A 144,179-nucleotide genomic window follows, 5' to 3' on the forward strand; every position below is an offset into this window, starting at 1 on the left:
ATCCATAGTTGGTGCTCAAGAAAGGAAAGCGCGCGGACTTCATAGATAACTGTGGTAGTATTTAATCTCGCGAGTCTTGCTACATTATCTTGGGAACTATTGGGGTTGCAATGAATATATATTTTATAGCTCTCGTTCTGATCTACAAAATGAGACTATAGGATTTTATGTAGCTGTTCAAGAAGAGTTATCATCAGTGGCGGCCGGCGGCAACTATGATGGGTTGTGCCAACGTGATCAAGTTAATAGAAAAAAAACCCTCCGCAATGCCCCCCGCCACCTCCTTGAGGTTGCGCCGCTAGCCAAGATGTTTGTCCTCGTTTGGTAACGTGGAAAACAACATGTGTTTAAGTAATAACGTACTAATCCGATTCATCTTCACTCACTAACCTATCTTTATACACTACAGGACACTTCCCTAAAAATGCAACAATTACAAGAGGAAAGGAAAAACAAATCCTATCACCTTCTCCTCCCCCATGCACACATATTCTAACTGGATATCGAAAATATCTTTGTTATGAAAAGAAATTGTTGAAATGCAAAAGGAAACTCAAAAGAAGTCTGGATGTCCCTCTTGGTGCATCTATCTATTATCAAAAATGTTCATTTTACTTTGGAAAAATATTAGGTTCGTTTCTCCAAAAGTACGCAGAAATTACTTCCCCAACGGGTCTTACAAACCAGTCGTATTTAGCGACTTTTTTCTGAAGGTGGCAACTGTGTCGTGTCAACACTGCGAAAGTTCCCTCGCCAGGCCAGGCTAAGACTGGCACGGTTTCTTATGGGCTAACCCCGCCCCCTGCCACTTTGTTCTCGGCTCATGGTGGAAATGTTCCTCGCTGAGACTTCTTCAACCCTCTACACGTGTGTCAACTTGGTTAGGTCCATGATTAGGCCAGCTCTTCGGCGGCACGAAATGTTGCCTCGCGAGCGTACGAACGAAACAGCTGGCGATGCAGTGAGGAGGTTGGGGCGGTCGTCACGTCAGCTTGACCGATTGCAAGATTCGAATCTCCTTGTCTGTAAACTATCAATGTATTCATTTAACTTTACTTGGCGACGTATGAATTTCTTCCGAGGGTAGTGCCATGGCACGGTGGCTCTGCCCCTTAAGCCGCCGCTGATTATCATCATTTATTTTTCTGTCCAATTTTCTTAAACAAAACATGAAAGAAAAGGAAGGAAAACGGTGCTGAAGCATCAAAGAGAATGTAAAAATGGGATAAATGTGCTAATCTCATGAAAAGGTGCAATAGAGTGTGTTTATTTTACTTGATTTCATTCTCAAACGATCGGCATGAAAACAGCTATATTTTTGGAAAGATGATGCACCTTAAAATCCGTTCCCTGGTTGATTGATTTGCTTCATTTTACTTCACGTTTTATGCTACTTTTGGCTAATTTGCGAAGATAGTGATGAGTGATGATATGATTAAATTGGTGATTGGACACTTACAAACAGCCATGCCCAGGCCGGGATTCGAACCCGGGACCCATGACATCGTAGCGCGATGTGCTAACCACTCCGCCACGTTCCCAGGTGATCACAACAGTAGAAATACAAGATAAGAAACCACAAAGAGACAGATCTCAATTTATAAATTAAGCTTACGTAGTGTAGTAAAAATAAACCAAACATTGAAATGAGGACCGAAAGTTTGCTGTGAAAAGATCTTTTGAGAAGGAATTTTTCGTCGGAAGTATTCTGGAAGGTTAACAATCCCTTCTTTTATGATTGTGGCTGTTTTGCCTGAGGAAGTGAATTCTCAAGCTTTTTTTCTTTTTTTAAAAAAATATTGTTAAAACCGTGCATCTCACGATCGACTTGTCCGAGGAGTAACGGATTGCGCGCCGGGAAGCGAGAGCGCATCTGCCGGCATTTAGACCCTCAGCTGCAGTGTTCGAATTGAAGGGGGGGAGGCAGGTAAGCAGTGGCGACTCGTGACTTTTTCGGAGTGTAGGAAGAAATTATGGTAAACCAAGGAAGGTTTGAAAAATGCGTTCAATTACGTTCACACGTATCGCTTGTATTATCCTTTGCATTTAGAATGTTAGCTGCAGGCCTAGGCTCAAGGTAGGGCAAGGGGCCCTTGCTATTCACTTTGATGTGTGAAATATTTAAATGTGGACCTATAAAACCGACGAAAATAACATTAACGACATTTCAGATTTTTCAAGAATTTCGATTTTCTTCTCCCTCCCTGTCGTCGAGTGGATTCACGATAACAAAAAGTGCTGCTAAGACTTCGAAATTATGCTAAATGTTTCTAAATTCAGAAATTATGCTAAATGTTTCTAAATTCTGCTACGATTTATTATTAATTACTTTTTTCCGGATAATTGTAATTCTGCATCTACTTTTCTAGAGTTTTGTACTTGCGTTACTTATTCTTAACAGTTATGTAATAGTATACATTTTCCCCAAAAATTGTTTAAAATTGTGCAACAAACAACATGAGTTCAACATAGAACTTAAAAAGGTTTGAGAAAATTGTTTACCTCCAAATTTCCACCGATCTCCTACCACAAAATCTCCTGACGAACTAAATCGGGCAGGATGAAGAAAATATAGAAGATGGGTCGTATCATGGTTGTAAAAAAGCTTGCCGCTGGCTCGGCATAACTCCCTTTCATTTGAAACATGTCCGCTGGTGAAGTAGAAATAAGATTTGGACAAATTATGATTTCTATTTCCTGAAAACATATTCTATTGAATTCGATTTTTCCTCTCCCAGGGACTGGCGTTTGCAGATTTTACCATTATGTCAAAAGCAGGGTGCTAAGTGCCAACAAATATCAAACTGTGCTTGGTTTAGTACCATTTTGCTGGAATTGGCAACGCTGATTGAGGAACAACTTGCTGGTTCCTCAGTACTCGCCGATCTTCGCAACCTCGCCGCCTCCCTTCACTGCCCCTTCCACCCCTGTTTGTAGGATGACCGCCGTGGTTCCTCAGCAAGCGGCAGAAAGCCTGTGACCATCGTCTTTGTGGTGCTGCTGGTGCATACGAAAGCAGTCAACTTTTGACAGTAGCTAATCTAGTCAATTGTACGTATAATGCGTTCATAATTTTATAATGCATTAGGCTAAACTCCTAAAAAACGTTCCTCACTTCCTACATGGAGGACAGTGACGTCGGAACCGGGGGGGGGGGTGACTAGCCCCCCACTCATCATCTAGGGGGACAATACAGTATTTTTGCCCCCCCCCCCGGTCACATGCTAAAAATGAGACTAGATTTTTCCAACTTGTGTTTAGTTTTTAAAAAAATGGGAAAATATTTTTGCAGTAGTTAAATGAACGTGGACTCAAGTTTCGATACCAGCAAGAAGTATGTGACAGAAAGATCCATGTGCAGATAAGAATCGCAGCCACGTCTTTGCAAATCAAGTGTAAGACAATCGGCAACTGCAAGAAGGGTTCAGAACCTAGAAGCGCCAGGTGGAATTATCCCCTTAGAAATTCGCCGCTTCGATTTTATGGACAGATGCAGTCGGTGTGAAACAATAAACCCTGAGTACCCCGATGGGAAGGGGGCAGAGAGCAGCCTAATTTTAAATCTCTTCTTTTCCATCTGCAACATTCCATGGATGCAAGGGCTCTGAACCAGGGGAGCAGGTGGAGCTTGAGCTTACCTCTCTCTGAGGTGTAAAACTAAGCCATCAGCTCTAAACATGACGTTTAAAACAAACAGTAAACTTTTAATAAATCTAAATGGCCAAGAAATGAAAGTGCCGGCCCCTGTGGCAGAGTGGTTAGCCCATCGCGCTACGACGCCAGGGCAGGCCCGTAGCCAGGCAGGGGGGAGGGGGGCTCAGCCCCCTGGCACTGTCATCAGCCACCATTGACATTGGGTAAAACTATTTTGTGTAATTTGTTTCCAGTGAAGAGTGAGAATGTAGACAGCTCACAATTTTAAAGATAAATCCACAGAACATGAACAGCAGCTTTTCCATTCGCTCATCTTGTTTATGAGCAGAAGTCTAAGTAGCTGCAAATATTTTGAAGATTATCTAGTATATCTGGTATTCAACCTTTTTCCTCCACGTACCCCTAAAGAAACTTTTCCACTCAAGCGTGTACCCCACCTTCCCCGAGTTATCCTTAATTTAGATTATACATAACTACATCTAAAATAAATTATGCAAATGATTACCTATTAAATAATACAGTTTTACTATAAATAGGAGAATTATAAAATAAATAAAGGAAAATTACGGGTACAGCAAAAATATATTATGAACTTTAATATTTCTTACCTGTTAATGAGATGGCTGAGCTTGTTTTCTGCACACCAGCTCCTCGATTTGTGGTTGAATCTTCGTTAGTGCAAGTATCAGTGGTGATTCTGGATTCAGGCGATTTGTGTGTTTCGTTTTGATGGCTGTCAGTGCAGAAAAACCCTGCTCACACAAATAAGTGGAGGGGAAGGGAAGAAGGCGTGTGATGGCAGTGTCACTAAATTCAATATATCTTTGCGTGCGTAACACCAGAACTCGCAAATAGACACGTTTTCGAATTTTATTTTAAGTGATCTACCAGTGGACATTTCCAGCAGACTTTCTTTTAATTTTACAGGAAGATCAGAGGAATTGATGGCCTTGGTGGAAAACGGATTTTAATCTAATCTCTCTCAATTTCTGGAAAGTATTTCAAAAACTGTAACCTGAAATTTGATTATTTCCAGAAGCTCACCAGCAATACTAACATCATTTTGCCCACAATATTCCAACACAGTTGGAAAAACTGCAATATTTCCTTCATTAACGCAATCAATCCAAAGTAATACTATCTTATAAAATCCCTTCACTTTCTCACGGGCTTTAAAAATATTTTTATCGAAGCCTTGGAGTTGAAGATTGAGATCGTTAATATATCAATCCATCAAGTAAGCTAGTTGGCAAAGCCACTGTTCATTCTCAAAATACGTCACCAGATCGGATTTTAATTTTGAAACGAAACATTTTATCTCATTTTTCAGTTCAAAAAGGCGAGTCAATACGCGTCCTCGCGATAACCACCGCACTTTCAGGAAAATGTTGACAAAGAAATGTCTATTTTTCTTTGCTTCCCTTTATTACATTTTTAAGTTATCTCTGTCAGAAACAGGTTTCCTTATTTATAATTATTTTAAATTGTGCGTCCCCCTAAAAAGTCTTAGCGTACCCCCAGGAGTATGAGTACCCCAGGTTGAACACCACTGATCTAGACTTTGTAAGTTCTTTCATAGGGGAGCTTCATTATCTGTACCTTCACTGCCCCTGTTGCAACCTCCCGTTTAGACAGAAATCTGTGACTTTGATGTAGTCATGCAAATTCCCTTCGCATCTGCATCAAAAGTCAACAGCTCTCAAGATTTGAGAACGAAGGGGAGTGTCATTGCTTCGGCTGGGCGTGAAATGTACTGTAGGCAATGTGGTTGAATATTGTGCGTTCTTTTGTGTGTGATATACATGTCTGTATCATCTGTAGTATTGAGTGTGCAGTGGTCCCCAAAGTGTGCACCGCGACACCCTGGTGTGACGTGGCTGGGTTTTAGGGTTGCCGCGAAATGTTACATTATTTTCACTGAAATGATTATATTGTTCCAAATATTTGCTCATTTAGTACTTTTTACATGTAAAATGTTTCTGAATTTGAAAACTGTGTATACATTTTTTTAACTAAGGCAAGCAACCTAATCACACTAATTGGGCATTGCAAGTGCTAGATAGGCTTACATTCTGACCAGGGCGCCGCGGAAAAATCTTGAAATACTAGGGGCGCCGTGAAACGAAAAAGTTTGGGAACCTCTATTGTAAGGGATGATATCAGTTTCAATCAATTAACACTCCAAGAGATGGTTTAAAAGATGTTGAAAAATGTAGTATCTGTATGATATTTATAAATTTAATTTTATATAAGTTAATGACACCCCCCACCACACACACACACACACACACACACACACACACACACACACACACATATACACACATCTTCATTTAATACTTTTAACCTTTTGAAAAATAGGCTTGGTTTACAAAGCCCCCCTGATAATCCGTGAGCCCCCCCCCCCCAGAGATCAATTCTAGCTACGGGCCTGCGCCAGGGGTCCCGGGTTCAAATCCTGACCTGGGCATAAATGTTTGTGAGTTTCCATTCATCAATTTCATCATATCATCACTCATCCCCATCTTCGCAAATTAGCCAAAAGTAGCACAAAAAGCGAAGTAAAATAAAGAAAATCATAATAATAAAAATAATAAAAAAATGAAAGTTCCTGCCTTGGTTGCAAAGAGAATGGTTGTTCCGCCTCTACCCACAAGTGCTTTCAGTATTGCCTGATGTTAAGAAACCACAGAGGAGGGGTAAGATTGTCTTTTTGTTCCTCCTCCCCCAGTCACGCCCTAAAAGATGAGACTACATATATTTCAACTTATCTAGGTTGTGAAAGAATATTTGGGAAAATATTTTTGCACTAGATTTGTAAACGTGCACGCAAGTTTCCTTTAACAACAAGAAGCACGTGACTTCGCAGTCAGGCCTCTGCAAATGAAGTGTATATATAGTATGCGATATAGTTTATATACATTTAAATCATTTGCAGAAAGTAGACCAACTGCAAGATCATGCATCAGTGCACTGCAATTAGTCGCCTGATATAGAATCAAGAGATTGGTTAGTTTTACTTCTCTCCTTATGTTTTGTTTACTAATTTATATTTTCTGTGTGAAAGGACATAAAAGACGAAACTAGAGACAGACAAGTATCGTTCCGATACACCATCAGTTCTCTGCCCTTTCGGGGTTTAACGCTGCAAACTTTGGAGTTTGCAGCGTTCCTCTCATGTGAAGGGAGGAACTTTTATTTCTTGGCCATTTAGATTTATTAAATGTTTACTGTTTTATTTTAAACATCATGTTTAGGGCTGATGGTTTAGTTTTAGACCTCGGAGATAGGTACTGTTCATTCTTAGGTTCACGGGTGATTTATTTTTACGTTGGGAGGTTAGTTTTAGGTGGCAAGGTCGAGGCATGATACATATTTTAGACTTCTCGGGGTTGGGGGGGGTAGTGGGGGGAATCGCCTTCAGTCTTAAGTTCTCTCAAATCTGAAACATCTAAGAGGGGCCATTGATCTGAAAAGACATGTAAAGCTCAGACTGATTTAATTCAAATGCAATACCAAGTACCTAGCTGCTATGAATAATTGCAGATCAAAATATCTAATTTTAAAGCTGTTGGCGTAGCGTGGCGACTTGCCCCATATTTGACACCTCGGCCCTCTCCAACCATCCATTATATTTGAAAGCCTTCGTTGCAAAACTTTAGCCTAGAAATACTCTAAAATTAATGATAGTTTCATTTCTTAATCTTAATCTCTGAATACCAAATAAAATATACCAATTTGCCCCAATGTCATCTACTGCCTTCACGATCAGCCAAAAATGGTAGAAAAGTGAAGTAAAATAAACTAAATCTATCATTAACTTATTTCCTTCTTACCTCTTTCATTCATGTAATTCTTCTTATTATGCAAATTTTTTGTTAAAATTATACTAAAATTTATAAAATGATGAAATGGTAAATGAGAACATGGCTACGGGCAACTTTCTTTTGAACACATCGATCAGAAAGCTTCAAAAACATGGATTTCTCAATACGTTTGCATGTGTACTTCGCGCCCTTTTAGAAGTAGTGCATTTTCAGTTATGTTTCTAATCAGTAATCATTAAAGGAATGCCTCAATACCATCATGCCTCACTGCATGCGAATATCGAGTACCAGGCAGGGGTGGAAATTTGCAGTAATTATCTCAAGACCTAAAATTTCAGTTTTCATGTATTAAGCGCCGTTTAATGGAATTATAAGTAATAAAATATTGCATAATAGAGGTCTCTGGGCCTTCTCTTATGATGCTTCGCCACTGTGGATATTCATATATTCAGTAAGTAAGTATATATTTATTATTTATGTAATATATATATGTATAATAAAATAAAATAAGCTATTTAATAATATTTAATAATATTATATATATATATATATATATATATATATGGGGATGAGATTGTAAAGACTGGTTGATAGATTTGAGAACCTGCCCCCCACTCCAAAATAAGTTCTGACGTCTTTGATGGAGGAATCGCCCCTGGAAACGGTGCTCAAGCATCAAAGATAAGGTAAAAAGGGGATAAATGTGCTAATCTCATGAAAAGGTGCAACAAAGTGTGTTCAATTTATTTGATTTCATGTCTCAAACGATCGACATGAAAACAGCTATATTTTTGAAAAGATGATGCACCTTAAAATCCGTTCCCTGGTTGATTGATTTGCTTCGTTTTATTTCACGTTTTGTGCCACTTTTGGCTAATTTGCGTGATGAGTGATGATATGATTAAGTTGGTGATTGGACACTTACAAACAGCCATGCCCAGGGCAGGATTCGAACCCGGGACACGTGGCATGGTAGCGCAATGTGTGAACCACTCTGCTACATTCCCAGGTGATCACAACAGTAGAAATACAAGATAAGAAACCACAAAGAGACAGATCTCAATTTATAATTTTAGCTTACGTAGTGTAGTAAAAAGAAACCGAACTTTCAAATGAGGACCGAAAGTTTGCTGTGAAAAGATCTTTTGAGAAGGAATTTTTCGTCGGAAGTATTCTGGAAGGTCAACAATCCTTCTCTTATGATTGTGGGCGTTTTGCCTGAGGAAGTGAATTCTCAAGCTTATTTCTTTTTTAAAAAAATATTGTTAATTCCGTGCATCTCACGATCGAGTTGTCCGAGGAGCAGCGGATTGCGCACCGGGAAGCGCTAGTGCATCTGCCGGTGTTTAGACCCTCAGCTGCAGTGTTCGAATTGAAGGGGGGGGGGGGGCAGGTAAGCGGTCTCACGATGTGAAAACGTGGAAAAGTGCATACAGCAAGAGGCACCAACTTAAGTTAATTTGGGGGGGGGGGGTTAAGGTTGGCATAAACAATTTTATAAGTGTAAATAAATATAAAATCATTCCCTGTATGTGAATTTTTGGGAGCAGAGTGTCTTTCCTCCCTCCCCCCACTCCAAAGCATACAGCCCATGAGAACTCAGCGATCAAGAGCAGTGGTTTCACTTTGAAAATATAGGTTTCTCTTCCCTTGAAATGCTAGCATCTGAGCCACCGAGTTGGTTACTTTTTCAAGCAAGGACCCAGAATTCATGTAGCAAGCATAGCATGGCGGTAAGCATCATGGTGCCAGCAGGGGCAAACCATGATCGCAACCGAAGGTTGTAGGGTAGCAGAAGGGTTAAGATTCGAAAGGTTTGTCTCATCGTGCTAATCACTAAGCCAGGATGAGAAAAGGCAAACGTGCCAACAATCATACCAGGTGGGAGATGCAAACGTAGTGGGTTCGAAGCCGAAGCCGTTGATTTCTGTTACGTTTTGGCAGGAAACTGGAAAGTCAAAACGAGTTCAACAATCGCAGAAAAGTTCCCATTGTTGCCTGTTGATGAAAAAGGAAAGATAAAGACACATATTGTGATCAAAATGTGAGAAAAGCATTGCTGAAAGGGTGAGATTTTTAATGAAAATTTAAAAATGATATAAATCCTAACGAAAGCGAGTTCAACAATGGCAAGAAAGGTCTCGTTGTTGGGGAAAAAGGAATGATAAAGACACATAGTGTGATCAAAATGAGTTTTTAAGGAAAAGAGATTGAAAAAGGCTCGAAGATGTTCCACCTGGTCCCAAAGTCCACTGTCTGCCACTGAGAATGGAGTAAAAATTTTGAATAACTCGCTCGAAATATTATTGCCTGTACATTTTTTTACCTATTTTCATTCATTTTTCTCTTACATTGTTATTTTGAACAATAGAATTACATGTTGACTTCATTAATTTGTTAACATTCTATCTGAATTCTGGAAACCACACACACTGTGACATAGTTTGAAATTTATGCACAGTTAGGTTAATCAGCACTGGACCTACAGTAAAGAGAAATAGGGGATAGTTAGTCCCCAAAACGTAATTCTAAAGGAAAGGAAATTAGGAACAACATACTCGCATACGTAAGTACAGTTTTTAACATTAACATCTTTTTTTATATACCTCACTTTCAGAAGCAATTGTGTCTGCCTCGGTTTTTCTTCTAATCTGGTAATTCACTTTCTACTTTTCTGGTGCTTAACATTTTTCAAGTTTGCAGTTGTAGGGGTATACAAATATAATATGCTTGGTTGAAAATATATTTTAATGCTGAAAGAAAAACTTTTATGAAGTCTTTTAAGTCTTTCTTAATTTATCATTCTTACTGTGTCCCCCAAAGCTCGTGAGAATGAGGAAGAATGATGAATGATGAGCAGTGTGGGGAATGGATGAGCAGTAGGATCCGATCCTTCCAACTAGGCATTTTTCCTAGTTTTTGTTTTGAGTCCACTTTATGCATAGATAAGCAGATCAATACTGGATCCGAACCACTATGTGCTTCAGCTGGGTATAAAACCTGGGGTCCTTTGTTTATAAGGGGATACAATTTCCACTGTGTCTTCAGGCAAGCAATCCCAACATGGAAGCTTATGTAAAGCATAGCTCCACATCAGTTTCTCATCTATACCATTAGAAGCATCCCTCAGCTATCTCCAAGGTTCCGAGTAAATATCCCCCCTCCCTAACTAGCATTCCGTTTAAGTGTTAAGAAGATAAAATTGATAAATATCACATTTTTATCTTATTCCCATTTTGCACAACACGTTATAGTTCATTTCGATACATTCGATAAATTCCAATTAATTTTAAAAGTAGTCAGTCACAGAAATATTTTTGATGTGACAATGACATGTAACATGCACATGTTTAAGACCTCATTTTCATTAATATTCCCGTGAGCAGCAGGAATATTTAATAAGAAAAAAAATGATCATTATAAAGCATACTTTACCCTCCAATAGGCTATGTATTTTTCGTTCAAAATGCTGCCTTCATATAAGTCTATTAAAATGAATTATTTATTGTCAAGAAGAATATGTTGACATATAAACAAATAACCCTACCAATTTTTATTTGTGTACAGTTGTAATCATTAATTTGCACAACACCCTTATTGCAATATTCATGTGTCAAATTTCAACTGATATGCTATTTACATAGGTATGTTATTCTCAAGCACTGTAGTAAAAATAAGTAACTGAAGTAGCACTGCCACCATAAATATCGAATGACGGGAATCATGATAATAAATAAGAGAATCTATTTTCCAGTAATTTTCCGACTAGCGGATAGGAGTAGCGTAACAAGCTACTTTCAAAATGTAGCATTCTGATCACTGCATATGTGTAATACATGAAAGTTATACACATCATATGTACAAAAAGAATTACCTTCTTTATTTTTTTGTCTTTCAAAAATACAGTTTGTGTGCTTGTTTTCCATTATTAGTTAATGTGAAATTAAATGTGTGGAAAAAATGCCAATAATAATAATATTGTATATATATATATTATTATTATTATTACCATTATTATTATACCTATTATTAATGTTGTTGGCATGTTTACCCTCCTGATACTTGCCCCACCCCCCACCCTGCCCGACAAAAATTCCCAATTGCACCTCTGCACACGAATTTCTCACAGCCTGCCTTTAAAAAAGTTCCATCCACCACCAAAACAAATTCTCCGAGAACATCCCCAGACATAATTTTGGATCCAAATACTGGCCTTTTTAACTTTTGTTCTTTTTAGCTGCAGTCAGAAACCATTCTTGGTCAGCAATCTCTCTGCAACTTTCTCTTTCTTTACTCCTTTACAAATGCTTATTGAAACGATCATGTTCTTGCTCCAAAGGAGAATTTCCCTATCATATCCCACCCTTTTTCCCTTTCCTGCAATTTTTTTGACTCCAAAATTCCCTGTTCCTGGGAAAATTCCATGCTGGTAGCAATGAGTTAGGATGTGTCATTCATAACCAGAGGATAGGATGGTTCAAGGGAGAGGAGAATATCCCTCCCCCAAACTCATTTCAAATCGCACCCTGTCATAGGTGCATGCTTCAGCTATCAGGATTTCCCCAATCTGCACCACAACTTTTACCCAGTTGAACTATAATCTAATAATCCATTTCACCATTCTGCAGAGCTTGTACATTCAATGCATCAAAATTGAATCCTGCATTTCAAAACTTGATTTCATTCTTAACCATTAAAGCCAAGCCCAAATACCAAGGTTAAATGTAGTTTTAACCAAATCTTAATCATCATTGCACTTAGTACTTATATATAACTCATGCTTTTCAACAGATAAAAGATAATTTCGTTTTTCTGATAAAATCTTCATGAGATCAGATATACACCAGTGTTGATTCAATATTTTCTCATACACTACTAGCATATGGATCACCTAAGGTTATTCGATGTAAAATTGTTTACCTTTTTTCATCACAAGCTATGTCAAAAATAAAGGAATCCTTAAATAGGACACAAGGGGGAAAATATCAGTTTCTGAGAGTGCAATGTTGCTTCCAAGAATGCCTTTTATCACTTTCAGTTGCTGCTGAACACACTTACTGTGTTTATGAACACACTGTCAAAGAAAGTGTGCATTATGCAATCATGGTGTGGCCACTCTAGGACCATGATAAAATTCAAGTATAATTCCCGATTTTCCAAAAATTCAAGGGTCCAAGCAGATGTTTTCTCTAGTACAATCTTAGGTATTATTGTCTCTTACCACCCAACACACACACATATATGCACAATGTAAATGTAAATGATCTGTGTGATTCCAATGTGTCCACAAATTCTAATTCAATTCAATTAAAGGTATACATACTACATATTTAAAATATTCCACTTAAGGTGTGGAGTATACATTTGTCATTTCCAGGGTTCCCACGGGAACTTGAAATGTATTTTCCCTGAGTTTTCCAGAATCTTCAATGGACATTTCCACTCAATTTTTTACAACAATTTTAAAAACTACACCCTGGAAAAGGACCCCTGCAAGTTCTCACATTTCTCTGCATCCAGTTTAAGGAAGAAACGAGACTTTCAAAGTTGCAAGGCTAGCGTTGCACTGAAAACACGCCGCCGCCATGCTAATACGTCACGCCTTAGAGAGAGCTCGTTTGTCGTCTGCTTCGAGCATCCAGTTCCGGATGGGTAGCCCATGGTGAGCGAACATGTGCAGCAGTTTTACAAATTGTACAGATTTAAATAATGGAAGAAGGAACGATAGGAGAAAGGAAAGCTATGCTTTGTAATGATCATTCTTCTATGAAATATCCGTGCTGCTCACGTGCAAGATAAATTAAAGGGTTCAGCTGCGTGTGTGTTCTCAGGCCATGCGAAAAATATTGCTTATAAAATTGGTTGCTGACCAGACACTCAAAAATATTTTTTAAACTTATATTTATCGAAATTTACTGTAACCTATGTAGTGCAAAATAAGAATTTTCACATTCTTCACTTTATTTATAAAGCCTATTTAACTTTCTTTTCCATAAAGCAACTTCAGTTTGTGTTCCATTTCTGTTGCACAAATTATGATCAAATATTTATGTGCAGATAGGAGAAACTACACTGAGAAGAGTACATTAGTTGCACAGTACATATCTATACTTAGTTTATGTATAATTATTACAAGGAAATAATATGTATAACCATGGGCGTATTTAAAAGGAGGATTCAACGGGTCCAACCCCCCTATTTTTTTGGTTAAGTAAAATTACCAGAGTTACCTGTTCTTTCCGCTTGTTCATAAAAATTTCTTCGGACTTATTTCATTCTCTTAAATTTGAGACGAATAGGATGGGATACAGATGGGAAGGAAATTTCGTAATTCCACACACCAGATGGGACTGCAGACCAATGTCTGCAATTTCCTGATAGTTTCAGAATTTCTGCGATAAGAAACTGCATTGAGACTGTCAAATCAGTAATTTTTTCCCCCTCGAGTCATCTTAAAGATATTTGGTTTTTAAAAACGCAGTGACACAAGATGAACAGAAAAGTATCACTACTAGCGTGACCGTGACTTTGTGACTACATACACACAACTTTGTCGGGTCCAGCACCCCCTGCTCCCCAACAAGCTTCCGGCCAGCAGTGTCCTGGATTTCCACTTACGAAATAAAGCAACCCTAATCGTACCAAAAGTTGATCCATCCCCCCCCCCCCCCCCGTGGACTATATATACGTCCATGTGTATAACGATACCCCATACTGAAATGGTACGATATATTTTGAATTTTGTACTGCGAAAAAAACTGCCTCATCTTGTTACCCCGAACGCATTAATTGGTTGGTTCACAACTTCACCACTAAGGATCCTATCGAGACGAGACATGGCAGCCTTGGTCTCGTTCTCGTTGAGAGTTGTAAATGTCTGTCTCATGTTTATTTGTAAATGTCTCATTGACAAGTCTTGTCTCAATTTATAAACATCCGTCTCGGTTTGGAAGGGCAATTCTCGTTCTCCTCTCAAGTCTCGAAAAATGCAGAATTAACAACGCATGCAAAGACTTATCATTATAAATACAAAAAAAAAACCTTTCTTAATATATATTTTTTTGACTCCTCGTTTCGACGGTATAGCCCTCGAAAACTGAATATTATCCTGCTTATATATGCAAACCAAACTGCAGATTCAGAATTATCAGAAATGAACTGGCGTTGTAATTATTATACACAAAATTCATGATTTATCTGAGGAAGTCGCATGTTCCAGGTTTGACTCTCGACCTGGGCATGACTGTTTTCTTGTGAGTGACATTTCATTGAACTGAAAATTGTTACATGGGAGGATGTTTGCTCAAGAGTTTGAGGACAGCTAAGGGGATGCTTCTATTGTTAATGTTAGTGTTGCTCAAGAGATGAGATGTTTTCCGTCTCGTCTCATAAAAGGAGATGGGACAGAAGAAAAAGTTCGTCTTGTATCGTGACAGGTTGGGTGATACTTAGACTGTGCAGTTGGTGGTAGTGTGTGTGTGTTGGGGGGGGGGGTTACTCCTGCACCCCAACTTCGAATACTGCTTGTGGTCATTCATCTTCATTGTAGCCAAAAGTGGGAAGAACTGTGATGTTAGAGAAGATACATACTAAATGAACCATGCGTTCTCATCGTTGCGGTTAAACAAAGTGACGGAGCGACGTAAAAGTAGGCTAAATACAAAAATTTGCAGTATATATATTAACTGAAGAAAACTGTCATTTACTGCAAGAAATTTAAAAACTCACCGTACCTTCTTATACCATATCACCTCTTATATTGCAGAAATTGGCGTGTAAACCAGTGTTCTAAAAGTATTATCTTAAAATCTGCGAAGAAAATATTATGACGAAAATAACTGTAATTCCAGAAAAGGCATTCCTATAACATTAAGTTCTTGCCAGTCAGAACCAACCTACGTATTCGCAATGAACAAGGCTGTTCACATGTTCAGCCATTGACTGTTACAAGGTTTGCTTTGTCACCCTAATGGGAAAACCCTCTACCGAGTGGCTGAATTATAGTAAATACTGCTATACTGCTAGGGCATAATTCATCTCCAAGAAATGGAACACACACAACTGGAAGTTGCAAGATATTTGTTTCACACAGTAACAAGTGAGTTTGCTGTCGTTTCCACAGCTCATGCTAAGTTGACGGGACGAGCAGAAGACATGCCTGCACAGATTTCTATGTGATGACGTCAGAGGACCTCATGTCTGTGGAGAGGTCATTTTCAAATCTGTGATGTAGAAGGTGAATTTCAGCGGTGTTTGAAAGTGTGTTTCTCGAGAAGCAAAACAAATATCGCCGATATATTTTGCACATGTCATGTTTGTGTCATTATCTGTAAAATGAATGGATTTAAAACGTTTTTCATGTCATAGTGGAAATGTCCATTATTTTTCCAGAGTAGTCAATACACATGTACTTTTTTACAATAGCCTCCATTTCCCCTCATAGCCATAACATCATTACCTTATTATTATTACTACACTGCTCGCCATTAAAATTGCAACACCCAGAAGGAAATGAGATAGAAACACGAAACTTGGCAAATATGTAGTTCATAATAAGATAAGAAAATGATTACAGTTAGAGCTCGGTGGTGTGACATGTGACACGTAGAAAATGGTTGCATAACCCCAAGGAGCTAGTAGCGTGTACAGCCTCCACGGCCGGCAATAACTGCTGCAACACGGCGAGGCATGGACAGAATGAGTCTATCGACGTCTGCTTGCGGTATGGCGTCCCAAGCAGCTTCCACACGGTGCCAGAGGTCTTGAAGATTACGTGCTGGAAACCTGAGTTGGGCCAGCCGGCGACCCACCATGGACCAGACATGTTCAATTGGCGACATATCCAGCGAACGTGCTGACCAAGGAAGCAGAGGCACGTGCTTAGCTTCCATAAATGCGAGGACATTCCTTGCAACATGGGGGCGCATGTTATCCTGTTGAAAAGTGGCATTATGCAGTGCATGGATTAATGGGACAGCAACAGGGGTGAGAACCTGTGTGATGTACCGTTGGCTGTTCAATGTCCCTTGAATGCATACGAGACGCGAACGAACACCTATGGTGATGGCACCCCATACCATGATACAAAATGAAGGCCCTGTGTGATGATGCATGATGCAGGCATCATGAAGCCTAGTGCCACGATGCCGCCACATGCGTGTACGTCCATCATGATGTTGTATACAAAAGCGGGATTCATCAGAGAACACTACAGCATTCCACTCCACCATCCATGCACGACGGTCTTGGCACCATCTCAGACGCAAACGCCTATGCTCTAGCGTCAGAGGAATCCGCAACAGTGGGTGCCGGGAAAAAATTCCCCGGTTCGCCAAACAACGAAGCACGGTTCGTGGGGACACTGGACGTTGTAAAACATCCCGTACTTCATGCGCAATCCTCGTTGACGTGGCCATTCTGTCTGTAAGGGCCATGCGTATCAGACGTCTGTCCTCTCGTTCCGTCATCCGATGCAGACGTTGTGAACCTCTACGTTGCTCTACAGTGCCTTCCTGGACCCACTGGTTCTCCATACATGGATCACTGTGGATGCATTCCATCCTACACGGGCACCGATCTCACGGTAGGATAATCCGCATTCACAGTATGCAACAATTCGACCGCGATCGAACTGGGAAACCTGCTGGAATCGCTGCCATATTCGACGACGTGGCATTGCTGACCGATTTTTAACACACTACACTCACGACCATGCACTTTCACTGCTCTTCTGCACCTATCTGACCTGCTACAGGTACCACTTACAAGATGGCGTGGCAGGCGCACATGACGCATGACGGCCTTGAACACCTAATCATTTCCTTCTGCACCTATCCTCTACACACTGTGCACATTTCGTCCAATTCCGATTACTCCTTCTGGGTGTTGCATTTTTAATGGCGAGCAGTTTATTATTAGAGATGAGACGGACTAGCTGATTGACTAATCAATTGATTAAAAATTTTGAGGTGCTTTAGCACAATGGTCAAGTGTATGGGGAAAATCCCCTTATATACCCTTACCTTTTAATTAAAAAAGGGGTGTAAAGAGCCCTTAAGAAAAGTTAAAACTGCAAGTTGTAAAGGGACTTCCACAAGACAAACACAAAATTAGAAAAGGTACGTATAGTCTAAAAAAACTTGCTCAGGAACAGTGTTAAAGGTCCGCTCTTCTCAAAAAGATAAACCATTTAGTAAAAACACTGTCATCATCGCCCAACAAGGATAGATGATAAATCGCTGGGAAAGTTAAAACTCTACCTGAGTAAATTAAAATCAACACATTCGAGAAGAATGTGCCTACCACTTAAAAACGTTACAGGTACGGCACAGCGGAGGGTCCAATCCTCGCAGCAAATGACGATCTGTGAGACGGCTGTGTCCAATTCGAAGCAGAGTGACTTCTTCTTGGCAGGAGCGACGGCATGAGAAACACAAAGCACCAGTGATGGGTCTGATATCATGAACCTTGTTTCATGGTACCTCATCCCACTCTGCCTGCCACGTGTCAAGAAGGGAACAATCATAAACATTCTGCAGGTCCCTAGCTGGCAGAAGGTCAACAAGAACATAGCCATCTGCATGGATCCCCTGCACCTCCCCCCCAATATGTCCTTGCTTGATGCCTACATGACTGGGGACCCAGCAGAAGCTGACTAATTGTTACTCTATTGGTATGCACATAACTGTGTCAGTAATACTACTGATAATTTTAGCCATTTTTTATTACTTTTATGAATAAAAACATAGAATTTGTACGTAATGGTCTTGTAAAGTAAATGTTTAAATACGCAGTTCATTATTAAAGGTAAAACACATTGGATCACTTGGTTACATACATTAATTGAGAAGGTGAATGAATGTTCTGCAAAAATCACTTGCAATTTTGTATTGGTTCAGTAGATATTCTGTTATCAGAATCAGTCAAATTTATATCAGTAGTTTTACAGTACTGGGAAATATTTGTATCAGTTCACTTTCTGAAACCAAACTAAATGAAGAATAAAATGGCATCCCCATGCACATATAATTAAGGATTACGATCACAGATATTTGTGTGAGTTAAATACCTTTTCCAACTGTATTACAGTGCACAAAAAACATTTCAAACACACCACAAATATTCTCACACTTTTGAGAAACACAAGTTTACAAATGTAAATGGAAAATAAATCTGTAACAGAAAATAAACATACATCTAAAACCTATATCTTCAAAGCAGCTTGTGTCAAGAAAATCAACAGGTAGTTGCATATTTAGTCCTTCAGATCTACTTCACCGGGACTCTGCCCATTTAGATGATTTTCCCTGAGAATTTTACTTTTTCAAATTCCCCGAGATTTTCAGGTTTATATACGCAGATATATACAGGATATACTATGCACAAATGTTACGGGATATACTAATCTACGAAATACTGTTATAACAACAATTTCATACTCAACTTCGAGATATCATATCTTGCAATAATGTTCCGTTTGTCAGATAGATTGTTCTGCAAAAGACACTAACAAAGTAAACGGACTGAAAAAATTCTGTTTTATATTACACGCAGTTTCCTTTTCCCTTCCTCGATAAAAATAAAAGCCAAACTGTGAAATACTTGCCTCGGGGCATTTATAAATGTATGAATTCATTTGGATTAATAAAAGTACCAATTTTTAAAGTCTATGGAGAAAAATTCAAGTAAAATTCATGCAAAATTTCTAGTCAATAATTCACGCATAATTCCCGGAATCAAGGAATTCCCTGTGAGTAGCCATCCTGAATCAATGTGAAATATCCTTGCCTCAAGTGAACAATGAGATACGGGCCTCCCCAATGGCACAGTGGCAATGTCATTCATCACATTGTAATCAAGAGGCCCTGGGTTTGATACCTAGTATAGAGGGACATAGTGGTTCAGAACGCACTAAAACTGTAGATCCAGTTCTGGTTAGCCTTACTGTGCATAAAGTGGATTAAAAAAAACAACAATAAAACAACTGAAAGTAGTGCCTATCAAATTAAGAGGTGAACCATGATCATATTGTGGTTTCAACTGGAATGTCATGGTGACAGGCTGTACTTCCTTATGCGTGGAAAGTTGCGTTTTTCTCAGTTACACTTCGTGCTCCGATGCGACCCTGAAAACAACGTACTGCAATAGTCAGCTGAGATCGCCTTATCCAGAGTGATGTTCTTGTACCTTTTGAAAGAACTGGAAGCCGTTACAGGTTGAGGACTGAATCATGTGTTTAAAACATGCAATATTTTGGACAGTTATTTAACTCGACGGCGCTGCATCAAAGGCTACTTCTACAAATGCATGTTTTTGTGTTTTTTAAGGTACGTAGAATTTGCATGTTGGATAATAACGATAAAGCGCAATACTGAAACCTGACATATCTTTGAACTTTAACACGATAAAAGTACTCACGTGACTTTTGACATTTTTGTCTCATAATTAAAGGAAGAACGAAAACAAAAATCTTTTTGTTATTCAGTACAACACTCAAGGAGTAGTAGGAATCATAAACTTGTGATAATTGAAGTGTATATACAGGTTTCTAATTGCTAAATCAATCCCGACCGAAATTGCAAATGGCTGCCTGATTGCTAGCTACTGACCGCATGTTGAATCTCTTGACATTTGATTAAGTATGGCTAATGTGGAATAGTGCAACGAATCAAACACCACAATTATCATCTTTAATTACACATCGATTGATTGTTCACTGGTCTGAACGTAACAATGAAAGTTGAGAAATATCCTACGAAAGAAAGATTACGTAAATTTCAACCCGTTAACATTTTGATCCTTAATTAGTTTTCGCTTAACTAACTAACTAACTCCCTAGCCTTCTTAAACCCGAAGGTTCATGGCTGCAGCAACACAGGCCTTCCATCTTTCCCTATCTTGAGCAAGTTCTATGTACTCTTTTCCATCCCTACTGATTTCCCTTAGGTCCATCTCAACGTTGTCCCTCCATCTTCGTCTTGGCCTTCCTACAGGTCTCTTACCATCAGGTTTCCCAACAAGAATCCTGTAAACTCCTCTTTCCTCTCCCATTCGTGCCACATGGCCTGCCCACCTAAGTCTTCTTGATTTAATTATTCTAATAATATCTGGACATGAATACAAATTATGTAGTTCTAAATTATGTAACCTTCTCCACTCACCTGTCTCCTCATCCATTTTAGGTCCAAAGATTTTCCTAAGGATCTTATTTTCAAATACTCTCAATTTATGTTCCTCTTTCAATGTAAGGGACCAAGTTTCACATCCATATAATACTACAGGCAAAATTACTGTTTTGTATATTTTAACTTCTAGTTTCTTAGATATTAAACGAGAAGACAAAAGTTTATGGAGAGAGAAGTAACAGACATAAATAAAAATTGGGAGCACATACGTAATGCAATAGAATCAGCAGCTAAATCAGTTTTCGTTTGCCAGATAAAATCCCAAAAAAGGTAGCATCAATTAATTGATTCATAACGTTCTAGCGTAAGCATTCTGAATGAACAACCATAAAGAGTATTGATAAGTCACTCGAGTAAATATAAGTTGGCACGTGCATGATTGCCTTGCAAACACAAATTGTGTTCTTGTAGTATTAATTTGTTGGTTGAATATTTAGTACCAAATATTGTGATTATAAAATTTGACCTCGCTGTTCGAGTTCCGATTAATGTTACGGGAAATATGCATGTATTGCATGCACCAAGTGGTAAGATATAATGTACAAATGAAAGCACTGTTGTTAATGTAATTTGGCGCTTAACCTTTTGAAATTACGTTGTTATTAAGAATGTTGAATTTATGTAATGTTGGAGTGACAAAACTATAAGTAATAAAAGTCACGTTTGTTATTATTCTTAGTCTATTCTTGAGACTTATTATTATAATTAGATAAGACAAAAATTGGTAGTCTTGGCACCTGGACTCTACTGTATGGTAGAAGCTTGAGAAACTAACCGTATTACACAAAAAGGTATTGATTCTTGATGAAGTGAATGCACGTTGTCTAATTAAAATTGTTTTTGCAATTTAGGTAAGTGCATAAATGCATATAAGCATGCATGAGGAACTGTCATTTACGTGCGCACACATTGTGACATTTGTTTGAATTTTATCATACATTACAATTGTGGGAGGGACATATTTGGCAGGGGTGAACCATTAAATGAACATTCACTTGTTTTGTAAATTAAAATTAATGGATGCTTAATGCACGTGATCCATTCGGAACCCTTATATTGAAAGGGTTTTGCACTGTCGCTGCTCACATGGTGATTCATGCATCTGCTTGGCGCATGTGACGTAAGGACCTTGCAAATATTTAAGATTGTGCATGCTTGCCTGGATTGTATAAAATTTTGTTGTTATTGCCTGTTACCATCTTCCGCACTGCTTCCAAATCAATCCTGCTGGGTGTCAATAACCAAACCAAAGGCATGCGTCACAGGTTATACCGGGAGCAGCCCCTTACCATAATTAAAATCACTACCTACTCTGAGGAATAAAAGCTTCTTACCTATCTAAAACCTGAGGCTGTAAAGGGGCGCTCAGCACGTATATGGACAAAACAGCCCTACAGAGAATTATATTGGCCATAGGTCCAGGTGCCAGAGCCTCATTGGGCTTCAAGTAGATGACTGGGGTGCACTAAGTGGAAGTGTGGTTGACTTTTGGGTGCCTTATCAGGTCACCACCCCTTGCACTATTTGTGTGTGTAATTGTATATGAGCAAAATGCTGGAAAAGTATCAATAAATAAAAATATAACTGGCACTGTTACCAGTGGCATCTGCCGATACTGATACACTGGTATTGGTATCACTCAGCTCTACACTCTAGTTGTTGTATTTTCATTACTTAGCATTGTTTTCTATCAATTTAAACTATAATCTGTCCTGGGAGTCTCTCCACAAGTAGTGATTCGAGAGGGCTCAACCAATGAACACGTGTGAGGGAACAGGTCTGTGTGGGGGGGACAACGGCAGCTCCCAGCTGTTTATATCCTTCCTATCTTTCTGCATGACCTTGGTCCAGAGATTCCCAGGATAGAGTATAATTGTGACAATGTGGGACTCCTGGCACCAAAGTGGGAGAGTTAACTATTTGGCTGCACAGTAATCAATTTCCACACCACAGTTGCAGTTGCAAGTTGCCACAAAGGTGGCAAAATATCAACAACAGTGCATGTATTTCAGTGTGGAAACATGACAGAAAATACGATATGATTACACTGTCCAACAAAGGTTTTGTCTCAGCTGAAATTAGCTTTCTTTTATATAATTTTGCATGCTGAATTCGAATCCGTAATCAAAATTTGTCCATCACCCACAGTTTTTCAGATTCAGTATATATGTATATATTAAGACTTGCAAATACAGGGTAAGTCAAAATGATGGACCCAATTACAGAAATTTATTTTGTGAAATCTAATAAACATATGTTATTGTGAGACATGCGCTTCGAAAGGTTAACTTTCAAAGTTTAGTTTCCATGCAGTGTTTCCACTTTCTACCGCTAGGAGTCAGCAGCTAGCAGCGAGCAGGAAAATGACGTTGACTGGAGAACAGAGATCTTTCTGCGTGCTTGATTATCATGTGAATAAGTCTGTGATTAGTGTGTAATGGCATTTCAGTACCAAATATCGAACAGAACCACCTATGGGGAAGGCCATTCGTAAGTGGTATGAACATTTCAGAGATTCGGGCTGCATCTGTAAACGGAAATCAACTGGCCGTTCGTCCATCGACTGGGGAAGAGACAGTGGAACAAGTGCGCACATGTTTCGTGGGGAGTCCACAGAAGTCCACCTACTGGGCAACGAGAGAACTTCAACTTCCACGGAAAACTGTCTGACGTGTTCATTTACAAATGAAACCCTATCGCAACTAGTTAAAGCCTTAAAAGACACTGATTATGCTTTGCGCGCGTCCTTCTGTGCTGATTTCCTCGCATTAATGGAAACGGATGGGTTCTCTGAGAGGTTAATTTACAGTGATGAAGCAACTTTTCACCTTTCAGGGAAAGTGAATAGACACAACGTAAGGATTTGGGGAACTGTTAACCCCCATGAATTTGTGGAACCCGAACGTGAGTCTCCCAAAGTGAATGCCTTTCGTGCCATTTCCCATGAAAAGATTTATGGGCCCTTTTTCTTCCATGACAGGACTTGTTTTCCATTGATATGCTGCAACTATGACTCCTTCCACAGCTTGCAGAGGATAGTGCAAATTTCATTCTCCAATTGGATGGTGCCTCTGCGCATTACCATGGCAGCGTTCGGTACCATCTCAATGGGGCATTGGAACAACGTTGGATAGGCCGTGCATCTCCAGAGGATCGACCTCTCCTTCATTGGCCACCTCGTTCCCCCGACTTGACCCCGTGTGATTTCTTCATGTGGCGTTTTGTCAAGGATAATGTTTACGTACCACCACTTCCAACAACATTGGATGCCCGCATCACAGCAGCCATTGCTGATATTGACCGCAACATGCTACACAAGGTTTGGCAGGAGATAGACTATCGGCTTGATGTGTGCCGTGTTACGCGAGGTGCTCACAAAGAACACTTGTGATTTGTTTGAAAAAAACTTTGACAGTTTACCTTTCTTAGCACATGTCTCACAATAACATTTGTTTATTATATTTCACAGAATAAATGTCTGAAATCGGGTCCATCATTTTGACTTACCCTGTATAGGTACTACTGTACTGTAATGGGGATTTTTTTTAAAAATATAACTGGCAACACTGTACGCAAACCTTTCTTTGTGAAGTTCATCAGTTACAGACTGTACTTATGCATCATTGTTTGACCTACAGTGTAGCTGTGTAGGGAAGCTCATTTGAAGTGAAAACCTGTGTGTGTTTAAGTGCTGTTTTTCTTGCCCTCGTGACAATGCCAAGAGTATGTGTAAATTCTCCCAATACCTTTTGTTACATATGTGGTGAGTTGACATTCAAATCGCAAAGACGTACTTTGACACAGTTATTAAAAAAATGTTAAGAGTACCATTTTGATTGTAAAGTAGGTTATCAAGATCGTAGTTGGGCTCCCCATATTTGTTGTCTGTCGTGTTCCAGACGTCTTGCAGCATGGGCAAAAGGATCTTGCCAAATGCCGTTTGGAATCCAAATGGTATGGAGGGAACCAACAAATCACACCACAGATTTTTATTTTTGTATTTTTGACGAACATTCAAGGTATAACAGCAAAATCCAAACACACAGTAACATACCCAAATGTACAGTCAGCCATGAGACCAGTGGCTCACAGTGAAGAATTGCCTGTGTCCAAACATGATGGTCAGTGATGAGTCTGATGGTGATTTTGATAAACAGGATAGCATTGTTGCAGATCCAACATATGAAGCAAGCAGGCATTCAAATGTACCACATTTGTTGAGTCAGGCAGATCTTAATGACCTCATATGGAATTTGAAATTGTCAAAGCAACAATCTGAACTTGTGGACTCCCGGTTCAAAGGCTGGCATCTCTTACAGTCTGAAACAAAAGTTTTTGTTTTGTTTTTTTGTTTTTTTTTCGAAATTGTGAAGGTGCTTTTAAAGATTTCTTCTTTTTAGAAGATGGTATTGTGTTTTATAATGACATAAAATCCATGATGATGGAACTTTGCCATGAATTTAACACACACGAATGGAGTCTTCATAGATTTGTCACGTGTAACTTTAAAGCGGTCCTACTCCACAATGGTAACGAGTTGCCATCAGTTCCTGTGGCTCATACAGCATATTTCAAAGAAACATATGAATCAATGAAACTAATTCTAGAGAAAATTAGATATGAGGACGCTGTGTCACTTGTACTAGGAATGCAACTTGGTTACATGAAGTTTTCGTGCTTCCTTTGTGAATGGGACAGTCGGGACAGGAAGAACCACTATGTTAAGAAAGTATGGCCTAAACCAACTTCCCTGACTCCAGGGTAGAAGAACGTCATGCATCCTCCTTTAGTTAATCCTGAAAAAAATATTTCTACCCCTATACACGTAAAACTCGGCCTTATAAAGAACTTTGTCAAAAGCATGGACAGAACTGGCAGAGGTTTCCAATATCTGAGAAATAAATTTCACAGGATTAGTGATGCTAAAATCAAAGAGGGCATTTTTGTGGGTCCTCAGATCAGGGAACTGTTCGGTGATGAAAAGTTCAATGACAAAATTAATGAGATCGAAAAAAAAAAGCATAGCTGTCATTTACAAGAATATGCAGAGATTTTTTGGGGAATCATACGTCCAAAAATTTCCGCAAAGTTGTGTCCGACCTACTAACTGCATATCAGGCATTGGGGTGCAACATGAGTCTTAAAATGTACTTCTTGGACTCACACATAGACCTTGGAGCTGTCGGTGACGAGCATGGCGAGAGATTTCATCCGGCTATTGCGGAAATGGAGAAACGTTACCTGGGAAAATGGTAAACCTCCATATTAGCTGATTATACCTGGACTTTGAAGAGGGATGTTCCTGATGCCAAATACAAGCGAAAATCATACACCATAACATTTTAGAGGTAAGCTTCAAACATGTTTTTATTGCAACAGCAGCTTCTTGCATGCATAAATTATATAAATCGTAAAACAAATTTGTTTCCTCTGTCTCATCAAAACTGTAGGTGACAGGAAAAAAATACAAACAGATCTGAAATCAATGCTGAAAATACTATATGATTCACTTAATGGAGTTCTTGAGAGGAAAAAAAGTTTTTTTTTGTTTTTTTTTGCCACTGTTATTTTCCCACATCTGATCACAAGGATGACTATTTTAGGTACAATGATTTAACCCTTTACCTGCCAATGTTCCCAATTGGGAACATCAACTAATTTTCCATTTAAAACTATACTGAAAAAAAAAAATCAAAGTTTTCTTGTTTCATCTATTAATTTAGGGTGTATATTTACTATTAACAACATTTAATTAATATTTTCATTATTATCGTCTGGATAGTATACTATGAAATTACACAAAAATGGTTAAAATTGCATTCATAATATTATATATTTTTTATTTACACCCTAATAAATTACTTTTTTCTTCTCTGTACAATATCGGGCAGAACATAATGCTAGTATTACATGAAATGCATTAGAATGGGTTTTTCATTGATTTCTATTAATCTGGACCTAAGTTTATTATCATGTTCCCAAATGGGAACATTGGCGTTTTGCATGAACAATGGTTACAGACAACAAATAACTCGCACAAAAAACTGAAGAGAAATTTTCCTCTATCACAGTTTTGAGGCAAGATTGTTTTGTAATTTGGTCAACAATGGAAATAAAATCATGCTTATTGTTGGCTACAAGTACATTTGAAATAATTGTTTTTACATTGTTTGTATAACAAATATCCCGGCGTGTTTTGTGCCACGTTCTGTTAGCTGCTTCTGTTGATTCATGCCGTCTCGTTGTTATAAAATTCAGTCTTTCAACAACATTTGTACGAACAACATGGCATCGAATCGTTTCCTAACATTGGAAGCAGCTTTTCAGTATTTGAATGAAATTTTAGATGACGATACTGAAGACATTGGAGATGTAGTGGATATTTGTCAGTTTGCCTCCAGAAGAAACTGCAGATCTTACCGATGAGGAAAAAATTGATGACAACGTTTTTGAAGAAGTGGTTCCTTCAGATGTGTGTGGTGAATTGGTTGTCACAACTAACATGGAACAATCTACTCCGGAGTCTCTTCAGCCAACAACATCAAGAAAGGCTAAAGGGGCATCAAGTAAACAGGTAGGACATCCTTCGTGGAAGAAGTCTACGGTTATAGAAAACAATTCGCTCCATTGTGATGATTCATTTCAGTGCTTATCCGACAAACACCCAGAATTACTGTCACTGGAACCTATTGAGTTGTTTCATAAAATTTTACCAGAGACATACCTCGAGCATCTCTCTTCAATGACGTGCCTATATGCAGCTCAAAAGGGCAAAATTGTGTCGATTTTCGAAGAGAAGTAGCCACTTTCCTTATTCGCAAAAATCCACGAACATCTTCGAGGCCAGGACCACGATTTGAAATCCCAGGGTCTATGAGGAAAACTGATGGTCATTTTCTGATTGAAGCAGGACAAGGAAGGTGTGCATTTTGCCAAAAAAATGCTCGCCTACAATGTCGCGAGTGTGCAAGAAATATGCATTTACACTGCTTCCCAGCTTTCCATGGCTTATCACCAGTTTAGGACATTCTGTGTGTGTGTGTATTTTTTTTTTTTCATTTTCAAATGTGTAAACTACATATATTTAAAATTTGGTATTGCTACATTTTCAATAAAATAAACCCTTTTCTCCTTGAGTAAAATTTCACAAGGATGTTTCTCATTTTTATACAATTATGTTATCCTATTATGTATTTGTATTAGTATTTTGTATTTTGAAGGTTGTATTGTTGTCTGACTCTCTGTAAGCTTATATGTAATATTTCTGTACATTTACTATGCTAATATATAAATGGAAACCATGCTGGTCCAGTTGAATTATAATTAGAAAACTCTGTAATAATACTTCACATGAAACGCCAATGTTCCCAATTGGGAACACTCCAGTTTACATATAGAGAAAATAAAAAATAACAATTTTTTTGAATAATTCTCTTTAATGTACACCAAAGAGACACAAATTACTGATAAACTCATTAATTTCAAATCCAAAGACAATTCGGCGTGTAAAAGGTTAAACTCACAGACTTAATAAAAGTGATCAAAGCTGAAGATTATTTTTTTTAATGAACCAACGTAAGCAATAAAAAATACAATTTACAGATTTTGCACATAAACCAATCATATTCATACACACATGCATACTAATGTACAGGCACAAGAAAATTAATTTTTCAAATAGAAAAAACACCCCCCCCCAAAAAAAATGAAAGATATGATACTCCCTGAAGACTATATGCTAATGATATTCATATACACAAGAACTTATGAGATGAATAAGTGTGGAAAATGTAAGTATTGCTTTCTACAGTACAAACATACACTTTTGTGCAGGAATGTATTTGTACTTCAGACAAAAACTTAAAACTCTTCTTGATTATGTCTTTCATTATGCATCACCGATAAACCACTAACATATTGCCTACAAGTTATTTTCCTTTCGTAAGAAATTAATTCAATTTGACACTAACAGAGAATTGTGTTCACATTTTACCACCAAACACTATTTACATTCGCACTATTTGAACTGTACAAATTTAAAATGACCCTGTGCCCTTTTTGGAAGAGAATTAGGACTTAAAGTTGTCTTTTTCTCGCCGAATGTAACCCATAGTTGCCACAGGGTCTGTCTGGCCAGCATGCTCCTGCACAGTTGCTTCATGAACTCTCATAAATGGATTGAACTTCTTTTCCTCACCTGAAATAAGTTCCAGATTATATTATTCCGAAAGGCCATATACACAAGCTAACCTAAATGGCTCATTCCCTACATATCTACTCTTAAGGTTACATTAGGCATGTAGACAAGAGAGTAACTGATGCAAGTTCCAGAACAATCTACTCTAGTTGTCTAGTTTTCAGCTAGTCAGTTCCAGAAAACTGGAATGAATTCTTTTCTGGCAGTTGATGTACGTTGAGACCTTTAGTGTTTGTACATTTGTATGTTCCTATCTAAATATAATTAAGGAATTTTTATCTTCTACAATGCCCATAAACGTTTAAAATAGTTACATTCATGAACTGAAAATTTTAAAGCTCTAATTAATTTCAACAGTTTAATTTATTTTATCTCGAATGTGATTTCCAGTCACACTCATGTTCTTTACAGGTTTGCAAATTTTATTATGTAGACCCTGAGGCACCTCCAATTCATAACAGGCACTACACTCGTCATCCAGCCTACTCTATCATGAAGCAGTTCCCATTGGTCAAGTGAGGTGTAAGTCCAAGAGAGAGAGAGTAGAAAATGATGGAAGATACTTGATTGTACTTGGCCACATGACTGTCCTCCTTGGAGAGAGACTCAACTATTCCAACAACTGGAGTGAATACTTATTCCAGTACTCCCCTCCTCCTCCTCAAGTCATTTACAAATGGACAATATCCTGCTTCATCCAGGGGTGCCCACAGGGGGGGATTATGGCGCAGGTTGTGCCATCGACATTTTTGGGGGGATTTTTTCCCTTCAAATAATATAAAATTTAACATTTATATCTTTTCCCAACATACCATATCTACACGTGTATAGTGCGTGTGCGTGTTTAATGCGCACTCTGGTTTTGGATGGGTGAAAGTAACAAAAAATTATATCTCGTATAAAATGCACAGTACAATCCAGTTTCAAGAAATGGCTTTCTTAGTTGTAGATTGTAAATCTCTTGCTATGCTGATCAATAGTGAATGACGTCATACCTATTCAATTGCTCATTCCATCTTTTTCGAAATATATACTTTTTCTTTCCATGACTAATGTAACATTTATACGATGCACATTCAGGACCTTCCAAATAGCAGTTAGCAGCACAAGATTTCTTCCATTAAGGAATTTACACACTCCATGTATGTCATATTATTTGGCCAGTAATACATTTCAATTTTTTATTATCTTTTTCCTTATGTTTTCTTTCATCCAAAGTACCATAAAAATCAGAACGTTCCTTCATTTTTTTGATGAATTTTTTTCAACCGCATTTCGCATTAGTGTTGTTATCTTGTATGGAATACTGTTTCCATATTCAGAAACTGCAGGATTCAAGCTTTACAATGATATATTATATAACATGATAGGGTTCTGTAAACATGAAAAATCAATGTAAGTGTCCCAAAATCATGGAATGACCCCGTATGGTTTTATGTTGGCTGTCTGAATTATTCCATGCGTAATACGCACCACAGTTTTTGGGGGCAAAATTTTGAGAAAAAGTGTGCATTATCCATGAGTAAATACGGTATATGTAAAAAATTTTACACCTTAAATGCACCATATTTAATCCATTAGATGAAGAGAATAAAGTGTTTAAGAGTATTATCGAAGGTGGGGGGTGGAGAAATATCCAACTCTTACACATTAGGCCTTAATTGACACACGGGTTCTGGGGGGGGATTCTGAATTAAACTTTTGGGGGGGGGCAGTATCTAACTCTTATATCTCAGATTATGGCAGTTATTTTAGTTAGAGAGGGATTGAGCATTAAATTGATGGGGGTATCCAATTCTTGCATATTACTATTGTCTTACACTGTTGCGGAAATTTTGGTGTGGAGACTTGAGAATTAATTTTTTGGAGGAGGCAATATTCACTCTTCAATATTAACAGTAAGTCTAAAATTGGCATGCAAATTTTGGTGGTAGGATTGAGTATTAAATTTAAAGGGGGAGATAGAAAGCTCTTGATAGTGTTAAATCTTAGATTGTTAAGGGATTTCTGTAGTGGAGAGAGAGAGTTCGAAAATTACATTTTGAAGACTGTATTTAGCAATATGGTATCCACACGTTTTCGACGCCGAAAGTGCGAAAAGAGTAAATATTGCGGGATCCTAAGAAAGTATTCACACCCTATTAAATTAATATTCTTGAAAGCCTGCAAAGCAATGGATGTAAAAAAAAAATTGCTCGCAATTATGTGTGGTTACGATGCATGTTTGGTGCTTTCACGAGGTGAATGTGAAGTTTTTATACTATAGCTGCATTACAAGAAAAGTGATATTCTCGATATAATGAACGATTTTAGGGATGGCCTTGAGTGATGGGCACCCCTGTTTATGGAGGAAGGGCTGATCAAGAATAGTATTCAGTAAAGCTAAGAAAAAAGTTACTTTCGGTAACTTCGTAATTAAATACTTTGTGGGGATTACGATATGGTTTGAGGGTGCAAGTGATATGATTTGGGGGGGATGCATGACATGATTTGGGGGGGGGGATGTGCCACTGGCCTTGGTGGCAATGAGCACCCCTGGCTTCATATTATTTGCATGTTTACTCCACCAATGTAGTCGCCACTTGTGCCTGCAGTGCTTGAAAATTTGAACACATTCCAAGATGCGCAAACATAAGATTTACCAATCCCAATATTATAACAATAATGTAAAATGTTATGACAATTCAATATAAAATGAAAAACATTGCATGAATGATTCATCAATAGTGTATGTAAGCATGTAACTGTTATTTATTATTTCTCCTGTTGTTTATGGTTGTAACAAGCATAAAAACACAGTTTTTTGTGACATTTCTGGAGAACACACACTCCCTTCATCAGACTTTTCTCTTTCCTTTTTCTTTTAGTATGTAACTGTGATGCCTTGAAAGGAACAAAAATTATGAAGTTTAACTGATACAGTACTGATGTTAAAATTGTTATAATACCAATAAGTGATACTTAGGTACACCACTGTTCAGAATCAGTGGTACACTTTTCAACTTATCCAAGTCCTTAGTTTATTTGTGTCCAAGGACTACCGTGTGTGTGCAAATAACAGTACATGGTAATATAGAACATGTCAATACATTATAATACAATACTACATTAATACATCAAAATCAAAAAACAAGCATAACATGAGAGATATAAAACAGTACAGCTTACTACTAGGTGACACTAATTATACAGATTGCTTTGATATTTAAATTTACAAGAAGAATATATGATTATACTATGTTATATACATTTGTCTTATGTAACAGTCGCTTCCATGTATTCAGCTATAGAATAAAAAACATGCTTCAGAAGCATGTACCACTTTAGCCAAACAGAAATTTTTATACTCTTCTCATGGTGTAGTATTTCAGTGTTCCTGCCTTCATTTTATCGTGGGCAATGAGGATTTTACAATTTATTTCCACATATTTGCTTTTAACCCTAAAATGTCAGGTTGTGACATATTGTGACAGCAGGTATTTGCGCCAATGCTGGCTTGTGACATATTGTCACAAGGAGCTTTTTCTTGTAGTATTTGACTTTTTGGACATACACGTCTCGGATAATGTTTGGATATACATGTTTTGAGTTCTGCATGAGTCTTGAGGTATGTAATTAGCAATTAGTAAGGTTTAATTTCATTTAATAATTATTTTTTAATAATTTTAATAATTAATTTTTGTTAGGTTTGATTTCTCTTGCTTTACATTTGAAAATATTCTTTCTCAGAAATTATCTGCAATATGTGTGCAATTTTTTCCACAATAACGAAAAACATATCAGACAATATGTAGATACCGTTTTGTACCTCTTTGTCCTGGCGTTGCTAGTGTGGGGGTCAGATAAATTTCAAATTTCATAAAAAAAAAGCAAGTTTTTTCTTCTTTTACCCGATAGCAGAAAATTTGGTTTTTATAGCATAGTCTCACAGCCCTATGTGTACTGAACAAAATGAGGTATAATTTGTAACTCTAGTGTTCTTAGTTCCAGAGGTATAAAATTTTATTTAAAAACATGCGGAAGTTTAAAATTCGAGCTGAAAACGCCTCCATCATTGGCAAGTTTACTGGCAAAACATGCTCCGTCGTCTAAGGGTTAAAGTGGAACCCTGAGCATACATTACACATTCAGAATTTATGCAACCATGTTAAAAATGCATAAATGCTTACACAACAGAAACAATATTGTGTTTGCTAAATTGGTAAATAAATAATCAGCATGATAGAAAAGTACTTACCAATAGTGGAAGGTATTGTTGGTTGTTCTTTGCCACGTTTAGCCTGTGCCCATGCCATTTTGTCGTGAGTATCTTGATTGCTTGGCTCCACGTTAAGTGCAAATTTCAGGTTCTGAACTGTGTATTCGTGGCCACAGAATACTCCCTGGAAGTAAAAAATAAGATGCAAACAAACTGGCACTAATGCTTCATACTTGTTACTACAATTATTCATTCATATTATTAAGTTTGTATATTCTACAATTATCCACATTAAGGCATTCAACCTACAGCAGTAATAAAAAGCAAGTACCTGTATAGTTTCCATAACTAGTTATATTTTGTTCAATTAAAGCCCGAATCACACGGAACTGGATTTCCAGTAGGAATGCCCTAGTTGGCGCTAGTAGCTACCCATTTGCTAATTTTTGCCTCACACGATACATGTTACTGTACTTGTCGATAGACTTTTGTTCCCATAAGACATTGCACAAAGCAGGGAATCTGTAAAGATGGACAAGCAATTTCAAGAATGTTGTAGGACTGCTTTGTGCTTTTATTAAAAATATTAAAAAAGAAAAGTATGGACTAGAGATTGGCTCGAAAAAAATATGGTAATCAATGCGTACCGTACAAGCTTTTTAATTAACTCAGGTATGCATATTCATACATGAGATTCGCAGGATTTATTCACATATTAAAAATCAAACATTTAATTTAATACACTTGCGATAATAAGGATATGCATTTAAGGCTAATCATATTTGTCACGTACACATCTCATCGCTTTGCATAAATATCTAAATATTAATGAACTGAACACGAATGCACTGCACGTCATCTCTTTCCTTTTTTTTTTTTATCAAGAAACTAACAAAAACAGCCAACACTCGGAAACCACAGACAAGACAAAAAAACTCCCCTTTGCAAACTCACAGATTATCTTCACATGGCCAAACTTTGCTCTGACTGACTGTTTCACAGAATCCAATTGAGGAAAGCCAGTAGCAATTAGAACATGTCCTATTTCTCCAAACCAGTCAAGCAATCAGCCAGGCAGCTATCACATCCAGCCAGGTAGCCAGTTCGACCTTAAGACTGGATCACATGGAGCTGGATGTCCTAGTTGCAGAGTTAGACTGGCTACCAGGCTGGAAATGATGGCTGATACACTGGTTTTGTGGAATAGATCATGTTCTTTTTTTTTATTCTTGTAGTAAGAAATAAGGTACATACATTCTTGCTTATTAATACAGTCAACTCTCGATTCTACGACCCCGGGTATAATGACCCTCTCGAAGCAATGACCCTTTTCCTGGGAACCGTGAAACATTTAGAAAAAAGTTGAAAAATTTAAGGAAATCGGCCCAAAAATATGTTGTTTTTTCCCACTCATTCCCTTCACGAGCGCTCTACACCCCACAATTGGGTCTGAACTAAAAATAGACACCACCACACCATTCCTGAGTGATATTCAATGGCGCTTGACTTCTGCCCTCCCCTCCCTCAAGTGCAACAATGTTACCCTGCACCCGATAGCCGCTACCCAACATGCCAGGCTTGCTCTTGGATACGCGAGAAGAGAAGATCGAATGTACTGGGATGTTATTTTAAATCGACCTTGACTTGTTTCCTTGTCCTAAGAGATGCTGAAAACTCATGGGGAAGGGGGAGGGGGGAGGGAGCAGCCCGAAATGACTGCTGGACTTGCAGTCTTTGCCAATGTGTATGGCAGGTCAAGCTCTTTCATCGATAAATAAACCACCTTGAGAGATAAGTTCGCAGGAATGTTCCAAAATACAGACGCGTGGCACCTGGAAGTCTAGCCCATCTGTCCAGCTCTGACCTAGAATTCAGCAGGTTCCTGTGAGTGAGCAACTATTGGCCTTGTAGCCGACAACTTCCGGTAACCGCTTTCATTCAAAACGTTCCCTGTAACACTTCATAAAGAAGCGAAACTGTTAGAAGCAAAACCACATAGGCCAACTAAAGATCGTCATCTCGCTTAATCCGTTGTCATCCAGGTTTCCACAAAAGTTTACTTCGATCTTAACAGTTTCCCACTTCATACATTTTCCTAATTGTGTCGATCTCATAATATTTGCCAAAGTATTCCGTTGGCTGACAGACTTCTCCCTCTTTTCCTGTCAGCAAACGTGGGGGAGGGGCAAAGTCGATTGTTTTAGCCATGATTTTCTTGCTCGTGTGTGCACACGGGCTGATTACAGGCGAGGGTGGAAGTGGACCCACCCCTCTTCCTTTCCTTTGATGTCTAAAATGGGGCAACCAGTTCTGGATATATTCTTAAAACGAACAAAAAAAAACATAGAACAAGTAAAAAAAAAGTGACCCCCCTTTCCCCAGCTCATTCTCTGCCACTGGTGTGCAATGCAATGTTGATAATTGCAGAATTCAGGTCCTTTTTTTTTTTTTTGCATAGGAAATATTGCCCGTATTATTGTCTGTTGCATGGTAAAACGTAAAGCAAGGGTCATTTCTTTCTTCTTTACACTGCTGTTAAAAGTTTTGTCTTTGACAGTTGCGTTATCTTTAAAATGCCGGGATTTTTCTCTTCCGCCACCTGTTGCTCGAACTTCCAGCCGGTCTCCTTGTTTTTACGCTGCAGCTGGTGCCAGTGTTTTGTCTAACGTCTGCAAAGCTCTTGCTTGCCGATAACAGCAATTACTCATCCCGTGCGAAGGAAAAATTAATTCGCATCCGCTTTTCTTCAGAACCATTTATGTGAAAAAAAAAAGTGCTCAATGTAGGAATGGTCACTGAGACCGATTAAAAAGACTTTTGGAGGAGCGGATGTTTGACATCGAGAATACTCCTAAATCCAACATCAACATAACAGTCGATTAACGTGAGAGTAAATAATGATCTACCATTTTGATATGTGAAAATGCGCAGGTTTCATAAAGCTTGTTTTGAGTTCGTTTTATACTGATGGGCTAATCGGGACTAAATATACAGTTTAAAGTGAAATCCAATTCAAAACCCGAATGATTACACAGGCCTGCTGATTTAAACTTTCTGATCATTGCATAATGCCCAAATAGTGATGATTTTTTATATCTCAGGCATGCTGAATCCAGAACTAAAGTCAGTTTTTCTTCATCACATCAGGTTTCCTTGCAAAATCGAAATTAATATATAAGGCTCTCACGCACATACAGCATTAATACACTCTATTATCACATGCAAGGAATGCTTTTTTCTTGTTATTTTTACTCATCTGAAGACTCCTGTATTACACTGTTATATTGATAAGAATAATATAAAAATGAGTAATGTATTGTGTAAACAGGTTTGAAGAAAAACACTATATTAAAAGCATCTGTAAACACTGCTTTGCACTTACTGTTCTAGAATGGCAAGTCCACGGTTTCAATTTTATTATATCTTGACTTATTTTTTTTAAAAAAACTTCTTTGCATTGCTTTTTGCTTGTGAGCTGTAGTTGAATTGTCTCTTGAATAACCAGCAGTAATCGGCCAGCATGTTCTTGTTCCATTTCCCTTGATACCTGCATTTCCCTTAGATCCTGGCGAGTCTTTCTCCTTGCTCTTCGCTCAGCACTAATAGGTTCTTGGGGAAATAGTCCAGATGTGAATGTAACGTCCACCTTTAAGCTCATATTGCAGCGTAAATCTTGGAAAGAAACAACCATTCTGTCCATCATTTGTTTGTAGGAAGGAAGCTAAGAGGAAGAAGAAGGGATTATCTACGAAGTAAAATGTAAAGAATGTCAGAGTGTGTACATAGGAGAAACGAAAAAAAGGCTGAAAGACAGGTTGAAACAACATAGGGATGATGTACGACTTAAGAGAGAGAGAAATGCAATATTTAAACACACGAGAGAAACAGGACATGACATAGAGTGGGATGAGGCTAAGCAGATAGGAAGGGAGAAGAGAATGCTAGTGAGAAAATGGAAGGAAGCCAAGGAAATAGAGAAGAAAGGCGAAGAAGACACAATGAACTGGAATGGGGGACTGAAGTTAAACAAGGAATGGAAGAAGATGTTGGAAAGAGTGGAAAGGACAAGAGAAAAAGAGGAGAGGAGAAGGAAGAAAAATGAAGGGAAAAGAGCGTGAGATTAAAAAGTCCAACCACATTCTATATGGAAGTGTTTAGCCTTTTAGGTGAAAGTAAAGTTGGAAAGTGAAAGTCATCTGCTAGAAAGTTCCAAACAACTTTCTAAATAGTCTGGAGGGAGTAATGTTTGTGTATATATATTACCCTTCTTGTTGTATCTGGTTACTTTTGTACTTGATACAGAGTCTGAAGAAGACCTTGCTAGAAGGTTGAAACGTTACGTTAGTTTATGTTTTATAATAAAATAAATTACTGCCTTGGTCAGCATATTTAGTTTTTCATAATCATGGAAACAAGGCTTAAGGGTGTTGAAGATTGGCTGCTTCTTGAGATCGTTCAAAAACGTGAGCACTATGTCCGCGAGGAACAATGGCAGCATTTTGTGTTTTTTTAATTTTCCTCCCAGGCCAAAGTGACCGCGATAGTCTCGGATTTCTAAAAAAAAATGATCACTTCTTGAGGGGGGAGGTGTATAAGCTATGGGGAATATTTACTGACATTGTTGACGGGGAAGGATTTGTGGGAGTAGTGGTATTAGCTTTGGAGCTCTGGATGTTTCCTTTTTTCGTTTGGGAGTTTCTAGACCACCTACAAACTGGATAATCAGGATGTAGAGCCTTGGATCTGGTTATTGGAGGGGAAGCGGTGGGGGGAATAATAGCGAAGGCTAAGGATATAATCTGGTTGAGAGAGTGGTCTAGATCCTCGTGAAGACTAACTTGGGATTTGTCCATGCCAATTTTAGGGAGGGGGGATTTTATGCACTTTTTTACAAGAAATAAAGATAGCGAGCGGAAGAGAAAATTTATGAAGGGGGGGGGGGTTGTATTTGATGAAGTGTATTATCGAAAAAGAAGAATTTCTAAGGTTGCTGCTGTGTGGACTGGAATTAAATTATGGAATTTGGGTGGCGTGAAAAAAAATTATGCATCTCCACCATGTAGCGTGATGTCGGGTATGGTACGGGATCGAGTCACGCCGGGATGTAGCTCAGTTAAGTAAGTTAGGTTTAGTTTGGGTCTCACTGAACCACCTCTACCCTGAATGGTGCGGATGATGGATGTTGGGAGCATTAGTCGTTGAATGCCTGATGTTCTGGCCCTCGGCTTCTGGCGTCTGCGATGGTTGGATGGAAGGAGACAGGTACCCTGGAGATAGTGGGAGACGATTGAGAGATTACTGACCTAGATACTGACGGCGATTAGAGGCAGCTGGAGATTCAGCAGCTTAGTCGTCAGAGCACTAATTCTCCGGACTTGGGCTGGCTTTTGACTTCTGGTTCTCCGTAGTCCGGACTGCTACTCGTACTGCACGCTTGTTGCGATCTCTCAGAGTGGTCTCATCGATTGAGTTGCTAATGATGTGGAGATCGATTTATCATCTCCAGGGGTTATCATACATTGGAATTTCGTCATGACGTGGTGGACTTTGCACCTCCAACTGGTCACCTGGGGTATCCCTTGGTGCTGGTGGAAATTTATAGATGAGGTGCACTCAACGCTGGTGAGGGCCGTTGCCTTGCTGACTGTGCAGAGCTGAGTGGAAAATTCTTGTAGCTCAACACTGCATCCGGTAGAAGTTGGTGAATGAACATTCAACAGGCAAGCTTCAGAACGATGCTTTAATAAAATACATATTTCGACTTTCATGCTCCCAATTCCTTCATCAATATATACAGCAGAACCTCAATTTTATGTTTTCCAGGGGACCAAGTTGAAAAAACTTAAAATGCAGGAAAATGTAAAATCGAGGTAAATTTTATAACATATTGATGTGTTAGGATCATCATGGGAACGTAAAATCAGGGAGGGAAATCAGGTGGAGAATTCAAACTTCTGTCACTTGGTGGCACAGCTGGTTGTAGGTTGCATCATCCACCTAACTGTGGTGGTGTTGCTTCAATTTTCCACAGATTCCTTCTTATCTTCAAATTTGATCTCAAGTTCAAGGAATTTCCCCCTGCTTTTGGCATCATGTGCTCAGCAAAGAAGACTGCCTACATCATGAAGAGCAACCTAGACATGACTTGGTATACTTAGCATGTGCTACCATCATCATCCACCCATACACTTGATTGCAATGCTAAGTTGCTAACCAAAGCAGTTTCTTATGATATAAAACACTTTGCAAGTAACGTTTCAACTCTATCAGGGTCTTCCTCAGACTAAGAACTAAAATTTTGTCTGAGGAAGACCCTGATACAGAGTTGAAACGTTACTTGTAAAGTGTTTTTATATAATAAACTGCCTTGGTCATCAACTTAAGTGTTTTTAATATGGAAACAGGGCTTAATTATATTAACACTTGATTAGCAATTACACCAAAACTGCATTGCCGCTTAAAAAAAAATAAAGTACTTTTTTTTTTTTCTGAAAGGGAATTTTTATGGTATCTTTGCCCACCTTTGGCAAGAAAGAAGGGGAGGAAAGGGGGCACCTGAAATCGAAACATGTACTTTAAACAATGCCTTGCATTGCCTTTGCTTAGAGCAGCTTGGACAAAATAAACTGTCCTTATGGTGCTGTAGTCGATCAACGCTCGAGGGGAATTGTTACATCAGTCAGCTGTTTTCATTGCGTGCTTGTTCATGCGTTGCAAAAATTGTTACAGTGTCAAAAGCTCGTTCCTGTTTCAGTGGAAAGTGTTTGATTTCATGATGAAAGGGAAAACTGTACAGCGAAAGCATATACGTAATATTTAAAGCTGTTGAATATTTGGATGGAAGTTAGCTACAAAGCACGCAGCAACTTCAGTAAGAATACGGATACGGCGAAAGGGGAAATAATCTGAAATATAAAGCAGGGCAGTGTGGACTGAGTGAGTGCTGTTATTCTCTTGATTTCGCTAGATTTTGTTTGTTTGATCAGTCATTCATTAGAAATAAACAAGTGCTAGATAGATGACAACTCATATTCTGCATGTGGTCTTTGGACCTTAGGCTACCTTGTTTGCAGGAGCAGCTTGAGATAAAATTTTCACCCGGGCATGATGTTGCCCCCTCTTTTCCACCCTGGTGCTCCTACTTTCCCCCATGCTCCAATGTAAATAATGGTCACGTTATATATTTATGGTTTTGATGGCGAAAAATAATAGCCTTATTTTAAAAATACTTTGAATGTTACTGTTAAAGAGCATGTGTTTATTTAATACCTACATAATGACAAAAATAACAGTAATATCTTAGCTTAAATTCCTACATGATTTTGCAATATGCTTAAGTTATTCAGCAGTAACTGGACCTAAAAGGGATGAGGAGTCAGGTGAGTGGAGAAGGTTACATAATTTAGAACTACATAATTTGTATTCATGTCCAGATATTATTAGAATGATTAAATCAAGAAGACTTAGGTGGGCAGGCCATGTGGCACGAATGGGAGAGGAAAGAGGAGTTTAGAGGATTCTTGTTGGGAAACCTGATGGTAAGAGACCTGTAGGAAGGCCAAGATGAAGATGGAGGGACAACGTTGAGATGGACCTAAGGGAAATCGGTAGGGATGGAAAAGAGTATATAGAACTTGCTCAAGATAGGGAAAGATGGAAGGCCTGTGTTGCTGCAGCCATGAACCTTCGGGTTTAAGAAGGCTAGGGAGTTAGTTAGTTAGTTTATTCAAGTTAGTTTATTCAGCAGTAACTTCAATTAATTCTTAACAATAAATCCAACTCTTTTCAAAAACAAATAGCCATGCACCCGGTGGAGCCACATAGTGGTTCGAATCCCACTTTAAACTGTAATCATCTCTATTTGCTTTTCTGTGCATAAAATGGACCTAAAAAATAAAAAAAACAAATAAGTAGCCATGCTTGGGATTTGGCTCTAATCAAGGAGAATGAACCAGTTTGGTTATAACTTGGGTTGCCAATACATTTAGCATCATTATGTCTGCAAAAACGGGTGCGAATATTTGAGAGGGATGACACATATCACTTCTGGACGCAAGGCTGAAATGCACATGCAAAGAGCCCTTGCTTGAACAGACAAGGTGACTATGTGTAGACGATGTGTCACCCATGGAAAATAAATCATTACAGAAAAAAACAAGGTTCTCACTTTCATTTGGGCAACCCTCATACATAATTGTATCAAATGTTAAGAATATGCATTCATCAATTAAATTAAATATACATGTTCTGGTACTTACAGTTTCATCTGGAAGCTTTCCCAATATTTCAACGAGAGCCGAGTACATCTGTTTAGGAGTGCCTTCAAAAAATCTTCCGCAGCCCCCAACGAACAATGTATCTCCTACAAGGGAAAGAAATGTAATTTACCAAAATAAAATACACATCTTGAAGGTGTGGCATTGCAATAGCAGATGAGTATTTGATTAACAAAAACACATACTAACACTTTATAAGAATGCAAGAAATTCTATCGCAAAGTGTACAATAATTATCTCTTTTGTCAGACAAAACAAAGGAAAACTACAAGGTTTGGAAGATTCATCTTGATTATTGGGTCATTCCATACCATTTCGACCAACCCATGTTAGATCACCATTTTTAAAATTATTAATATTTTAGCAACTTATTTCTACATGTACATGATTACATAGTCCAAGACACAAAAATTAATCTAATACATAATGGTAATGCTTTGAGGATTTACACTCCAAGGGTTTTAAAGGTGACTCCCCTGTATCTACGTGGAGTACATAGTCTAACATTCAATAAACATTTTTAATAAGCCTAAATTTCAAATATATTTATAGTTGTCTTTTGTCTTGAAGTTTCTTCATTTCCCAGTTCTACACATGCTTCATTTAGTATTTTGAAGCAGTTATTTTTTGGAAAATTTAGTCTTAAATATTTTTCATATTTGGAAAAACACATTTACAAAATTTTAATATTATGTTCAACCTGGAGTGTTCTCACTGTGGTGCAAATTTCAGACTTTTCCTTCGTTCACAATTTGGGGATACAGAGTGTCCAAGTTTTGGCATTTTCAAAATTTTCAATTTTCCGGAGCTTATAGAAAAAAAGGGGGCCCAGGCACCTCATATGTTTAACAATTTTTGGACTTACCTGGCACTGCACAGTAAACATAATCCCTTCATGGATATTTTTTTGCTCCAAAGATGAGAAATTATGAAAAAAAAAAATTGATCGCATTTATTTTAGTATAGCATGGAAACTACTAATCTGGAAGCAAAAATTATAATAAACAAAAAGAAAGAGAATTTATTTGTGAAGAAAATAGTTTTTCGAATCATTACATTTGGAAATATAGAACAGAAGTTACAGTGATTTTCATAAAGGTCTGAAAATGCTAAAATCACAGTATGCCGCTGATTGAAAATGGCTGCCAGATCCAAACACAAGCCTGGAAAAAAATTTCAATGTCAGTTTTGAACACTTGAAAGATGTAGAAATAAGTGGCTAAATTATTAATAATTTTAAAAATGGTGAGGCGGCAAATAAATTCCAAATTGGTCGAAATGGTATGGAATGACCCTATTATGATGTAAAATAAGAGAAGGATAATAGGAACTTGCAAAAGTAGTTAACAGGTGAACACGTACTTACACATACTACAAACATTCCACATAAAATAACATCAAATAAACATGAGCTCTATTTCAATCAATCATGGCCTCAGAAACCACACGGGCTTCATTCAATTAAACACCACCAACTCATGCAGAAACCACACACACTGATAAAAAAAGCCGTGATTCCTTTATCTGTTGTTGAGCCAACCCTTAGCCCCACTACTACCACCCATATTACACTCACGTGTACTGACCCAAATTTGCTTACTTAGCAATTAGGAGAAAATAGTAGACTGTTCTTGCTTCCAATGTCAGAAATAAGTGAAAGTTAAGTGTGTTTAAGAAATTTCAATTTGCAGTTTTCTAGAAATAGAATTCTTAAAACGGAACACATACATGGTACTCTAAACGTGCAGGGAGGAGTAGCCATTTTTCTGAGGTCATATGAATAACCAATCCAATAGAAATTTGCAAATGATCCATGAAAACCCTGAATGATTCACTAATCTGATTAATTTGCATATGTCGTCACCCGAAAATAGCAAAAATGTTTGCTTTGAAAAACAAGCAGTATATTTAGACATTTACAATACAACATTATGGTATATGAATTATACCTTTATATTCATAAAAATAACAACAAAATGGTAGAGTTTTGCACTAATTTATAGACTATATATAGAAAAGTCCGATAGAGACAAACAAATATGACTGTATCAGGTGGTACCAATACAATAACGATTAATCTGGATCACATACAAAGAAATTTGCTGACACACCTGCACAGCCATGTTCCTTAAGAAGAATAATGCTCTAAATTTTGACCTTGTGCTTTTAGGTGACCTCACAAAACAAAATTGAGCAGAGTGGCATATGGGGTTCTTTGAAGACAGTTCCTTGGTGTACAGTAAAATATGAGGGAAACTGTGTGTTGAGGTAATGTCGTACTGTAAGTATGTTATGAGGAGGTGTGCCATCCTGTTGAAAACTCCTATCGGTCCAGGCTTAGAGGACACCATGTAGAAACACTTGTCAACCTTTAACAGGTGAGGCACATGATAACGAATACGATTATTTATAACATTCAGCACAATATTGTGGACATAGTAGGTTGCTTGACTTATTCAGGTTAAAATGCATAAAAATTTTAAAATGTATTTCCAAGAGTATTTTGCACTACGACCACAATGATGGTAGTAGATTACGCTGAGAAAAGATAAAATGTTCAATATAAAATTTGGGTATTACTATTCTCAATATAAAATTTGGGTATTACTATTCTAACAGCAAATATGTGTAAAGCACAGTGAGAAATGTTGCAATGTTCTCGCCGAGAAAGGAAATCCAGTGTTTGTTGGCATAACCTATATGATGATATTATTACAGTGGAACCTTGATTTAACGTTTTCAGGAGACACAGGTGAAAAAACTTAAATGAGGGAAAATGAACAATGAAAATTTTGTATCATTTCATTCTACAGGATGTCTTCCAAAATTCTTGACTATTTCTTGATCTCTTCTATTTGTTTTTCTTAACCTTTATTTATGTGACCCAAGTTGGAAATTAGAAGTATTAATTTCATGAAAACCCCTACCAAAAGGCCAGTTAAGATGAAAACTGAAGCTGTATTTAACAAGAGCACTAAGCTTGCTTTATCTATTAATGCATCCTAAACTGCATTTGGCAGACTAGGGAGGTTCTGACATCTATACTCACAGTCAGTATAACCTTATATGGGGTTCGTGTTGTTGTCCTTATACAAGGGTCGTTCAAGGTTGACCAAGACTTTTATTTCTAGACAGGAAATATACATACATAGAAGCACCAAACTATGTCAGTTTTTCAAAGTATTCCCTCTGAACATCCAGACACTGTTGCCATTGTTGTGGAAGTTCCTTGATGCCTTTGGCATAGAAAGAAGTAGGTTGGTGTCGTAACCACTGCAGGACAGCGTTCTTGAGTTCCTCAAGTGTCTGGAAGTGCATCCTGCCCAAATGCTCTTTAAGAGCCCCAAACAAGTGGAAATTACTGGGGGCTAAATCTGGACTCCCAAGGACTGTGTGGTTAAACCTCCCAGTGCAAGTTGGCCAGAGTTGTTTGAGTCAAATGGGCCGTGTGTCGCCTGGCATTGTCATGGAGAAGAATGACATGTTTCGACAACATTCCAGGTCTCTTCTTCCGAACGGCTCCACGTACAGCACCATGAAGCAGTGTTGAGTAATACTAGGCATTAATTGGGCAAAAATCCACATGGATAACACTTTTCATGTCCCAGAAGACAGTTCCCAAAATCTTACCGGCAGCGCTTTGCTTTTTTTGGTTGGAGGGGAACCCTTATGACACCATTAGTACACTCTTGCCCGTGACAGTGTTTGTTCACCATACTGTGCTTGCAGTGTACGCCAAATTTCAGCAGGTTTCACCTTCTTTCTTCACGAGAAATTTCATTATACACCGCTGTTCCACAGCATTGCAAAGGATCATGGTTACACGCAAGGAATCACGGTCTGTCCTGCTGAAGTAATGCAGCGCTACATTGATTCATTAATATTTCACGCATGAAAGTCTTGGTCAACCTTGAATGACCCTTGTATATTTGTGATTGTTCCTTCATTCATCTTACCATCATTCATTCTCATCTTTGTGATTAGCCAAAGGGGCAGAAAAGTGAAGTAAAATATAAATGAAATCAATCAATCCGTCATTGTGATGGCAAATATTCTTGACGAAAGTATAATTTCTTGACTTTCATGGCATTCTTTACTGGGTCAATGAAGATTGAACGTGTAATGCAGGAAAATGTAAAATCATGTAAAGTGAAATCTGGATTCCATGGTATTTCCAAAGAGAGAAGAGTAAATTCAACTAGCAATACAAATGCACACGTATTACAGTAATTTACTATTCATTCTGAAGTACCTGTGAACACTGCTGGTGGATCTCCGCTGTCAGACGATTCGACAAAGTAGCATATGTGGCCCGATGTGTGACATGGAGTAAACAAGCATCGAACTTGCAAGTTGCCTACTTGGAGTTCGTCCCCGTGGGAGACTTTCTGCACCAATGCTCCTATCCTGTCATCTCCTCCCACGACCTTCAAATTCGAAACCTTCTTCACCAACTTCTCGTTCCCTCCTGCATGGTCCCTGGAAAGTTTTACGGAAGTATTACAAAAAGACAAATACATTGGAAAGAACCTTTAACAAAAGTTTCTCATTCAAGTTTAGTCCTTCCAAAAAGGACCAAGTTAAATGGCTGAACAAGGGGCTACTTTCTGAGTTCTTTGTTATATATACAGCGTTAGCATAAATGACAGAGTACTGCAATGAGAACTTTTCACTCGATAATTCACACGGGCGACTGACTCTACATGGCATACAGAATTGATAGGTCTTCTGCTCGAGCAAAAAAATGCTCAAACGAGCAGAATGCACTCGAACCATATTACAATACACATACTTCAGTCATTTTTCTATGGTACTGGGCCCTCAAATATGGATCATGAAGTAAAAGATGCAGTGAAATTGAAGATTAAGTGAACATACGAGATGTGGCAATAACGTTTCCGGATTGATTTTCTTATTCATTTCAGGTGACGTCAATAACAAAGAGCTAAGTAGGATACTGATCTGTCGACTATCCTCTGCCTGCGCACAAACTTTTACGCACATGCGTGAAACAGTCTGGCTGTAGCATTTGTTAGAAGTGGACTGTGCAACTGAGCTCCGTCGGAATTATGTTAAGTTCGAAAGTGGAACAACGTGTTAATGGCACAAAACTTGGGAAATCCGCCACGGAAACTTACAATTAGTTGAAAGAAATTTGTGGGGATCAGTATTTATTTCGCACACAAGTTTTCGAGTAGTTTTCGAAGTTTAAAAAGGGTAGAGAAGGTGTCGGGATCGATCCATGATCAGGCCACCCTTGCTTTTCGAAAACTGAAGTCTGTATCGAGAAGGTCGCTAAAATTGGTCATTGATTGGGTGCCTGAAGGTCAGACTGTCAATCAGTTGTATCATAAGAATGTTTTGGGGATCCTTTGTGAACGGGTGGAGACCAGACATGTGGAAGAATGGCTCAAGCATTATTCACCAGGACAACGTGCCAATTCACAACGCACTATCTGTGAAGAAGTTTTTGGTAAAACACAACATTCCAGTGTTGGAATATCCACCTTACTCGCAGAACCTAACATCGTGCGACTTTTTCACCAAAAGTCAAATCTGCTCTAAAAGGAACCCGGTTTGAGACTGTGGATACGGTCAGAAAATGACCTGCAACACTGCTTCTAACAGTGGGAGATCCTCGTGAAGCGGGGTAGGGATCGGGGAGGGGACTACATTGAAGGGTACAATATTTCGATTGTCTGATTTTATTCAATAAAAGAGTTACAGCATGAGTCCGGAAACTTTATTGCCACACCTCGCATTCATCATCTCCATGTTAAAATGTAGTTTTGTGTATCTTACTGAGATATGTGAAAATGAAATGGATGATTATGGGCTGAAACTACCTAGTCTACATTTTATGTTTCTACGATTATTGTCACATTAAAATTATGTTGATTGAATGTTATAACTGCATCTTATTATTTCACAGAATATGGTTATCCTTTTCGGTAAGTGAACAATAACGTACACTTACTTGTTGCACTATATATATATACAGGGTGCTCAGAAATTCCCCTTACAAACTCCTAGGGCTAAAAGAGGGGACTGAGTAGACAATATTTGGAATAGGAACCCATGTCTGGAAACGTGCAGTTTCCGTGCTACAACCATGGCAATGTGTCGGATGTGCCTGTGTTGGTATGCAACCGGTTAGGCAATACATGACGTCAGAAGAAAACCTGATGGCACGTGACGTCTACCCTGCAGCGGTATCCTGCCTGGAGCCCCATTCACGTGCCTGTGCGTCTCCGATGAACATGGTTTCAGAATATACGGACATGATCCTTGTGTATGGCGCAGCGGAAGGGAATGGAAGAGCAGCTGTATCAAGAGGGCTATCCACAACGTGCGACTCCATTGCATACCCTTTTTGCCAGCATTACGCAACGGCTCCGAGAACAAGGTACCTTCACCGCCGACAGGAAGGACTGTGGTGCTCCAAAGAGATGCCGCACACCCCAATTGGAAGAGGCTGTACTGCACCACGTTGAACAGGACCCGTCAACAAGTACGCGAACAATTGCGCATGCAATGTGTGTTTCTCGCAGCGTTGTGTGGGAGGTTCCGCATGAGCAACAAGTACATCCTTACCACCACCAAAGCGTACAGGTTTTCAGACCAGCCGAATTTGTACCACGCGTTAACTTCTGCACATGGTTTCTGCACCGCTGCATCGACGAGCACGTTTCCACGTCGAGTTCTGTTCACAGATGAATGTAAATTCACTAGGGAGTGTTTTCTCAATGATGCATGTCCGAGGATTCCAGCACAGATTTGCTATCAATGTGTGGGCAGGTATTCTGGACGGTCATGTGATAAGGCCGTACCTTCTTCCAGCCAGGCTAACGGGTGCCGCGTACTTGATTTTCCTACATGAAGTATTGGCCCTGTTCTTGGATGCTGTGCCATTGAATGTCCGTCAGGAACTGTGGTTTCAGCACGATGCCGCACTGCCTCACTTTACACGTGACGTATGGAGACATCTTAACCGAACATTCTGGCAAAGATGGATAGGCCGAGGTGGTCCAACCACGTGGCCCCCACGATCGCTGGATTTAACGCCATTGGACAATTTCTTGTGGGGTCGTATGAAGAGTATGGTGTACGAGACTCCTGTAGAGACAGAGTACGAATTGCTGGCACGAGTTATGATCTCTGCACAAGAGATTGACGGGACACCAGGTGTGATGGAGCGAGTGTACCGGAACATGATTCATCGATACAATGTGTGCAACGACGTTGGTATTCGTCACATCGAGCCACTGTTGTAGTTGAGCAGTGCCGTATGCAACACATCCAGTGCAGAAGACAGAAAGCAATTGTTGCGTTTCACTGTCGACACAAAAATTTGTTTGTATTATGGACTGAGTCACACGTCATTCACTTCTGTACCTTATGTACACCTCATTTGACATGGTTGTAATAAATGATTACACTTTAGGTCATCAGGTGATATTCTGACGTCATGTACTGCCTACCCGGTTGCATACCAACACAGGCACATCCGACACATTGCCATGGTTGTAGCACGGACACGGTAGGTTTCCGGACATGGGTTCCTATTCCAAATATTGTCTACTCAGCCCCTCTACTAGCCCTAGAAGTTTGTAAGGGGAATTTCCGAGGACCCTGTATGTGTATATATATATCTGATATTTTTAATTGCTTAGGCAGGTCTTGTCAGCATGTGTATCCAAGGGTTTCATTTTACATTTCGGCCTGTATATTTATTGATTGCTTTGGTGTTTTAAGTCCACTTTATGCACAGAAAGATTAATTGGGACTGGACCTACAGTTTAAAGTGGGATCCGAACCACTATGTGCTTCCAACAGGTATTGAACCCGGGACCCCTTTGGCCTGTAGATATTGCATTCCCTCATTACGTATATTGTATTTTAGTCTTACATAATACTACAGTGAAACCCCGATTTTACATTCCCGCATTATATGTTTTCATACTTAACACGTTCATCCAGTCAGGCTCCAGCAAAAGCTACCCATCAAAAATAAACTCGGACAAATTCAAAGGCCGTGCTTAATAATAGGATGTTCACCTCTATCTTTTGTTCGTTCTAACTCCCATATCCCGCTTTATACGTTTTCCGAGCCGTGATGATGTCTTCAAATTCGGCAGAAACCTGTTATGTTAACCATGCGACTTCTCCTTCCTTTTTCTTGCTTTCGCAGCTGTTTCATTCACCACGTGACCTTGAACTTCCAGATGTTAGACTTTCATGCGAGAGGAGGGAGTGAAGAGGCATGGCTCAGTGGAAAGAAGGGGGGGGGGGCACAACTTGCATTTGTCGCACCTTACTTGACGGACTTCTTGCATTCCTGGTAAAGATACAATGGGCTGATTCTTCTGCCTCAGGATCAGACAACAAGCCCACTGTTGCCAAACCGATTCTCACTAAATGGTGTCTTCCTTAGAATTTGGACAAAACTGAAGTTCACCCTCCCCCCTCCCCCTCCGAGTGGAAAATTGACAACAGGACTTGATTACCACTCCCTTCTTTGCCCACACAGTTCTACGGAATCCTTCCTAGTTGACGGGAACGAAAAAGAAAAGCGAGAAGGGGGCTTGTTTGTGCAAGCTTTTCCCACATAAAACAATGAAAAGTAAAAAGTTCCCCCCTTGGTTTGATAAAGCATCTGTTACTTAACAAAAAGAGAGCACGGCAACTGTGGAAACGTTTCCCCAATCCCCACACACACAACACTTTCAAAGCACTTCGAAAGCATAGTAAAGACCTTATGAAACAGAAATACACCGAATATGTCAACACAGTCACAAACGAACTCCTTACTAATTCAAAGAGATTCTGGACATTAATAAATTCATGAAGACAAGCCAAGCGCATCCCTTTAGAAGTAACACACAATGACATTTCAGCTGTTGGTAATGATAGAGCTGAACTATTCAATCTAACATTTCAAAATAATTTTATTTCAAATGATGTTTTAGATCACCCGCCTATCAAATCTATCTGCTCTCACTCTCTTTCTACCGTCTTTACAGAACCAGGTGAAGTCTTGCACTTCCTTACCTCCTTTTCTTCTCACCGAGCATCTGGACCAGACAATATTCCTACTATTTTCCTTCAAAAAACAGCTCACTCACTAGCTACTCCTCTTGCAATGTTATACAATAGGTGCTTCTCTGAAGGCTGCTTTCCCACTCAATGGAAGAAAGCAAATATCATTCCTATTTTTAAATCTGGAAATGCTAACGATACTACATGTTATAGGCCCATTTCTCTCCTTTCCACACTTGCTATTGTCTGTGAAAAAATTCTGAAAAAAAGACTTCTGAAATTCACATCCCCTTACATTAACCCAGCACAACACCTTTCTTCCAAATTCTTCATGCCTTACCAATCTGTCTTGTATGCAATCCTGTGCCATAAACGCAATTACTAATCGTAATCAGTTAGATGTTGTTTACTTTGATCTGTCCAAAGCTTTTGATTCAGTGGATCACCACTATTTACTGCATAAATTATCTAACAGATTTAACATCACTGGAAACACGTTAAAATTAGTGAAAGACTATCTAAGAAATAGACAACAACGCATTTTACTTTCTGGAACTCATTCTAACTGGCTTCCTGTTATATCTGGTGTGCCGCAAGGAAGCGTTCTTGGCCCTCTGTTATTTGTATATCTGGATGATCTCACAGACCTCTTTAATTCCCCCATCTCAAGCACAATTCTAATGTTTGCCGATGATTGCAAGATTATGAGAGAAATAAAACAGCCATCAGACATGCAAATTTTCCAAAATGACATTAACATATTCTCTGAATGGTGTAAGCGATGGAAATTGTCCACAAACCCATCTAAATGCTCATACATAACAATTTCATTGAAGCAAAACATTCTTGAAGGTAATTATACACTCACCGACCTCCCTCTAACAAAAGAAGCACAACACCGAGATCTAGGTATCCTCATAGATTCAAAACTAAATTTCGATAATCACATATCAACCATCACAAAAAAGGCAATGCGTATGCTAGGCCTACTTTACAGATTCACCGAAATCAATAACCCGAAAGCACTTGCCATTTACTTCAAGATATTTGTGTCCCCCATTCTAGAATATTGTTCACCAATCTGGAACATGGCTGCCCATTCTCATACCTCCAAGATCGACAGTGTTCTCAGCTTTTTCCTCTCCATCGTTCGATATAGAGTGCCTGCCCTAAGACACCTGCCTAAGAGAGATCTTCTTGTAAATCTGCATATTAATACTCCAGAAACTCGTAGATACATTGCAGATAAGAAATTGCTATATAAGATTATAAATGGAAACTTAAGATGCAGCATCCCACTCCACGAACTCTCACTCAGAGTGCCTAGACATAAAACACGGAGCAAGGAAACTTTCCACACTACAACTCCCAGGCTCTCACTCATACAACGATCACTATTCCATAGGCTACCGAATCAGTTCAATATAATCTCAAACCAAATAGATATATTCACTTCATATTCATTTTTTATCAGCAACACAGAAAAAATTGTACATAAGTAATGCTTTTGTGAAACTGATCTTTTTACCTTGGTACTTTTTTTGGCTTGTTTTATTTTTGTTTATTTTGTGTTATCCGTTCTTTTGTTTTTAATGTTAGTCTATTGTTTTATTGTTGTTTCTTTCTGGTTTAAAATGGCTTCTGCTGTACTGGAAATTTCAATAAATAAATAAATAAATTGTCTGTAGTGTTAGAATGAAAAAATAATAATAAGGGTTTTCCAACCTCTGCTATCCAATACTGAATAAGAACTGCACTTTTCCTTTAATGGGAAGTCGTTTAGATCGTGAGGACAATTTGGAAGCTACTTGAAAATAAGAAGTAGCGGGCTCATGTCAGGAAAGCCAGAAAAAAAATTGCGATGGGATCCGATGTGCTGACCATGCGTCACCCAATGAAAAGCTGCTCTGGAAGGCTCTGGTCCTTCGAGGGCTGTTGCCGCATAGAGTTTAATTTAGTTTTAGGATATCACTTTATACACTTATAACCAATGTCATTCAACAATCAAAAGTTTCTTTGGAGTTATCGCAGTTGCGAAAACTTCAGGTCACTGAGTATGAAGTAATGTAATTGGCAAGAGCACGGTAGCATTGCATAATTGTATAATTACATTCTAAAACACACACTAGTATGTATAAATATACATATCTCACCAATGGTGATGTGTTGTAAGGACTGTTGTAAGGTTCAAACCTTCTTCTTTCACAGCTTCCACAACTTTATCAGGTTCCACAGGATCAACAATGGCTGCCTCTTTTGTAGTCTCATCAATCACCTGCAACATCAAGAGCAATGTTGTCAAATTTCTTCCTTACATGTAGAACGTACAATCTTAACCATTTCTAGACAGAATTTAGAATATCAAGTATTCTCCAGGAGACTTTTTTTTTTCCTGTTTTTCAAAAATTCATAGAAAATATGTTTTTGAGTGTGTTATTATTTAACACTTTTTCTAAAATCTGTAACACTTCCTCTTTTTACACAAAAACCTTCTATTAGGATCAAAATCATCACTAACTGTGACATACAAAGAAGAATCATCGTAAGAAATTTCCACAATGTGGACATACGTTATTAAATGCTATTATCAAGAGTATAAATAAAAGCCCAGCTTTATTAGACAGAATTACAATTAAAAATTAGCAACGAAGAAAATGTGAGATCTAGTGATTAAAATTTGAAAAAGGTTGTTGCAATGCATGTGGACAAAAGACATGATGCGATTATAGCCTGTTATTTGTTTACAATGGAATTTGATAGTGAACGATAGTCCATCACTCGTCTTAATGGACAGTAATTGTATGACAGGTTATGACAGTCACTCATCCATTGATTGATTGATTGGTTTGGTGTTTTAAGTCCACTTTATGCACAGTAAGGTTATTCGGGACTGGACCTACAGTTTAAAGTGGGATCCGAACCACTATGTGCCTCCACATCTGGGACACATTGAAAGGTGGCAATTCAATCACTGTTTCATCGGGGAGGCCCTTGTCACTCGTCCAGAGAAGGTTAATTTATCATTTCAGAGGTGAGGTTTCAGTAGGCTGTTATTCACTTGAAGTCCTCGGGTGCAGATTTTTAGTATGGCTGGGGTACCCATTTTTTTTTTTTTTTCTACTGCATCATGTGCATGCACTCGCTGAACTGGGACCCAGGGAGTAATTTGACATCATCTCGGGTTACTGTGTTCTGCGGAGTGCAGGAACACAGAATGGAGTTCAATAAGTTCAACTCCTCTTCAGATTATGTCATTTTGCACCACCAAAGTTGTGGGTTTTCTTCTTTACCAGTTTTCACACATTTCCAGCCATAAGATGTGTGCCTTTTCATGATCCCTGTTTAGTTCTCTTGGTTTTACGAGACCTCAAAAATATTAAGATCGATTAACACTGTACTTTACATTGATATGATGCTCTGTCAGCAGAAAGGGAGGGAAATGACCATTCATTTAATCAGCTACAGAGGCACCAGGAGAGCATCGGGCCTTATTTTCATGAGTACCAACACGTGTTCAGCAATCAAAATCACCATTCGACTTTTACATACGTTATTGGGTTGTGAGGGAAATAGAGCATTCATTTGTTGACTACCAGTCAGTGGTTCCCTAAGTGTGCAATATTTTCGCTGAAATGTGCTAGTGTCTTAGAGGCTTGAGCATTGTACTTTATCTCACTTTACTTTATCGGGAAATCACTATTCTAATTCACAGCAAATTATGAAATAAGAGTAATGTAAATAGTTCAAAATCACAACAGCGTTGTCTAGTGAATATACTTGTTATTTGCACTAAGTGAATACATTAGTTTATGCTCGATTTGAAGTGATTCGAACTATTCACAAACTTCCTTGTTATCTCTTTTCTCTTGTTTCTTACAACTGGTTGCTACGCAACAAAACAGTATGCTATAACATTTCTTTCTTTTTCTTTTACACAAGAAGTGATTATACATTTTACAATTTGAAAACAGTCACAAATGACACTTAATCCAATGTATGTGCTTATTTATGCATAAAATGTTCCTGAATTTGAAATAAGTGCTTATTTTTTAACTTAAGGCAAGCAACGTGACCACACTAACTGAGTGTTGCAACTGTTACATAGGCCTACATCCTGACTTGGTTGCAGCGGAAAAAATCTTGAAACACTAAGGATGCCGTGAAACAAAATAGTTCAGGAACCCCTGTCATACACAATGGCAATAGCAATAGCCTAATAATATTACTACCTTATATTATAAACTCACTAATTTTACATGGGCATTCACTTCATAACTCTCTAAATAAATCTGTCTAGAACCACTGAAAACTTCAATGCTAATAATTACCTTTTGTTTCCAGTCCATTTTATGCACAGATAGGCTAATCAGGACTGGACCTACAGTTTAAAATGGGACCTGAACCACTATGTGCCTCCACCAGTTACCAAACCTTGGAACCCTTCATTACAGGGTGACAGATCTACCACTTGGGAAGGCCCCCCAAGATAGAACATATCGGAACAGAATTCACTACGAAGATGTTACTGAGAAAACATATTTGTTCTACCCTGTGTGTGACATTGCAAAAAATTCTATACAGCATCAACAGTCATCTCCCTTTCTAGTATGATAGATTGAAGTATGCAAATATGTGCTTGCTATGATGAACTTCTTCAGGAGCTGACTGTAAGACTGGTACAATTACCAGTAATTTTAATGATAAACCAACATACATATATCAACAGATAGTGATAGGGTGCTAATTACTCTCTTCTATCCATAAAATAATATACATAAGAAAACTGCCATCTTATAATTGAAGGGCTCGAGTGTAAAACATGGTAAGTGACATTTTGGTCATTTTGGAGTTACAATGTGCATCGTGTAGCCCATGGTAAATGGAGTCAAATCGTACTCGAAGTGTTTCGTTTCGTCAACAGATGACAGAGCTAGACATGTTGTTTCACGTAAAGTATGGTAAGTAGCAAAGATGGCAGTGAAACGGCTGTTACTGAATTGCAACGTGTCTCAGAAAGTTCGTGAGTATTGGGGCAATAGCAAAGATGAGAATGAGTTAGAAAGTGTATATGATTCCCATAATGACCCGGAATTTGTACCACCGACTAAGAATGAGGAGAATGAAGAGGTTGCCAATCAAAAATGCGACTAAAACTGTGCATGGCTACGAACATTCTATTTCATGTAAAACGTGGTTATCTACTGTAGATACCATTGTTTGCATGCAGCAGTGCTCATAATGGCAGTTTCGAACTAAATTTTACTCTCGTACCTGGATGTGAACTGCGATCTAGTAGAGAAGCACATACTTTTCTTCTACTAGATATAAATAACTGTAGTCACATAGAAATTTGTTTGATGTTTACTTGGGTATGTGCATTTAAGGCTGCTTTAAGATACCATGCCATACAAGCAACGTCAAAAATGTATTACACTCAAGGAATATGTAATTTCATCTGAATCATATCAATTATTTGGAACAGTTTAGTTTTTTAAAAAATATTTCTTTCATAAATCTGCAATGAGCATTTCAAAGTTATAATTTTTTATGGTGGACCTAATAATATCTTTGTAATTTGATTAACTTTTGTATTTATGATATTACAAATATGTATTCTTCTTGATTCGAAATTATATCTATTTTAATCCATAAGAGCTAAATATCAGTTAAAACTATTAAAAACTTAAGCCCTGTGTGCATTTGACATCATTCTTTACAAACATGTCAAGTTAAATAAAAATACAACAGAAAGTTACAAGGTCATAATTGTGTCTTCATTGATTTGCTTTATTTTACTTCACGTCTAGTGCTACTTTTGGCTTATTTGCGAAGATGGAGATGAGTGATGATATGATGAAATTTATGAATAAGCACTCAAAAAAAACATCCATGGCCACGCCTGGATTTGAACCCGGGACCCCTGGCATCATAGCACGATTTCCTAACCACTCTGCCACGGGGGCCTGTAATTTTTATCTTGAAGATAGATTTAAACTAGGGATGGCCTTTTCGAAAAAATTGTTTTACCATTTTCGACAATGAAATTTTTCGAGTTTTAGTTTATCGGTTTTTCGAAGAAAAAAAATATACATATATATTGGTTTTAAAAAAATGTGGTTTTTCGTTTTTCGAAAAAAAAGAATTGTTTTTCGATTAAAAAATCATTTTCCGAAAAAAAAATGTTTCTCGTTTTTCAGAAGAAAAAAATTGTTTTTCGAAATAAATAGTTTCTCGTTTTTCGAAAAACTATTTTTTTTCTTCGAAAAACGAATAACGATATTTTTTTCGAAAAACAACATGTAGCCCAGGTTGTTGTTTATTGAATAAAATTATTATTATTAAAGGCTTAGTGTTACAAATTGTTACGGTTGCTATAAAAAGTATAATGTCAAAATATTTTTATTAACTTACATTACAAGTTAGCTTGAATAAAGCGGTATCTGATCACTCATTTTGATAATATCATTGCATGTAAAGCATGGTAACTACAACAATTCCTTGAACAACCCTGAAAGAAATCGCATGTAGCTCCACCGAAAAAAATAATTTGGATGAAATATCATGTTTGTATGATAGTAAACATACAAGTGAATCATATTTGCTGTAAATAATTTAGAAATTTGTTTTAGTTTGTAAATCAGATTTTTTTGAAACATCAACTTTCAATATCTCGAACCCTGCATTTTGTCACTTACCATGTTTTACACCAGAGCCCTTCAATTGACTCCAATAAAACAGGATTGGCAAAAGATATAAAGAAATCAACATATATTATTATGATTTTGATATTTTAGGTAAATAATAAAAATGAAACTGATATTTTTAAAATAATGAAATTGTCACTATTATCTTCTTTCTGACACACAGGCACATGTTGGTCTGTTTACACCCAAGAACAAAATTTCAACATGCAGATTACACAAAAACATTATGTTAATACCCTTGTCTCAAGTCATGATTGATATGTTTGATATTTTTAACAATAGATGTCAGGAGAATTCAGTTTTGTTTTATGTTTAATCTCGAACAAAAAGAGAGAGTGACGCTCAGTCAGTTCGCGAGACAATATGGCCGAGTGTGCGTGGTAGTTTCATTCCGTGCATCGCGTTGCATTGCAGCAAGTTTGTATATACATGTAATCTTTTGTTATAGTCAATATATCCTCGTTATTATCAGTGAGTGTCATTTGCAATCATCCGAGTCGAATCACCTTATGGAATTCAATATGGTCCTCCACTCCAGAGGTATGGGTTTGTGACAGCGACACGCAGTAAGTACTATCATTTTTCTTTGGCGTGCATCGTACAAATTAGACAGACCCATCTCGGCCCAACAGCCAAGCACATTTTGGTTCATCAGTGGCCACACACAAAACATTCATTTTGGTCCAGTGACCCGGACTCAATCATTTTGGTCCTTACCGGCACGGATGTTTCAGCTACGTGACATTCTGCTCAAGTTCAAGGTCAAGTGCTAGTGCAGTGCGGAAACAACAGTTTCTTACAGCAGCCATATTGCCAACAATGCAGCTCCATTGTCGTTCACAGCAAAGGATTGTAAACAGCTGTACGATACTTTTCATGCATCATTTTCTTCACGACAACGGCGCAGGAGGTCGGTAAGTATATTTTACTTTGTCTGGCTCATTTCCTTGCATTTATTTCCTTTAACCTTTCGTGTTCTTCATAAAAATGAGTGAGAGCGAAGTGCAGCAGCGTCTCGTTAGACAACGAGGGACATTAAAAGGAAAAATCACTCGAATGGAAACTTTCGTCAATCAATTCAGTGAAAGTGAAGGAAACATTCAAGAAGTGCGTACTCGTTTCAATGCATTGTCTCGCATTTGGGTGGACATTGAGCAAGTGCAAGATCAGTTAGAAGCTGAAACTGGTTCATCGCAGGATGACGTCAGAGACGAATTGGAAACGGCGTACTACAAGTTGAGTGCCCGGATGCAAGCTTTATTATCGCAGCATGATAAGGTTCAAGCGGAGCATGATGCTGTCAACACATCGCATGTCACAGCAACCCGGCTCAAACTTCCCACAATAGAATTGCCAACGTTTGAGGGTGATTATCGGCACTGGTTGTCCTATGAAGACACTTTCACGTCTTTAATACATAATAACAAAGACATCGCTTCCATTCAGAAGTTTCAGTATCTACGTTCGTCGCTCAAGGGCGAAGCGTACAAGCTCATTCAGAACTTACCCATCACGGAGGCAAACTACGCAGTTGCTTGGAAGTTATTAGTGAGTAGATATTCAAACAAGAAGCTAATCGCATCATCGTACATTCATGAAATATTGCACATCAAGGCAGTCAGCAAGGAAAGTGCTCAGGAATTGCGTTCCTTTGTGGGATGTGCGACAAGCAACTTGAATGCAGTAAATGCGCTTTACACAGATGTACCTTTGACGGACATGTTACTCACTCAGCATTTTGTGTCTAAGCTAGATTCAGGAACTAGGAAAGCGTGGGAACTGCAAAATAGTGAAACAGATATTGTCAGGATAGATGATTTCTTTTCGTTTTTGGAAAGACGATGTCAAGCGCTGGAAAGCATTCAGCCCGCACCAAGTGATGTAAATAAACAATCAATCAAACCTCAACATTACAATGTAAGATCAAACAAGGGTTTTTCGAAATCTTTCATTAGTACCACTAGTGCGAACTCTTGTTTCTTTTGTAAAGAGCCGCATGCTCTCTTTAGGTGTGCATCATTTATTGCCGCGACTAACAAACAGAAGTATGATTGTGTTAGAAGGAATAAACTCTGCACGAACTGCTTATCTCCAAATCACATACTGCGTCTTTGCAAGGCAGGTTCGTGTAAAAAATGTTCACGGAAGCATAACACATTGTTGCATAATGATAGTATATCAAGAACGTCATTTTCCAGCACAGAATGTACGGAAGAAGGCAAGAATGAAAATTCTCAAGCAACGCAAAACGAGAATCAAGATCAAACTCCACAAGCTTCTTATTGTGCACTCAAAGGTCAACATACATCACGCGTGTTACTTTCCACGGCAGTGGTAAAGGTCAAGAATCATGCAGGTCAATGGATATACTGTAGAGCCTTGCTAGACAGTGGATCCCAGAGCCACTTTGCGTCTGAAGAGTTGGTTCAGCGTCTCAAACTGAAGAAACATCCTCAGCATTTACCGATTCAAGGCATAAACAATGCTGAGTCGCAAGCAAATTTCAAGGTGGATATTCAGTTGCAATCTAGAATAAGCACATGGCGTTCCAACATTGAATGCTCAATATTGCCGCGGCTCACAAGCAACTTACCTTCACATCGAGTCGACCGAGCATCAATCAAAATACCAAGACATGTAACATTGGCAGATCCGACATTTGATGTGCCAGCGAAGATAGATCTTTTAATAGGCACCCAGATCTTCTTCGAAATTCTCAAGCCTGATCGCATAACACGTTCAGCTGATTTGCCGATTCTACAAAACACTGAATTCGGATGGATAGTCGCAGGACGCATTCCACAACAATGCAGTGGCAACAATTCATCGATATCATGCTTCCTTCGAACGGAAGAAAGTCTCCACCTACAGCTTCAGCGATTTTGGGACCTTGAGGAGATATATACCAGGCATAGAACAAAGGAAGAAATCAGCTGTGAGCATCACTATTGTGAAAACACGGTGAGGGACGAAACAGGCAAATTCATCGTTAGACTTCCACTCAAGGAAAGTCGAGAAGCATTGGGCGATTCACTTCAACATGCCACCAAGAGATTTCTCCAATTAGAGAAAAGACTTGAGCATCAACCGGAACTAAGGATTCCTTACACAAAATTCATGAATGAATATGAACAGCTAGGTCACATGGTACCTGTAGGACAATTACCTATGTCTCATGACCACAGGGTAGCCTACTATTTGCCACACCACGCAGTAATCAAACCACAGAGTTCCACCACCAAGGTCCGTGTTGTTTTCGACGGATCGGCCAAAACCACAAGTGGGAAAAGCCTCAATGACATATTGATGGTCGGGCCCACCATACAACAAGATTTATTCTCCATCATGACAAGATTTCGCACACATCCTATAGCATTCACAGGAGATGTAGAGAAAATGTATAGAATGATAAAGGTGCAAAAAGATGACAATCCATTACAGCGAATATTGTGGAGAAGCTCCAACAAGCATCCAATTGAAGTTTTTGAGCTACGAACGCTTACATATGGCACAGCTTCGGCATCATTCCTAGCTACTAGATGCTTACAGCAACTGGCAGACAGCGAAATCAGCAGGCATCCTCGCATCAGTAGTATCATCAAGGAAGACATGTTAGTTGATGACGTAGTGAGCGGAGCACAAGACGTAGCTGAAGCATTGCAGATTCAGGCAGAATTAATTAACATTATGCAGCGTGGAGGATTTACTTTGCGTAAATGGTGTTCGAACAGCACGACAGTGCTAGAAGCAGTTCCACCAGCCATGCGTGAAATGAAGCTTCCAGTCGAATTTCACGATTCAGAAGTGAAGACTTTAGGCTTATCTTGGGATCCTATTGCAGATAAATTACTGATCAACAGCAAAGCTCCTGAAGTAGCGAATAACGTCGAAACATCAAGCACTAAACGACAGGTAGCATCAGTCGTTGCGTCAATATTTGACCCTTTAGGTCTCATCACTCCAATTGTTATTACATACAAATCATTTCTTCAACAATTGTGGACATGCAATGTTCAGTGGGATGAAGAACTTCCACAAGACTTGAATCAGAAATGGCAACAGTTGCGCAGACAACTCCCTGCAATTAAACACATCGAAGTCAATCGTTTTGTTCTAATTAATGGAACAGTTAGAAATATCCAGATACATGGATTTGCAGATGCATCTCAATATGCTTACGGTGCATGTTTGTATGTGCATTCAACTAACCATAAAGGCGAAACAGCAGTAAATCTACTTTGTGCTAAATCACGAGTAGCGCCAGTCAAGAAGGTGACATTACCTCGTCTTGAATTATGTGCATCATTACTCCTAGCAAGATTAGTCCACAAGGTATTACCAGTTTTACGTCTGAAGGTAGACGAGATACATCTCTGGTCGGACTCACAAATTGTATTGGCATGGTTAGCAGCACCATCCAACAGATGGAAAACCTTTGTAGCCAACCGGGTAGCAGAGATTCAAGACATTACGCAAATTAGCGATTGGAAACATGTTCCTTCAGCAGATAACCCGGCAGACATAATCTCAAGAGGTATTGAACCCACTTCAATACAACATAGCCATTTATGGTGGCATGGGCCACATTGGTTAACAGATACAGAAGAGCATTGGCTACTTACGCAGCAGCCAAGGAAAGTAGAAATTCCGGAGGGAATAAGCATAACGGCAGTATCAATTTGCCAGAATTCACTTGAGCAAACAATCGAACGATTCTCCAAATTATCGAAATTAACTCGAGTGATAGCTTTCTGTCAGCGATTCATACATAACTGCAGAAAGTCCAACAACAAAGTAAAAGGAAGTCTTTCAACAAAGGAAATGCAATCAGCATTGCATACATGCATCAAGACTGTTCAGCTATCAAGCTACAAGTCTGAAATTCAAGATCTTCAACGGCACCAACAAGTTTCAGCCAACAGCACATTGAAGAGCCTGCACCCATTTTTGGACAGCAATAACCTTCTTCGCGTTGGAGGAAGACTCAAGAATAGCAATTTGACGTATGAAACAAAACATCAAATTATTCTACCTTCGAAAGGTCACCTGACACAGCTCATAATAGAAGCGGAACATTTGAGACAACTTCATGCAGGATCACAGTTATTGTTGTCATCCCTCAGGCAACAATACTGGATTGTACGAGCAAGGCGTACAATCAAGCAAGTAATTCACAATTGCCTCGCTTGTTACAAGTTGAAGGCAACCACGGCCAAGCAACTCATGGGTCAACTTCCTTCACCTAGAGTCACACCGTCAAGGCCATTTCTCAACTCTGGTGTAGACTATTGCGGACCTTTTCTATTTAAATCGCATTCGCCACGCAGCAAAGTTCATCGTAAATCATACGTGGCTTTATTCATTTGTCTAGCCACCAAGGCTATACATTTAGAGCTCGTCTCCGATCTCACCACAGACGCATTTATCGCAGCCTTGCGAAGATTTACATCTCGTAGAGGTAAATGTGCCAATCTGTACAGTGACAATGGCAAGAATTTCGTCGGGGCAAGAAACGAACTTGAAGAGCTACATAGCTTATTTTCCTCACAGGAATTCACACAAAATATTCATGAGTACGCGAGTTCTGAATCCTTCCAGTGGCATTTCATTCCACCTAACTCACCACATTTCGGAGGAATATGGGAGAGTGGAATGCGCTGCATGAAGTATCATTTAGTTAGAGTAGTAGGAAAGTCAACGTTGAATTTTGAGGAATTTGCAACTTTGCTCACCCAAATAGAAGCATGCCTAAATTCAAGGCCTTTGACTGTTTTATCCGACGATCCAGAAGATTTAAGTGCTCTCACTCCTGGACATTTTCTCATTGGTTCAGCCCTTACTTCCTTTCCCGAGCCAGACCTCACTGACCTCCCAGGAAATAGACTGTCCAGATGGCAGACACTCCAAAGCTTTCATCAAAACATTTGGCAGCGATGGTCCAAGGAGTATTTAAACAGTCTTCAGCAACGTTCCAAGTGGACTAGCGTACAAGAAAACTTCAAACCAGGTTTGATAGTTCTTATCAAAGACGACCACTTGCCTCCCCTATCGTGGAAATTGGGAAGAGTCACCAGCGTCCAGCCAGGAAGAGACGGCTTAGTGCGAGTGGCCACAGTGCATACAGCTTCAGGGATCTTCAAGAGATCGATTCACAGACTAGTTCCACTCCCTCAGTGCAATAAGGACGGAGATGAGTGAATTTAGTTGGTCAAACGTTGTTTGACCAAGAGGGGGGAATATGTCTCAAGTCATGATTGATATGTTTGATATTTTTAACAATAGATGTCAGGAGAATTCAGTTTTGTTTTATGTTTAATCTCGAACAAAAAGAGAGAGTGACGCTCAGTCAGTTCGCGAGACAATATGGCCGAGTGTGCGTGGTAGTTTCATTCCGTGCATCGCGTTGCATTGCAGCAAGTTTGTATATACATGTAATCTTTTGTTATAGTCAATATATCCTCGTTATTATCAGTGAGTGTCATTTGCAATCATCCGAGTCGAATCACCTTATGGAATTCAATATGGTCCTCCACTCCAGAGGTATGGGTTTGTGACAGCGACACGCAGTAAGTACTATCATTTTTCTTTGGCGTGCATCGTACAAATTAGACAGACCCATCTCGGCCCAACAGCCAAGCACATTTTGGTTCATCAGTGGCCACACACAAAACATTCATTTTGGTCCAGTGACCCGGACTCAATCAACCCTCACTAGCATGATTGTCAGATAGATTTATAATATACGCATTGATAAAAATATTAACCTCTTACCAAATACATGTAATTATCCTGGAGAGCTGGGAGAATTCTAATCTTCATTTTAGTAGCTTCAATTGTGCAGGGTATACTGTGGAAGCCTCCCAATCCAACTGTTCGCCACGCCTGTACTAGAAGAAAGTACATTCTTGGTAGCCAGAAATAATTTCATTCACGCTAAGTATATCGTTACATTTATACAGTACACTTTGATAGTACCTTAATAACTTAAAGGAGAAAATGGAAATTTAATGCACTAAATAAGTTAGAACTTGTTAAACTGGTTTATTTATTTTTTTGCAATTTCCAGCAAAAATGTTATTTTTGATGGACATACTTAGCAATAAAGTCTTGCAGTGGCGGCGATTAGGAGGAGCAAAGGGAGGTAGTTGCCCCCCTACTTTTTGCCACTTTTGTCCCTGACTATACTAAACCTTATCTACAAAGGAAAATATACTGTATTTACATATCAAGAGGAGAGGAAGCTTAACCAACTAAAATACAACATGCTCAGTTCACAAAACAGTAGATATACAGGGTAAGTCAAAATGATGGACCCGATTACAGAAATTTATTCTGTGAAATCTAATAAACATATGTTATTGTGAGACATGCACTTCGAAAGGTTAACTTTCAAAGTTTAGTTTCCACGCAGTGTTTCCACTTTCTACCACTAGGAGTCAGCAGCAAGCAGGAGAATGGCGCTGACTGGAGAACAGAGATCTTTCTGTGTGCTTGATTATCATGTGAACAAGTCTGTGATTAGTGTGCAACGGCATTTCCGTACCAAATATCGGAGAGAACCACCTACGGGAAAGTGGTATGAACGTCTCAAAGATTCGGGCTGCATCTGTAAACTAAAATCGACTGGCCATCGTCCATCGACTGGGGAAGAGACAGTGGAACGAGTGCACACATGTTTCGTGTGGAGTCCACAGAAGTCCACCTACCGGGCAGCGAGAGAACTTCAACTTCCACAGAAAACTGTCTGGCGGGTTCTGCGGAAACATTTACAAATGAAACCCTACCACTTGCAACTAGTTAAAGCCTTAAAAGACACTGATTATGCTTTGCGCGCGTCCTTCTGTGCTGATTTCCTCGCATTAATGGAAACGGATGGGTTCTCTGAGAGATTAATTTACAGTGATGAAGCAACTTTTCACCTTTCAGGGAAAGTGAATAGACACAACGTAAGGATTTGGGGAACTGCTAACCCCCCCGAATTTGTGGAACACGAACGCGATTCTCCCAAAGTGAATGCCTTTTGTGCCATTCCATGAAAAGATTTATGGGCCCTTTTTCGTCCATGAATGTACTGCGACAGGACTTGTTTTCCTTGATATGCTGCAATTATGGCTCCTTCCACAGCTTGAAGAGGATATCGCAAATTTCATTCTCCAATTGGATAGTGCCCCTGCACATTACCATGGCAGCGTTCGGAACCATCTCAATGGGGCATTGGAACAACGTTGGATAGGCCCTTCATCTCTGGAGGATGGACCTCTCCTTCATTCGCCACCTTGTTCCCCCAACTTGACCCCATGGGTTTTTTTGTCAAGGATCATGATTACGTACCAGCACTTCCAACATCATTGGATGACCTGTGTGCCCGCATCACAGCAGCCATTGCTGATATTGACCGCAACATGTTACACAAAGTTTGGCAGGAGATAGACTATCGACTTGATGTGTGCCGTGTTTTGCGAGGTGCTCACATAGAACACTTGTGAATTGTTTGAAAAAAACTTTGACAGTTTACCTTTCTTAGCACATGTCTCAGAATAACATTTGTATATTATATATCACAAAATAAATGTCTGAAATATGGTCCATCATTTTGACTTACCCTGTATACACTACAGCCCAAGTTACATGCTCTGTTCCAGTTTTGAATTGCAATGACACTAGGCTGGATGCAGCAGGTGAAATAGTAATATATTTATACTCCCTCTTCACCCAATGCAAATTTCACAATAATATCAACAAAAGAAAACTTAAGCAGGTAGGCTAATATTTTCTGTTTGTATCAACATTTGGTTGCTCTCAATTCATCTCTCGCTGATCGGAAAATTAAAGCAATATGCTCTAGTAGTCATTTGAGGTGAAATTTCAAGAAAAAATACACAACTTCTCAAACAGCAAATAACAATGACATGATAATATGGAAAGCAAAATGGAAAGAAATATTTATCATTGTTCACCTCGTTATGCATGATTGGTGCTTCTTTATTATTATTATTATTATTATTATGGAAACAGGATTTATGAATTGATTCTCCTGTCCTTGAATCTTTCCTCATAAGTTCACTTGCAACACATTTTTAAAGCAAATATTTGTTAGTACAAGCATGGTACAACAGCTGAACTAACATCATAGTTTGCTGATTGGGACAAAATTCGGGGGGTTTACTTTGACCGCAGATCAAAGGGACTTAATCTCAGTCCAATTTTAATGGTTAATCGAAGATCAACTAACTGCTTTATACAATTGGCTCAAGAAATGACACAATATGTGATTTGTTTACAATGTGCAACTTATGCTTGTGACTAATAAACAAAAACAGAAAACATATTTTCCAACAGAATGCATAAGACACTATTTAGTGCAAAATATTTAAAAAAATGAAATGACATATTTATCTAATACATTACTGAAACAAAAAGAATTATGAATAAGGACATCACTCACTATATTTAAATGCATCAGCACTGATGCCAGAACTTGAAAGGACAGATTACAGTTTGAAAGTTTTATATTTCACTACATACCCACCATTCATTTATTTCCTGAGAAAAATCTAAGCCAATGGGCAATATAATCCTGATGAATGTCTTCTCTCCCCTATTAACTACAAGAGCATACACAGGGTGTTCAAAATTTCATCCAACTGAGACTTTGAATGTGCATAACTTTTGTACAAAAGGCAATAGAGACATGAAACTTACACTGGGCATTAACTTTATCTATGTGAATATTTTTTAAACATTAATCAAGAAAATCATGCTCAACGTGAACATTCAATATGTGGAAAAAGTTACTAATACGTAAAAAAGTTTTTGTACAGGGTGTCTACCAAAATAACAAATCCAAAATCTTGACATTTTCATGACCTTATTTTTCTTTTCCTTATCTCCCCCCAACCTAGGTATAGTTGGAAACTAACAAAATATATATTTTTATTTAATGAGGCAGATTATAAAAAAACCAAAAAAAAAAAAACCCTGCACTTTAACAAGAGATTTAGCTGGCCCCATGGCAGAGTGGTTCGCACATCGAGCTACGATGCCAGGGGCCCCAGGTTCAAATCCTGGCCTGGGCATGGATGGATGTTTGAATGAATGTCCATTCATCAATTTTTCATCATATCACTCATCCCCATCTTTGCAAATTAGCCAAAAGTGGCACAAAAGGTGAAGTAAAATAAAGCAAATCATTTAGAGCTGATTTAGTTATTAATGCATGTAAAAATTAATGTTTCAGACTTCATCCTGGGTGCCGAATGGCCACATTATTAAATATTTTTACACAACTTCCAATATACAAGAATGTGTCTATTAAAAAACAAAGTGAAGATATCTTAACCACAATTCAATACAATTTTAGATTTCCGAATATTCAATTTTATGAAATCCCAGTGCAGGTATATAATAATGTAAATTCACTATACACTAAAAAAAATGGCAAAAATTCTTGACCACAAGCATACTTTCTCTACTTTTTCTTGACTTTCTTGACCTCTCTCTTGATTTCTGGACTTTTTCTTTACTGGTTGACACCCTGTTGTATGCAAGTAAAGAAAAACGTGTGTAAAAGTCAAATATGAGTGCCTTGCAAAAAAAAAATATGTGCATTGATGGTCTGTGTATTTATCGAACTGATAAAAGAATGATAAATTATTACAGATTGCAAGCATTACCAGGGTGGCTACAGACAAGCAGAAATGAAATTCCCCGACTTTTCCAGGTTTTTCAGGACAAAATTTAGATTTCTCCCTGACAATTATAAACTAAATTCATGTTTTTGCAAATGCAAATAAGAATGTCATACAGAACCAGGTATATTACGTACCTATATTAGCTTCCACGAACTTGACTCATTTCTCTATGATTTGCATTTAAACTGCAAAATAGTGAATTTGGAAAATTATTACTATTCACAAGCTAGAAAGGAATTATGGGATTTTTTCACATGCAGCCAGTTTTAAAATAAAATATTTGATTGTTTTTAAAGTTATGACTAAATGAGATTAGAGTGTAGTGATTGATGCAAAAAGGAATTTTGTAATTTTTCAATATCTAGCCTTTCTTCTTATTATATGTTGATATTTCACTGAGGTTTGGAACCCTGTCCTTGCAAGAACCATGAGTGCAGACTCATTTTTCAATGCACAAACCTACTTCTCTTTTCTATGTAAAGCAAACAACTTAACCCTTGCACACAAGTGAAACAATTGAATCATACAATACAAAGTGTCATATTTCCTTACATTATCAATGGGACTTCTCTTTCAGTTCAAACATTCACAATATATCCAAGTGAAGTACTGTGAAACTGTCAACATGCATTATTACTAGCAAAAAGGGCATATACACGTATGTATTAAAAATTAAACGGAATCAATTTATGGAAGGGGAATCAACTGCATTGTAAAGGTGCCTGATTTAGCTAATCAAATATTAAACTCAGGAACACGCTGTTGATAACAGCTTCCAAAAGTTTATGTACGAAGGGCACCCAGATAAAAGTTCCAATGGCACCTGTATGTGGCACTAATGGTCGGAGCGCAACATGAATATGCAGGCAGGAAGAAGTGTTGTGTGGCTGTATTCTGGTGCAGTAAAACACAGCCGTTTTAGGAGAGTTCTAGCTTAAAGATGGTAGCTCTCTTACAGTCTCCCACCGACTGCAAGGTATGTGTGGTAATCAGATTTTTCTACGCTCAGAATCCGGCATAGTCACCAGCAATCGTGTGAGGTGTACAGACCAGACATCACATGAGCAAAAGTATGATCAGACGATGAAGACCAATCCAATGTTCACCACCCCATACAGCTGAGTACATACAGGCTCTTTTACATCATTTCAAGTGAGAAATCTTGGACCACTCCCTGTACAGCCCTGGCCTTGCATGTGCCCACTTTCATCTCTTTGTTCAGCTGAGAGATTTCTGGCAGGACAAGGTTTTGACAGCAGCACTGCAGTACAGATAGTCCCAGTCTTTGCTATCAGACACACATGCCATGCGCACACAAAATTTAGTGTCATCCTATAATGCGAAAAATTAGATTGTGAGTTACTGTAACTAATGCTTTTAATTACTACTGATATTCTTGTTTTATTTATGCCTAATCGGTAGGGACCTTGATCTTTTGCTATTTTTCTTCCAAATTGGTGTTATTTTTTCCCAAAATTCACATTTTCATTTTAGCAAATTTTGTGGCAAATATACCTAAAATTATACCTTCCTGGTGTTTTTAAACTACTGATTGTAGGCCACATGGTGTACGTATTTTCGTGACAGTTTGATATGTTGGTAACGATTTTTGAGGAAGTTATTTTCCATTATTTGTCGCTCCACAAATGCCGATGTTACGACTCCCCTGTGGTGGTAGGTGAGCACTCGATCTCCAACAAAATCACACTACTTAGCTCGGTGATTCAAAACACTTGTCGTGCGACAAATACTGATGATGCGGCTTCTGTGTGAATGCCACCACTTTGGTCTGTGGTACAAATTGTTCTGATAGAAGTTGAGAAAATCGTGGGAAATATTTGACTGAATGTGGCTATTGGAATTATTCCAAGTACAACATGCATTATGTTGTTCTCTTGGATAAAATGTTGGAAAACTTGTGTGTTCTAGATACACAAATATGGCACATTTTGTTTCTCTAAGCCTAAAAAAGACAAGAAAGTTGGATTTCGACGTATTTTTCGTTGTTTAAGCACATTTTTAAAATGTGCAAAAAATTCCAATTCACATTTTATGGCAAATTCTCGTTAATTCACCATTTCGAATTGGTGAAAAATGTGTCCACACAACTGCACATTTTTCACTATTATCACGTTTGTGAAAAATCAAGGTCCCTACTAATTGGAACTTACTTTCTGAACGCCCCTTGTATAAATCAGTAGATGAAAAGTGAAAATTTAGTAGGTCTGGCAGAGAAACGTCAATTACTGAAGAAAGTGATATGCTTTTAGGATTGAATGATTCGAGTAATTATGATATTAAATTTTTACATATTTGTTTTTATAATTTTATTTCATAACATTTAACATTCCTAGAGTTTAAACAGACAGGGCCAAAGGGGGTGGGGTGGGGGGCCTGAATTGCAATATGAGTGTTGCAGAAAACTTGAGGTTGGGAGCATCATGCACTTGCCACATTTCTATGACATTTTCGTGACACTATTCAACATATATATATATATATATATCCCGATTTATTGGATTCTTCTTGACATGGAATTACAGTTCCATGTCATTGTAAACGAATGTTAAGCTGTGCTAAACCAGTATTATGCCTGGATGATGAAAGAAAACCTTTGTACAATTTTCTACATTGAACAAGATTAAGTGAGCCGGAAGAGTAACAAAATTCCAGCAGCATATTTGCAGGGGTGCAGCACACTAAGGCTCCATTTTTGTTGGATGTTGCATCCGACAAACGTCGTAAACGACAAAAAATGTCATACTGGATCATTCAAGAAACATCGGATTCATGAGACCGCAATGCATGTGATTTTTGTTGGATGTCACAGATTGACAAGTATAGAACTGCTACATTCAATAAAAATTGCATGCATATAAGGAGCCAAAAACTTTGTTCAATGAAATGTTGTACCACACCAGACAAACTCGGATGTACAAGGCTCTGTTTATGCATGGATTTTTTGTCAGATGTTGCAGTCCGAAGACATCCAACAAATATCAATTCCATAAGAATGTCATGCATGCATTAATGCATGTTGTAGTGAAGATATTGTCGAAGTTCAACATTATCGGACGGCGATATCAGACAAAAATCGTGTGCATCAATGGAGCCTAAATGTACATCCAACACGTACCATGACATTCAACAAAATACAAGGTTGCATAGCGCCCTTTAGTTTCCATATTCCTTCAGAATGTCTGACAAAATGCCATGCTACGACGTTCAACAACTATCACACAGTGCCACCCCACAACCCTCCATCTGCTGACTGTTCTGTCCTCTTACTACTTCCATACAGACAACAAAAATTATAATTCAATGCATTTTTCACGTGATATTTAGAGGTTTATCAAATCTCTCTGCCCCTCCCGAAATTTCTCTCTCTCTCCCTCCGCTCCCCCATCACTGGTTGGTTTCTGTTCTGGCACTGTGGTTGTGTTGTGCATAAAAGGGGCCTAAAAGTTGAGGCCGAGATTTAGCAACAAGATTTCCTGTTCCCATGTAGCGCTACATAAAGACATCTTTCAAAGCAAACGCCTGGCACATTCATTCTATCGCATATAAAAAAAAAGTCAATAAAGGCAAAATTCCCTGACTTTTTTTGACCTCTCAAATTCCCTGACTTTTCCCGGTTTTCCAGGTTTGTCACCACCCTCATTACAGATGATTTTATGTGGTTAATTATGGCATATTCATAAAAAAATATGCTTCTTCGAAATTACGAGGAGTCCTGGCAACATTGGTTATATTAGAGGTCAGTACCAGATGTACCCGACATCTGGCTATGATCTTCAATGTCCAGATGATTTGGTGTTTTAAGTCCACTTTATGTAAAGTAAGGCTAATTGGGACTGGGCCTAAAGTTTAAAGTGGGATCTGAACACTATGCCTCCAACGGGTATCAAACCTGAGACCCCTTGATTACAAGGTGACGATGCTACCACTGCACCATTGGGGAAAGATTTGAAAATTATCACACAAAAACTTAACCTACCCATCTTTCTGAAAGTTTCATGTCTCCATCGTTTTTGCACAAAAGTTACATACGTTCAAAATCTCGGTTGTGAGACTTTTTGGACACCTCATACAACAAACACTGCTCTACACATACAAATTTTGGCCTTTCTTGAGCGATATAGTAGACAAAAGAGAAGTTAGAAATATAAGTCTTATTTTTAATCATGTTCCAGTATATTGGGTAATATATTACTACACTTAAATCCAGAAATATTTTATTATGGTGTAGCTCACAAGCATGCAATATTTCACTAGTACAAATATTCAAATTTCTTCTAAACCAAAATCCTTGTCAAAGTATAACTCATCCCTTTTGAGAGCAACTTACCATCAAGTCTCTCCATCAGGATTACATGAATCCAGAAATATGCTAAATTTAAATCATAGTAAATTCAAATTTCAATATGGGACCCGCATTTTAATAAAGAACTTCACTCACCTTTAAAGTATGCAGCCGTAAGCCAGTCTGTAACAGTGTTAGGTAATGCACGGACAATGGAATTGAACATAACCTGGCCGAAATCTCACAGCTACATAAAGCTGAAACAAATTCACACTGCAGACTATCATCAACGTAAGACAGGGTAAAACAGCAACTTTCTAACTACCATGAATAAAGCAAAGGAAATCAGGGTTCAGAAATAAACAACTCCAAAGGCAAGTGTCCCTAAAGTTACCATCTATTTATTTATACCCATACCAGGGTATCGACCAAAATAACAAATCTAAAATTCTTGATTTTTCTTCACTTTTTTTTTTACCTTTATTTATTGGAAAGTTGGAAATTATCAATTAAGAAAATAAATATTTATTTAATGCAAAACCCGTACCAAAGGACCAGTTAAGATAAAAACTGGAGCTGTATATAACAAGAGAAGCATATTACAATGGTGCTGTAGTACTTTCATGTCACTCCCGAGGTTGTGAAGGCCGTCGAAGAAGAGAGAGAGTTAAACTTGGAATGGTGACATATACAATCATAAGAGGGTAATGCTGGAGGGGAAATTTCACCTTCCACGGAGGATAGGATCACTCACAATCCATGTGTTCTACCTAACACTGATAGAAGTCACTAGGGGACTGTAATGGGTCTTCAATTTTTATTTGTTTTAGTTGTGGTTTTTGTTTTTAACATAGGGAATTTTTAACCAGCGAAGAGTTACATCGGAGTTTTTAGGCTGTCACCGTAAGATTTTACCTTTTCTATCCTCAACCTGAATCCTCAACTTACGATTTAACAATTCAGTACCATGTTTGGCACCTAGTTTTTTTATTTTTTTACCTGATGAAGGAAGTAGTACAGACTTCCGAAACGTTGTTCTGAAACATTCCTACTCACTCACGTAAGTTATTTATATATTTTTATAACACAAGAATTAAGCTTACTTTATCTATTAATGCATCCTGGACTACATTTGGCAGACTACAGAGATTCTGGTATCTGGACTCTCAGCTAGTATAATCTTATGCGGGGCTCATGTTGTCGTCCCCATATATTTGTGATTGTCCCTTCATCCATCTTATCTTACCACAATTTATCCTCATCTTTGCGATTAGCCAAAAGTGGCAGAAATGTAAAATTAACTAAATCAATCATTATGATACCAAAGGTTCTTGACCACAAGTAGAATTTCTCGACTTTTTATTGACCTACTTGTTGACTACATTACTTTTTCTTGAATTTCATGACCGGTAGACATCCTGCATACACATAGCACCAAGAACAAATTCAAAGATATCTACTGCAGTTACTAACGTAACATCACGTCAACACACATACATTCCTTCCTTCAGCGCTGGTCCAAAACATAAGAGTGATAGATCAGGCATTGCCCTGATATGATTATGTAACCCCATTAGATCATTAGCCTTAAGTTCATAAATCTTGGATCTGATAACCCCCCATGCAATGAAGTTCAGAGGTTAACTTAGGTTCCTTATTCTTCATGACTTTTACACAGTGAGGGCCATTAAGGGGGCAGTTGCCCACACTATGGTCTCTTAAAACTAAGCCTTGTCTATCAAGAGAAGGCAACCCATCCTTGCCACCCCTATCAGTTTTGGCACCCAATTACTACTATTTCCCTAACATATCCGTATTCCAAGAATGTTGAATGTTGTTCATACATGCTTTCATACAAAGAAAGAATTAAATGCCAATGTTTACATTGATATAGATGGTGACTTTAGGGACACAGTGTACATAAAACATTGCCCGATCGCAGTTTACAATTACTGCATTACACCAATCCAAATAATATGCACTGATAGACTATCATCTAAGTACTAGGGCCTATGTGGGTAATAATGCAGCTAAATTTTGAAGGACCACAGTTTCCACATTACAACTATTATTACTTTTTAAAATTGTCTTATGCTGGAGCCCCTTCCCCATTAAAAATCCACACATGAGAATGACCATTACACAGTGTAGTGTACAAAAAAGTAGCCTGAATCAACAGCATAGAGTAAGTATAGATGTACAAATATAATAATAATAATACATCTTTTGATGCGTACAAATAGCCTCAATTAAACGTTCAGCATCTACTGCTCTGTTACTGCATGGAGCAAGTAAATAGCTAATCATTAGTTAAAAGTCTGTTGTCACCATTGCTCAGCTAAATTTCTGTATTGCATTGAGCACGATGCTGCGCTCAACAGACTAAAGTGTGATGATATGCAAGTCATACATGAGAAAAGCTCTAGAGGACAAGAAGTAACCCAGTGTTACCAGAACGTGTGATTGCCAAAAGGCGAGCGGTATAGTTGCTATATCACCACCATGTAGCAGTAATTACCTCACCTTAGATATTTCAGTTCTGTCTCTTTTGTTTATTTGAATGCATATGAAGGTATGACATTCTGGAATCACAAAACAATGTACGTATTTACTATTACTATTCTTAAAAAATTGAAAATGTCGATTTTCCTCAACCAATGCTGTGGGACAGAACTTACAAGTGGATAAATTTTGATTTTATTTTTCTTCTTCTTCCCTGAACTTCCATTATTTGAGGTACAATGTACAACTTTCCTTCCGCCAAAAGCCCAGTCATTAAAAAAAATTAAAAAAATCTCTGTATGACAATTAGTTTTCAAGTGGTAAGTTTGAAAAGCACGTGCCTGGGAAGTGCTCGTGCGTAGAGGCTAACATGCAGGAGTGGTTTTGTCTGCTAAAGATTAACCTGCAAAATGTTGGTGGAAAAGTTTCCGAATACAGGCCCACCAGTGAAGAGAGCCCTACTAGAAACCTTGGTTAAGAAGTGGTGCACTAGGGGGTCTATGTCCCAAAACAAAGTTCTCCTGCATTTAGTGCTCCAGAAGATGTTAGATATGAAGAAGTCAACATTAAAATTTGCAGAACACACACTACTGAGTGGTAACAAACCCCCACCTTGTGCATGAGCAGCCACTACATGACCCAAAATTGATATTTTGTGTTCTGTCAGGAATGCACATAATTGAAGCAATATTCTTTGACAATAACATCAACATGAAAAAAAAAAAAAAAAACTACATAAATAATTTTGATGAATTCACTGTTCAACTCAATGAAGTGCAAAGACTGAACTACTTCTTTCAAGAGGATGGGGTGACATGGAAAACATCTCTGTTCCTGCAGCTTGTCTATGAGGTCATCACTGAAGAGCAAACTTTTAGCAAAAATTTGTGGCCACCACATTCTCCTGATCTCACAACATGTGATTATCATATTTGGGGACACTTGAAGAACGCGATGCATGAAAAGTCCATACACAATACAGGAACTGATGGACATCACATGTAGTAATTGCTATTGATGTCATTATTATATCCCATATGTACTAAAACATGATTCAATATGCACAGTCTTGCACTGATGCATCAGGGGCAACTATTAACATCTTCTATGATGGTGAGTTATTACAGACTGACCTGGGCTACTTTTTTGTTGTGCTGCTCTGCATAAGTGTTTTTTTATTAGAATCCTAAAAAAATATGACACACATTATCCTTTGTTCATAATCTGTTGTCAATTTTCCAGCTCTGTAAAAGCACAATATTAAATAATATTTCAAGGTGTATATTAGGATGTGATGATGTTTATAGTAATACTAATAACAAAAAAGTTGCTTTGGAACATTGAATTATAACTCATGGTGTGAAAAACAAATGGTCCTAAACTTCAACTGTGTCGATGTTACACATTTAATAACGCATTGCAAGTTTGCAGGAATGCCAACCTAATAAAACTGGTGCATCCACGTACAAAAAGCAACTTACATACCCAACATGTCAAGCAGTGAAAAACACAACAGATTTGCTTTCAGAACACTTGTACTTGCAAGGGGTGGGGGGCTCACCACACATTGCATGCAAGAGTAAACCAATTTTTTATTCTCATCGAAGTGCACGAAGTTAGGCATTGAAAATACAGGGTGGTCACAAAGTGGGCATACCCCCCCCTCCTTTATTTTTAACACTACGATGGTAATAGTTGGATTACTTGATATGAACACATACCTGTGTCATTTAAACCCACCTCTGGGACTTCTACCCCCCCCCCAAATCATGTCATGTGCTCCCCCCTCAAATCACAATGCGTCCCCACGGGCTCCGAATCATGTCATTCGCCCCCTCAAACCATGTTATAATCTCCATAAAATATTTAATTACGACAGCATGTCTACTGACAGTAACTACTTTTTTAGTTTTACTGAACACTATAATTTATCTGCCCCTCCTCTCTAAACAGGGATGTCCATCATCCCAAGATCAAGAATGCATTACCCTCCCCCCACCTTAATTCATTCATTAAAATCCCCCACAATAGTTTGGATGAATACATAATAGTTGATGTTTATTTGAATGCAATAACATGTTGAACTGTCCGTATTTTCTTAATTGTTCACTTTTCGAAATAACGGAAAGCTAGCACATTGATTGCTTAAATGTAATAAATTAAAATATATAAATATGCATTTAAACATTGTTTGCGAATTTATAAAATCCACACATTTAACACAAATTGTTAAACAACCTAAGATAGAAAATTCAACCTGGCCAAACCAATAACTTGCCGGACCCTGTGGCCGAGTGGTTAGCACATCGTGCTGCAATGCCAAGGGTCCCGGGTTTGAATCCCACTTGGGCTTCGTTGTTTGTGCATGTCCATTCATCAATTTCATCACTCATCCCAATCTTCGCAAATTAGCCAAGAGGCACAAAACGCAAAGCAAAATAAACTAAATCAATCAAACCAATAACTTGCTGCAGCTCCGTGACAGGTTCAGTTTGCAGCATAATTTCACACATGTAGACCCAAACGTGCTTGCAGAATATAGTTCCGCTGCAATACTGCCGATTTTCTCGCTGCCTGTGACATGAACAGCTCGACGGTTGAGGCAAGATTGGCACGGTGCTGCAAACTTAACCTGTCGCGAGGCTTAGATAGAATTTCTTAGCTCAGGGCGAGAATATAATACGGTTCTTCCTTCAAAGAACTTCCTCCCTCTGCTTGAGGTAAATATAATTATTTTGGTCATCCATAGCAATAATTACCTGGATTTTATCTTCAATGCAAATTTCACTTGTTAACGTTAACATTTCCTGTGACAAGAAGTTAGAAATGTGAATTTGAAAATATTTATTTTTCTTTTTTATCGGGTAACGTGCAAGGTGTTAACATATGAAGTACACTGAGTACAACTATTACAGCATGCAGGAAATCAATAATACAATAATATTGCTAATAGAAGTACACCATCCAAATGATGCACCTGCTTTAAATTAAGCAGTATACCAACACTAAGCATTATATTTTAAGAAGTGATGTTATTAATCAATATGGAGAATATCGTCAATGTCTTGTAATGTAGCGTAGTATAAAACTTCACAGTCACAGAGTAAAACGTCAAACACATATATTCTTAAGACAGCACTGCGAGTGAAGCGAGCAAGAAAATTTTTACACCCATTTCTTTGCAGGCTTTCAAGAATATTAATTGAATGGGGTGTCAATAGTTTCTTAGGATCCCACGATAGTTACTCTTTTCGAACGTTCGCAGCCGAAAACGTGTGTTTGTCTGTGATATAATAACTGAACCCCCCCCACTACAGAAAACCCTTGAAAATCCAAGACTTAACTCTTTATCAAGAGCTTCATATCTCCCGCCTTAAATTTAATACTCAATCCTCCCACCAAAATTTCCATGACAATTTTAGACTTACTGTTTATGTTGAAGAGTGGATATTGCCTCCTCCAAAACAAATAATTCTGTCCCCGCACCAGAATTTGTGCAACAGTCTAAGACAAGAGTAATACACAAGAATTGGATGCCCCTCTCAATTTAATGCTCAATTGCCCCTATACTCTGTCCCGGAAATCTCTGGGGCAATGTCGTGCATAGCATCAGAGAAGGGGGGAAATCGGCTGGGCAGAGCGAAGCAGTACACGCTGAAGGGGAGGCTGGTAACTGCAGTCCCATCCCCTCCTCCCTCCATGCAATCCCTATACTCTAACGTATTCGCTGGTGGAGCCATCTCAGGTCACTACTTGCACAGAGATTTTTTCTCGTTCGCTTGCTCCAGGGTATAACTGAAATACCCACCATAATCGAAGACTTAATGCTGATATTGAAGAGTTGGGTGTATTGTTCCCCCCCCCCCCAACATTTAATTCTCAATTTAAGGCCTAATATGTAAGATTTGGATATTGCTCCCCCCAACAAAACACATATTACCCATTACAATTCCCTTGGAAGTCTACAAATTGATATCTATACCTAGGTATAGCAGCAATGGTTAATTGATGTGAACAATGTAGCATTCGACACAAGTTTGAATTACCATTGAAATTTTAATTATAAAAATACCCCCCCCCCCCAGCTCCAAAGTTGAGTGGACACAACATGCGTCCAAAACCCACCTGAGGGCACCCCTACCCCTATATATTTTATTTTCTTCATCTAATGGATTCAAAATGGTGGATTTAAGGCGTAAACATTTTACATATATTTTAGAAAACTATATAAATGTTGAATTTTATATTATTTGAAGGTAAAAAAAAATACCCCAAAAAATCTTGATGGCGCAGTCTGCACCATAATACCCCCCTGTGTGTGTATGAGTATAATGTGTGTGGACATATGTGAAATGACAATGTACTTGGTGTTTAATATAATAATGTATAATATTTATGTGTATGGTTGAGTGGAAGAAAAGGCTTTGTACGGCCTTAACTCCGCCACTTAAAACAAGGCAATAATAAATAAATATTTCCAACCCATCTGGCACTGCACAAATTTCTATGCCACATAACACTCACTAGCCTTAAAAATATGACACAAATTATGTTAGAAATCCCAACACACATAATGTTATGTAAAAATAAGTACATATAAATAAGCAATGAAAATATGAGTCATGTTGGTATAATTCCTTCACATTTTATGTTTTCATGCAACTAAATGAGCTGGAATAAAACATGTAATTATATAAAAATTTGCTAATTATCTTACAAGGAATTAGCAGTAGATCAATAAATTACTATCAACTGGAATGCTTCTAAATGGTTTTTGAAAATGTTCTGATAGTTTCAGATGTTCAGTGGGGAACCTTAGAGAACTAGCTGTTATTGAAAAGCAAAAAACTGAAACATATCATGAATCACAATTATTTTTTTTTAGTATGATAAAAGTGCTATTGGAAAAGTTCTGCTTTCGCCTAAATTAGGTCATTTATGCTGAGGATGACTGCATGCTAATTAGATTAAACTCATCAAAGGACATACACCCAAGGGACCTGAAACCCACAACCATCAATGGTCAAGCATTTAACATGCAGAGGTACCAAGGCAACACATGGACCCTCATAAAGCCAGGATAGATTATTACCAAGCTTGCTTGGTAATGCATTAAGTGATCAATCATCCAGCCACCCTAGTTTCCAGGTTCAAGTCCTGGCATGTGCATAGGATTTTTTTGTGAGCATTCTTTCATCATATAATCATTACTAGGGTATGGATTTTTATGCACTAAAAAACGTGAAAATATGCATGCACTTATGCAGAAAAAACTTCAAAATATGCATTACAATATGCACACAAAATTTTCATTGAGGGTGTAAAAACTGATTCCACACAAATTTTTAACTAACAAATAAAACGTTCAAATTACATTATGTACATGTATTTTTAATGAAAAGACTAAAAATCTTTCCACCTCACAGGAAGTATGCTGTGCACTTTTTCCTTCACTGTTTCACGAACTTTCCCAGCAAATCATTCAACAAATCACTTAGTGAAGAACTGCTTTTTCCAGAGAGGTAATGCCCGATGAAAGATGAGAGAAATGAGCTGAAATGAAGGCAAGATTACCTTCTATGTCTGCGTGCTTTAATACTTCTTGAGCAATCTGAATCGATGCTGCACTATGGGGATCAAATGTACTAACAATATCCCTAACCGTTTTTAAATGTTCAGCATAATAAATGACAGCATTGAGCCATGTGCTGCAGCAGGTTAAAATTGGTTCTGGTGGAAGTGGCGTGTTAGGAGCTGTTGTTTTGAAGGCTTGTATGCTGTAAGGAGCTTTAATAAACACCTTCTTCACCGAAGACACCAACTTGTCAACGAACTAAAAGTTTGCACGTATAGTTTCTGCAACAAGGTGCAACCCATGTGCAAGTCAAGTATATCATACTTGGAAATATGAGTATAACTTTGAGAGCATTACCGGCTTTGATCATGTAACTAGCAGCATCAGTTACGAAGAGCAATACACGCTCGTACTGATTGCCATTCGGCCAAAGTAAATTCATAGAATCAATGAAAAATGAGGAAATTGGGAAACTATTTGTAGTTTGATTTGCACACAAATATTTAGAAAAATGTAAAATAAAATAGGTTTATGAGGAAAATATGCAGTACAAAAGAAAATCTTCCAAAATATTAAGCCCGTTAACCAAACAATTAAAATATGCATTATAAACTCATGTCTAAAAGGTGGGGAATGATTTGATTCGAACATTTAAAGAAGTGTACATACTTTTTGGTTGTAATAAAAATATATGCATTTGCATGAAAATTCGGTCCCTAATCATTACTCACCATTGTGATTCATCAAAAGTGGCAGAAAAAATAACAAAAATACAAAATATAGTACTCTCCCAAGTCAAATATTTTACTGCAGTAAAAAAAATGATTAAAGCCCAACCGGCCAAAGAACAAACTTCAGAAACCCAGACATTTCACCTCCAGTTGTGGGAGTTTCAATGGAAAAAGTGGTGTTGCTACATGCCTGATTCTTGTCCAGTCCTACATGAGACCTTTTGCTGTCAACATGCACCCTTAACTCACATTTAAGAGAAAGGCAGGGAGTCTGAGATCCATTTGCTTACTACGCAGCGGCAACCATTAGGTTTCGCCGTGCTCGACCGTGTTGAGGGAGCAACCTGTTTCGAAAACAACTCGAAACAAAAAAATTGGCAACGCAGAATACCACGAGAATTTCCCCCTCACTACGGTAACTGGACCAAGCCGATTGGTTCAGCGGTTCATGTGACTTTCCCTGTCTTTCGACGGAAAAGACAAAAATAGAATTTTGAAGTTTGTGTTTTCACCGAACAGGCTTTAGTAACATCATTCACAGCTCTTTTATACAACTCATGCAGTACCATACCTGATTCAAAGTTACAACTGATATTAAGACTGGGAAATGCATGCACTTACTCACCTCTGTTGGGCATTCACTTTGTTGCTTGCACTGTGTTGGCACTGTTCCACTTACCTGGCCACTTGTATGACATGCTTCTCACTTACCATATCAAAGAATTTTGTTGCCTCAACTGAACTGATGTACACCTACTGATCTGTAGCTTCACTGTGTATTTTCATATTTGGGAAGTAACTCAACAGATCGGGGAGGCTGGAGTATGTATGCAAAGTCAAGCTTTAGTGGATGGATTGGGATATATATATAGCCATAACATGTATTTTCGTGGAGGGCAGATAGATTCCAGAACCAAGTGGCAGCAATTAACATGCTATTTCTTGAAAACTACACACTATATTTCAGTTCCGACCAATGGAGAAGCGTGCTGTCTCTGGAAGGGTAGGCACAGGATGGAGGGGAGATGTGAATTTTTTAAAAAGTAGTATGTTAAAAATAGCCCCTTGAAAATAAAAGATAAGATATTGCCTGAATCTCATCTACTGGTGTTCGAAAAAGTTGGGATAGGGATAGTAAAGGATAATGTAGTGATTAACGCTCTCACCTTATAATCAAGAAGTAGAAGGTTTGATTCCCCCTGGAGGCATTGGTTCAGATTCTACTTTAATCTAGTCTCGATTAGATATCTGAGAATAAAGGCACTTCTGCCTAGAAGGTCAGAAAACAGTGACAATGGGACTGACCACATGTCACCCAATGTAAAAGCCATTCTGTCAGGCCCTATCCCTCTTACACTTGTTATATTAAAGCTGCTTCTAAAAATTATTTGCTACTTCAATAACAGTCTCTAAATGTTTCTCGCATTAAAGAAATGGATCACTTGATCGTCACTTAGTATTTATTTCTTTTAAATGCTGACCTCCACGGAGGATTGGTTATAACAGCGTGCTATGACAAGGGACTCGGGTTCGAATCCCCACCTGGTCATAGGTGTTCTCTGTAAGTGTCCCTTCGTCAATGTCATGATATCATCGCTCATCCTCATCTTCCCAATTAGCCAAAAATGACAGAACGCCAAGTAAAATAAACCAAATCTATCAATCAATTATTTCTTTTTAACTCTTTCACACATATAATTCTTCTTCAACAGGCAGCTTGACCTTTTTTTAAAAAAAATTATAATATGATTTAGAAAATGATGAAATGCTAAATGAGAACATGGACACCTTTCTGTGTAACACACAGACTAGAAAATTTCAGAAACATGGATTTTCTCAATACGTTTGCACTGTACTTTGCCCCCTTTTAAAAGTAGCGCGTTTTCAGTTATGTCACTAATCATAAAAGGAAATTTTGTCTCGATATCCCTTCCCCCAAAGAAATAAAATACTTTCCCTCTCTGAATCGAGATTGGTGTGGGGCACATCCAGCAGCTTACAGTTCGCGAAAAGCAGTCTCTCAAAAAGCTGAAAGCACCAAACTTAACACTGGTAACAAACTTACATGCTTTTTTTGCAGTTAGAATTCTAATAATGCCTACTTTGATAGGTTAGGAGGCAAGGTTTAGATGTGTTACCAACACATTTTTGCGAAATGTTAGCAGTTGGGTGTGTCCCGCCCCGGCAAAACACCCGCTCGTACACGATCGACACTCTTCGGAAGTCAGGGAGAGAGAGAGAGAAAAGAAAAAGAGGTCAGCCTCACAGTTTACGTTACAGGCGAACGTGCCCCTGAAATTATGTTTTTCCGCACGAATCACATAGGTTGTTATGGGACCAGCTTAGTAACTCTCAGACGGGCCTCGCTGAATGCGCAGATACGGTTCCAGGCAGGGTTGGAAACTTGCGGTAATTATCGGAAGACCTAGAATTTCAATTTTTTAAATTTTTTTATCAAGTGTCATTTAATGAAATTATAAGTAATAAAATAATCCTCTGGGCCTCTTAGGATGTTTCGCCACTCGTTCCGACTTTATGGTTCATTAGTATACATATGAAGGTATGACATACTCGAATTACAAAACAGTATATCCATTGTTACTATGATTAACAAGTGGATTGTTACCCCTCGTAACTGGGTAAGGTTTATAAAAAGGGCAATAACTCATAAACCATGGCTTTTTCTTCTGAAAAATTTCAGTTTTACATGTAATAATTAGAGCCGAGCCGATACTACTTTGAACCGATGCTGATACTCTTACTGATTCCCACTGACACTTGAAAATTGCAATAATTAAAATTTGTTAAAAAATATTGATCAATATTGGTGAGTAAATATTCTACTCTAATTATATGCATCAATTTGCCAAGAAATTTGCTTTAAAATATTCAAGAATTACATCAGAATATTAAAATAGATATTATGTAATCACAAAATAAAAAAGAACGTTTGAATTACGCATAATTTCCAGGATAATTAGACTCTGGGAAGGTGTCACACGGGATTTTTGGGAGCAAATACCTGAAGTTTAAAATTAGCCCACACCATGTGGCAGCAATTAACACATAATTTCTTGAAAACTACACATGATATTTCAGTTCTGCCATTTTTGTTCATTAGATATGACATACTAAAATTACAAAAAATATATCTACTGTCAGATTAAAAATTATAGATACTGCAGTTGGACTCCAATTAAAAATTAACCAGTAGAACTACATAAAACGAGTTACATCACAATTTAGCTTATTCAATTCTGCACTAATGTATGCTAACCAAAATTTCTTTTGAGTATGCTGCAAGCACTGACTTGCAGTGCCAGCCTGCAGTTTCCATTTTTCAACGGATATTGCTGTGTGCAGCATTGCCACGTTCCACATACAGCTTTACTCTATTGTAATAAAAATCTGTATAAAACGGTATCGCAATGTGAATTGACAATGATAATGGATTTTAAAAACAGATGCAAAGAGCTTCAAAACAAGACCAATATTGTGTTTGTAGAATCAGCAAAAAAAAAAAAAAAAAAAAGTTATTTTGCAAAATTGGTACCCTTGACCCTCTGTATCCCTTGGAGAAAGTGAAATATTTTACATGGTTTATGAAGGTTTTGTTGTTTATGAATATTTTCAGTTGATTTTAGCTCTCGGAAATGTGTTACTGTGAAGTAAAGTACATCTGTTTACCTCACCGTGTAGGAGAACAGCCCAAAGGCTTCGCGCAAGTGAATATAGCACCCAAAACAACTTTCCACAACAGCAGCTATAATTTTATGTATTTAGTCTAGGAATTAATTCGTGCACCTGGACAAGAGATGGCGTAACGAGCGTATCGTCCCACAGTTCCGTGTAGCCACACATGCGTTGAAAACTCCTGTCAGCGCGCATTGTTCGTAGAATAGGGCAGTTGATATACGCGTCAACAACAGCATTTTGTAGTCAACTGAACATGGCGCAGTTAGTGCCAGATAAAGTGTTTTTGCGGGGTGTTCTGCTTCATTACTTTAACATGCAGGAAAGTGCTACCGAAAGTCATCGTATTTTGGTGCAAGTGTATGGTGACCATGCGCTAGCTGAGCGAACATGTCAGAAGTGGTTTGCATGGTTTAGAAGTGGTGATTTCGGCCTGGAAGACCAAGAGCGACCTGGACAGCCAAAAAAATTGAAGACGAAGAATTGAGAGCATTGCTCGATCAGGATTCGTGTCAAACGCAGGAAGAACTTGCAGAAGCATTAGGCGTTGATCAAACAACAGTTTCCAAACGCCTCAAAGCCATGGGAATGATTCAAAAGATGTCACATTGGGTTCCACATGAATTGACGTTGAAAGACGAAAAACCATTTGCGAATTGCTGCTTCAAAGACAGAAAAGAAAGGGGTTTTTACATCGCATTGTTACTGGCGATGAGAAGTGGATCCATTACGAGAACACGAAACAAAAAAAGGCCTGGGTGAAGCCAGGTGAACCAGGTCCATCACAACCGAAACGAGATATTCACTGTGCAAAGGTTATGCTGTGCATATGGTGGGATATGAAAGGTGTGGTGTACTATGAGCTGCTGCAACCGGGTGAAACTATTAATGGAGAACGTTATCGACGACAATTAATGTGTTTGAAGCAAGCTCTGACCAGGAAACGACCAGAATGGGAGAACAGACATGATAAACTTATTTTTCAACATGATAACGCTCGCCCACATGTCGCAAAACCGGTCAAAACCTATTTAGAAAATGTCGGATGGGAAGTTTTACCCCACCCGCCGTATTCACCAGACGTTGCTCCTTCGGACTACTACTTGTTAGATTGCATGAATAACGATTTGATTGGACAGTGGTTCACTTCTTCAGAAGATATCGAAAAATGAGTCTCTGACTGGATCGCTTCAAAGGATGAGGACTTCTTTCGCCACGGAATCCGTAACTTGCCTGACAGATGGGCGAAAGTGGTGGCTCACGATGGACAATATTTTTCTTAAGTTATTTATGTATTTTGTGTTTGAACTACAGCTTCAATGTGTGCGTAACAACCTCACGAATTAATTCCTAGACCAAATAGTTAGGTTAGGGTTGTTAGGTTTGGTACTGATAGTTATTTTCGACACGTTCTTTTGCTATTTTAGTGTGCCTACAAACAGCTTTTACTAATGGAAAGCTGCGAAAATACTCTGAAATTCCAGGTTTTAACTTATGTGGGACATTCTTTGGGATCAAATATCTCAGTTATTTGGGCTTTCCTAAAGCTGGAATGACTTTTACATTACGTAAAACATTGAAATCTGTTGATTAAAAAAAAATAGACAAATTGGTAAAATTGATAAAAACGGTTTCTTCAAAAACTCTAAAAATCTTAAAATTAAGAATTGTTTTTAAAATCTTTCTGCTTACACCATACTAAAATTTTATAATGATTGGAAAATCCATTTTTTATTTATAGAATTTCAGAGAGAAAGCAATCACTTGCAAAACTCAGAAAAACCGGCTTTTGTTCTTACAATGATAAAAAAATATAAGTTATACTTGAAAAAAAATTTGATTAGCATGGTTTAACGCAGAATTGAATAAGCTAAATTTTTGTCTAGGCTCTACTTTACGTCCTTATTGCCTTCTGGTGGTAACCGACGGGAGTTAACAACACTGCAGGCTTGTCTTTGTGTCCGCATTGTGAATGCGTGTGCTTTGCCCGTTTGTGTTCTGCGTGGTGATTGCTTCTTGCAATCTTTCTTTCGCGGTGCGTTGTGCATGTGTATGGTGCATGAAAAAGAACAGGTTCCAAAAACTTGTAGATAGTGTAAAATATGTTTATCCCCAGTAATAATTTAGTGCATCGTTCAAAACCGTGCTTGCAGACAGCTGGCATCTCTTCGGGTAAGTACCTTTTTCTTTTTACAGTTTCTGTTCACGATAGCCCCACTAACCATTCACGGGTAGGCCCACGAACCATTCACGGGTAGGCCCACGAACCATTCACGGGTAGCCCAACACACCATTCACGTTAGCTCCATAAAACCATGCACGGGTAGCCCCACAAACCATTCACGGGGACGAGGTATGCCTACGAGGTTAGGTTAGGCCTGCTAGGTTCCATTAGCACTCATTTCACCCCTAAATATGTGCTTCATCATCGAAAAATTTCCTCAGTACGTTCAATTACGCATATCCAGAAAACATCGGTTTTTATCGATTTCCTCCTCCAGGTAATTTTTCCTCACTTTGGGATTTACGTTGTTGAATTCCTTATACAATAAGCTTTCCAACGATATATGACACGTGTTCCTTAGGAAAAGGATGTAAAGTAGAGTCTTACCACATTTTTATGTAACTCTCATTTTTAAATGTCTACTCGTTAATATTTAATTGGAGTCCACTCTTATACCTTTTTATTTACTTTTTGACACAAATTATTAGCCTGTTTTCAACTAAACCTTGCATGGTTGTAGCAATGTCCAACTGCTATATACTACATGCCATTTTTTTTTTTTTTAGTTTCTATTTTCTTCTTCTTTCTTTAACACTCATTCTTGGAAGGCACAAAATATTTTACATCTGCTAAAAGCCTTATCTTTAAGAAGGAAACAAAACTGATTTCATCTCTCCACAACAATTAAACCTCACGCTACGATTTCATTTATTTTTTTATTGTGACAAGTTTGATAAGTGCACGCTTGAAAAGGTCTGCAGAGAGTTTATCCTAATGTGTGGCTCCCTCTGCTAAAGGTACAGGCACTTTTTGCTTCATGCATTGCTCTTGACTGGAAGGTTTCAATAAATTATATCAGCAGATACAGAGCTTGACGTGGGAACTGTGAGGTGGGGTGATATTTGATCAAGACCTGAAGGTATCGGGGGGGATTTAATGGTCTAGCATGGTGACAATGAAACAGCTGAGGAGGAGGGGGGATTTGCATACATCTTGCTAATTGAGGATACCATTCACTACATCTGTCCTCACTTGGAGCACTGATCATAGAAGATGTACTGCTTTGCTAGTAATATTCTTTCTATTTTATTTTTGTCTACATAATAATGAACACTTACTGCACGTTTGAAGTCCTAGTATACTTGGGTTTTATTAATTGTTGGTTGTTATTAGATGAGAATTTGTATGCATTAATTACAAAATACGAATAATATGACACAAAAATATGAAAAATAAAAATGGAACATGGAAAGCAAATGAAGATAATTTCTACTGTTATCCTAGAGAAGATGAAAAAACTGCAACACAAAATGTACTGTTATTAGGGTTACCAGACATGTCCTCCTTTATGGGCATTAAAATGGTACGGGTGGGTTTTTAGGAAAATGTGGAAATGTCCTTTTTTTTTGGTTTTATAGACAACTGCTTCCTTCAACTTCAAGATTCTTAACAAAATGTTATATTTGTTTCAGTGTTGAGTTTCAAAGTAAGGAAACACAACACTCTCAGTTGCAAGTGCAAAGACAAGGAACTTTTCTTCCAACAAAGCGAATTTGTTGGACGTTTGCGTCTCTTCTGTTGCCACTGTGCTGTGAAAGGTTTTGATTTCAAAGCATTTGCGACATCTACCAAGTTTCTAATAATAGGTAAGAATATGCACTCCCTTGACTTGAGTTTCATGACATCACGTCAGAACTCAGCAATAATATAGGCTATATATAATATAACACTTCTGTAAAATCTAGAAATGTTCTCTTTTTTAAAGTTTGTCATCTGGTAACCCTAACTGTTATCCATTGTCACTGAAAAAGTTAATTTAAAAAATGCTTACAAGAATTTATCCTTGCCGGACTTTGTGGAGAAGTGATTAGCATATCATGCTATGATGCCAGGGGTCCAAGGTTCGAATCCCGGCCTTGCTATGAGTGTTCGGTTCATACATGGTCAATAATCTGTTTAAAAAGTCCCCAATACTTTGGTCGCGAAGGTCCAAAATACTTTGTGCTGTTTTCGGAAAGGTGTCAACAACCTAGAAACCCATTTTGCAGCCACCTTTCTCATATGCAAGATGTTATGCAATATGTTGTACACTGAGCCCCTAGTAATGTCCACCTCCATAGTTAAGAAATTGGTAAAACTTCGATAGCGTCCCAAAGGATTTCTTCAATTTTACACAAGAAACTACTTACTGAAATGAGTTTCTGTAGCATTTAGGTATTTTCTTTCATCGATAAAAACCAATGTTGTCCGTATATGCTAAATTGAACGTAATGAGTGCTAATGGAACCTAACCTCATACGCATACCTTGTCCCTGCGATGGTTCGTGGGGCTATCGTGAATTTTTGGGGCTACCTGTGGATGGTTTTTAGGGCTAAAGTTAATGGTTTGTGGGGCTACCCATAGATGTTTTTTTGGGGCTAACGTCAATGGTTTATTAATTACTCTTTATGTCAAAAATTTGGTAACAGTTCGTTATATCGGAGACACATTACAATCGGATATTTTGTGTTTCTCATGGTTCGTACTTACGAATTGTGTATTGCGGAACATAGTTGAAGGTGCTATTATATTATGCTTTTTACACGAAAATAACATCGATTTTTCACATTATGATTAATTCTTTTGGTTCCTTTCTTCCGTTGCGGAACATACAATATGGCATGCACAGCTGTGGATCATCGCATATCGTGCTTGTGTTTTGTCGATTTGGAGTGGGTATGCAGTGTTTCAACCTTCTTAACCGAAAAATACGTACTTTCGTGTTCATTATGTCATCACAAACCATTGACGAATAGCCCCACAAACAATTGACGGATAACCCAAAAAATCATTCACGATAGCCCCACAAACCATTGACGGATAGCCCCAAAAACCATTCACGATAGCCCCATTTCCTAAGGTGAAATAATGCATTTCTAAGATAATGCCAATTTCATACATTTACGAGTACTTACTGTTACTTGTTACTTCAATTCTGTAACACATTATGGTGGGCAATAGCGTACTGGTTCAGGTCACATTGTGCGAGTGTTTTGTCGATTTATGCAGTGTTGCAACCTCGTTCACCGGAAAATACCTACTTTCGTGCCTGGATTTGAAATTATGCTAATACGTCGCAAACCATTGATGTTAGCCCCACAAACCAATGACGTTAGCCCCACAAACCATTGACGTTAACCCCAAAAACCATTGACGTTAGCCCCAAAAACCATTGACGTTAGCCCCAAAAACCATTCACGTTAGCCCCAAAAACCATTAACATTAGCCCCAAAAAACATTTTCCGTAAGGTTAGGTTAAGTTATGTTAGGCAAGCATAGTTAAAAATAATAAAAAGAAAATTAAAAATACTCGACACGTCCTGTTCTAGTGAAAACACGGCGAGGCTGAAACACTGACTATGGGGTTGAGTCATCTTAACACACGGAACATTGTACTCTCGTGCAGAAAGCAAATGGCGGCAGCAGAAACAGCGTGTCGGGCAGAGATTTTCGCATTAAAATGGATCAAAACTAGATTCACGAACTTCCACAACGCTACAGAAAATGATTTCCGTAAGTACTTTCTCCTGTAAATTTGAAGAAATCCGTTTCCCTTATACTATAATGTTACCGGTTAGGCAAACAAAAAATTAAATTGAAAAAAAAGGAAAAAAAAAAACACGCTCACAACTTCATATTGTAAAACTACCGTGTGGTTGCTACACTGACAGGGGGTTACATAATCGAACGCACGGAACATTTGATTCACGTAGTCGACGGTAATCGTGGCACAAGCTATCGTGCAACAGAGATACATGAATGTCGAAAATTACATTATTTACCGGCCGAATAAGTTGCACGAATGGAAAAAAACACTATTGCCAGCTTCCGAAAGTCCACAGGAACTCAATTCCGTAAGTACTTTCCCGTCTTTTCTCCTGTAAATTTGAATAAATGTGTTTTCACTATATCTAACTGTTACCCCATTTCCAATAAGGTTAGGTTAGGTTACGTTAGGCAAGCATAGTAAAAAAGGGGAGGTTTGAAACACTGACAGGGGCTTACGTCATGAAACGTACGCAGCATCCGGTTGCCGTAGGGCAAGCAAATGAAAGCAATGGCAATTGTGTGTCGGTTGAGATATTTCTCTTGAAAAATACATGATTTCCTGGTCAAATATATTCCACGATGAAAGAAAATACCTCGACGAACGTTGTAAACCTTGGAGAAACTCATTTCCGTAAGTAGTTTCTTGTGTAAAATTGAAGAAGTGTGCCTCCGATGTATGAAACTGTTACCGGTTAGGCAAGAATAGAAAATTAAATTGGAAAAAAAAAAATGCTCTCACGTCATCTTGTAAAACTACCGCGTGACACTTATTAACTGAAAAATTATGGTTTTTGGTACTATTATCGTATGAGGGAAACACCTACGAATCATATATTTCGGACTTCTTTACATTGCTAACGTGTTATTTTCGAATGCGGAACATTTCTTAAGGTGAAATAATGCATTTCTAACTAAGATAATGTCTATTTCTTCTATTTACGAGTACCTACTGTTACTTGTTGTTTCGAATCTGTAACACATTATGGCCGTGATAGCGTACTGCTTTAGGGGGCGTTCTGAGTGTTTTTTGTCGATTTATGCAGTGTTGCAACCTCGTTCACTGGAAAATATCTACTTTCGTGCCCGGATTTGAAATTATGCTAATACGTCGCAAACCATTGACATTAGCCTCATAAACCATTGATGTTAGCCCCACAAACCATTGATTTTAGCCCCAAAAACCATTCACATTAGCCCCAAAAAACCATTTTCCGTAAGGTTAGGTTAAATTAGGTTAGGCAAGCATAGTTAAAAAAATAATTAAAATTACTCGAACATCATGTTCTAGTGAAAACACGGCGAGGCTGAAACACTGGCTACGGGGTTGCATCATCTTAACACACGGAACATTGCACTCTCATGCAGAAAGCAAATGGCGGGAGCAGAAACAGCGTGACGGATGGAGATTTTCGCAGAAAACAACACACATTCACATTAAAATGGATCAAATCTACATTCAGGAACTTCCACAACGCTAAAGAAAATGATTTCAGTAAGTACTTTCTCCTGTAAATTTGAAGGAATCAGTTTCACTCATACGATAATGCTACCAAAAAAAGTTCACACGTTATCTTGTAAAACTACAGTGTGTTTGCTACACTGACAGGGGGTTACATAATCCAACGCACGGAACATTTGATTCACGTAGTTGACGGTAATCGTGGCACGAGCTATCGTGCAAGGGCGATACATTAATGTCAAAAATAACATTATTTACCGGCCAAATAAGTTGCACGAATGGAAAAAAACACTATGCCCAGCTTCCAAAAGTCCACCACTTCCGTAAGTACTTTCCCAACTTTTCTCCTGTAAATTTGAAGAAATGTGTTTTCACTATATTTAACTGTTACCGAAACTAGTTACGGAAATGAGTTTCTGTAGCATTTTGAAAGTTCGTGGAGGTATTTTCTCACCGTAGAATGCTGCACAACAAGAAATAAGGACTTTTGATATAATAAACTTTCATTTTGTGCAAAGCGACAACATTATGCCCTTGTTTCCATTATGTACCTGCAGATGGCGTGAGCATCGAAAGTCACGCGGTCTCGCCAGTGTTGCCAAACATGCCTTTTTTTAACTATGCTTACCTAACCCAACCTAACCTTGCCGGAAATGGTCCGTGGGGTTATCCATCAATTGTTCGTGTGGCTATCGAGAATGATGTTTGGGGCTATCCGTCAAAGGTTTATGAGGCTATCGTGAATGGTTTTTGGGGCTATCCATCAATGGTTCGTGGGGCTATCGTGAATGATTTTTGGGGTTATCTGTCAATGGTTTGTGGGGCTATCAGTCAATGGTTTGTGATGACATAATGAACACGAAAGTACGTATTTTTCGGTTAAGAAGGTTGAAACACTGCATACCCACTCCAAATCGACAAAACACAAGCACGATATGCGATGATCCACAGCTGTGCGTGCCATATTGTATGTTCCGCAACGGAAGAAAGGAACCAAGAGAGAAAAAGAAAAACATTTTTTTTCAAATTTCCGACTTCGCCCCCAATTTTTAACAACAGATTTGAGTAAATTTCTCGTATCGTACAAACGGATTTCTTCAAATTTACAGGAGAAATTACTTACCAAATGCAGTTTCTTTAGACATGTGGAAGTTCGGGAAAGTGTTTTCTTGCATCGTTCATTGAATTTTCCCGATAAATCATCTATTTTTCGATATAAATGTGTGACCGATGCACGAAAGCTCTTGCATCTATTTACTTCCATGTGGATGTAGCCTGTGTCTGATGACGTAATCCCGGTCAGTGTTTCCAAACACATGTTTTTTGTAACTGAAGAAGGTACGTTTCCACAAATGGTTTGTGGGGCTATGTGTCAATGGTTCTTGGGGCTATGTGTCAATGGTTCGTGGGGCTATGCGTCAATGGTTTGTGGGGCTATGCGAGAATGGTGTGTGGGGCTACGCATATTTTTTTCGAAACCAATTTTTCACTATTGTAACCTATAGTGACCCTACCTAACCTAACCTTACCGGAAATGGTTCGTGGGGCTATGTATGAATGGTTCGTGGGGCTATGCATCAATGGTTTGTGGGGTTACGTAGGTATTTTTGGGTGCAGTGGGGTGGAAACACTGCATGCTGAGTACAGTAGTGAAACTGTGGCCGCCATTTTGCGTGTTACTGAAGGCAAAAAGAAACGAAGAAAACTTACTCGATATGTCGCAAATAGAGCTTATTTCCGTGAAATAAGCGAAATGCCACCTTCAGCAATGATTCTCAATGCAGAATACGTAAGTACGAATATTCAAATTAAATGAAGTAGCAAATTTCAGCCGTTTGTCCGATACGAGAAATTTACCCAGATTCGTGATTAGGAGGCCAAAATTAGTAAGTAAACCGAAAATTTAAAAAATTGGAGACTTTCTCTATATTGTAAATTCGCTCCTCAAGATTTGCCCGCCATATTCTGTGTTATGGAAGCGAAAAAAGTAGTCAAAGAAATTACTCTGTACGCGAAAAATTGTGGGTTTTTTTCGAGTAAAAAGCATAATGGCACCTTGAACTATGTTCCGCAATACACAATTGGTAATTACGAACTATGCGAAACACAAAATAACCGATTTTAATGTGTCTCCGATCTATGAAACTGGTACCAACACTATTCTCATGAAGTAAAGGTGTATTTTTCATAAGAGAATGCTATACGACAGCACTTACCCTTTGTTGAATTTGAGAAAATATTCTCTGCATCACAAAAATAACCGACATTTTATGAGGTCAACAACACTTTGCTGTTCTTTCTTGTAAATTACGTAATATACATATTATGCTGTAAGACCAAAAACCTACCTTTGAACTCTTCTTGCACTTCTAGTCCAACACAGTATGTCTACGAACACAGATTATTTTAAGGGTCGAAGTTCGGTCGGTTCGTATTCACATTATTAAGTCTTCTTACACTTAACTTGAACACACGCCCCGCCCTTCGATGCACATTTCACGTAAAATTCAATTCAATTCAAATTTTCTTTATTAAAGGGCGAGGTTCAGCCTGTGGCTGTTCTCCCACCTAACCCCGTTTGACATTTACCTAGTGTACATAAACAAAATCATAAAAAAGAGAAGAAAATACAATAAAAAATGGTTACAAGGAAAGAACAAAGATGAGATTAAAAAAATAAAAAAAATCAAGACAACACGTAAAAAAGAAAGAGAGAAAAAAACACATTCACGCACACACACACACACACATTAAAACACACATACTAAACATTTCTGAGCAGGACATTCACGCACGGATGTTGAGATTGATGTACATGATTATGGTAGTTTTGTGAGATACGATAGAACAACGCATACGTAAATATTACAATATAGTTGTAGATTTGTCAAGCATTGGATTGGATTGGCGAGGCTCGTATGTAATCTAAACTGTATTGTGTAGTGTTACTCGTGGGAGCTTGAACAGAGATATTGTTCATCTAACAGAAAATTCTTTAGGTTATTCTTAAATTTGTTAGGACTGGGGAGGGAGGTAATGGAAGGCGGAAGTTCATTCCATGTTTTTGCCGCTGAAAGTGTAAAAGACGATTTGAAAATTTCCAGTGAGTGTTTGAAGAGTTCAAGTTTCGCTGTTCCTCTTGTTTTGTAGCTGTGTATTTCCCTTCTGGTTTATAGTTTCTCGAATAAATTTTCGGGAATTTTTTTATGCAAAAGATTCTGTATAAAGCAACAGAAATGAAGTTTGCGACGTCTGTTCATGTTTAGCATTTTGTTCTCGTTCAGGGTTGGAAGAATATGATCGAATTTTTTAATGCTATATACGAAGCGTAAACACGAATTTTGAACTTTTTGAATTTTGACCTTATTTCGAACAGACAAGTTTGCACCGTATACTATATCACAGTAGTCTAGAAGAGGGAGAATCAGTGTTTGCACAAGTTTCATTTTAGTATTTGTATTTAAGTATTCATTAAATTTATAGAGGGATCTTAGTGCTGCGTAGGCTTTCTTAGTTTGCTCTTGAACGTGAAGGTCCCAGTTCAAGTGTTCGTCTAACATAACTCCTAAATTCTTTATACTTTTTGAATGTGGAATTTCGGATGTCTATATTTTGACGCGTGGATTATTCGGGTTCATCATTGCGAGGCTATTCTTGGAACCCATGACGGTGAAAACAGACTTTTGAGGATTTATTTTCAGACCATTTGCATTACACCAGGTATTTATGGCTGCCAAATCTTTGTTAAGTAATGCTATTGCATAATCTGGTGATTTTGGTGGAAATGGGATTTGAATTTGGGTGTCATCTGCATAAAAGTGTACGGTACTATGCTCTATGTTGGTTTCTAAATCTGCTGTGAAGATTGTATATAGGAGAGGAGCTAGAATTGATCCTTGCGGAACGCCAGTTTCTAGCGGAAGCGTGTTCGAGAGAGAGGGCGTGGCAGTTTTTAGGAACACGTTCTGTTGCCTGTTTGTCAAGTACGATCTGAACCATTTGAGTGCGGGGTGTGAAAAATTATAATATTTCAACTTGCTTAAGAGTAGGTCGTGATGAACCTTGTCAAAAGCCTTTGTCAGATCCAGTGAAACCAGAGCAACTGTCATACCCTTGTCCATTGAGCGAAATATATCATCCGTGACTTTTAGCAACGCCGTCGCCGTGCTGTGAGCAGGGCGGAAGCCCGATTGGCATTTCGGAAGGAGATTGAGGCTGTTCACATGATTTCTGACTTGATTGTAAACAATTTTTTCGGTGATCTTGGAAAGGGTGGGTAGTAGACTTATAGGACGAAGATCGTTTAAAGACGATGTTACTTTTTTCTTAGGTAGAGGGATCACGCGCGCTGTTTTCCAGCTGATTGGATATTGTCCAGTCCGAAAGGAGAAATTTATTATATGTGTCAGGTGACTTAAGATAAACGGAAGTGATAGTTTGAGCATTTTTATTGTTATTCCATCATTGCCAGAGGCATTGGATCGTATATTATTTACTGCTTTAATTGTGTCATATTCACTGATTTCTTTAAGATGAAATTGTTTTGCACTTTCATTTAATATTTTGGAGTTAAAAAAAATACTGGTTTTATTTAAGGCTGATTTCGAGCAGTCGGCCTCACGACAAATGTTTGAAAAATGTTCGTTTATTTTATCTACGTCTCGTATATCAGAGGGTATTTCATTATTAGTAGTTTTACTATACACTCCCCACGCCTTGAGTTTGCTCCACAGGTCTTTGTTGTTTTCATTAGATCGTAGGTGATGGTTAAAGAATGCTTTTTTCTCTTGTCGTTGCACCGTAGTTGTAAAGTTTCTTAGTTCCTTGTAATGTTCCCAGTTGTTGTTTGTCTTTTCGCGTTTATATTTTAATAAAGCTCTGTCGCGGAGTTTCATGAGTAATTTCGTGTTTTCGGATATCCACGGAACACTTTTATGCTTAACCGGTTTAGTGTGGAGAGGTGCATGTTTGTCAAAAAGGTGGATAATATTGGTAGATGTATACTGTACCTTATCTTCGATGTTGTCGTAGCTGTTAATTTGTGCCCAATCAATTTTTGCAGCATCATCATCAAATTTCTCCTTATTGAAATTTGAGAAATTACGGTATGTGACATAATGTTTTTCTCTTTTCGGTTTTTCAATGGCAAGGGTGACACTTACCATGCAGTGATCTGAGTTTCCGATAGGTACGGTTACATTTGATGAACGTACAATGGCAGGGTCATCTGTTATTACGACATCCAGGAGTGATTCGCTATTTTCCGTTATTCTAGTCGGTTTATTGATGATTTGCGTAAGGCCGACAGAATTAAGAATTGATCGAAAGTATTTTGTCTCCGGTTTGTGTGGCGAAAGAAAGTCTACGTTTGTATCTCCTAAAATAAGCAATTTGTCAACACGCGGGAAAACTTCAGAGATTGCGGTTTCTAAACGTGATAATTTTGTGTAGGATATATTGGGTGCTTTGTATATCCCGATTATTCCCAGGGTTGTGTTTCGAATCTTTATCGCTACGTTTATAATTTCAACTTCATCGTTATTTTCATAATTGGTGGATGTTGAAAGGACCTTGACATTTAAGTCTTCGCGATGATATAAGATAATACCACCTCCACCCTTCGTAGTCCTGTCTTTTTTGATGGCTGTGTAACCAGGGATAGCGAAAGAGGACGTGGGCGCTTCTTCACAGGACCAGCTCTCGGTGATTAGGAGGAAGTCGGGAGGGCACTCGCGTGTGATTGTTATTAGTTCCTCTAATTTTGTCCGCGACAGAGACCTGACGTTAGCCTGTGCGAGGGTGAGGAGGGGTGGTTGGTCTTTCCCTGAAAGGCGATGACCAGGGGGGAGGGAACCGTTTCTTGCGGTTGCGTCACGTGATGTCGTTGACATGGAAGGCATTTTTGCAGAGAGGAACGGACAGGGGTACCATTTGTTGAGATTGGGACCAGGATGGGTAACAGTTTTTATCAAGGCAGTCGGGTGTTTTTCTTTTTAAAAACGACATAAAAACATTGAATACTATTTGGTGTTTTAAAAATAGATCACGCTGGAGGGATGAAAAGAAGAGAGTGTACGAGTACTTACATGCTGTCTCCTTGTAAAAACTAGCCTCGCCAAACCTCACAGAGTTAGCAGTTAACATCTTCACATTTTTAAGCACTTTCTTACATGTAACTTCACTAAACACAAACACACACACACACACACACAAAACACACAAAAGTACACAATAATCAAATACCAAATGAGATAATATGAATTTTTCCAGTAACTGGGGAATGATAAATTGTGAGTTAATTTCTGGATGGAGTTCATGAGGTACACACACACGCACAAGTGTTCACACGTTCGTTTCTTGTTTTCCAGTTCCACGCATCATCATTCCCGCCTACATTTGAGAGCGTTTAGGTCCCTTTCGGTTTCAATGAATTTCTTTCCTTCCTCGGTCACCACGACGACTTTCCCATCAATTGTGTAGCAATTGAAGTTCCCGTGTCTTGCCTTGGCTTCCTGGAACAGTTTCTGGCGTTTCGGTGTAAGCGATTCTGTGATCAGATATTGGCTTCCCTTGAGATTCCTCTTGGATCGCCACACAGCGTCCCGGTGCTTGTAGGACACGAACTTAATGATTAAAGGCCTGTGCCCCTGCCTGACGACGTCCGCCGCCGTTCTCTTCGTTCGAGGAGCTCCAAGACGGTGGCAGCGACTCACGAAATCTTCCGGGACGTTGACATCAAGTTTGCTGGAAAATATTTTGAGGGCGACCTCGGTTGGATTTTCCTGCGGGGTTTCCGGGACTCCGTGGAGTAACAGGCAATTTCTCCGGCTGTATTGATGGAGTTTATCCAGGGCGTCTTCTTGGTCAGTGATTTGACGTTTGACACTTTCCATATCTTCACGAAAGACTGCTAGCTCCCCTTTCATGATTTGTATATCTTGAAGTACATCCTGGAGAGCAGATGGGTTATTGATAGAGACTGCCTCTGTGTTGGGTTGCCTGGTGGATCCTAGGGCCGCTTCTACCTTTTCTTCGATTTTCTGGAGCTTGGCTTCGAGGGTGCCGAAACGCTGGTTCAGCTGCTTGTTGGACATTGCTGACTGGTGGGTTGGTAGCACTGTCGGAGGGTCTACTTAGAGCGTGTCTGTTACGTATTGTTTGATTCAGATTTGACCCTGTCGTTGATGTTGGTGTCCTGATAGTCTTGCAGGCAATGTATCTAATGTATGCGAGTGTAGGAGAATCCTTTATCCGCGTGGTAGTGCTTTGTGTTAGCGTAAACGGGCGATGTAGCAGGAGTCGGTTTCAGACGTGTCTGGTGCTATCCGCCATGTTCTCTCGTACATCGTAAAAGTGATGGGGACGGCAAAAACAATAAACGTTGCCTGTCTAATCTGCTTACATGAATGTGCTATACAAATGAATAAATTCTTATACAGGATACATATGTACGTTGGTGAGATAGCTCATGTAAGTTTAGGCTCCTCACTTAACTTTAATGAAGTATGCATGGTAGGTCGGTCTTTAGTGTTCACTTTTTGTATGAGTAGACATTCTCATTTGTTTCGATATGCCACCAATGATATACAGGGTCATCCGTTCAGCCATGAGCGCCTTGACGGCGGCACGCTTCACGGCCGCCCGGACGCTAAGTCCCGTCAAAATCGCGTGCGATATCTCCGCTATGAAAGCCGCTAGCTTCGAAATTATTTCAAGTTCTCAGAATTATAGTTACAATTACACAGTGGCGTACGCAAGGGGGGGTTACTGGGTTTAACCCCACCCCTTGAGCTTGTGAAATATTATGAAAAATGCTGTGGAAAAAAAATTAAATGGTCAATTTTTCAGTCAAAGATCTGGGACAATAATATTACTATTACTACTTCTACTAATAATAATAATAATAATAATAATTTGAATTATTATTTCCATGCAGCATGGAGAAAAGCACAGCATTCCAAACACACGCGTCTTTCAGAGCGATGCCTTGAAAATAACTACGAGTTTATGAGGTTAGGTTAGGGTAACTATGATTTAAAAGAGAAAAATAGTTATTTTGTATCTCAGTTGCAACAATGTTCAATACACTGCCGTACGCAGGATTTTTTTTCGGGAGGGGCTGGAATAATAAATGTGGATAGCACATGGCTTCGTTTTGGAGGGCAGGATGCATAATAAAATATTTCGTATTTTTGGAGCTTTTCAGTCTATTAAAATTGTATTAAAAGACAAAAATGGTAATCGGGATTCACTTTAAAAGAGGTTTCGCATTTACACATTTTGATTTTTTTAAAGTTCTTAACGGATTTTTATTTGAAAATTCTGATTTTCTCAAAATTTCGGTAGGGGCTGGAACACCATCGGCCACCCCTCTCCTCTACGTACGCCAGTGTTCAACGAACATGCATTTTTTGTGTGTAAACAATGAGAATTAACTAAATAAAGGTATTGGTTCGTTGTAAGAGGCTAATGTATAGACAAAGGCTAGGCGGACAAGAATACAGTCACCAGTTCGCCTTCCCATTGTATTGTTTACCGCAGCACCTTTGAATGTCTCTCTTTAAAATGTGTTACCTTGTTGACTAGACAATGATTAAAACGACAATAAGCCTAACTATTGTAAAATGTTTTATTGGTAAGAACAGGGAGACAATCCAGTTGTGAATTATCGGGGACATTTATGCGGGGAAGAAGCCTGAAAAATTCCAACCAATTTCGGGAATCGAATCCGGATCTCTAAGCGTGATTGTCACTTGTCAGACGCTCTACCGACCAGATCACCGCAGCTCCTTGGATGAGTTCCATACTTTGATTATTTCAATTTATTTTAATATATTTTCTTGTATTTATGGATCTTCTCCACCCTTGAAATTTCTCACCTCGTTGACCAGACAATTATTTCGTAACAAAGAAACAAAAAAATGCTCCCAGGATTTGATAAAAATCGAATGACAGAAAGTAATTTCGTTCTATTGTTTTCATAAATACTATATTTATGTAATCTCTACTACTTAATAGTAGTAGTAGTGGTATTAGTAGTATTATTAGTAATAATTCAGCTAATTAATTAATTATAAGTATTATTAATTATTTGTGATTATTATTATTTAATTAAAGTATAATAAAACAATGGTAATGCGAATTTGGAAAAAAGTTTAGAAATAACACCCCCCTTGATGAAATCCTGCTTACGCTACTGCAATTACATTCAATGTAAGCACGATAATTGTCACGGAAATGTTGTCTTCGTGCATCCACTCGTTTTTGGCAAATGGAAATTTCGCGTAGCTTTGGTAGCAAGACACGCTAAAAGAGAACTTAAGTTTCCTAACAGCTCGTGGCGCCAGAGTGCCAACTGAAACACATGGCTTAGAGCATAAATGTGGATTTCTTTCTTAACCCCATTCCATTTCAGTAACTACGCGATCTCGGTTCAGTCGTATTTTGAAAGTGGGTACGTGTTACAAGTGTTCTTGCGATTTTCTATTGTTTTATACAGTGTTTATTAAGCGTATAGTGTTCCAAGTGTTATTTTGTGTTTTGCACACATTACAACAAAACGTAGGGCCTCCCCGATGGCGCCTCGTAATCAAAGGGTCCCGGTGGAGGCGCATACTGGTTCGGATACCACTTTCAGCTGTAGGTCCAGTCCCGATTAGCCTTTTAGTGGACTTAAAACACCAACTCAATAATCAATACAAGTGAACGTTTTTATGTACGATTCGTATCTGATTACAAATTCTTGAAGGGATTTTCGTAGACGATTTTCAACAGAATTCCCAGGTGTGCCTGTTGCACACAGAAATACCGTGCGAAACCTTGATAAAAAATTGAGAACGAGAGTCGGTTAAATTTCTGTAAATTAATTATAGGGGATGTTAGTGGTGGGGTAATTGATCCACGATTAATATTCTTCTCTAATGAAGCAAGGTTCCATTTACAGGGAATAATGGAACCTTACTTCGGTTGTGAAATCATTTTGAATAAGGATATCTAGCCTATCTTTCTAAATTTAATTTTATTTGAAAAGAAACTATTCTTTTATCACATTTTGATAAAAAATTGTGCTCCTTTTCGAGCAGAAATGGGACCTATCGTCCATTGTTGAACTAGTTTTGAAAAAATGACATCTAGTCTTTTCTAAATTTAATTTTCTTTGAAAAAAAAACTCACTATCCTGCAATATTTTTATCACGTTTTGATCACACACTGTGACTAACTCTCCTTTCCCAGCAACAATGGGACCTTTCGTTCATTGTTGAACTCGTTATGAAAAGGGATATCTAGCCTTTTCAAAATTTAATTTTCTTTGAAAATAACTCCCTGGCCTACAATACTTTTATCACATTTTGATCACAAGAAGTGTCTTCCTTCATCTGTCGTTTTTCATCTATGAGAGAGAGCTTTTGTTCCATTGTTGTACTTTCTAAGTTTCAGATTTGCAGCCTTGTTTAAATTTAACTTTCTTTAACAATCTCGCATTTCTGCAATGTCTTGCTTATCTTGATTATAATTGTAATTGACACATTAATGTTTGTAACTGTATTTGTTGAAGGAATGAATTTGCAATAATTATCATAACATAATAGGTCATTACAGTAAAAGATGTCATCTCTGAGTCCGATCTGCCACCTTCCAAAATATTTTTTGTTAATTATTAAGGGCCGTGCCCTCCCGTCCCTATGCTTTCGACGCCAGTATTGCCAGAAGTACACCCAGCGTCAAGAAATTATTGTAGTTTAGTGAAACAAAAATAGGGGACAGTGTCAGTGGCGTCAACTTAAATTAGCCTGTGGGGCTCGAACCCACACAATAATTTGCCTGTTATATATTTTTTTATAGAAATAAAGTCTCTGCAATTAAGAAAAGTTATCATCACTAAAGACTGAAAGAATTCTCCCAAGTTATATTACTAACTGTTTTCAAAATGTTACATAATTTTTATATGAGACTTTTCAGTGTCCCATATAATTTACACCATCCACGGTCATCACTATTACCAATCTAAGTGAGATTATAGTAAGGGCTTATAAACAGGATGAGGATTGATAGGCACTTAAAACTCGCAAAATAAGCAGGCAAATAAGAACAAAATACAAAATAGGTACTAATCGTTGTGCACATCGCCCTACGATGTCAGGAGTCCCAGGTTCGATTCCTGGACTGGGCACGGATGTTTGTGAGTGTTCATTCATCAATTTCATCACATCACTCATGTCCATCTTCGCAAATTAGCAAAAAGTGGCACAAAACGCGAAGTAAAATAAATGAAAGTAAACGTGCTGAACATTTTTCATTATTTTCATGGATTAGACACTGAAAAAGCTGTTATCTTCGAAAGAAGCACTTGTGACTAAAACAGTCACAAAAGAAAACTATACCTGTGAAACATGAATACCACTCACTCAGGCACTAAGTGGTTCTTGTAATTTACAATGCATTACAGAGAACAATGACGCGAGCAAGAAAATTTTTGGATCCATTTTTTTTGCAGGCTGTAATCAGTATTGATTTAATAAGGCGCAAATAATTTCACGGGACGCCAATGCATTCTTTCTTTTACAGCTTTTGTGCCTCCTCGATGGTTTTCGATTGATTGATTTGTTGTTTTAAGTCCACTTTATGCACAATAAGGCTAATCGGGACTGGACCTACAGTTTTTAAAGTGGGATCCGAACCACTGTACCATGTGCCTCCACCGGATATAGAACCCGGGACCCCTTGATTACAAGGCGACGACGGTACCTCTACGCTCCTCCTCGATGGTCTAGTGGTAACATCGTCGACTTGTGATCAAGCGGTCCCGGGTTCCATACCCAGTGGAGGTACAGTGGTTCGGATCCCACTTTAAACTGTAGGTCCAGTCCCAATTAGCCTTACTGTGCAAAAAGTGGACTTAAGATACCAACTCAATCAATCAATACCACTCAGAAATGTCACGAGACGATTTTTAAACATAAACGACTACATTATGTGGCCAAGGAACAAGAAAAGGCATTTTATGGCAAATCGTTAGCCTATTATTGCATAAAATTTAAAACAAATCTCCGGGATCATTTTCAACATCCCCGTAACTATAATTCTGAGAACTTGAAATCATTTCGAAGCTAGCGGCTTTAATAGCAGAGATATCGCACGGGATTTGACGGGAGTTGTCGTCCGGGCGGCATTTAAGCGTGCCGCCGTCAAGGCGCTCAGGGCTGAAAGGATTTGATTTGATTTTGAATTTAAAATTTTGGGAGCGTCAGCACTTAGGCTATTTTGCTCCCGTCACATTATACGGGGGCCAGCCCCTTATCATTACAAATAACAACTCTAGCGGTGCATAACAAAAAATGTTAAAATGTTCTGACTTCAGTTAAAAGCTGAGGCCGTAAACGAGCACTCAGCACACACAAGGACAGCAGGACAAGACACACAAAATTATACTGGCCATAGTGCCAGTCGCCAGAGCCTCGTTAGTCTTTAGTCCAGGGTGCACTACGTGGAAGTGAGGTTGACTCTTGGGCGCCTACGTGGAAGGTCACCCCTTACACCCCAGGGCTGAAAGGAGGACCCTGTATAAATAGGTAGATCGCTGACTCGTCGTGGCCAAGTGAAGCCACACAGGAGGTCTTCGTGTACGGCAAGAACCCGTTGGCTGTATGCGCGGCAGTGATGTGCGCTGATGTCTACACTTGGGGTACCAAACAGTGTCGTGCCCAAGGGAGGTTGGTGTGGGTCATAATTCCCTCCCCCCTTTAGGGCCCAGTATTCCTTAAAATAGAACGTCAAAGAAAGAAAAGGATTGCATAATGAGAAAGGACTACTGAAAAGAAGCACGTGTTAATCCCACCCACTTTCGAAAATACAAAACATGTTGATTTGGCTATTAAGCCAGAGATCTCGGGTTCGAACCCCGACCTGGGCATGGGTGTTATTTGTGTTGGTCCCTTTATCAATTTTATCGTACCATCTTGACGATTAGCCAAAAGTGTAGATAAAGCGAAGTAAAACAAACCAAATGAAACAATCAATCAATGAATTTGATTTATGCTACTTAGCGGCGCTGACACATTAGGTTAATCGCGAAGATAGTACAATACAATTAATGAAGAGACAAACACAAAAAATACCCATGCCGAGGTCGGTGTTCGAACCCGGAACTCCTGGTGTCATAGCGTGCAGTGATAACCACTAACCCGCGGTTGGTTGATTTGGTGTTTAAGTCCACTTTATGTACATAAAAGCTAATCGGGACTGTACCCACAGTTTAAAGTGGGATCCAAACCACTATGTGCGTCCACCTGGTACCGATCCGGGGCCACTTGCACTTCCCCCAACAGAAGTCGGCCGACAACAAAGATGAGTGGAAAGCTTAACTATTCGGATACTTGGGTATCGGTAAAGCAAACTGCGTATTTACTCAGTGGTACGTAAATTTCAATTGGATTTTTGAAACACCATATTTGCATATGATTAACGTTTTTCCAAAAAAAAAATTGCATTGCTTGGTTTCCCTAATTTCTCCATCTCACAATCTCGTTACTGAAGGATCCGGGCTCGAGCCCTGACCTGTGCATGAGTGTTCCTTTGTAACCACTCTTCATCCGTTTAATTTAATCAACGTTCATCGTCATGGCAGAAGTTAGGTAAAGTGATGGAAAAGCAACGCTAAAGAAAGGAAAAAGAAAATACAAATAATTTCCTCCCAGTGCATCTGCAGGGCACTGAAATCAGGAGTCCAGAATTCTGTGTTTATGATTGTCCCTAGTGACTTCCATAAGCTCATTAGCTACTTATTGCTATTAAATCTATACAGCTAGAAAAAGTGATGGAAGGTGGCAAAAATTAAATATATTAGAGGGGAGGAACAGGTAACAAAACACACTTTTTTGTAGTTTCTTCAACAATATTCATTTGGCTTTTTTAGTTCTGGGATACATTTTACATTCCAAATTATTTCATTATTCACTGCAGAGTACAACACATAGGAACAAGAATACGCGCTCGTCACGGGTTCGAATCCCGGCCTGAATTGTTCTTTGTGAGGTCCCTTCATCAATTTCATTATATCATCACTCATCCTCATTTTCGCGATAACCAAATGTGGCAGAAAGGTGAAGTAACATAAACCAAACCACCACCAACAACAATTAGAAAGCGCGTTTTATTGCCCAAACTAATACATCCGTATTTATGACTGTTTAGCTTCCCCATTTTTTTATTGGAGGCCAAATTATTAGTATATTTAAATAAAACACTACTAAAAAGAGAGCGAGAGAGAGCGAGAGAAAATATTTGTTATTTAATCATTATATATTCCATATTTGAAAAAAAGAAAAGAAACCATAACATTTTTGTCTGCACATAATACAAGTACGTTCCCATTCATATCCTACAAATAAAACTACAACTTGTACATCCCATATTATACATACATATTGTACAACGTTTAAAAGGTTGTGTAAATACAGAGAACATAAATAAGTACTGAATAAATTTTTTCCCCGAGTTCTTTAGAGGATTTACAAAGGAATCGAAGGGAAACTTATCCCCTATCTGTCCTATAGGAGATAGACTGGAGGACCTGAAACCACGGGCTTTCAACCATGGGAGCGGGGGGGGGGGGGCGAGGCGGCAAGGGAGGTACAGGCAGAAATCTTCCCTTTCCCTTCGGGCGGTTGTCTATACCTTGATCTGGTAAGGCGGAAGGAGAGCCAGCTAGGGTATTCAGCCTTGCCAGCTGATCACATCGAGGGTCGAGAAGGGCGTGGAAAGAAATGTTGTATATGAACTGAGGCTTCAATTCAAGATAATAAATATTGTGATTTGAAAATAAATATAGACGTGAGATTGATTGATCTATCTCTGCTAGACTAGCTACTCCTCAGGGCACGTCACTGATGCGCGGTAGCCGTAATTATGGTTATTTCTTGCAGCGCATATAGGTGCATAACCCTGGAAGATCCAGGGTCGGATGTTTCCTTTCATAGATATATATTTATTAATTGTATTTTATGTATATGTTAGTAGAAATGTGAAAATGCGTGAAAGGAGGCCAGTTCGTGTTTCGCTCTACATATTTTTAAAATGTTATATTATTTGTGGGACAAGCATAGGCGCTGACTTAGGAGGGTGAGGCACTTTCTTCCTTCCTCTCAATTCCTCAAGAAGTATATACAGGGTGTCTCAGTAAGTCACTTAACACCCCCAGTACAACGCCACTGTGGCATGGAACGTGGAAATGGTGATGACCAATCATTGCCAGGCCAAGGGGGAACCACATTGACGCCACCCGCGTGGTCGGCGGCCATCTTGATGTCCGCCATCTTGAATTCAACTTCAGAATTTTAGATGGGAAGGGGGTGATATGGTATATCAAATCAAGCTAGAATTTCACGAGAAATGCAATGGTGAAGGTTTTTTCGACGTATCTTTAACCAGTAAAAAGTTATGACTGAATTCTTGTACCAATTTTCTCCTTTTCGAGGTGCTAGAAAAATGCCTTAAAATTTGTTTAGCACATCGGTAATGCATCGAGATCGAAGTGATGTCTAGGGAGAGAAGTTTGCATGCCATTGCTCAAGATTTTAATCGGATACATCCATGAAGAACTGTACATTATGAGTGGTTGTCGCGAACAATTTACAGTCTGACGCTTCCATTGAATTAAAAGTCCTTCACAGTGACAAGGCTAATGTTTATGTTCATAAGGAACTTCATAAACAGAATATTCAATGTTTTTTATCTGATAACCCATTTTTGACAGATCAAAGCTGAATGGTTAGAGCTGGTGTGGCGTGCTGTGTGGAACACGATTGGCTAGTCAATTTTTCATCGACGGAACCTTAAATGCTTAGGGCTACTTCGATTTGTTAAATAAACAAGTTTTTTCATCCTTGCTGATGGAAGAAGGTACTTTTTACAGAGATTTTTCAATATGGAGGAACACCAGAACACCATGGGAACGTTGTGAAGCAGTTTCTGTCCAAAGTTAGTTATCAGATGACAAGGGTCGCATATTCTGTTTATGAACTTCCTTATGAACATAAACATTAGCCTTGTCACTGTGAAAGACTTTTAATTCAATGGAAGCGTCAGACTGTAAATTATTCGCGACAACCACTCATAATGCGCAGCTCTTCATGGATGTATCAGATTAAAATCGTGTGCAATGGCATGCAAACTTCTCTCCCTAGACATCATTTTGATCTCGATGCATTACCGATGTGCTAAATAAATTTTAAGGCATTTTTCTAGCACCTCGAAAAGGAGCAAATTGGTACAAGAATTCAGTTATAACTTTTTACTGGTTAAAGATACGTCGCAAAAACTTCACCATTGCATTTCTCGTGAAATTCTAGCTTGATTTGATATACCATATCACCCCCTTCCCATTTAAAATTCTGAAGTTGAATTCAAGATGGCGGACATCAAGATGGCCGCCGACCACGCGGGTGGCGTCAATGTGGTTCCCTCTTGGCCTGGCAACTATTGGTCATCACCATTTCAATGTTGCACGATACAGTGGCCTTGTACCGAGGGTGTTAAGTGACTTTTTGAGCCATAACTTTGTGTTATTGTTAACTCTGCAACAATTAAAGTTAGGTGAAAACAAATGCCACAGTTGTTTTCCTGGTGAGATTCTAGCCCATTTTGATATGTCGTACGACCAGCTTCCCATTTAAATTTCTGAAGTTGAATTCAAGATGGCGGACATCAAGATGGCTGCCGACCATGCGAGTGACATCAATGTGGTTCCCCCTTGACCAGGCAACTATCGGTCATCGCCATTTTCACGTTCCATGCCGTAGTGGCCTTGTACTGGGGGTGTTAAGTGACTTATTGAGCCACCCTGTACATTATGCGTAAAATATAAGTAGTGTAATCAGGAATGTTCAAATTAATACTTGGTACGAGGCCTATTATTTTTATTAATTTAAGCACAATGGAAAACCTATTTTAACGATGTTTTTGTCGATTTTATACTATTGCAACTCTGTGATTTTTCATCTCGTACTTGGTACGAGGGTCATAATTTCTTTCGAGTTAAAGTACGTAACGCACACCCACACCTACGCCCACCCACGCCCCCGCACGCACACCCACGCCCACCCACACAAATTTACTTCCGGAGTACTTCTATTGCATCATGTTGCGCAATGTTATACAACAAGTTATTACGCAATATTATGATGACCCCGTATCTGACGTGGTGTCTTCTGATTGGTTGGTTATGACGTAATGCGATGACGTGGTGTTTTCTGATTGGTTGGTTATGACGTAATGCGATGACGTGGTGTCTTCTGATTGGTTGGTTATGACGTAATGCGATGACGTGGTGTTTTCTGATTGGTTGGTTATGACGTAATGCGATGACGTGGTGCCTTCTAATTGGCTCACTGTTTCGGATGTTTTCAACGCGGTCCGCGCTTAGGTTACTTAAAGGGTTTTCGCATTACAGATCAGTCAGTATCGTGAGAGTGTTTGAAGAGTGCGGACGTGTTGTTGCAGTGCTCCTCATAATTTTTTTGTTAAAAGTTAAGTATTTAATTTATTTTAAAGCTACATATTATTTATTATTTTAAGTTTAAAAAGTGTATCAAGTGATTTTTTTCATAGTAATTTCGATCAGATTGAGTTTTGGTGTGATCAGATGTTACTTGTTGTCTCCTGAAATTTTGTATAAATAACATAGCTGAAAATTTTATCGTAATAGCTAAATTTATTTTATTTTGAAGGTGGTTCAAGTCGTTTTTTCATACAGATTGAATTTGTATGAATTTGTATTTGTATTGAATTTTGTATTTTTTTCCCGAGAAAACTTATATACAAATACCAGAGCCGAGAAGAAAATATTATAATTATAACTATTGTTTTTTTAAGTTATATTCTATCAATTATCGTAAGTTTAAAAGTGTTTTTTTCTAGTAAATATAATCTTATTGAATTTTGAGTTGATTGTGCGTCTTATTGTTATTTACATAAAAGCATATTAAAAAAAATGTCATCTACCAATTTCATCCAATGTGTTATTTGTGGGAAATTAATCTCCAAAACTAATATTAGCAAGCATAGGGCAAGATGTAGCGAAACAGGTTCAAAAATAAATCGTTCGTTACCTACTAAGCCTTGTACTCAATGCGAAAAAATAATTAGCATTGCTAATTTAAGTAAACACCTGAAAAGTTGCAAGGCATCAACCGGACATGGAACATTGAAAAGAAAAATTGATCATCCTGAAACTGAAGCTTCTACTTCCAAACAAATTAAGACGTCTAATGACCAAAAGCCGATTAGATCTGCATTCAACAACCAACTCCAGGATTTCTGTTTTACTTCGAAAACAGGCTGTGATATTTCTAGTTTTTTGAGTGAAATTAAAACTTCTATCATAAATATTTTAAAAAATAACCTGGAAAACAACTCCATAAAAGTATATGTTGATCTAATCTGTAAATATGAGAAAATCAATGGTACAAGAAATATTTTCTTTCACAAAACGAAAAACTAAGTTTTTTATTTGGCAGACATTGATAATTTGAATGTTTTTTATTCTAATCTTACTAGTGAATTGATTAGGAAACACGATGAATTCGAGGCTAAGGAATCAGGTTGGTCTCTATGCGGAAGTCCTCACAGGTTAATCGCTTATATAAACAAATTTACACCTTTTTCTGCTTCGAGCTATGTTCCACTTCCGGTAGAAATTCAGCATAAGAGAGCTGTGCTGAACATTTATAACACCGACAATAAGTGTTTTATGTGGTGCATTTTAGCGGCACTTCACCAGGTTCATTGTTCAAATAATCCGCAACAGGTTAGTCATTACAGACAATATGTAGACGAGATTGAATATGCTATGACAGGCATCGAATACCCTGTTGCTATTTCCGACATAACAAAGTTTGAAAACAGGGTACGAAATGGAGAAGGAAAACGATTAGCTATAAATGTATATTCGTATACTTCAATTAAGCATTTTGTGCATCCCATTAGGATAACTAATATTGTTGATGACGAAGCCATAGAAATCGATCTGCTTCTTATTCCTGACAATAATGTTCATCATTACACGGTAATTCGTTCAATCTCCCGCTTGGTCAGAAGCTAAACAACCAAGCGTGATGCACACATCGAAGTTAGTCCAAGATGTTTAACCGTATTCGACGATCGTGACCAACGTAATTACCAAGATTTCCAAAATCAAGAAATTGCCAAACAAAAACTTGCTGAACATAAAAATCTACTGTGGAGTTAACAGACCGGCTCGCATGTTAATGCCCAAAGCAAATGAATTCGAAGAATTTAAAATGCGCAAGGCCTTGTTGGAACATCCGGCCATCATCATCGCATACTTTGAGGCTTTTCTCAAACCATTGTCTTATTGCGATCCGGATCCCGAATTTTCTTCCACAACACAGTACCAGTTTCATGATCCAAATAGTTTTGGATATGTTGTTGTTTGGCAGAATAGGATAGATAAACCATATATATATCGCGGACCGAATGTTATTGAACTCTTTTTCAAAAAGATGGTGGAGGAGGTTGAGAACATTGGCAGCTTCTTATGTCAATCGAAATCAATGCTTCCATTATCCAGCGATGAACTTCAATCTTACAATACATTGAAACGTGTCCGGTGTGTGATCAACATTTCACGGATGAGAATCGGAAAGTATTTCACCATAATAATTTCACTGGAAACTATATTAGTGGAATCTGTAACACCTGCAACCTCAAGATCCAGAAGCCCAAATTCGTACCAATATTTTTTCATAATGGATCCAATTACGACTTCCATTTTTAATTAGGAATCTTGGATACGATATGCAAAAAGTACATATTCTTGCTCAAAACGAAGAGCGTTATATTTCTATAAGTAAAAAAGTTAAAATTCCAGGAACGAATGAAATCATAGAGATGAGGTTTCTAGATTCTTTTATATTCCTATCGGCAAGTCTTGATGCTTTAGCAAGTAAACTTACTGACAAACAATTTAAAATTACAAAAGCTAGTTTTCCCAACATACACGTAGAACTGATTAAACGTAAAGGCATTTATCCTTACGAATATGTAACTGATGAATCTAAATTTGACGATGACACTATCCCACCTCAAAAAGAATTCTTCAGTCAACTGAAAAAAAACGGAATTACGACTGAAGAATACAAACATGCGAAATTAATATGGAAGGAATTGAGATGCAATACTCTTGGGGATTATCACGATGCATATCTCAAATCAGACATAACAATACTTGCTCATGTTTTCCAGGTATTTAGAAAAACAGCAATAAATATTTATAAATTAGATCCAGCATACTTCTACAGTCTTCCTTGTTTGGCATGGTCTGCTATGTTGCTCCAGACCAGGATCAAGTTGGAATTGATATCGGATGTGGACATGTTACTTTTTATAGAAAGAGGGATACGTGGGGGGATGGTGCAATGCTCGCAGAGACATGCAAAGGCAAACAACATTCACATGTCTGAGAATCAATACGATGCAAATCGACCATCGAATTACATATTTTACGCTGACGTAAATAATCTCTACGGGTTTGCAATGATACAAAAACTTCCATACGGAGGATTCGAGTGGATGGATCCCATTTCAATTGATATTAATCATTTCGACGATCGTGAATTTGGTCAGTTCATTGAAGTGGACATTGAATTTCCAAATAATTTGCATGATACTTTTTCCGATTTAATTCCGGCTCCCGAAATTAAATGTCCACCTGATTCAAATCAAAGCAAGCTTATGTTAACTCTGGAGAGAAAAGAGAGATATGTCGTCCACTACAAGACTCTCCAGTTTTTGATTGGTAAGGGTGTTCAGGTAGTAAATGTGAGAAGAATTCTCAAGTTTAAACACTCTCCATGGTTAAAATCTTATATTGAGACCAACACGAGATACAGAACAGCTGCCATTTCAGAATTAGATAAAGATTTTTATAAGCTAATGAATAATGCCGTTTATGGGAAAAAATGGAGAACATCAGAAAGCATATAGACATAAAATTGGTTTCTGATAACAATAAATGTAGAAAATTAGTATCTGATCCTAGATTCAAATCGCGAAAAATTTACAACGAGAATTTGACACTTTTTAATCGATATAAAATTAATAAAATTCAGAAAACCTATTTACGTTGGTGCAACAGTTCTCGACTTGTCGAAACTGTACATGTTCGAATTTCATTATAATATTATGAAACCTTTCTATAATGATAAGCTGTCAATTTTGTACATAGACACCGATAGTTTTATTTATGACATACAAACACCTAACCTCTACGAAGATCTTAAACATCCTTCCATGCTTGGGTATTTCGACACTTCTTCCTACCCTCAACCCAACAGATTTGGAATTCCTTCCCACAACAAGAAGGTTCTCGGCAAATTAAAAGATGAATGTAACGGTGATATTATTGTTGAGTTTGCTGGTTTGCGTTCAAAGATGTATACATTCAGAACAGAGAGCAGCGTCACGAAGAAAGCAAAAGGAACGTGCAAAGATACCGTGGAAAACAAACTAACATTCCAGGATTATATTGATTGCCTTTCTTCACAGTCGAGAATACTTCGAGAGGATAATAGAATACAAAGCTCAAACTATGAGAAAAAGTATCATGCAAATTATTTGGAAATTCAATGTCCACCTCAATGAACTGACCAAATTCACGATCGTCGAAATGATTAATATCAATTGAAATGGGATCCATCCACTCGAATCCTCCGTATGGAAGTTTTTGTATCATTGCAAACCCGTAGAGATTATTTACGTCAGCGTAAAATATGTAATTCGATGGTCGATTTGCATCGTATTGATTCTCAGACATGTGAATGTTGTTTGCCTCTGCGGCTGTCCCCCGAGAAGGTCACCTATGCGTGTTGCTTCTGCGGCGGTCACCAGGGAAGGTCACCTCTGTGTAACGCTTCTGCGGCTGTCCCCCGAGAAGGTCACCTATGTGTGTCGCGTCTGGTGGACTCCCGGGAAAGTTACCTCTTTGTATGTCGCTTGTGCGGCGGTTCTCTGGTAATGTAGAGCTGAGATGAACAACAGCTAAGTCGGAGGGGGAAGGTGTCGGATTTAATCGGGTAGCAGCAGAACAGGCCCCGTTTTATGGAGGGAGGGATGGAGGGAGGGGTTATCTAGGGAGTTGTGATTGAATTGTGATTCACACTGTTACTTCTCCATTAATATTGCGAAATTATAATGTTAGTTTATTTTACTAAAGGGATCGTCTAATCCGTCAACACAATGTCAGTAAAAACATCGTCTACATTTCACTGAAGCTGTAGACATAAAAAATATTGTCACGACTGTACAGTAACTCGATGTGCAGATTGCTTTCTCCAGTTCACATAACACATGGAGCCACGTACGGGATAGTTCACGGCCAGCTTGATTGGAGGCCGGGGCCTTCAATTTGGCAACCCTGTATACCGTGACATCAGCCGACCGATTACTCGGAAGAAACATTATAGAGAATGAACTTACAGACGTAAAACTAATAATTTTATGTAACCTATTCATCCAGTAATCACTTCATTTGCTTAAATTGTATTCGCTAGAGTAGGGGAGAATAGGGCATTCTGCCCCATCATAGTACAAGGGTCGATTAATATCAGGGCCTATCTTGACTTAAATTGACTCAAATTACGCATTAATTTTATATCTTCTGGTGGAATTTAGCTAATCTACAAGTGTAACAAATTGCCTCATCATTGTACGAAATTTATACTAAGATGATTAACCCAAGTGCCAATCTGGCCTGGAATGCCCTGGCCCCCTGTTAATTGGTTGGGTGTGTATATAGTATTAGTATAGCCCCCTACCCCCTCTCTCAGATTCTAATAGGAATTTATACTTGTAAGTGGAATTCGGGAGTTTCCCGTCAGTAAGTCTGGTGAGAATTCCGCGAGAATTAGGCTAGCTTGGGGAAATTGTGAGAAATTATGCTGGCTCGGGTATATTCTAACCCCAAAGGGTCAAATGACGCTCTGTTGATGGGTTGGGTGCTTATATAATTTTGGTATAGCCCCCCCCCCACACCCCATCTTTTTCAAGGTGCACCCTCGCTTATATATCTACGTACACATGCTACCAGTGTCCTCGACCTGTTTTACTGTGACAGTCATGTTTGATCGCACTGCGACAATAGCAACGATACATCTCATCAATACCGGGTGTGCGTGTTTGATCCTGAGGCATCGACCCATTCCATCAATACTAGGCATTGACCTGATAGATCAATAAGGGTGTTGGCATGTCTGTACAGCCTTACAGAAATACCTACCTGGCTGGTGTTTATTGCTGCTTGGCATGTTTGTAGAAATACCTACGTTGAGCTATTTTCAGAAATGTGGCTGATAAAAATAGCTACCTAGCAGTCAGGCACGTATCCAAGGTGGGGCTTAGAGGGCTCGAGCCCCCCCGAACGTTTTCGGTTTACACTAGATAAAATGAGGTTTTTGGTTACTTGTGTGAAAAAAAAATGTGACGATAATTTAAGGAGGGAAATAATTATTGATGCAAGACGGAAAATAAATGTTCTGTAACCTTGTTATTGATAATAGCTTGTATCTAAGCTCGGGTATAGGAAATTCGACCTCCCCCCTCCAGGATTTTTTCAGTTTACACTAGATAAAATTAGGTTTTTGGCTTCTTGAATAATGTGATGATAATTATCGAGAAAAGACGGAGAATGTTCTATAATCCTGTTATTGTTAATAGCGCGTATCCAAGGTGGGATGAGGTGGTTCGAGTGCCCCCCCCCAAAGGAAATTTTTCAGTTTACACTAGATAAAATTAGGTTTTTGGCTTCTTGAATAATGTGACAATAATTTAAGGAGAGAAATAATTATCTAGGCAAGACAGAAAATGTTCTATAGCCCTGTTATTGTTAATAGCATGTATCCAAGGTGGGGATCTGGTGGCTCCAGCCCTCCCCCCAGAAAATTTTTCAGTTTACACTAGATTAATAAACTAGGTTATGCCTTGTAATCAAGGGATCCCGGGTTCGATACCCAGTGGAGGCGCAAGTGGTTCGGATTCCACTTTAAACTGTAGGTCCAGTTCCGATTAGCCTTACTGTGCATAAATTGGACTTAAAACACCAACTGCAACTGAATAAATTAGAACTTTTGGCTTCTTGAATAATGTGAAGATAATTTAAGGAGAGAAATACTTATCAAAGCAAGACAGAGAATGTTATATAACCCTGTTGTTGATAATATTGCATGTAAACTTTTCTTGCACTTTCGGTGTTGTCGCAGCGAACTTGAGCACTATGCAGAGACTTGTCAGCAATTGGAAGTTGCACAACAAAGGTAGTGCCACACGTAGGGCGATTAGTTGTAATTTTTAATCTTTGGAAAGCACGAGAGGGAATGTTCTTGAATAATAGAAGGAGTCCAACTACCGACAATACTAACGAATATTTTTTATGTGCGGAATGTTCTAGAATATAATGAGGATATAAATACCCGGCTTCAATTTCACAATTTATCTGTACAACAGAATCGGTTAATACGACTTCAGAGGTATGTGTGACAAGTCGTCCATTGGTTGCTTTATAAGATCTAGTGATTAGAGAATGAAATGGACTAAATACCATAAAGAAATGAAGTCTACAGTTCGGGTCCAAAGCTGAAGACTTTAACAACAGCGGAACTTCGTAGTGCTAGTTCAGGTTGAGGGCAGAAGACATCGAAGGTCTCTCTCTCTCTTTCTTTCTCTAAAGTGAATATTTCAGCAGTACCGGGTATTGGAGCAGTTTATTAAAAAAGAAATAAGCTGCACAGATCAATTAAAAATCAAAGTTTTGAGAGATGATTTAGTTGTGCCCAGACCAAATTTCGTGTATGCAGTCCGAGAATTTCATGTGATAAAAAAATACTTTTGTTTGGATGTTGGAGACAGTTTTGTACACCCTCACATGGCTGATTTGTATATTAAATTTGAAGTGGTAAAAAATGAGAATGATGAGGCATTTCCCTCTGGTGCAAACATAAAACTAGTAGATAATTTTGTACCACACTTGTTCTCTCAAGTGGAAATCAGAAAACACGGTACTGTGATAGATCTAATAGACTATCCAGGCGTAACTTCTACTGCCATAGGAACACTAAAATTTTAAAAAATATATGCAACCTATAACCAGGCAGGGGGATTTGAATCCGGAACCAAAATCCTGACAAAAAGCCACACAGTGCTGTTTCCTATGCATCTGCTGCCAGGTTTCTTCTCAGACTACAAGGACATCATATGGAAGGGAGGTTTCGCAGGGCAGCCAATGATAACGATGCTCTAATGCGTTACAGTACCTTAAATGCAGATGATACAACACTTCCAAACACCTTACCTGAAGCAGTCAAGTGCATCATCAAGTCCATGGAGCTGAGGATACCAGTAGTAGAATACAAAACTAATTATGCCCTCAAATACAAACAGATATTCTGAAAAATCCACAAGTTTCTATTGAATTTTACACTTACCAGTGTGTTCAGAAATCAGCCTCTGGTGGGCATTACGAATTTGATGCCCCTAATCAATTTAGTAGTATACAGTATGATATGCCAGATTTTGTAATTGTGCTGTTCCAGACCGGGAGAGAAAACACACAGGAAAAAGATTCCAGCAAATATGATAATTGGAAAATTAAAAATATTTATCTTAAAAATGGATGCAATGAGATTTTCCCTCGCTAGAATTATAATCTTTGATATAGCACAAGATGACTATCTCAAATTATATTAAGCATACACTGCTTACAAAAGAGTAACTGAGGGGAAACATAGATGTATACTATACTCCCAGGAAATTCAAGATGCATAGACCTATGTTTGTCATCAACACATCAAAAAGAAAACAAGTTGTGGTTAATGATAGAACAAATATCAAAATTGTGTGTGAATTCCATGAGCCTCTGCCTGACAACACTTTATGTAGTGTTATTCTTATTGCAGAGAAAACTTTTGTTTATGATGTGAAGAATGAGTGAGTCACAGAACAACTTCAGTTGTCCAAAAATCTATTAATTCATTTGACCACAACACTACTGTCTACAAACATGCCAGCTTACTCAAACTGCTAGGTAGCTATTTTCATCAAACCACATTTCTGAAAATAGCTCATCGTAGATATTTCTACAAACATGCCAAGCAGCAATAAACACCAGCCAGGTAGGTATTTCTGTAAGGCTGTACAGACACGCCAACATCCGTATTGACCTATCAGGTCAATGCCTAGTATTGATTAAATGGGTCAATGTCTCAGGGTCAAACATCCATACCCGGTATTGATGAGATGTGTCGATACTATTGTCACAGTGAGATCAAACATGCACTGCCAGTATTGACTGTCACGGTGAAACAGGTCGAGGACATTGGTAGCATGTGTACGTAGATATATAAGCGAGGGTGCAGCTTGAAAAAGATGGGGGGGGGGGGGTGCTATACTAATATTATATATGCACCCAACCAATTAACAGGGAGTCAGGGCATTCCAGGCCAGCTTGGTACTTGGGTTAATCATCTTAGCATAAATTTCGTACAATGATGAGGCAATTTGATACACTTATAGATTAGCTAAATTCCACCAGAAGATATAAAAATATAGCGTAATTTTAGTCAATTTAAATCAAAATAGGCTCTGATATTAATCGACCCTCATACTATGATTGGGCAGAATGTCCTATACTCCCCTACTTGCTAGTGTATTTAACGTTATTTTCCATAAGTAAAACAGTATGTTATTAAGATGTTAAAAATATACATTTCATGAGTCACATGGCAGCCTTTTATGGAGCATTCTGTATGTTTCACATGTGGTGAATTATCAAATATAATAAACATCCAATATTGATGTCATTAATATTCTTAATTATCATGTGCAAAATAAATTAGCAACGTTGAAGAGCTATAACCATGGCATAGAAGCTTAAAACATGTTTACGCAAAAAAAATCAATTCCACGCTAAAAAAAAGTTGGGTGCATGAGTCATCACACGCTAAGTACAAGGGTTAACTACAACACTCAAACAAGAATTCGGGAAACAATACAAACTGGCCGGTTTTTCAATGCACAGTTAGCTCGTAACTGGGGGTGCGTTCCGAAAGTCTTAACGAAACAAACTAATCAAATGAAAGTAACTGGCCTCGTGAAACTAGTTATTTTACAGACTTATGGGATGCTCTAGAGAGACTAAAGCGCACGCGTGCACTTTGTTTATACAAATTTTCCGCATGGTGTCCACTGTCTAGTGGAAGGCATGTCCTTCTGGCAGAAATAAACTCTGCTCCGAACACTGTTACTCATTTAAGGGCCGGTTGATTGATTGGTTAGTTATTTTAAGTCAACTTTATGCACAGTAAGGCTAATCGGGACTGGACCTACAGTTAAAAGTGGGATCCGAACCACTTGTGCCTCCACCGGGTACATATGCATGCGCAGACCATCTGATTGAGGGGGCAAAGGCCTTGATGAAAGTTCAGTCGGGTAAGAAAAACCTAATATTATCTCCCTGTTTAAGTTTTATATATACACATACATACACAATCAATTCATCCGCCCCATAACAAACCAACAGCAAAAATCATATAAATTTTCTCTCAAATGTGCACCTTTTTCTCCAAACAATTGTTCATGCATTTAAGATAAATTCGTTTAGCAGCAGCAATTCTCTCCCTGGTAATTTACAATGAATTACAGAAAACAAATTGTGAGCAAAGCGAGGAAGAAAATTTTCAGATCCAAAATTTTGCAAAATGAAAACAATATTGATTTAATATGGTGCAAAAATTTTCATGGAGTGCCATGGCATTCTCTTTTACATTTTTTTGATTTAGGTTGTTTGGCGTCCAGGGCCAACTATCGCTAATCCCTAGCTACGGCTCTGAACTTGACAAGATTGCAAGAAAAGCAGACATTGCGAGCCAAACGATCAAAAAAATTTTATGAAACTTATTTTTATTTGTATAAAATTTGAAATCGAGAGGGCAATTGCAGTTCTGTGGGCCCCCTGCAGGTGCTCTTGGCTGTCTGGAAGAAATAATGCAAGAAAGACGTGAAAACAAATTCCATCTTGAGTATCCTTTTGTCCTGTTACTCTTAGATTCTACTAGTCTTGCTTTCCTTTACTTCCATGTTTACCCCTCTAAAATTGATTTCTGTCCAAGGATGGGGGCCAATGCCTCTATCCTAAATTTTTAGGTCAACATATAATAATATAGGGACATAGACGTCTGGAAGGGCGCAAGGATGGCCCCTTAGAAACCAAATATCAACCTAAAAGTTCATTTTCACACAAATAATTTGATTTCAGTCATAATAATTTTCAATAATTATTATAATGGGGATGCAGTAATGCGATAATTTAAAATTCAAGAGGTGTTTTTTGAGGGGGTAATATGCTCATGGAAAAATACCTTGCTTGTCCCTCAGTGGAAAAAATCTGGGACATCCATGATGTATGCCTATGACCGCGTATCGAAGCCGCAACCCCTTGATTACAAAGCACATTGTAAGAAGAGTTAAGGGACACTCATCTTGTGCATGTTGCTTCTTATCACTCTCTGTTAGAATCATAATACATTTTCCGAACTAGTACAGTTTGATGCCATCATGCACGCACGTTGTCTGCAAGCAGCAGACGTTTCTCACCAAACAAACCAGCCTCCTGACCCAAGCGTTTGGTGAATCTCATTCTTTTACAAGACGCACGGAATGCGACTTTTGGAACAGCATAAAGCCTGGTTTACATTGGTCGAGTAGGTGGGAGAGTAGCTGGAGTGAGTAGGGTCATGCGAGCTACTCTCCCCACGTAAACAACTGGGGAGAGTACTGGAGTCTGTACTTGCTCCAGTAATCAGGACAGTCAAGTGTCTGTCCATGGAGGACAGCGACTCGACCGAGTTGCTTCCTCTCCCATCTATTTTTTCACTCGCGCGTAAACTCTGCAGACCACTCCGTCAATGAAAATGCTTTCTGAGGACAGTATAGAGTCTGTGTTGTGTGAGTGTCCAATGTCCATGGAATTTGTGTCGATGATAGGAACAAACAAGATATACTACAGCGCATGAGGCTATAAGTGTAGGAGATGTGACTTGATGTATTTCGTGTAGGAGAAGTAAAATTAAAAATAAGTAATTTATGTTCTACACAACAAAGAACGACCGAAAATAGAAAAATCAAGGAAACTGGTTTTCTTTCCAGACATGTTCTCATGCATTGTTGCATTCACAGAGCCCCAAACAGCTATCCCACTTTGCTGGATGTCGAGTAAAAAAGTGTGCAAACAGCTACTCATCAATAGAAGGGTCAAGTCGAGCAGACAGGTCAGTATAACCTGGCAAGCCAACACGTACATAGTCAAAATCATTAATCGCACTTTTCTGTGGGCCTCCCCCATGGCACAGTTGTAGCATCATTGCCGTGTAATCAAGGGGTCCCAGGTTCGATACCCGGTGGAAGCACAAGTGGTTCGGATCCCACTTTAAACTGTAGGTCCAGTCCCAATTAGCCTTACTGTGCTTAAAGTGGACTTAAAACAGCAACGCATTAATCACACTTTACCTTTTGAGACACGCTTGGTGATTAGACAAAAAGGGGGGGGGGGTGAGGTACGAAACTCGTCAAACACGCACTTGTCAATTTTGGTTGCTATTAAATTCACCACTCATACCTGCTTATTAGTCTCGTCTAGTAATGTAATTTGTGCTGTACAATAGGCCCATCAGCAACATACTTTTACAGACTGGCTTCCGTCTTCCATGTGATGCAGAAGGTACGTCTTTCGGTTCCCAAGTTCGGCATGTTCAACCAACTTGAAGTTTCTTCTCTTGATGGTGTGCTTGTTAATTCTCGGCAAACCATAGTCCTCCGTCGGTCCAATAGATATCCCCATTTGTGCACGTATGGATATGTCCTCCCATAACTCGAATTCCTTCGCAAACGAACACTGTTCATATACGGCCCTTATGGTTTATTGGCCAGGATAGGCTAATTGTTAGACAACATATGAATATTGCTGTAACTGATCGTACGGAGCTGGGAAACCTGTAATAGTGGCCAAGTGTAAAACTAGTGAAGCTTGGCCTATATCTATATCTACAAACCAATCTAACTTAAGTATGCCTAACAATATCATCAGTAAACCCGAATGTATCACTTCTTCATACTCTGAACAATCAGGTGTTAATTTTGGTTTTGAGAATTCTCATGAGGAAGTTAGAGCATGTTGTTCTAACTCTCACATTCCATTGGATTTAAAGATAGGTTATCTCAAGATACAGGGATTCGGCAAAAAACATGAAATTATGAATGATTTTGCTAATGAAAATAATTTTGATGCTGTTTGTCTAAGTGAGCATTGTTGCCATAAAAGTGAAATTTTCTTCAAAATACTAGATGACTTTTATCTGGTTAACAGTTATAGTAGGGAACAAATTCAACATGGTGGAGTGTCTATATACTATGTAAAAAATGAATCTGTACAGGCTAGTCATAAGTTAGATTTTGAATTCCTCTGTAGTGAATTAACCATTGAAGCCACAGGTTTATTTATGTGAGACCTCAAACTTGTAATAGTTGTGCTTTATAGATCACCAAATGGGGATCCTACTGTTTTTCTTGAAAAACTTGAGGAAATGTTAGATTTTCTCAGTAAGTCTCAATGGAAACACTTTAGTATGGTAATTGGTGGTGATCTAAACTCTCATTTTGATGTAACAGAAGATAAACAAAGTGTGACTGGATTTAAAAATCTGCTTAGGCAGTTTAACTTTAACTATATAAATAATAAACTCACTAGGGGTTCAGCATGCCTTGACAATATATTTACAAACATAAAAACATCTCGTATAACATGTGATGTAACTGTATTTGCATACTCACATCATGATTCTCCTTGGCTAAAAGTACATAACTTAAAACCGTGTGATTGTAACTGTAAGGAATCTAAAATAGTGATCTCAAGACCAATAACGGATGATAAAATATTAAACTTCAAGAACTTGCTCTGTAATATAAACTGGCTAGATCTGTTAAGTAAACCTCAGTCCTTGGATACAGAACACACATTGGCTGATGTAACATTTGAAAAGTTTCTAATGGTATTTTTAGATATTTATAATAGGAGCAGTGGTGGTCCCTTCATGGAACAGAGGGAACAGGCTGTTCCCTTCTACTTATTGCCCTTTTTAGCTATTTAAAATTATCTATAATAACATAATAAGAACAATTCTTTCTTCCGAAATCAAAACGCCGAAGAAAAACTTTCACCCTCACTGGAAGTTTGTTTACTTCACCTACCCTCGTCATCCCACCCTCTGCTCTGACGCCAAGTATTTCCGACCACGCGCGAAGGTAAACGATCCTCATGGAGCCACTTCCCACTGCGGAAGCTGAACTCTCAAGCTGTTCCCTATGAGAGACATAGCGAATTTGTTTTCCTTCGAGTATTTGCTATGTGCTAAAGCTTAATTGCGTCGTAGTGATAGTTTGGAGTGTAGTAAGTCTATAGTTTCCTAATCTCATTGCAAAATTGTGTCTGCCAGTCATAACGAACTGGAAAAATCTTCTAGAGTCTAAGCGTCTGCTAAATGCCTTGGCTAAACGCTGCGAAATAGCTTCCGAGGGAACAGCTCGCATCCAACTGTTCCACCAGCAAGACAAGCGCAGCTCAGGACAAAAAAGCGAATGTTGTATGATCGATCGGCTGAAGATGAAAGCTTTTAGTACATTGAACTTTACAGAAAAGACAGCAGACATACACCTATCCTAACCTAATTAGAAACTAAAACGAAATCGTACACAAGGGATTTTCAAACAAGTAAAATTTTCAAACTCTGTAAAATGATTAACTGGATACTCTTCCAGTGGCAAATTTTTGTTGTCCTTGTTTGTTCCCGAGAGGGAGTTTGGAACAGTTCGGATTTTGTCACAATTTCTACAAATCTAGTGGACGTCATGAAAAAACTCTGCCATCTGATTGCCATTATTGCATTAAGGACGTTTGAATTACAATGCTCAACTCAAGAAAAAAATGTCAACTTAATCTACAAATGGAGAGATGAAACCGGTTTCGACAAAACATTTTTTTTCTGATCAATCATAAATTGCTTTTATTAATTTTTCCTTCGTTGCGCATCAACAATTTTGTTTTTAATGTTTTGTTTCATTTCCCCCAGTCCATGCCTACCCATAATATGCTCTATTCCTTCATTATCTGATCCAATTTTTGCATTTATATCTCCCATCAAGATGCATATGTCTTTCTTATTATGTACTAGTACTTGGTGCAATTTTGAATAAAATTCCCTTTTTTCTGTTATGTCTGAAACTTCTGTTGGGGCATAGCATTGTACTATTTTAATGTTTCTCACCTTTGCTTTGAACTTCGCAGTTATAATTCTTTCAGAAACAGGGTTCCATTCCAATAAACTTTTCTTTGCTATCTTACTCAAGAGAATACCTACATCATCCCGATGTTGTTCCTCCTCTTCTCTTCCTGAATATAGGAATGTAAATCCGTCTTTAGTTCTCATCTCTCCAAATCTTTTCCATCTTGTCTCACTGATCCCCAATATGTCCAACCTGTAGGCCTGCATTTGGGCTACTGCTTGCTGAAGTCTACCACTCTCTCTTAAAGTTCTCACATTCCAACACCCAATTCTCGTTTTCCCTTTCATGCCAAAAGTCGTCATCTTAGAGTCAGTCCGGCTATTCTTCGTGGATGTTTCTTTACTAGTGGAGTTTAAGGTGTGCGGGTTATTAACCCACAGCACCCGATCTTGGTGGTAGGGCTGCTACCTGGACCTCCAAGCAGGACGATTTTCTGTAGGGGTTTTCTCCCTTAACCTTTGAAGATCCCTCTTCACCACAAGGCAGTGGTTTTCTCTTTATTACTCCCAAGAGAATGGGTTGCCTCTTCCGCCGTACCGAAGGATTCCTTCTTGCCGCATCTGCCGTTGAGGACTTCGCCGTAACCCTGGCAAGGGGCCCTTACATGGTACTATCAGCCGGAGCCAGCTGAACCATGGTTTTTTAAAGAGGTGTTACTCCTCTTGATGAGATAGTATAGATATCTATGATTTATCCAGTAATCTTGTGAAAAAAAATCATAGATTGTATAATTCTTAAACTGACCTTTTGTATAAATATGTGTCTTGGGGAAGGAACTTTTCCAAATGTATTGAAATTATCAAGGTAATCTTGTAATAATTTATAAAAAAGGTTAGACAAATTGTTTAGCCAGCTACCGTTCCATCTCACTGACTCCAGTGTTTTCAAAAGTTTTAGCATCAATTATGCAATTACATGGACCATAACAACTTAATTTGCATATCACAGTTTGTTTTCAGGAAGGGTAAGTCAACAGTTGATGCCATGGATTCTCTAGTCAAAAATGTACTTAAGGCTTTTGAAACTAAGAACTTTGCTCAGGCCTCTTTGTGTGACCAGAGCAGGGCTTTTGATTGTGTAGAACACACTTCACTTTTAAAAAAGATGACATACTATGGCATTGGTGGTACAGATCTTAAACTATTTCATTCATACCTTCAGAACCGTAAAAAAATTGACAGCATAGGAATGGAGAGGTCAAATGTAGCTGAGGTGAAATGCGGTGTACCTCAAGGTTCAGTTCTTGGACCTTTATTGTTTGCTCTCATGATGAATGATTTACCATTTTGCATCACTGCTCACACAATACTATATGCAGATGATACTATAGTGGAACCACAAGGAAAGAAACCTGCGCAGAACCTCATCGTGCTGGCGGGTGGGGGAAAAACACAGGGGGAAGAAGCCTTCAGCATGCTCAAAGTCAGTGTTGCCAGACCTATTGATTTCTCAGGGAAATTCCTTAATAAACTATTGCTATGGCACCTCCAACGGCCTTCTCAAAAATACGTTTCCTGCTCATCTTACTTGAACATGGAGGGGAGAGGTAGCGTGGAACTCCACTCAGGCATGAAAAGTGTTGTTTGAACTGTCAAATTATGCCAAACGATACTCAATTGTGCTAGGACATTATTATTATTTTATTACTATTACTACATTACTATTTTTAGATGGTTGTATTTTATCCCACCCGAAAATGTATTTCTATTTTAGTTATTTTACGTCACTTTTGTGCCTCTACGGGTAAGTACGACAATATGGATGAATGAAAAACTGATGAAATGGATGAAGTGACACAGACACAGTGAAACGTCCTTGCCTTACTAGGTAGAAACACTGACTTCGTAGCTTGGGCAAATTATTTTATACATGTGTGTGTGTGTGTGTGTGTGTGTGTATGTATATATTATATAATGTATATATATATATATATTGAATGCAGCAACATAGAGGCAGCATAACTGACTAATAAATCATGTGAGTGTTAATAACAAGAAATCTGCTAGAGAACGAAGCAGCATAGTTCAATTACAAAGGAAATAATGCACCCTCTCCCCCGTAGTTGCTTCCAACTTTCATCGGTTTGAAAATACTTAATTTTCTATCCTTAATATACTATTCTATACTTAAATACTTAATTTTCTACAAAATTATATAGTGGCATGGACGTCCAGAAGGAAGTGCAAGGATGGTCGCCACCCCCTAGCCTTCTGGAAAATTAATGTTGACATAAAAGTATCTACATTATTTCAGATGTATGAGTTGATTTCAGACACAGTAATTTACATCCATTATTATAATAGGAATGTATGAACGTGATAATTTCAAACTCAAGTGGCGTTTTCTGAGAGGGCAACATTATTACGGGGTAATATGCCTCGTTTACCTGCCTGATAAAAATACATTGTTTCCCCTTCGCTGGAAAAAATCTGCGTACGTCTCCTTGCACCTCCCATCCCAGTGCGCATGCCTATGCTCCCCTCCCCCTGCCCCCGAGAACGTCGTTCATCTGCATTACATCATCTGATTTTGTAGCAGATTTTCTGGTTTCCCCAGGAACAATCTCCAGACTTTTTCAAGTCTGACCTGGCAACACTGCCCCGAGCACCAACAACGGCAGGGAAGATGCACGAACGCATTTGACGGAAAGTTTTTTTTTCCTTGTGGTCGAGCTATACCTTCTTTAATGCCAGCTCTGACTTTAACACTCTTAAAGCCATAACTGATAATACCCTGTATCAATCTTCTTTATGGTTCAGAACTAATGTTTTTCAGTCTTAGAGACATCCCAATTGATAATACCTCAGATAATGTGAAATTTCTAGGTATTGTCATTGATAATAAATTATCATGGGGGCCACATATTAAAATACATAACTGCCAAGCTCTCCAGGGTTATATATTTATTAAGGAATCTGAACAGTCATGTACCTGAAGATTACTTAAGATGAGCTTACTTTGCTTTCTTTCAAAGCATTGTTTCATATGGAATTTTACTTTGGGGGAACTGCAATTATCTACAGGAAATTTTAATACTGCAGAAAAAAGCTGTGAGAATAATTACCGACTCGCACAAATTAGTTCATTGTAAGCCACTGTTCATTAAGTTAAAATTTATGACTGTGATAAATCTATATATTTACACTGTGCTGTTGTATGTAAAGAAAAATTTGCTACAACTTCAAAGTAGACAAGATGTACATTCCTATACTACAAGAAACAGCAGGCATATAAATATACCCTATCATACTATCATAGACTCTCAAAATCCCTGAATAGTTATGAAGCTCTAGGATTAAGAATATTTAATAAGCTACCTCTTGATGTGACAAATATTCCTATGAATGTATTTAAACATAAACTGTATGCCTGGTTAGTTGCTACACCATTGTACTCAACTCAAGAATTACTTGAAATTAAAAATATTGTATTTTAGTGCAACTTAAACATAAAACAGGTTATAATTCTATATTATTTTATAATATATTTCAAATGTATTTTGTTCTTGACATTGTCTGTTGCTGTATAAGCTTAATGACAATAAATTATTATTATTATTCAATCGATGTTCACTCCATAGTTCCTGTGTGTACTGCCTAGCTCAGCATACCTGTTCCAATCAACTCCAAGTCGTGCACTGACGAAACGAGTGAGACAGTGACGTCTGTATGCAAGCGAGGGTGAGGTCATCCACTAGATGGCGTGTTACAGTCATGCCACACCTGGTGCTACCATCTGGTGAGCGATTCGGGAACTATGTTGTTTTTTTTCATAGCAGTGAGGAAGCGGGATGTGTTTTACGCAAAGTGGAAGATTGTGGACGATTTTTACAATGTATGTTCTAAAAAATAAGTAAGTTCAAGTAAAATCGCCACACCGCACACCCCTAGTTTTCCAAAACAGGGTCCGATTTTTTATTAAATAGCATCAATAGTCCGAATTTCTATCTTTCACCTTTTACTTCCATTAATTGTATAATTTGAGACAGAATCACTTGAAGATGGTTCCAGAATATCACAGGCATCCTCTTTTATTTATACTGCCTCAAGGGGCTCTGTACAATATTAAAAACTGGAAGGATATAGAAATAAGTTATTAAATTATTAATATTTTTAAAAAAAATTATGATGTAACATGGGTTGTTTGAAATGGTGTGGAATTACGTTGTTTTAAGTAGTTCCTCACCACTACACACACACGTGCATGTGAGCGAGCGTGCATGCATGCATGCACAAAATGTTACCAGTAATATATTTGATGTTCTACAGGTTTCCTGACAAGCAGCAGTCAGAAACAGTGTTGACAGTATAACATATTTTACAAAAAATTATGGAACATGGAGGATATTTTAAAAAAAAATTCTCCTCAGTTACACATAAAAATATTAAAAGGCATGATTGCACCTGCTGCAAGTAGAGTAACCTAAGACTATTGTACAATTTTCAGAATTTTTGAGAAAATGATTTCTGAAATAAGGTCAAAATGCATTTTTTCATATTTTACTAATCATTTTCTACATAACGTTAGAAGTTAGTGCAGAAATACAAGGCACGTCCAGAAAGTAAGTTCCGTTTGGTAATAAAATTAAATTGTGTACAGATACAGAAAAGTTATTTATTGCACAAAATTCTACAACTCTTAAACTACTTTTCCACATAACTGCCGAAATTTTGCAGGCATTTGTCATAGCGTGGCACAAGTTTTTGTATACCTTCTTCATAGAAATTTGCCGCCTGTGTCTTCAACCAGTTGGAAACAGTTTCTTTCAGCTCGTCGTCATTGTTGAAGTGTTGACCGCCAAGGAAAGACTTGAGATGTAAGAACAGATGAAAGTCGCTAGGAGCAAGGTCAGGGCTATACGGAGGATGGTCAAACACGTCCCAGCCAAATCCCTGTAGGAGGTTTTTCGTCACATTTGCAGTGTGTGGTTGTGCGTTGTCGTGAAGAAAAACAACACCTTTTGACAGCAATCCTCGACGCTTATTCTGTATTATTATTATTGCGCAATACAGAATAAGCGTCGAGGATTGCTGTCAAAAGGTGTTGTTTTTCTTACTTTCTGGACGTGCCTTGTAGTATTGCAAATAGTTAGTCCAATGGGTGATATTTAATGTGACACATGCAGTCTGGCACTCATTCCGGCAAATGACAGAAAGCGTGAATGCAAAGCAAATGCTGCTTGCATGAAAATGACCCAGTGTTTACCACTTTCAATCGTATAATTAAAGATTTTCAAATGAAGTTTTCATTTGGTGAATTAATGCATTGTGTGTGTGTGTGTTGTGTATGCCATTGTTTATGTATTAATTGTGAGAGAACATCATACCTGCATACAGTTTCATCCGTGGTTAAGATAGCATGATTTTTCCAATCCATGGTGAAATATAAATCGTATTTGAAAGGCAAGTACTGTGTTTATGGTGCTTTGCAATGCGTGTGGTTGCTATGCTATCTCAAATAATGTCAACAAAAAAAAAGTTGCATACTGCAAACACATCCGCTGATGATATACATTTTATTTCATATTCATTCCCTGAAGATGAGAGCAATGTATGCCCTTGAAACGTTGGAAGCCAACTCCAATTTAACCTGACTACAACACGCTCTGAAACTCTTCCCGGAATCATGGCAGAGGGTGTGATTTCGCACAATCAATTGTGGGAGAATTTGTTCGCTGAATATCATTCACTGCCATATTCCAATATCCCAGCAAAACTCATGTCCTGTTGTACTTCACTTTTTCAAAAAAGAAACAGAAACAGAGAACACTTGTTTGAATCACGTCACCAGGAAAGTTACAATTCCAACATTTCATATATTTGTATACACTTTTCAGCATATCTGTCTCAATATACAAACAAAAAGTGACAATGATATGGTACTGCCTTCAAAAAAATAGTACACAATTTTGCACTTCAGAACATATGTATAAATTATCATTTTCATGACACAAAAGTGTTAAGTAAATTTATACTCAGATAGACTAGTATCGTTAAAAATGTGCCTATACCGGGAATCGAATTTTGGATCCTTCGATTATAAGGGGACAGCATTAGCCATGTTACGTTATGGGATAACCTGATTATTTCCATGAGAAACAGGCTTCCTAATTGTCCTGCATGTCTTTCGGATGTTACATACCTTTATACAGTGTTGTTTTGTGGTAATAACATACTTTTAGATACTTTGGTCATTGTTACGAGACTAAGCAAAATGGGAAGGACTACATTTCGTATATCATCGTTATATTTGTAGCTTGAATCACTGCCTCGAACACTGTAAATGCAATGCTTATCAACTGTGCTTACAACATGCTCTGAAACGCTTGCCGGAATCATGGCAGCGGGCGTGATTTCACACAATGAATTGTGGGGGAACTTGTTTGCTGAATATCATCCATTCCCATATTCTATTATCCCAGCAAAACTCATGTCCTGTTGTTCTTCACTTTTTCAAAAAAGAAAATTGAACTTTTGATTCTTAATTTTAGTGTTGAAGAGGGTATGTTCCTTAATAAGGCTTTGTAAGTACCTTGAACTAGCTTTCAAATAAAGGAAATCTCAAGTCTCTACCATTTGTGGATTTTAATTTATAGTGGTTTGAATATTGTATTATTTTCATTGCGTGATTTTTTTTATCAAATAGTGTCCTTCTTGAGCTTGTAACACTGTAACAAATCAACAGAAAAGAAAAATATTTTATTTGGACATCTATTATGTGGTCCTTTAACATTTTCTTTCAGCAAAATTTGTGATAGTGACTTGACAGCACCTGTATGATCTGAGATGAAATCACCCTGAAAAATTACATTTGGCAAATTAGTACATCAATTCCAAATGTGTCCAAGCTGTAGGAATCCAACAAATAGTTTGCGTGAATTTTTTAAAAAAGAAAAAATATTGCTTTAATGCATCGTTTGCCTTTAATCGGTTAACAAAGCAGTAACTTCTGCCTCATTCATTAATGTGAAATATGTGGAAAGCTGCACAATTGCTATGCAGAAAGGAATTAAGCTTGTGGCAAAAATAACATGATAACATCTCTGCTAGTAGGTCAAAAAGGGTCTTCACTGAACTACCTTCATAGTACGTATTGTAATATACTGACAAATATATGAAATAGAAATTAAAAAAGTGAACTACAACTTAGTTGGATAGGAATTAAATTAGTACACACCACTTTCTGAATAAGTTTTCTTTATTACATCCACAGAAATAAATATTTAGCAAATATGCAGTATCATTATAAGAGTAGTAACACACACATTAGAGTGAACAATATATAGATATATATATATATTGATGTACACCAGATTAATTCAAAAATATGTGGTACTCTAAAGGCAACTTATAAATTATTCAATACAAATACATGTACTTATGTTTATCTAACTTTTATTTAAATTATCTAGCAGATCTGCAGCTTGAATTCTGAAATTGGCATTGCAAAATCACCTATTTCACAACATGATAAAAGGAAGTTTAAATATAAATACAGTACTCCCATGTGCTTTGTGCCATACCATGAAGGTGTAGGGGGTGTGGAATTAGAGCCCCCCACACTTTCTTGATCACGGCCTAAAGTGGGGGTGATGTGATCAACATCAAGCCCTTGGCTGCCTTAAACCCCCTCCCCCCAGTTCTTCCTCTTGGTACCCCCTTTATATGATGCTGTGTGGGCGCTGGAACCACTTGAACAGGTGGAAAAAATCCTGGTTCTCTCCTAATGGGGATTGAAACCGGGTCTCTTGCATGGTAGTCAGGCACCCTAATGACTGAGCTTCTGTGGCTAGTAAAAATATATATATCATCTTTCATTGCAATTTGACTTTGTCTACTCATCTCTGCCAACTATTTAATCAAATATGTAAACTGCCAAATTAAATGAAACTTCAGTTGTTTTACTTGTAGCAAATATGAGAAATTTTACTAATTTTTACAATGGTAACACTGTTAAGCCTTGCTTCCGTGTTAATAAAACATTAAAATGCTGACCAAGGCAAACTTTCATAGTATAAAAATATAGGTAACGTTTCCACCCTCTAACAGGGTCTTCTTCAGATGAAACTTCACAACAAATTAATGAAATTTACAAAACATCATCTTATATATACACTCCCAGACAGGGTCCATACACAAATCAAAACGAAGGCACCAGTCCTTATCTTAGAACATTTCATTTCAGGAATTCCCGAGTGTGGAATCACCTGACAGGTAATTGACACTAACTGACAGGTGATTGACAGGTACCTGGTAAGAGTCTGGCCTTATCAAAACCTCCACTAATGAACTTAGACAGATTTTTTATCTCCTGGATTCCTTCCTTCCTCTCCTCTTTCTTCCTTCCTTCTTCTTTTCTCCTTCCTTTCTCTCATCCTTTCCACTCTTTCTAGCACTCCTTTCCATTCTTTGTTAATTTTCAAACCCCATTCCAGTTCATTATTTCTTCGTCTCCTTTTTTCTCTATTTCCTTGGCTTCTTTCCACTTCCTCACTATTCCTCTCTTCTCCCTCCAAATCCTCCAAGCCTTCTCCATTCCTCTTGTGTGCTTGAATATAGCATTTTTCTCCCTCTTTCATCTTACGTTTCTTCAACCTGTCTTTGTCTCTTTTTTGTTTCCCCTATGTACAACTTCTCACATTTCTTGCACTGAACCTCATATATTATCCCTTCCTCTTCCTCCTCTCTGCTTTCTTCCTTTCTCTTGTTAGATATCCTTAAAATACTGCAGCCTCTTGTGCATTTTTATGCCTGCCTTTCTAAGAACTTTACTTATCGTCTCTGTGGCTCTCCCCATACTCTTTATACCAAACCACCTCTTTTTTTCTTTCTCTTCCCCCTTTCCTGTTTCTTTATCTTCTTTCATCCTTCTTCTTCTGTTTACGTCAAGTCTGTCTTCCTTTTTGTACCCATTCTTTTCTAGTTGCTCCCATAGGCTCTATATTTCGCTCTCCTTTTCTTCTTCTTTCATGCATATTTTCTTGATTCTGTCTTCCATATTCTTTATAAAATTTATTTTTGTCCCCTCACTCACATCACTTCTTTTGTGACAGAAGACTCCAGCTGCACACTTTTTCTGAATCCAAGAGGTCTCAATCTACTTTCCTCTCTCCCTTTTCATCATTATATCTAGGAAACGTATCTTCTCTTTCTCTTCTGTTTCAAGTTCCAATAATATCCCTTGTGCTTCATCTTCAATTTCTTTTACAAAAATGTCGAGCTGCCTTCTTGTTCCTTCCAGAAGAAGGAAACGTAAACAGAAGAAGAAGAATGAAAGAAGATAAAGAAACAGGAGAGGGAGAAGAGAAAGAAAAAAGAGATGGTTTGGTATAAGGAGTATGGGGAAAGCCACAGAGATGATAAGTAAAGTACTTAGAAAGGCAGACATAAAAACGTACAGAAAGGGAGGCTGCAGTATTATAAGAATAGCTAACAAGAGGAAGGAAGAAAGCAGAGAGGAGGAAGGGATAATATATGAGGTTCAGTGCAAGGAATGTGAGTGTGTGTATATATAGGGGAAACAAAAAAGGAGGGAGAAAAATGCTATATTCAAGCACACAAGAGAAACGGGACACAACATAGAATGGGAGAAGGCTTGGAGGATTGGGATGGAGAAGAGAGGAATAGTGAGGAAGTGGAAAGAAGCCAAGGAAATAGAGAAAAAAAGGAGAAGAAGAAATAATGAGCTGGAATGGGGGCTGAAAATTAACAAATGGAAAGGAGTGCTAGAAAGAGTGGAAAGGATGAGAGAAAGGAAGGAGAAAAGAAGAAGGAAGAAAACGAAGAAAGAGAAGAAGCAGGAAGGAGTCCAGGAGGTAAGGAATCTGTCTAGGTTCATTAGTGGAGGTTTTGATAAGGCCAGACTCTTACCAGATACCTGTCAATCACCTGTCAGTTAGTGTCAATTACCTGTCAGGTGATTCCACTCAGGAATTCCTGAAATGAAATGTTCTAAGATAAGGATTGGTGCCTTCTTGTTGTTTTATGTATGGACCCTGTCTGGGAGTGTATATATATGATGATGTTTTGTAACTTTCATTAATTTGTGAAGTTTTGTCTGAAGAAAACCCTGTTAGAGGGTGGAAACTTTACGATTTTGTGTATATTTTTATATTATAAAAGTTTGCCTTGGTCAGCACTTTAAAGTTCTATTAATTTTTACACTATAAAAATGATGGAATATTATATAATTTATAGCATAAGATAAACAATAGTTTAGATGTTATTGTTGCTTCTGTTACAAATTTTCAAACATAATTATTTGTTGTTCTGCAACAATGTCTAGGAATTTAAAAAAATACACTCCTGTTACATTAAAACAAGCTTCCAACATTAAAATTATGATTGAACATTCTAACATCCCTGCAAGTTTTACTTGAACAGATATTTCATATTCTTACTATTAATGTTTCCCAAGATGTATGGTAAGAGATGGTTTGTGGAAATACACATGTAGTATGGGTTCCCTTGTGCACTTTAAAATATGCTGCTGAAGCGAGAACTTTGCCACAAATCTTGTAACTACAAAATTTGTTGTACTGTGGACGCGGACGTGATGTGCTAGGTATCCTTTTGTGGAGAAATGCATGTTGTAAGTATCACATATAAACTACCTTTCTTGATGAACACTATTAATATGGCTTTTAAGACTAACTTGACTAGGGAATTTTTTCTTGCAGTCGTCTCATACCCTGTGCACTTTTCCCGCACAGAAGCCATTTCAGCGGATTTGTCTAGATTTTTCAGGTCCATATCCTCCTTCATCCAATCTTCGTCATCGATACATAATCGCTGCAACAGATTTTGGGACGCGCTATTTAATAGCCAAACCAGTTGCAGATTGTACGGCCAGTACAGCAGCAGAATTTGTGTATGAGGAGATCGTGTTACGCTACGGAGCCCCACAGGATATTTACACCGATCGCGGATCAGCATTTAAATCTAAGCTTTTCCAGGAACTTGGCAATAAATTGGGAATCACCATCAAGTTTTCACCAGTCGGTTTGCATAATTCTATAGGTCTTTCGGAACGTAACCACGGGGTCTTACAGAGTATAATGAAGTGTTATGTTAACTCAAAACACACTGATTTGGTCCAATATTTAGAGCCAAGTGTATTTAGTTATAATACTACGAGGAATCAGAATTTGCGGTATAGCCCATTCTTTTTAGTACATGGATTCCAACCCACTTTGCCCTGGGAGCTTGCATTACACACACCAAGCTGTGAAAATGTGGAGAATGATGTACGGTTCCGAGTATTGGAGAAAGCAAGAACCAATGCTACGGATAACTTAGCAAAACGTCATGTTGAAGTGAAGAAATATTATGATCAGAAGAGGAAACAGATCAAGTTTCAACCAGGCGATCAAGTATTAATTTTTGACAGCACCCAGAAAATTGGAACCGCACAGTGCTTTTCAGGTATTTATAAAGGCCCAGCCACAGTTATTCGAGAAGAGAATCCGAATACATACCTGGTGGAATTTCAAAACAAGCGCGGAAAGACATTAGTGGACTCTATTGCCGTCCAGAGACTCAAAAAATATTATGCACCTGATGACGGTGAAGGCGAAGAGAATTTGGCAGGTGAAGATGAAGATCGTCAAGAAGACAACGCGGACTCACGCGCGGATAATGGTCACTAAAATTGAAAATTTATATAAGTAACAGGTTTAACATTTTAATTTCACTCGCATGACATAATAATAATAATAATTTATAATAAAATAGCACTAATAATATTAAAGATTAAAAGCAGACTTATTATTTAATAATGTGCTTTAGGCACAAAAGTTTTTTGCAGTATGTAACAATACTAGCTCAGCGAATACATCACTAGAATTTTATAGTTACTCTTCAGAAGAAGGTATATGATTTATATTAGCAAGTTTATTTAAGCGCCAATTATAAGAATATTTATATTATATGAATATGTAGACGTCGACGTCAAGATTTTATTGCGCTCCACTAACAAGTATTTTCCTTCGGATATTGGATCATGACCAAAATCCTAAAAATCCATTCTGCCATCGCAGAATGATTATGATTAAACCATAACGGTTTTAGTTTAAAGCTTTGCCACAATAATATGCTAAGCATATTTTAGAATGAGTAGAGAGAATTAAAGATTTTTCAAGTTTTAGTGATGTTAGTATTTTAATGCATTTAAAGATCGCATAAATAATAATTATTATTTTATTTCAGGTAATCAGGAGTAAATCAGTCTCAAATTTTTCCTTACCTTGTACCTCCGTACGGTTCGATTGATTTTAAGTATTTAAACATAAAGTTAACACCTGAAATTAAATAAGATAAGTTTGCAGTAAAATTTAAAATAAGATAAGTTAAACAGTGCTAATAAATTTAGAGAATAAATAAATTATATTAAATAAATAAATTACGCAGATAAATTGAGCCTAGAGTCAGAAATAATTAAAAGTTGAGTTAAACTATCTACTAATTAAACTAGGCAGGCTTAAAGTACGTGTTAGTTTTGAAGAACTGTTTGTTTTGATTGCCTAAGCAACATGAAAATCATTGCGATTTTAGTTATTTTAAACGGATTACTTCCACACGTAAAAGCTTTTAATTTTATTTATTTGTTGAACAAGTCCTTTGACTATCCTTATAATATAATTACAATTTTATTATTAACAACATTTCTTATTAGTATTAGTATAATTTTCATTATCTGTTATTTTCAATGTCACCGCAAGAAATCTATTATTTATGACCATGAGTGTACCAACGAATTACCGTTAAGCAAACTTAATGATTCACCGTCCATTGATCAGATTTACGACGATGTTGCACCGATTGTTGAAGTGGTACCATTGAAAACGAATAACCCGCCAATTCCCGCACCCTTGCCTCAGTCCATTATTATTCAACCTAGGGTACAACAAGAAGTTCAAGATTTATCCAGGAATATTTTAGTCACTAAAAACGACAGTAAAGATTTGCCGAAGAATATTTGATCCGTTAAAGATAGAGTTCAGACATTTGCCGTAAGCAAGGATCCTAATTTTGTTCAAAACAGTTGCAAAATGGAAAGTGAATTGCCTATTTCACCCTGTGTTCAGCCAGCTGTAAAAGTTAAAGAGTCATTTGCGAATCAGTCACCAGTAAAAGTTGAGAAAGGTTCAAGTGTTACTTTAAACGCAGAAAGTAAGCCAAATTTTCAGGTTCTTGAACCTGTTGTATCGTTTACAGACCATATTTTTTTACGACTTCACGTTCGCCTAGAATTTTTATATTAATTACGATTCAAATTTTAAGTATAATTCATTTTTTACGTTTAATTGTACCTTATGCAAGGTTTATTAGTCATTTAGTTTGCTAACAGCTTCCCAATTATTGTTATTTTACGAGCACGGAAGTGTTCAAGTAAACACGCTGTCGCAAGCGCAACGAAGTTTTTCCCTTTCCATCCCATCTATGACGTAATTTTAAAGTCCTTGACTTTATTTCGAACTCCCGCAGCGCTTACTAGACCTTGTTCGTAATAATTTAAAGTTTTGTAAACTTTAACGCGTCATGCTGGTGGTCAGCGAATCACGGCGTTGCATTTTCTTCCTCCGTTCCTTTGCCCGCTGCCCGGAGCAGCGATTTTTCCCCTCCACCTCTCCGACGGTACCCGAACGTACCCGAAGTCGCCGATCACGGCAGCGAACTTGCAAGAGCTCTCGTTGTCGCTATAGAGAAATTTTCAGTTGCGTCCAGCGACCACTAATGCAACTTTGCACAATTTAGATTGTTTGGTATCAGCAAATTCCTTTCTCCACACTGAAGCTCTCTCCCGAGTACTTTGAACACGCTGGAAGCTCAGGAAACACTTACCATAGGCTTTGCATATTTTCTCGCATCAGTGGCGGTCGTCCATTAAACTTTTATGGGAACAGTTTAGTTACGCATATAGCCATCAGAATTTGATTTTCACGATAGAACTTCATGTCAACAATGTTAGGGATAAATTTTGTTACATCAATAACTTTTGCCATAAAACGTCGCGTTTATGCACTTCAGGTTAATCACGACCTATAATTTTACAAAGGAACAACAAGACGAATTTTTGCGTTTTTCTCGCAAAATTTTCCCATTTTTCATAGAGATATATATAGTAAGTAAATTTTTGGGTAATCGACGCATTTTTTTTTCATTCAAATTACGATAAAGATACACGAAATTTTGATAAAATCAGGGAAATTTCTACAAAAGGGCAATTTTAGCACTTTATGCACATAGAGTAATCAAGATTATTAGCAACAGGCCCAGGCTAAGCCTTGGTGATTAGCACAGGCATGTGTAGCAAAAGTCGCCACGGCATCGTTAGCCTTTTCAAATGTTAACAGTGTGGTTTACCACAAATGTTATAATTTGAGAATTTATTGTTATTATTAGCTAGTTTAGGAAATTTTGATCACTTACCCTATCCAATGAACAGTCGATAGTGGTAGCAGGCAAGATACACATCGACCAACCACAGTTCTTCCCCTACTCGGAAGAGCTCCCGTTGGGCCCAGTCATGATCGGGACTCAGGGGGGGGTTCCACCACAACGCCTCCCCGGCATTCCGGACTAGGGCCCAGCAGTCATCAAGGAGATGCCGTATGGACGCTAGTGAGACCATCGATATGCGATATCGTCGCCGGAAGATGACACACACTAGCATCCCCAGGCGTTCTCGCCATGTCCTGCTAATCTGGGCCATTGTGATGTAAATAGGCAGATGCTCCTCCAGATCCGGGAGCTCTTCCAGCGTCGCCATAAATACATCGCCTTCAGCAGTCTCTCCCATGGTTGGTCACTAACTGAAGGTATTGGCTTTAGAGTTACGGTATCCTTCCCATCCTTCGCATGATATTGCTGATGTGTTATTTCCCACCCCTTCCCTAACATCGATCTAGTTACTTATCTGATCCCATACTTAGTTATTACATCAGCATAATTTTAGCCTTACTAAGGTATATATCCCAACTTCAAGCTGTACTGATGCAGGAAATTTTTGTTATTACAGAAGCATGGCTACTAGCAGAATTACTTTCCTATTTTGGATTTTAATCCTACTCCTATCCTTGATTCATTTTATTGGATCCTTACCCAACAATGAACAGTCGCAAGACATATTTTTTAAATCATTAGGCTTATATTATGAGAGACAAGGGTTAACCATCCATAGTAGTAAGAATATTTTTACAACTGTGAATATATTCATCGATGCACATATTCAGGCTGACAATGACTCCGCATGTGCGCAATGGAAAGTCATTCATAATGATACCAGCACCAAAATTAATGATTATCTTACCGAAATTTCTCAGTATTTCCCATGTAAATTTACAGTAGGAGACGTAAGGCCTAATTGCCAAAATTTATATCAGAATGTTACTAATATTCATAACAGGGAAAAGAGGCAGATTTTTCTTAATTTAATAAATTTGTTCAGTGCAGGACTTTCTGTTTTCAATACCATGTCAGTTCATCATTTATCCCAATCAGTTAAAACTTTAGTAGCCAATCAACATCATATTATTCAGGAAGTACAGAATATGAAACAAAGTCAAGTAAAAATGGTGAACATTGTTAATGGGATTTTGGTAGTGTTAAAACAATCAGTTTTGCATTTAAAGGAAGAATTATTAGCAAAATTTTGTTATGATTATAATGAAGAGAGACATATAGTTGCCTTATTGCACGCCTCTGAGATGATTGAGCGTTTAGATTTTATAATTATGGAAATAGCCTCGGGAAAATTATCTTATCATATTTTAACTCCTAATTGGCTCCGTACATTTATTCAGCATCATCCCGATTTTAAAGATTCACTTTATAAAACAGACATAGGATTATTTTATTCCTTGACCAAAGTATATTTGATTAATTATGAACCCAGTAGTAGATCATTTCATTTACTTTTAGAGACACCTTTAGTACAGATGAATGACATCGCTCCTATTTTTAGAGCAGTTAACTTAGGCATTTTGCATAACAATTCATGGTCTCGCATTAGAATCCCAGAGTTAACTTACAGTATGCAACATAAGGGAAGTCCACGATTAGTACAAATTGTTGAGAGCGCATGCGAGCTTAAAAACTTTTTTTATCTCTGCTCGCATAGTGAAGTTACCATCGATAGAGATGTACAGTGTTTGGAAGATTTACTTTTACACAATAGGTCAGTTTCTTGTAATTTTGAAGTGAAATCTATTACTGACAATAAATTATTCCAGTTTATTAGGACACGCAATGGTATTTTAATATCAGGTTCAGGTCAATTTATTGTCATTCAGAATTTGAATAATAATTTGAACACGCACAGATCAGTTCAGCTTAACGAAGGCCAATCTTTATTTTTTAATTATCAGGATTTTTCGCAAATTATTGTGGATCAACAAATTTTACACACAAGAATTTTAGCTTTCGAACAAGTTAAAATAAAGGAAATTGAGTTACTACCTAATATTCCCAAGAATTTATCTGATTTCACTATTCCCCAATGGACTTCGCTTGAACTTGCTTTAAAACAACTTAATCAATCAATTAGTAAGAACATCTCATTTCAGGAATTAGTCCTAAACCCTTTGCCTATGTCTATATTAGTTTTTGTTATTTGGAATGTGTTATTAATAATAGACGACAATACAATAGGGGGTACAGGAATGGACGCAATAATAATGGTAACAACTCAGATCGCAATAGGCGATATGGTAATACCCAACAATGGCGAGGACGTGGAAACTTCCGCGGACAGAACTCGCGGGGTTCCTCGTCTTCAGCAGGGCGAGACCAGGAAAACAGCGAAGAGCAACGGGGGAGACCACGCTGCTCAATTTGTAATTACCCTAATCACACAGCAGCCGCTTGTTTTCAGAACACGGAGGCTTTAAACGAACAGTGACTGCCCATAGAAGAGACGTATGCGCAGATTTCGTTGGCAAACAAATATCAGTCTCTACTTTCCCCTATGAGGAATTAATTTATATTAACGCAGTATTAGGGGGACAACGTCAGAGGTTTCTTGTGGATTCCGGAAGCCAAGTATCCGTCACCAGTGATCGAGGCATTCCTTCAACCGCCAAACGTTTTAAAATTCATACGGCCATAAGGGGAGTAGCAAAAGAACAAATTGAAATTAAAGAGATTGTCCTATTAACTTTTGCAATAAACGGCCGCAATTTTACCCATCCTTTTCGGATGATTCCAAATTTTGAACATGGGACAATCCTAGGAAATGATTTTTTAAGAGCTCATAAGGCAAATTTGGATTTTGATCAAAATCGACTCACATTGAGGAGATTTGGTACTCCTCCGCGGAACCAGTTAAGGACGGAACACCGAAAGACCTTTGACGTTTCCATAAAAGTTGTTAGTCTGATCAGGGATTTATATGTGCCGGAATTTGTAACTTCCAGACAAATTAGAATTAAACCTAGATCTCATTTGTGCATTCCTGTCAAATTGACAAATTCTAGTAATCAAAACTTAACTTATTTGGAACCAGATTTACAGTTTCAAATGGACACAGGCTTAATGGTGCCTCGAGCCATTGTAAATCCGGAGTAATTTTTAATTTGGATTACTAATCCAAATTCTTACAAAATCAAAATTAGGAAAGGGGCACGCTTAGGTACCGCAGAGGCATGGCAAAATCCAGTACCAGCTTCGCGTCATATTGCAGATGACGAAGGACCTAACGTTATGGTGACTAAGGAGACTGGCACCGTGACAAAACCAGTGCACGACATTACTAAATTTGATATTAATCCAGCATTGGAACCCGATCAGAAATTGCAACTTAGACAATTATTAGAGAAGTATGTAGATGTATTTTCTTGGTCTGAGCAGGACATTGGTTGTGCCACGTGTCATTCTATAGAATGAAGGGATCTGAACCAGTTAATCGATGGGGTGATGTAAACTACTCATCATTCATCCTCTTGATGAGACCACTCGTCATTGACATGACGAGTTATTGCTTGGCATGCGAAAGGTACAAATTACACAAAGGAATTAAACTACTGAAAAGACAATGGACACTCGTTGTGTTTTGTGAACCGTCGAACCTGTATCATGGCTGGGTGTAGGATAATTACCTGTCTAACTGAAGTCTCTTAGCTGAATGAAAATAGCGAAGTCCTCTGTAAGCTTGTCTCCTATTTGTTGACCAGAGCGTTGTAGTCCTCCTCACCTACTGACTTGCTGACCACCTTCACTCTCTCCACTCAATCCCCAAAGTCAGTCACCTCCCAGCTTGTCTCACCTCTATATTCCCTGGCCATCGAGCTCTTCCTCGATGCCGAATCGCCGAATCGTGTGTTTAATATAATTGCTACCATGCAAACCGCTGACTCTAAAACCAAAAGTGTTACCTGTTCCTGAATGCTCAGGAGGTTTGCATGGCACAACACAATGCATTGTAAACATGCCTAAGAGGCTTGAGACAGCTGAGAAAAACAAGTGAATGCCCTGGTCAACATGAAGCGTTCAGAGAGACTTAATAAAATAAACATACAATCTTAAGGATTGATACGTTCGCCCCGACAAGGAAAAATTTTCTCCTTTGAAAATTTAAAAGTCAAATCGCAAAGCTTGACATGACTCAGGTTCGCCAATTCCATATATTTTCTTAAAAAAACAAATATACAAAAAAAAATCCACCATAACTGTCTGTTGTTTGCCGTATCCCGAAAAAAAGAAAATTTTATTCCCTAAACTTTATAATGAATAATACCCTTAATACTAACAAATTCGTATGTTTATACGATGTAAAAACAATAATATATAATATTATAAGACTAGAAATCACAAAGGTTCGTGTCGTTAAGCGATAAAAACTCTTAATGTACGACATATGTGCGCGTACGTAATGATTATTATGTAGAATTGCTCATCCGCCTGGTCCTAGTCAAGAGTCTGTGATGCCTCGCCAAGCGGTAACTACTCTGTGTCGTCAGCGAGGCAAACGGCTGGCTGGAGCGTCCTCGCAAAACAAAACATAGCTCCCACTGTTTTTTAAGAGTAGAGTCATAAATACACTACAAACCTTGACAAGGGTACACACGTAAGTCTATAAAATGTGAATAGTCACATTCGTCCAAAATAAGCATGTAAATTATTGACATAATATATATATATCTCAATGTTTTGTCTTGTGTTAAAGCCTGTGTAATACGTTGAGCTAACTACGTAGCCAGTGCACTCCTAACATCGTTGAATATATGAACTTGCACGGCTATGTTGCACATTCCAATGTATCATAATACAATATTCAATGCATATAATTGGTTACACTGATAACTGTCGCTGGTAAAACATAACTATAGCGTTCAATTTTCTTTTCTACGTTAATCTGTACACTGTATACATATATATGGCTTGGTGAATACCTTTGTATGACTGCACACACACAACAAAAAAAATAATCTTGCAGTATTTTACCAACTGTCTACTCTGATTGAAAATATCAGAAAATGTCCAATGTGCAATTGTATTTTAACTATGTACCATATTGGTGAAACACAATTAACTGTTTGGAAAAAAACATTTGCATAAAACTAAAGCATACTGTCTGCAATGTTTGAAAGTACTGGAGCTATGCTTGTTATAGCTTGCATGTGCAATTGGATATCCATTGTAAAAGCTTCTTCTTAAAACAAAATTATGCACTAATTGATGCACTGGTCAATTAACACCACTGGCGCTTGTCGCTTCCTTGTAGTATAATATAAATTTGAATGCATATAAAACTGGTTCTCATGCATGGCACAAAACTGAAAATGTGTATAAGGGCTATGGAAAAGTATTGTTTCCCATAATGCATGTTAAATGACCAAATAAATACACATGATAGGAGCTCACATGTGTATGTGTAGAAACACTGTAGCACAATTCTGTAATTATTGTTTGTGACCGGAACTGCTGTTTGTAGAATGTAT

General features: G+C 38.2%; 1 protein-coding gene across 6 annotated transcripts; it reads right to left on the reverse strand.

The window, feature by feature from the left end:
• Positions 1–28,212: 28,212 nt before the first annotated feature.
• tzn (hydroxyacylglutathione hydrolase tenzing norgay) lies at positions 28,213–94,278 on the reverse strand. Of its 6 annotated transcripts, none has more exons than XM_083144024.1 (8): positions 94,195–94,278; positions 72,230–72,330; positions 63,851–63,966; positions 52,529–52,650; positions 45,589–45,815; positions 41,319–41,422; positions 33,100–33,244; positions 28,213–28,862 (listed from the first exon to the last, which is right to left on the reverse strand). In XM_083144024.1, exons 2-8 carry the CDS (start codon positions 72,297–72,299, stop codon positions 28,735–28,737), a joined length of 912 nt encoding a protein of 303 aa, XP_083000150.1. In that variant the 5' UTR covers positions 72,300–72,330; positions 94,195–94,278; the 3' UTR covers positions 28,213–28,734. The 6 variants fall into 6 exon arrangements, with proteins under 6 accessions (XP_083000150.1, XP_083000151.1, XP_083000154.1 ...); XM_083144025.1 differs by lacking the exon at positions 94,195–94,278 and adding an exon at positions 94,063–94,170; XM_083144028.1 differs by lacking the exon at positions 72,230–72,330 and having other exon boundaries at positions 63,851–63,961; positions 94,195–94,232.
• Positions 94,279–144,179: the final 49,901 nt, after the last annotated feature.

This window comes from Lepisma saccharinum, chromosome 22, assembly GCF_977018435.1.
Source record: "Lepisma saccharinum chromosome 22, izLepSacc3.1, whole genome shotgun sequence".
Classification (NCBI taxonomy): Eukaryota; Metazoa; Arthropoda; class Insecta; order Zygentoma; family Lepismatidae; genus Lepisma; species Lepisma saccharinum.

Excerpts from the sequence above, each read along its gene's own strand:
- tzn (XM_083144024.1), bottom strand. The coding sequence starts at position 72,299 with ATGTTCAATTCCATTGTCCGTGCATTACCTAACACTGTTACAGACTGG. Across the intron at positions 63,967-72,229 it reads TACGGCTGCATACTTTAAAG|TACAGGCGTGGCGAACAGTT; the intron begins GTGAGTGAAGTT and ends ACTTTCTTCTAG. Across the intron at positions 33,245-41,318 it reads GAAAGCTTCCAGATGAAACT|GGAGTATTCTGTGGCCACGA; the intron begins GTAAGTACCAGA and ends TTTTACTTCCAG.